This window comes from Phytophthora cinnamomi (assembly GCF_018691715.1).
Source record: "Phytophthora cinnamomi strain GKB4 chromosome Unknown Contig60, whole genome shotgun sequence".
Classification (NCBI taxonomy): domain Eukaryota; phylum Oomycota; class Peronosporomycetes; order Peronosporales; family Peronosporaceae; genus Phytophthora; species Phytophthora cinnamomi.
The window spans coordinates 859363-997292 of NW_027150993.1; the positions used below are offsets into that span (position 1 = coordinate 859363).

A 137930-nucleotide genomic window follows, 5' to 3' on the forward strand; every position below is an offset into this window, starting at 1 on the left:
AGGCGTGTCAACTCCGGGAGTTGACGCTGCAAACAATACGGACGGTTGCAAACGTACCGCACTGACGCAATTTGCATGCTGTCGTGCAGCCGGGCTGCACGACGAAGCGCCATGCGATCAAGCCGGGCTTGATACCGCGCGCCCGCGGACAGGGTCCGCCGGCGAACAACTGTCCACGGCCGGGCCTGGACCAGAAGAACAACTGTGCGGAGCCGGGCTCCGCACAACAAGAAGACGGCGCAAGCGGAAAACGCTGCGCAAGTCTCGGTCCGGGACCGAGACGCAACAAGAGCAGTCTGCTGGGCAGACTGCGGAGGTGACGCCGAATGTCAAGACGCTAAGCGTCTTGACGCGCACCGATACTGGATTCCAGTATCGCGAGATGGAACTCGCTAATCCTCCGACGACGGCGTCGGAGTTGACTTCGCTTCCAGCCATGAGCTGGAAGCGCTTCACGCGACTTGCACGATGGACGCATCGAGCAGAGTCTGCGTTCTTCGGACAGCGAAAGAACGGAGAGCGAGAGCGAAGAGCTGAGGCAGCTCTTCATGGAAGTACCACTGAGAGTGAAGACACTCTCAGTGCGAAGGCGAAGCGAGAGCGCTTCGAGGAATAAGGTTGGGACTCGCTGAAGTCGAGTCCCTATTACGAGTATTGTTGAGGGAGTACGAAGACGTACTCCCGGAAGACATTTCTGCGGAGCTTCCGCAGGATAAGGGCATTCAGCACGAGATTGATCTCGTGCCGGGCACGAAGTACTGTGTCACGCGGCAGTGGCCACTGCCGCGAGAGCAAGTGAAAGCGATCGACGACTTCTTTGAAAGTCGTCGTAAAGCAGGACAAGTGCGGGAATCAAAGTCCCCGCACAGCGCTCCGACGTTCTGTGTCAAAAAGCCACAGGGCGGGTGGCGCATCGTTCATGCCTACAACAAGCTGAACGATGCGACGGTACCGGCGCAGACGCCGATACCGCGAAAAGATGTTATCATCGATTCGATGGCCGGGAGCACCGTTTACAGTGCTCTCGACTTGCGAGATGGATTTTATCAAATCCTAATGCGTGAGAGCGATATCCCTCTCACGGCAGTGAGCACGCCAAGCGGCATGCTCTGGGAATGGCTAGTAATGCCACAGAGGCTTAAGAACGCCCCTGCGACTTTCAACAGGTGCGTAACGCACTTGTTGCGCTCGGTGCGCGACTTCGCGCCGAGCTATTTCGATGATGTATTCATCCACAGCCGGGCTGTGGACGAGAAGACCGACGTAGAGATGCACAGGGTGCATCTCCGGAAGCTACTCGAGCTTATGCGAAAGCATAAGCTCTACGCAAACCTGAAGAAGTGTATCTTCGGGGCGAGCGAGATACCCGTCCTCGGGTGTCTCGTAGGGAAGAATGGTGTTCGCCCTGACCCAGAAAAGGTCAGAGTGGTTAGCGAATGGCCAACGCCTTCAAGTGTCAAGGAACTGAGGCAGTTCCTTGGCTTGGCAACGTACTTGTGCAAGTACGTGGAGGATTATGCGGGCAAGATCCGCCCGCTATCACAGCTTCTTAAGAAAGAAGCTGTGTGGAATTGGACACCCGATTGCCAAAAGGCATTCGATGCAGTCAAGCGGGGCTTGACTGAGGCGCCGATCTTGGCAGTGGCTGACCAAGATCGTCCATTCCACGTCGTATGTGACGCATCCGATTTCGCGATCGGATGCGCGTTGATGCAGCACGATCACGAGGGCCGTGATCGTGTCGTCTACTACCAATCGCGTCAGCTGAAGCCAGCTGAACGCAACTATCCGGTGCATGACAAGGAATTCCTTGCCATGAAGTATGCACTCGCAAAGTTCCGAGTGTATTTGCTTGGAAGTAGACCATTTGTGGTCTACACCGACCACGCTTCACTGCGCATCGCAGTGAAGTCGCCACACATATAACAAAGAATGGCGAGATGGCTCTCATTCTTTGCGGAGTATAACTTCCGGGTCGAATACAAACCCGGAAGATTGAACGTGGTGGCCGACGCGTTATCACGTCGGCCGGACTATGCAGAAGCTGTTGACGTTAATGCTATTGACGCCATGCGATCGAGCAAACCCACGTCATCTCTGTTGGATGATGTGAAGGCCGCGTACGCGCACGACGCGGACGCGAAACTCTTGCTGGCCTATGGCACAGCGCCTTCTGACAAGTCCCGTCAGAAGCTGCCCAAGCACCTTCGAGCGCGTGCATACCGCTTTCGTGTGCACGACGGACTACTGCTTTACAATGCAGTCGACGACAACACGGATCGCGTTGTCGTGCCAAATGACCATGGCCTGCGCCTCAGGATCATGTACGAATATCACGATGCCCCGACTGCGGGACATCTCGGAGTGAGAAGACATACGTCCTTCTCACGCGTGACTTCTACTGGCACCACCAGTATAAGTGGGTGCGCAAGTACATCCGTGATTGCGAGGTATGCCAACGCGTGAAGCCTGCGCCATTCGCGCAGGCTCCATTACGATCACTACCGACTCCGTCGGAGTGCTGGAAGTCCATGTCTTTGGACTTCATCGTTGGTCTTCCCGCGGACAGCGGAGGGAACACCGGTGTTGTGGTCTTCGTCGACCGCTTCAGCAAGATGGTACATCTTGCTGTGGTGCCGGCAGAGGTGACCACGAAACAGACGGCCCGTCTGTTCGTCGACATGGTGTTCAAACACCATGGCATGCCGTCCGACATTGTGTCGGACCGAGACCCACGCTTCACAGCGAACCTGTGGCAAGAAGTGTTTACACTTCTTGGGAGCCAGCTTTCAATGTCAACTGCGGACCATCCGCAGACGGACGGCCAAACCGAGCGCGTGAACCGCGTGCTCGTCGACATTCTGAAGAGCTACGCTCACTCGTTCCAATACTGGAGCGAGTGTTTGTCGATGGCGGAATTCGCCATCAACAACTCGGTGCATGCCTCGACCGGGCATACACCGTTTTATGTGAATGCCATGCGGCATCCCCGTCTGCCGAGTTTACTCGGAGTGGTGGCTCCCACTTTAAGTGGGGGAGGATCTACGACTGCAACAAAGCAGTCGCAAAAAGCCGCTGACACTTGCACAGTGTCAGCCGCGACAACAAGGACCAAGACAACCAGGTCTGCGCGGGGCGCAGACCTTGCCAGGAAGAACCAACGGACAGCGCAGTGCGCTGACCCCCAGAACAAGGAAAACGAGTCTGTGCAGAGCACAGACTCCACAAGGAACAAGGACCACGGGTCTGCGCAGGGCGCAGACACCGCGAAGAACCACGCAGAGGCCGGGCCTCTTGCGGAGAGCGAGCTGAACGAGTTCAGCTCGGATGCGATTGACTTCATCAATAAAAGACAAGTCGTAATTCGGTTTGCCCAGGACACGATTGCAGCTTCTGTGGATAAACAGAAGCTGAACACCGATAATATTGACAGGGGCAACACAAATGAAGTCAACGTGAATTCATTGGTTTTGTTATCTACTCAAAACCTGCCCAAACATGCAGTTTCGGATTTCGGAGCAAGCTTGCTTGCTCCGCGCTTCATCGGGCCATTCACGGTGATGACACGCCACGGTAACGCATACACGCTAGACATACCGTCTAGCATGCGCCTCCACCCGACATTTTATGTCGGGCGGTTAAAGCCATACCTCCAGCACGAGCCAAGTGGCTCGTCTGACCCGAAGACACAGACTCGACAGGGGAAACCCTCCTCTCCAGCGCGTAGTCGCACTGGAGCAGTTAATACAGTCGGGCCTACAGCCCGACCGGCACGTTCAAGGCGGTCTGGGAGACCGCCAGAGCCGGGACACGAAGGATCAGAGCGGCAACCGCCGCGCTCTGAAAGTACTCCACGACCGTCACTTGGTCGTGGAGCAACACGAGATGAAGGTCAACACGGCGTTGACCATCGGGGCGTGTTTCCACCACCTCCGCCACCGCTGCGAGACGCACGCGGAGAAATTCGCTGGATCGTCCAGCGAATTGTTGATCATAGGAAAACAATCCGAGGTCCGGATTGTTTTCGCATTCGCTGGAGAGGTTGCCCTCCCCAACACGACACGTGGGAACCACGGAACGTCCTGATGGAAGACGTTTCGGACATGGTGAAGGAGTACGAAACCCAACACGCACTACCAGCAAGAAGGTAGTGCGAGCGCTGTAGTAATCTACAACGCCTGACGACTCGCGTGCTAGATAATTAGCACGGAGATCATTGAAGCTTTCAGGTATACATATAGTATACCTGTTGTGGTCGCGGTTGCTAATATGCACCGCCACCTGGACGGACAGTGCGCACGGCGCACGGACACCAGCCTCCACCGCAACAGCGTGGAGTTGTTAATACTTGCCTCACTTCGAGAAGGACTCGAAGTGTTTTGGCGCTTGCTTACCCGATCACGGTAAGCAACAGAAATTCGCTTAGAGATGTCGACGCATAGACGCGGTCGACATCGAAGAATCGTACACAGACACTGTGTTGTCTGTCCCCGTGGTAGCGGCGCACCTCGCGCTACCGCGCATTGTACACAGCAACAGAGAGTTTACACTCTGTTGCAATGGTGGTCTTCAGCTTGATCGTGCTCATTGCGGATGAGCACGGAAACCCCCAGCACAAACAATTGACAAGCAGTCAATATTAATTGACGTGTCGAGACCGACACGTCTAAGATTAACGGGGGGATGGTGTAACGGTTACACACACAAGTGACAACAGTCACTTGTGCACGATAGTCACAAGTGACAACTGTCACTTGTGCATGACATTGTCACTTATGGTTTAACAGATAAATATCTGTTAAAGGCTTTAGATACTTCCTCACATTGGTGTAAGACACACCAATGGATACATTGAAGTGGGCCACCACAATTAGTGGTCCACACATACCCAAAGATCCTATTGGTAGAAAGCAGCATCTTTCTACCAATCAGAGACATGCATATTAGCGGGGCTCTGACAGCCAGCCGCTGCCAACCCTTTCATAGATGATAAACAGTTTTTAGCAGATTTTAGAGGAAGATCAATTTACAAACAATACAGTTCTCATTTTACCTTAAACTAGCTACTTGGTGTTTTATTTGATTTATATTATACTTGTGGACTCAAGTATAATTAATTCAAATTATTAATAAACTCCTACGCTTCCTCATACACGTTGCGCAACGTGTAAGCTAAAGTAGTGAGCCAAAGTAGGCCCACTACATCAGGTGCCACGGAGAGAGCAGTACCACGAATTGTACAGCTCTCCCAAAGAGCGACTTCGACTTGGTGATCCATTCCATATGGAGAAGCGAGTGTAGACTCGTATTGTCCGTCCCGCCAACTGGGTGTAGCAAGTCTACAGTTGTAGCAACAGCGCTAGCACCTCTTTTTCCACCGCATGATAGTTCATCTCCGCATCCTTCAATACACGCCCGCAGAAGCGAACTGGGTGCAACTTGTCATCACGCAACTGTAGCAGCGTGGAGCTCAAGGCCCACTCATTTGCGAACAGCATGACGAGCACTTCCTTGGTGTGGTCGAAGTGACGGAGTATCGGCGCTGCCGCAACCTTGTCTTGGAGAGCTTGGAAACTCCGGTGGACAACAGTGAGGTCACCCCCAGGTGCGAAATCGTCTTCTTTCAGCTGGTACAGCGCCGCACCGTAGACAGCGAAATCTTGGATGAAGAGGCTGTAATAATTCAGCGCACCTAGGAAAAACTGCATTCCCTTCTTCGTTCGTGGGAAAGCCAGCTTAGTGGTCGCGTCCAGCTTCTTCGGGTCGAGCCGAATGCCGTCTTTTGACACTTCGTGGGACAGGAAGTCTACGCGTCCTTGCACGAAAGTACTCTTAGTAAAGTTGACGCTGATCCGGCACTCTTCAAAACGGCTGAGGAGTCGATCCAGCGTCGCCAAACAACTGTCGAAGTCTTCGCCACTGAAACAGATATCGTACACGAAAGATCGCCGGTCGAACACAGGCACCAGCGACGACTCGTCGGCTTCGTTGGTCGTAAACATATCACCCTCTGGGTTGTCAACGAGCCAAGTAATGGGTTCAGTCGTCTCCGAGTCATCGCGGGCGTGGTTTGAGTCGTCGCTGTAGTGCCTGGTAGACGAGGTGACGACTCGAGTCGTCGGTAGTGCTCTGCCGAGTCTTTGGCGGCCTTCATCTTTGCTGCAAAGGCGTTCCAGCCGCCCTTCGGTTGCACAAATCCCATAGCGCGTTGTCTATCATCCGTTGGTAGATCATCGGTGCATTCTTGAGGCCGAAAGGCATTCGTAGGCACTCGAAGTGCCCCAGAGGACACACAAATACCGAAATCTTGCGCGCACGTAGAGTCATCAGGATGGCCCAGAATCCGCTGGCCGCGTCGAGCGAGCAGAACCAAAGGTAAGTCTCCAGGTCCGTGAGCGGGTCGTCGACGAGCGGCATGGCGTACTCCAGGATTGCCGTTACCGCGTTGACCATCTTGTAGTCGATGCAGAGGCGGATGTCTTTGCCATTCTTCTTGAGGACAATGACGATTGGCGAGGCCCACGGGCTGTCCGAGAACGCGATGAGCCCCGCCTTGAGCAGTCCCTTGAGTAGTTCGTACAATTTCTTGAGATGCTTGAATGGGATCCGTCGGGCCCGTTGTTTGATTGACGCGTGCCCCTGCACATCTATGTCGCAGACCACGCCATATGCCGGCGGAGGGAGTGCATTCCCGCTTGCAATCATGATACTTTCATGGTGTCGGAGTACCTCGATCAGGCTCCTTTGTTGGTCTGCCGACAACTCGGGATTCTTGACGTTCACCGCCGAGTAGTCGAGTGTCGTCGTCGCCGGTTCCGATAAATTGGGGAGGAATGATAATTCATGCGCGTAGTCCTCCAGTTCGATGTCCGCCGCCGGGTGCTCAGTCGTCTCGTCGTCTCTGTCGACGGTACCTTCCGTGGCCAGTACGCGCATTATTGCTATGAACGTCTGGTCGAGAGTCGTTGAAATGGCTGCGGCTTCTCGGCTGGATGCAATCTGAGCCATCGGTGGATGCCCCTGCGGATTATACTCCAGTCCTTGGCCTTCGTCGCGGCGTACCGTCGACTCAGCGGTCTCCAGTCCTGGTCCGGCTGCCTCTGGAGTCATGGCGTCATCGTCAGTCGTCGTCACCCCCGTCGAGTCGCCGGCAGTAGCGTCGAGTCGTCGGTGATGTTCTTTCGTTATCCATTCTGAGTTATCCGTCACCGACGAGTCGTCGACACTGTCACGTTCACTGTTGACGAGTGGTTTCTCGCCCGAATCTTCGTCAGGTCGCTGCAGGATACCTTTAGGCGTCGGGTAACTCGGTCGTTCCACCGCTGGCGGCCGCTTGGCCAACCATTGTTGGTAGAGTTCAGCCTCCCAGTTGAGTAGTGCTTTGTCCCGTGCGGCAGCGTATGCGAGCACCTGCCACTCCTTGTACTTTGCGGAATCCAGCCGCACGTAGCATTCAGTCTTCGGTAGCGACCCCATCGAAACCCAGACTATCACCGGGAAGTGCGCAGGGCAGCTCGCCAGCCGATCCGTGGCGTTGGTCAGTCGAATCCCGACCGGACTTCCACTGTAGAACTTGGTGACAGCCGGGATAAACGTCTCCGTTCGGCGAATCCACGGCACGTGAGTCGTCGGCTCGGGTTGTCGCCGCTGTAGCTTGAACTCGTCCCATTCTTGGCCTGGTATTGGCATTGGTTCTGTCGGACCGTACGCGACGTGGCTTCCTTCGGCCTCGTCCATCATGTTTTGAGTCTTGATCAGCGGGATCATTACCTCGTCGGGGAGTTTGGCCGTCGCGTTAATGAGGTCCAGTCGGATACCGGCCGGGATCATAAAGTCGGTGCCAAGCACCACCTCTACCCCGGCGCAGTGGTCCATAATCCAGACCTCGAAAACATAAACGCGCTCCCATCCAAGGGTGACTTTCACCTTCGCCCGGCGAGTCGTCATCATCTTGCCCTTGGTGATCCCTTGTACATCCATGCAACGTCCATGCCCCACAACTTCGCGGGGACTCAGTCGCCTGGCAAGTTTCTCCAAGATGACACTGACGTTTGCCCGTGTCCAGCAATATCCTCGTGCGCGAGTCGTCCACGGCTCCATTCACCAGTGTTCGCATCCATAGGCACCTGTCAAATTTCTGCGCCGACCACCATCCCATCCGTTCTCCGGCTAAGAGTCATACTTCCGGAGCGAGTAGTCCGCGCGAGTCTTCTTGCACTGTGCTTGTCAGCTAGTCTTCGGCAGTATCCCCAATCACTTCCTTGTCGTCTTTTTCACACAACACACCTCTACCGAGGCGGTCGCCTCTCTCCTTTTCCAGTTCCGTCGTTTTCATGTCGTTATCTTGCTCAGTCTTCGTTCATTCGCACTCGACCACGAATGCAAAGATGCATTCTGCTTCAATTGCGGGCTTGGCTAACTGTGGCAGCCCGATTGGGACCAACCCAGTCGTAGTTGGCGGGCTGCCTAGTTTAAATTGTCCGAAAACAGTGGTTCTTGGAGCTCTGGTGTGTGGTCTTTCTTGTCCACCTTGGACTTGACGATCTTGGTGATTTCTTGGAATACTTCACATTTTCCGGCGTCGTGCACTTGTTCGCACAGCTTGCACCGGCGCCGGCAGTAGTGCGCCGAGCGGTAGAGGCCCCCGCAGGCTGCGCACGGCCCATACTGGCGAGGTTTCTCGTCGCGGTAGCCGCGGTTCTGGAATCGATTTTCCCGGCCTTGGCTGCGGCTCGCTGAGTTACCCATGGGTTGTCGGTTGTCAGACCGGGCGTACGTGCCTTCAGCGGCGACTCGGTGTTCGTTGTCGTTGGCCGCTGCAAGGTAGTGGTCGCTTCCATCTGATGAATAGCTATTACCCGAGTCTTCGCCGTAACGCTGTGAGTCGTCGCTGCCGTGTTCACCTCCATCTTCGCTGTTGGTGTCGCCATTATATCTGTGGCGTTGTTGCTGCAGCCCGCTCTGAGTGTCCCGTGTGTCCTGTCCATGAAGTTCGGTGACGATGTCGGCGACAGATGCTTCGGCTAGGCTCACGCGAGGCATGTTGCGTGAGTCTTCGTGACGACGCTCATAATCTCGTTCGAGTCGGTCGCGGCGGTTGTAAGCATCTCGCGAGTCATCGGGACGCCTGTCTTCACGTCGTCGGGAGTCATCCTGAGCTCGAGAGTGAGGCAGAGACGTCTCGCGGGACGAATTGCGCTCGTCAATCTTCAATATCTCTTGGATCATCTCTTCCAACTCATGTATATCTGAGATGCGCAGGTGGCGCAGGCGCCGTTCGAGTCCTCGGTCATCGCAAGTCTCGAGGAGCCGCTTGACGTGGTCGCGTGCTTTGCGGCCGTTGCTCTCAAACCGAATTCCGGTGTTCCTGGCATATCCATTGAGCCGGTTTAGGTAGTCGCAATCATGTTCCTTGTCTTCGCGCTTGGCTGAGTAGTAACGAGTAGACAAATGCGCGAACCCATTGCATCGAGTTCTCGCTCTTGTTCCTGGTGCCCGAGAACGCTTTGATCTGCCCCAGTGGGCGATGAGTTACCACCTCGATCCTCGGAGTCGCGTTAAGCAGCTCGGACTCGGTCACCTCACGGATTTGACGCAGGTATCCGCCCATCTGCGCCTCTCCATCACCGGTAAAGTGCGCTTCTCCGTCCGACGAGTCGTCGGTGGGCTGGTAGCGGCGGCTACTGCTCCGTCCTGAGCTGCTTTTCGTGCTCCTGGCCGATTTTGAGTCATCGGTGGTGCGTCCAGCGCGGTCTGAGTTGCCCTTAGGTGGTGGGGTCACCATGTGGGAGTCTTGAAAGTACGGGGATCGCTCCCCTGACGCGCTAAACACCCCTCCGGTGGGTTTTCGGCTGGGGTTTCGCGGATTGCCCTCTTCGGAGTCGTCGGCAGCGGTACGCTAGCCGGGTCGACCACTTCGCGAGCCGCACGAGTCTTCCGCGAGTCGTCCAGAGTGAACGAGTTCACACCAAAGGCTGTGCGGAGTCGTTTCATCCTGTTCCAGAGCTCCGCGCCCGCTTCGGCCGGCACTCAGCATTCCAGAGTCGACGGCGAAGGGTGCTCCAGAGGCCGAAGCCCCAATGCTTTCAGAAATCGCTCGGTTTCCCTCACCACTTGTTCGATTGTCACGGAACTCACTGGGCGAGCCAACTCGTGACACAAATCTACCCAAACCGCTTGGCGAGTCATCGTTGGCTCGAATAGCTCACCCCAGTCGCTCTTCTTCATCCCTTCGTAGAGGCAACCGAGAACCTTGTTGGCCGCTGCCGGAGGTTTGCTCGGTCACTTGAGTCGTCAGGACCGGTGACCTTGAGTCGTCGGCACCGTTCTCAAAGTCTTCGAAGTCGTCATACGCTGGCCCTACGCCATCCACATCATCCAGTTCGTCCGCGAGGCTGCGCGTCACGGAGCGCGCGTCATCATCAAGCTCTACCGCGAGGTTTCGCGACAATGAACGCGTGCCCGCGCTGCGTCCCGCAGACAGCACTGCATCTTCCGGAGTCTTGGGTGTCTCCGCCGCTGGCGCAGGCGCCTTCACCTCCAGGTAATCGTCGTAGTCTTCATCCATTTCTTCGTCCTTGGCGTCGGATCCAGTCATCGAGTCGTCGAAGCTGACGGTCCGCTCAGCAATCGGGTCGAGGTGCGGCGTGATCAGAGCCGCAGTCGAGTCGTCGCCACGCGTTCCGCCAGTCTTCATTGGAGTTGCTGGTACCGCCGAACGTGATCCTTTCGCCATTTTCTCCTTCCTTCGTCTTTTTCATCTTTTTCTTGTTCTTCTTCTTCTTCTTCTCTTGGTTGTTGCTCGTAAAGTCGATCGACCTGCAGTAGCACGAAACACAGAAGGTCACACCAATCCGGGTCGCGGCACCAGTTGTCGTGTAGGAACACGCGCTAATTTATGTAAGGTACACTTTCCCCACCAACAACACCCACCAAGTCACCGAAGACTCAATGGGCTTGTTAGGGTTAGAATTTGAAGGACCAGGAACTTTCCCTTGCACCGGGTTGATGTTTCCCCTATGTACCGAGCTTCCGCTAGTCGACCGACGGAAGACTCAGCGTCACTAGCCACGAGCAAAGGCTGCACGCTCTCACACACAAAATATACCTCGCAGTCCTTCAGAAGGAAGGGTCCCGGTCTGTTGCAGCGTGATACGAGGGTACCGGAGCTATGCTCCGGTGGGAAGAAATAAATGGAGTGCGCTCTCGCTCCTCCAGTTCCTTGCGACGGCCCATCGCTACCAATACACCGGCCACTAACTCTCTTGGCTCTGCCCGGGATGAACACACGCTACACTAGTAGATGTGCCCACTGACAGTCATAATCCTACCTACCAGGTTTACCTTGAGCTGCAGGTCGTTCACTGCACGCACCGGTGTCGCCCTTGCGTGGTTGGGGGTAAAAGCTGTTATTGTTGCCCGAAGACTTATCTTGTCTTCTCTTAAGTTTCCCATCGATCAATACAAATATCAAGTATAAACGCGTCCGTTTTGGACCGCCAGTTGTAACTCACGACTCTTCGACACCTTCTCTGCGACGTGGCGGCGTTACCGACGACTCAAACGGCCGCTGAAACGCCACCGACGACTGGGGACAGGCGCCGATGACTCATAAATTCGGATCTTGCCAGTAGGTTCGCACCGTACTTAGCGAGCTGCAACCGCCCACGCTTGACTTGAGACCGTCGACGAGTCATCGTCACCGACCCAGTCAGGCCAATCCGCGACCGGGGCGTTTGGTCCAATGACTGGCGATGGGTTGTGACTTGCCAGTTGGCACCGGCGCCTCGAGACTTCTTCGCCCCTAGTCTCGGCTTTGGGTTTAGGCTTCGGCTTCATTTCCCGATACCACACACCCGACCGGAGCAGACTACACCCGATCGGAACGCACAATTGGACGCAAAGCGAAGATTCCCGTGCTGCTCGCACCAATTTCCCCGCGCCACGCCAAGACACTGGTTTTTCAGCAAGTGCTGCATCTCCAGATTCCCGAGAGAGAGCTGATCCAGCCCGCCAACAGGTACACAAGGTGAGACCAAGTTCAGCCGATCACGGGTCGTTGGGGGACTCCTTCCGCTAGTTGGTGTATGGGTACTGGTGGAAAGCTCGACCTATGCTCAACCAGATTTTGACTGGTCCCGCTACAACGCATGTCCGTGACCGTAGTATTTGCGTAGGACACGCATGCCTTGTTGTCAATTTCTCGGCTTGCGGGCATGTAGAGCATTTTGTTTGAAATTGTGACTGCTGGTGATGGGCTTCAATCTTGCTAGTAGCAACTGCCGGAGCTAGCTGGCGACAATCTTCTTCGCAATAGCGAGGGGAGGAATTTCTAAACCTCGTAGTAACACTTTCCCTTGTACTTCCTACTAAGGAATACAATCGGCAACAACAACTTACCAAAGTTCCAGCTTCCCCAACACGTTTTCGTCACGTGGACGTACTACACAGATAGGACGAAATAGTACATGTTCAATCAGCTAGATCAGGGTCAACCACCTTTTCAAAGAGCTCATTGAATACCTAAATGACAACGAGGACTCTGTTCGCTTCAAGCTTCGGCAAGATGGGAGCCATATGGGCTTGAGTCAAAATATTCATTTCGTGAGTTGTGGTAACTCTACCCTACTCGATGACCTGACAATAGAAGCTCACAGAAGAAAAGCTGGTAACGTACTAAATCATTTTATATAATAATATGAATTCATATTATTACAATTATAATATTAATGTATATTATATACTCGAGAACGTAAAGCGCTATTTATTTTAAATTGCTTACAAGTTGAAAAAAGCTTAAAAAAAGCACAAAAACAAGCTTTGGTAAATCTTTGCTAACCAAAAGTGCTACCGGATTATCGCTTCTTGTCGCTTGGGCGACAGTCACATTGATACCTACGGCTACTAACCTGTGTTGTCTGTAGCGCCTCGCTCGATTATAGATAATCTTGGTGACTCGCCCGCATTGCGGAATGTAATTTACTACAAAGAGTTGCTTTCGGGTGCTCTCTAACGTTACTCGTACGGAGTGTGCACTCGACTCGTGAAGCGTTGTGTTTTCAGTCGTCCATTCATAATTGAGTTTGAGCCAGGGATCAATACATGTACGCACTGCTGATATCCGGACGATGGTGTGCACAACAAGCTTGTAGACGCTTCTGTTGGAACTCCATACAGTAATAATCAGATTGATGCTTCGACTTCATCTGATATGGTGCTGGGCAGGTCTCGTGTAGGTGCGTCTCTAGTTTACACCCCCCCCCCTTCCCATCGGTCCGAGGTTCGGAGTATTTGGCACCGATACCTGCTCAACCAGACGAACTACCGCACAGAGACTGTGTTAAAAGAGGAGCCCACCATCGATTGTATTGACTCACCAGCTTCCGCGATTAGATTTGTGGCCCCCAGCGATCGGAATGGCACGATACAGTCTTGACGAGTGGAACGTGGCTACCTTCCAGTGGAAGTTCCATCTTCACATCCGTTTCGACAATCTTGCACGGAGACATGCCTCCTCACTGCAACCGCGCTGGAGAGTAGTTTGTCATTTGTGAACTTTCCCGCTCTTCACCAGCGACCAGGATGGCCCGCGTCTTCGCCACAGCAGCGCTGTCGACAGCTCTCCTGGCTTCCAGTGTCAATGCCAACACCTCTAACTACTTTGTGACGGCGGAAGCTCCGGACTACAACAACGAGGCGGTCGCTAACTTGCTGGCGAACGTGAATTCAGTGCGCAAGCCCGGCGAAGCTTACGCTGTCTTCGATTGGGACAACACATGCATGTTCGGAGACGTGTCGGCTACGTCGATGTTCTACCAGGTTGACAACCTCAACTTTCGCTTCTCCCCAGAAGAGTTCGAGTCGACCTTCGCTCTGGGTTACAACTCCAGTAGCAGCGACACGTGCTTCCCCAACGGAACCCACTCGGTCATCGGCCAGGACGTCAACGGCACCGACGTGACATTCACCGCTGCTCTCGCCGACACTGCGAAGGACTACAAGGTGTTATACGACGCCTACATCGCACCCACCTACAACCTTACCAACAGCTCTACCACCAGCTCGTCGCTCAGTGACATCAAGAAGACCACCGAGTTCCTCAACTTCCGCGCCAAGCTCGGTTTTCTGCTCCACAGCCTAGAGATCATGGACGGCGGCAACGAGTACTCCCAGTGTTCTTTGACGAATGCCATGATCGTGTACCCGCGTCTACTTGTGGGTATGACGGAAGACGAGATCAAGACCTTCATCCGTGCCAGCATCCGATGGAACTCGGCTGAATCACTAGAGTCGTTCACCTACACGTCGTCGGGAGACCTAGTTGTCGCCGGTTCGTACTCCAAGGGACTACGTGTCTTCAGCGGCCAAGAGGCAACCATGCGTGCTCTACGTGCAGCTGGCATTGCAGTGTACATCATCAGTGCGTCGCCCGAACTCTTCGCAGCTGAAGCCGCCGATCTCCTCGGACTGGGCTACCTGGTGGCGCGCGACAACGTCTACGGCGGTCGGTTCACGTTGGATGCCGCTGGTCGGTTCACGGGGGAGCTCCTGGACAACTACCCGATCACGTGGGGTCCAGGCAAGGCCACCGTTGTCACGAGTATCCTGATGCAGATCCACAAGGGCGCGGCTCCGATCTATTCGTCCGGCGACTCGGACGGAGACTGCGAGATGCTCAGCACCGTGCGAGACGGCGTCGTCGACACCAACAACCGCCTCATGGACAACTCGACGTGCATCTACAGCTTCTACGAGAAGGCCTGCCAGTACTTCGGCACGACGGAGCCCATCACGAACAATGTTTACCTGCTGCAGGGCCAGGACAAGTCCATTGGCACGTGGATTACTTCGGGCTTCACCACCACGGACGGCGTCACCTACACGTCGGGTGTCCCCACCAACGACGGATGCGCCGCCTACAAGTTCCTGTAGACCAAAAAAAATCTGTTCACTTCAACTTTAAACTTGAAGAGCAACTTATTCATGTTAAGAGGTAATGTATCCACTGTAGCAGGTAAAGTACGTACATCACACCAAAGGAAACCCGCGCCAAAAAGCTTCACAACGCGAAAGGCAATACCAGACGCAAGTGACCATCACTCTGCGTTTCCGCCGCCGCGAGTGCGCAATGGCCTCACGCAGGACGCGCTCCGTCACTGCGGCCCAGCGCCAGGCCGCCAGCTCCCAGCGGCGCCGCGCCGCAGCTGCCGAGGAGTTCAAGGCGGAAGACCCGGACTCGGACCACGTCGCGGAGCAGCAGAGCCGGAATCAGACGCCTCAGAGGCGCGCGAGGGCCGCGCCTGGCCTCCATCCAGAGTCAGACGATGTCCTGTCCGGCAGCTATCTATCCCGTGCGGGCCGCAACGTCTCGACGCTGGCCAAGCGCCTCAAGCAGACGTGGGAGACGCTGCAGCGCGCGCCCAGCAGGCAACAACAACGCGAGGACGGCGTGCTCGACGCCGGTGCGGCCCAGAAGCTGCAGCTCGTGGCTGCTGAGCTGCTGCAGACGAAGCTGCTCGCGCATCAGGACAGGAGCGTGCGGGCGCTCGTGGCCTGCTGCCTCGTGGAGATGATGCGCGTGGCGGCGCCCGACTCGCCCTTCGGCTCCAGCGAGGAGCTGTACCGCGCGTTCAAGCTGCTGTGCGAGCAGCTGAGGGCGCTTTCCTCGACGCAGACGACCACGTCCAGCGGCCTGCACTGCTTCCACGTGCTGGAGAGCCTCGCGACGGTCAAGTCGTGCCTGCTGGTGGTGGGGCTGGACGTCACTGCTGAAGAGCAGGAGGAGACGATGATGGTGCAACTGTTCCAGGCACTGTTTGATACGATCGGAGAGGACCATTCGGCCAAGATGGAGAAATTGATGCTGAGCATCATGGTGGCGTGCATTGAAGAGAGTGACGGGGTGGAGCAGCCGTTGTTGGATGTGATTTTGAGACCGCTGCTGGATGCAGCAGTGGAGGTGAGCGAGGAGGACGGAGAAGATGGAGCTGAGGTGAAGAGAACGCCGTGCCACATGGCTCGGGAGTTGATTAGACGCACCAGTGAACTCCTGCAGAATCCGCTGTCGAACTTCTTCAACAGCATTCTGATCGACGCGCAGGGCAGGTTGGGCTCGCAGAAGTCCTCGGAGCTTAAGGAGCATGTGTACAATCTGATCTACGAGGTGCACAAGATTAACCCGTCGCTGCTGCTGTATGTACTCCCTAATGTGTGTCTGCAGCTTCAAGTGGACGAGGTCGCTACTAGGTCGGAGGCTATTGCATTGATGGGGGAGTTGTTCGCGTCCTCACACGCGGACTATGGTCACCAGTATATGAAGAACTTCCGTGATTTCTTGGGGCGCTTCCGTGATGCAAGCAAGGAAATTCGTTTGCAGATGATTAAAGTCAGTGTGCCTATCTGGGAGCAGAAAGGTGACTTGGCTGGTCTTTTAGAGAAGGAGTTAATTCTGCGATTAAGTGATCCGGAGTGGGAAGTGCGGCAGTGTGTGGTCCACGAGTTGTGCGACCTCGCGGCGAACCACTTGGATCTGATAAGTGAGGAGAGCCTGCGTGCTGTGGGAGAGCGTATGAAAGATAAAAAGGTGATACTGAGAAAGGAAACAATGACGGGTCTCAGCCAGGTATTTAGCACCCATATTTCCTTGTTTTGGGAGGAAGAAGAGGACGTCGACAGACCGTTGTCTCTCAACAACCGCAATATCCCCGCTTCTCATATTAAGAAGTTGGGCTGGATCCCCGATTATGTTCTAAAGTGCTACGCATATCCTCAACAAGAACTCAAGCTCCGGGTGGTTCAACTTCTGGATGATTTTCTTTTGCCCAAGAATCTGTCCGAGCGAACTCGCGCGAATGGGTTGCTATTTATTTTCTACTATTTGGATATTACGTCTAGGGAAGCTTTGCGGCGAATTTTCAGCGAGCGGAATAAGTGCCAGGAAGTTTGCCGGACATTTGTATCATTCAAGGTACAGCATCGTCGCAAGGGACGTGCCGCTGAGGCTGATGATGTCACGCTGGAGAAAGCGAAGCAAGGTCTATACAACGGACTATCCCCTTTGTTCTCGGATGTCAGCGGGTTGAATAAGTTGCTGGAAAGGCTATCTAAATGGAAGGACCACAGCGTCTTCAAGCACATGGGTGAGCTGTGCGATTTCTCGAAGAGTCAGAGTGACATCCGACACGCACGGGACCAGTTGGTGCGGAGCGTTGGATCTAAATCGCCGTTGGGCGAATTCCTCAAGAAGTTATGCCGGAAGCTCTCGTTGTTGACAATGAACCAGGTATCTGTCTCGGTTTTCTTAGACTTTTTGATTTCGAAAGAAGGGCGGCCGTCAAGGGAAAATCGTAGCCTGGTGGACCTGCTGGTGATGGCCTCGGGCGAACTACCTGAGCTGTTTGCTCCCTTTGTTCGCGAGAAAATCGCGTCGTTTCTGGTTGAACGCGAGAGCGCTCGTGCTAACCTTTCTGGTACTAGCGACGAAGAAGAGGAGGAGGAACCTGTGCTGAAAGACCCGAGAGTGACTATCGGAGGCTTACACATTCTCGCAAATTATTCACAGCATTGGTTGTCGTCTATCAGTTGTGAGGAAGACGCATCAGTCGAAGAGGAGGATAGTTGTACACCGTCTACTGATTTACGGGAGCAGCTCCACAATTTCTGCCTTGGAGACACCGACGTTGAGGCCCAAAACTTTAATTCTGCTAAGGAGAGTCGGGCTGCTGAATTGGCGGCGTTTACTCTCGCGCATTTCTTCGGACGAGCGGATGAAACGTCTCGATTGATCGGTAAACTGTGTTCAAAAGAAAAGCTTGGGTCACCTAAATCGTCTGGAGTGATGCCTGCATTGCAGAGCTTAGAGGTTTTCACAAAGCGAAGCAGCCATGTATTCTCTACTGACAGTTCCACGCTCTCACGACTTTGGACACACCTACTGAACGACATAATCGGTGACGGTGAACAAACTCCTACACCGGGCACACCATGCTCAAAAGAACGCACTCAGAAGGGTAGTAAATCAGCTGCGTCGAAAGTAGCGGAGGCTCGCTGTTTGGCCATAAAAGTCGCAGTGAATTTGCTAGTGTATTGCCAATCCGTTAGAAGCCCCTCAGATTCTCAGGTGGATGGCACGAATCTTGTCAAGTTGCTATTGGCGATTTTGCGGTCGGATGGAAAAACGTATGGCCCAACACCAACTCTCACCGCAATGTTCAGAGCTACTGCGTCGTGCGGTCTCATTAAAATTATGCGCAACCGTCATTTAGAGGCTTCGATGACGGTCGCAGAGTGGCATTTACTCGGGTTCACCATGCAAGACGCGAGTGAAGATGTCCGGCGCAAGTTTTTGAAGAAGCTGACATCGCACTTGATGAAGCAACCCATTCAGCATCCGCACAAGTACCTCAGTTACTTGGCGTTAGCTGCAACGGATTCAAGCGTCAGTGTAAAGAAAACGGCACGGAATCTGCTCAAGATTGCGGTTGAACGAATGCGGCGTATGTTCGACGCTGCGTCGTCGCGCGAAGCAGAGGTGGCCAGCAGTCCTGGGCCAAGGAATGGGACACTTAGTATGAGTGCGCTCATGGTTCCAGAGTACGCGTTGCCATATGTAGTTCATTTGCTGGCGCATCACCCAGAGTTTCCAGTCAAGTTGGTGGAAAGGACTCCGAACGTGATGGTTTTACAAAGCGCGCTATGGACTGACCAATTGGGATATTTAAGCTTCTTTCTTGACGGGTTGGTGTCTACCAACGCAGCAGCAGCAGATAACATTGCCTTTCTGCTTCAGATGCTGACGAAACTCTCCCAATGTCACGACGTGACATCTCCCGATGACATTAACATTTACCCATTGATTGAAAGCGCTGTGGTTCTGCTCAAGAAAAAGATCAAGAATCAATCAAATCTGAAGCCGTTTCCAGGTAAAATTTTCCTTCCGAAGCATTTATATAGCCCCGGTAGACCAAGCACACTTGCGACACCCGGCGGAAGGAAGGAACCCGAGGGTCCCGAAACGCTGGGGCAAGCCACTCGTGGTCCAAGACTCAGTGTAAGTGCCTCGGTCTTTGCAGTTGATTTTTATTATGTTGGTGCTCACCTGAATGCTGCTGTATTGTCCGCAGACATCGTTGTCTCCAATCAAACCAATGGATTTCGCTGCGCATTTTATGAAGCTAAACTCTCCTCCTGGAAGCTCCTTGAAAAGCTCTTTGAAAAAGCGCAAGCGATCATTACTCAAAGCTGACGGGCAGTACTCAGATACCGAAGAGAAGCGTGAAGGCAACGACGACGATGAAAGCGAAGTGCTGGTAACTTCGCCTCGGCGACAATCGCTGCTCGGAAAGGCTCGACCGCAGCAGCGTACATATGCGGACGACTCAAGTGACAGTGGAGCCGAATCGGACGCTCTCTTGCCTCGTTCCTCAAACCTAGCATCTGCGTACAAAACTCAGCTAAATGAACCAGCTTATGCAGCATCGCCAGTGCACATGGCTGGAATGAATCAAACGATCGAAGAAGAGAAGGAAGAAGAGGAGCAGAGCGAAGAACCACCTAAAAAGCGAGTTGCAAGCGAGGGCCTCGCACGCTGAGGACGCACTGGCCTACGAAAAGGTCAGACGGCATTAGCAATTTTTCCCAATTGGGCTTGCCTGGGAAACTCACGCAATATGTATGGCTGCATCAGCCAAGATTGCGGTCGCCTCGACGACACCAACACGCGCAGGTGATCTTTCTTCCAACGTGATCCGGAATCAAATTATTTTATGATGCATCTCTCTTTATCACGTCATTTTTTAATGCTTTTCTATTTGCAACAAATCTGAATGATTTCTTGTGGTGTGCATGTTTGCGGTGGAGCCGCCCATCTTGACTAGCTAGCGCTCGGGGGACGCTAACGTGACGCAGGAGCACCTACACGACTGAACAACCCCACAAGAAGAGACGGAGTGCAAGTCGGAATGGGAATGAAGAAAGAAGGTAAGATGGGAATGTAAATTCGATGGATTGGATAAATACAGAGCGGCCTCTTTTACGAAAGCAGGAAGTCGACGGAGTGGCGTGGATCTACTGCTTGCTGTACGGGAGAACTGACAGCGTCGTCTTGAACAGTGCAGGTCTGGTGAATGTCCTCAATCCTGCTCCGGATCTGGCCGGTTTTGGAGATATTAGCGTCAGCGAGGACGCATGCTGCGTCGACGAGTGAGACGATGGCGCTGAGCGCCTTGACGAGGTCCCAGTCGGCGCTGAACCACGTGACAATACCGTTGGCGTCGAACTCGAAGCGGTACTGGACCGGGACGACGAGCATGGAGTTGATGACCTTCTGCAGCAGCTCCATGTTGTAGTGAAGCCCCGGGTACAACGTCAGCACGCCGTCTCGGCGACAGCGGATGTGGAAGTTGGTCTCCATGACGACGACGGTAGAGTCGGCCAGGGCTGACACATTCATGGAGAGGAGCTCGTATCTACTGTACACGTAGAAGTCGCTGAAGCGTTTCCAGAGCGTGATGACCGTCTCGACACCGGCGTAGTCTGGGCCTGAAGTCTGCGCGGTCATGATGGAGCGAAGGAAGTGCTCCTGCTGCTGGACCAAATTGGGCGAGATGCCGAACTCGAACAGGCGGAAGTACTCGATGGTCAAGCGTGCGGGAACCCCGGCATCCGTGGCTCTCGAGCTGAAGCAGTTGCGTTCGACGAGCAGATGTTGGCGCTTGTTGTTGAGCTGCTCGATTTCGGCGAGTAGGGTCTGCACGTCGTGGGTGAGCGTGAGCATCTTCTCTTTCTGCTTGGCTCGGTGGCGGCGTTGGTGGAACTTGTACTGCTGGCGGCGGCGGAGCACCTTCTCGTCGACTCCATCGTCCGGCTTGGCGCGCTTGGGGAACATAGGGGGTTTGCCAGCGGCGGCGACGGACACTATACTTGCGACTGCTGCCATTGTAGCCGAGATGAGATGTGGTGACTCGCTTGTGTTGACCGAGTGGCAGTGTGGAGTCTCCTTCGAAGACGGTGAGAGACAGAATGAACGACCGTGTTCGTCTCGCGTCGACGCGAATGGCACCGTGGTGTGAGCTGGTGCTGCTGCTGTTGTCGGTTGTTTAGTGTCCTGCAGACTGCTGTTACGGCGGGGATTTTTGACTGAGCGAGATTGGATAGCCCCACGCTGGGCAGGGCTTGAAGCATAATGAAAACAAGACGATGTATGCGATACGAATCGTAAAGGCTCAATGCTGTGATAGCCGTTACACCAAAGTTACTACGTATTGGACTACGAAACGTACTGTACAGAGCGCCTCGAAAGCGATTACACTTGCGGTTTGAATGCTAGAAATCTCCCTATTCTCAAAACAAAAACGTTGTCGACAGTTTTCGTGAAACTTCCTGCAAAGCGAGCACGGATACCAATGTACGCGGCGCTCTTGCTCGGCTGGATGAAAACCTTTTGGGCGAGCGTTTGAGTGTCTGGGCACGGCTTTGGATGGGGTTTCGAGCAACGTGCGCGGCACCATCGCACGAGTCTGGTCGCAGCCAGCTGCCAAAACCGCCCACACTGGAAGAATTCGGTTGTGTCCAGCAGACCTTCCCCATTTGGAGCCGTACGGCAACTCCTGAGTCAATGCCAGTTGCGGCACCTGCCCGTCCAGCTCTACATGTACTGTTTGAGTCAGGCGCGCATGAGTAAACCGAAAGGAAGCTGCAACCTCGGCAGGCTGGACGCGCGCGAGAAGGCTGTTTTCAGTTTCTGTGTCATGGTGGATCGAGTGCGTGCGTGAGCATGAGCGCTCTCGCAGGAAACCACTGCGCCTGCAAATTTGACGATAGGGGCTCCATCCAAGCAATTCTCGCGAAAATCACCTGCCGCCTGCCTCGGGCGTGATAGTGACGCACTTTCCAAGTCGCCGTCATCTGCAAAGACACGCGAGAATCTCACGCTGCAGCGGATGGTTGAGTGCTCGAGATGATTGGCGATGGTGGGGCTACATTCGTGGAGGGCTCGGCGAAGTCTGCGAGCTTCTGTTGCTACTGTATCCAGCGGTGGGTGCGGCAGGCCATGCGGCTAAGCGGGCGTCTCACCCCCAAAACACCGTCGTGACTACGCGAGGGTGAGCCGCATATGAGGCCACGATCGCTCCAAAACGTTGCTTTGAAGTTGGACGCGAGGAGCTAGCTCCTTTGACGTAGAGGACGATTTCGGTGCGGTCTCGGCTCGCTTTTGCGCACCGAAAGTCCCTCGTGGTGTGCGTTCGTCATTGACATTTGGCCCTTTTATCGAAGGGGAAGGCATGCACTCCGGTTAGGGAAACATCCAGCTCGGCAAAGCGCTTGCAAAATTTAACACGGCTCACGCCGTCGGAGAGCTCCAAAGCACTTAGTTCCTTGGTGGCAGACCACACCGTCGAAGGTGGTGGTGGTGGTCATTCACCCCTTCACGGTCATCTGAGAGCACTGACCAGGCTGACTCAACAAGAAGCGGAGTCTAAAAGCGTGTCATAGTGGCCGAGCTATGTGCTTGCCGCTTGACTCATTCGCTACAGGAAGGCAACATTTGCCAACATTTTCAAAGGCGAAGAGCACGCTTTTGAGCACCCAAGGCACGCACGCACTCACTCACACCGCGGATCCTCGCGGATATGCACGCGCTTGACTCAGCTGCTGCAATGCTTCGGGCGAACGCTTCTTCTGCGCGACCTGCTTCCGCGCTGCCCAGCCTGCTCGCTTGCGCATTTGTAACACCCACTGCAACGTGGTCAACTTCGGCTTGGTGTGCGCTTCCGAGCTGCCTCCCAGCGTCGCGATGAGTCAGTCGGTCCCTGCACAGCAACACCGCGCCACTGGAAGGGAGCTCGAATCTAGCGCCTTGCGCCAGACGAGAGAGCCGTTGGGCTGCAGCGAGCGCTCGATGTGCAGCAAAATTTTGGCGGAGACCGTCGATCGTCCAGCGGGCTCGCGGATACGTAGCGCTTGGCTGTTTACGAGAGAACCGGGCTTCTCCACCGAGATTGCGGGTCTCGTTGACGACGAAGCGGGCATCTGCTAGGCTGGGAAGCAGATGCCAGCCTGGGATCACCGACCACCAGCATCTGCTGGTTGCTACGCGCCAGCAGCGTACATGTCCACCGTAGCAGCCTGGTCGACTAACTTCCTCCCGGAAGAACACGTCCAAGTTCAATGCGCCCTCTGCTACGATAGCACGACGCCTTCAACGACGTGCGCTTGGCGCGGGGTCCGGGTAGAGCAGCGAAACCGAAGGGATCTACGGCGCAGGGCCATCCATCGCGGCTATCAAAACCGCTGTCGTTGTGGTGAACTTCACCATGTTGCTCATGCATACATCCACTCCGCGCTTTGGCCGCCATAGTCGACAATGCCGTCGAAACACGTCTGACTCATGTGATGCTGCACTTGCAGCGGCGCTGGACTCGGATCGAAGATGGGCTTCGCCAGCGCTCTGACTCACGCAAAACGTCCACCCCCGCGTCAAAGCTGGGCTGGCTCCCGCTCGGCCTCTGCGCATCGCCATTCTCGATCGCGAAGCCAGCCAGCCAAGCCCGAAAGCCCCAATAGCTCTGCTCCCTCGGCTTGGTCTCCGCTGCTGCTCTGCACGCCGCTTGTCGTGTCGTGCCGCTGCTATCAGCCTCCAGCCAAAGCCAGCCGGCAGCGCCAGCCTCCCCGAAATCTCCACATCGCATTCGCGCTCTCAGAAGGAGACGACTCTCAACGAGAACACGCTCTTCCCTCAGCCTCTCAGCCCCTCAAACTCTCCTCTGTCTCTCTGCGCAACGCTGCACTCGTCACGTCATTCGTTGACACGCTTGCATTCCTCAAGCAGATAACGGAGACCGCTCCGAACAAGTCGTCCGACATGAGTCAGAACACCTCGTCCGCTGCCAATCATGCCGCCACAGGCAACGGCAAGGGTAAAGCTCGAGCAGGAGCTAACAAGGACGGCCAGGAAGTGGACGAGAAAGTGCTCCGGCGCCGGCTCCAGTACAAGATGCACCAGCGGCGCCACCGCGCCAAGCAGAAACAGAAGGCCGCGTCGCTCGAGCTAGAGGTGCAGAGCTTGTCGGCCGAGGTCGACGCGCTCGCGCGCAAGCGCCACAAATTGCTAGTCGACAACAATTTTTTCGCGTCGCGCGGCACGGCTAACGGCGTCCCCGCGCGCGTGGCCATGGAGTACTTCCGGCTGTTCCAGTTCGGTACATCTCCGCAGCATATCGACCAGCAGGAGCAGTTCCTGCGCGCGGTCATGACAGCTGAGACCGAGGGCCCGGACTACGTGGGTGTGGACACCGTCGTCACGCAGTGGCGCCGCTACTGCAGCTTCTTCGCCTACACGCGCTACGAGCCGCTGGCCATCAACGTCACGACCGTCGGCGAGCTCACGGTGGTTGAGGTCGACTCCATCTTCAGCATCCGTGCGCGGCGCAACGGCGTCGTGACGCTCTACCCGGCGCTCAACGGCGACCTCGAGCTCACGCAGAAGCTGTCGGGCAGCGTCATCAACATCCACGGCAAGTACCGCTTCACGTTCGACGCGAGCGGGGTGATCACGTGGTTCAGCGCCGAATGGGACCTCGTGGACGCGCTGCAGCGCGCGCTCGGGAACTTGGTCGACGTCTCGACGGTGCTCTCGCACGCCAACATCTCGGCGTCCACGGGCCAGATCATGGTCGAGGAGGCGCCACCCCAGCAGATCAAACCGCGCGTCGACCCGCGCCACAACGTGGAGTTCCTGCTCTCGTAGAGCAGAGCAGCGTCTGTATTTATGCCGGCCCAGTCGTGAACGTAAAGACCGCTACGGTCTCTAATATCAAGTCGAGCATTCTCCCCTCCGCCGCGTGCTGTCATGACTTCACACGTGTATTGCGTCTGCGCCATTCGTGCCACCCGACCGAAGTCGATGGACATCCGGGCCATTAGCGTCGGGACCCTCGCCCGACCGAAGTCGATGGACATCGTCGTCGTCCTAGACCTCTTCGACGTGTCGGTTAGCTGCGACTCGGCGGGCGAACCATCGAGCCGGTGAATCAACCCGCCGTGGTTTCGGACGACCGACCAGGACGACGGACAGACAGCCTTGAATTTGCGGGCGTGCCAGCAGGACGGACGCGACTCACCTTGAAGCTGCGAGCGCTCTCTGGTGAGTCTCCGGCTTCTTGTCACCGTTTTACATGCGCTTGGGGTGGCTGCCACAACTTTGCGAGGCGTGCGCTTGCTACGAGTGTGCCAATGCGGCTACGATGTCAACTTGTGGGAAGCACCACCGCTGCTTGGGTGCGCATGCATTTTGCCACAACGACGGAGTTATCCGGACGCACGGGCGACCATTTCATCGACTGCACCCACTTTTTGCTGGCAAGCTACAGGCTTCGGTTTTGACTATCCTTACGTTCGTTTGCGGTCGCGCCTAAGCTGCTCAAGCAGCCACAGCTTCAGCTTGGGTGCGAATGGAACACTAAGCTCGAGGAGCGGTTATGGCGACGCAACAGCACGAAAAACTCATTCGTGTTGGGACGACATGTACATGTAAGACTATACTGGCTGTCTACGCGATCGTGATGGTGCCGCTGCCGAGCGCGATCCGACTTCCGTCCGTGAGCCGCACGACGTCCTCGAGCGAGCCGAGGACTCGCCGCAGCGTCTCCAGCAGCTGCAGACTGACCAGCAGACTGCTCACGTAGCCCGAGCGCTCCACCACGAAGGTGTAGGTGGCCGCGACGGCCGTGGTGCCCGTCACGAGCGGCAGCACGAGCTCCGGATCCACGTGGCCGGTCTTGAGGTTCGGGAACAGCATGCCGATGGTCTGGCGGTGGAAGCGCAGGTAGAGCATGACCTCGACCTCCACCATGACGGAGTGGCCGACCTCCTGCGCCTTCCAGACCTGCGGCTCCAAAATGTAGAGCGCGAAGTGCTGGTCGCACAGGCGCCACTGCTGCACGAAGGCGTCGGCCCCGCGCACATCCACGCCCTCGACGTCCGTGGCCAGCACGGAGCGCAGGAAGCGCTCCTGCAGCGCCGCCAGCGACAGCGAGTAGCCGTTCTGGTACACGTGGAAGAACTGCATGACGACGCGCTTGGCGTGGTCCTGCAGCGACCCGTCCGGGAACTGCTGCGCCTGTTGCCGGCGCCTCGCCTCGGCGTTGGCCGCCGCGACCTTGCGGCGGTGCAGGTCGATGTAAAGCCGCGCGATCTTGCTCTGCAGCGCCTGCACCTCGTGTCCGAGCGAGTGCAGCTTCTGCTCGCGCTTGGCGCGGTGCACGCGCTGGTACAGTCGGTCCTGCAGACGCTTCTTCATGGCGCGGATAGCGCGCTTCTCGGCCACGTTGGAGGTGGCCAACACCTGGGCGTTGGCCCTCGCCAGCGCGAATTGCAGCTCCTGGAAGCAGTCGGCGGGTGCCACGAGAGCCATGATTGATTCTTGACTAGCGTTGCGTTAGCGACCGAGGGGTTTCGAGAATGAGGAGAGCTCGCGCCGTTGAGCGGTGGCTGGGAAGGGGTCAAGCCGAACGCAGAGTGCCGAGAGTTCTTCTGGCTTTTCGGATACCGTAGGGGGAATGACGAATGCAGCGGCGTCTTTGCGGACGCGACGCCTTGGGCGACCGGTGGCCGGTGGCTCGGACCACTCGCTCTCTCGAGTGAGGTCTCAGGCGTTGAGCGCGTTCGATAGTCCAGCGTCTCGTGTTTCTGGGGGCGCTGGGCGCTTTGGTCGAACCTCGCGGCCTCGGACGCTGGCCGAGCTTGGTTGCAAACAAGCCAGGTACACGTCGCAGCGGCCGAGGTCAAGCGGGTGAACTGCAGAAGCACCCGCGACTTGCGGTGCTGACCACTCCGACGTTGAAGCGCCGAGCTTATGCGTAACGTACCTACCATTCGCGTACCTACAATTCGTGACGACCGGGACGAGAAGATGCCAAACGCCTGTCGGCGTTACGTGGCGTGGTCGGATTCCCCCTCCGCCATCCGGGACATGGCCATCCGCGAGGCAGGACAGGGTGGGGCAGCCAGCAAGTCCAACATACAGGTCTCCTCGACAGTCAGTCAGCGTTCGTGGTCCGCGGCCGGAGACCAAATCGCGGCCCAACACGGCCGAGTGTGTGCAGTGGGGGGTAACCGTCGACTCCAGCTCCATCCTGCCTGCTTCTCGCCGTCGATAACTCATCCGCTGACCACGGTGGCTCACATCTTTGCTTCGCGGGTTTGCAGAGGTCGATGGTCGGGCGAGCGCTGAACTGGTTCATCGCCGCTGGATGCAGTGCGGACGGGTGTCCGACTGCATTCACTTGCTATTGGGACGGGGTCCCGCGTGCTCCACCATAGTGGCAGAAAAGAAATCTTTTCCCTGTATGCTAAACCTCATCTGCTCGATTGGCCACGCTCAGCGAAATGGCACTTCAACGTGGATTTGCCAGAAGTTGAAGTTTCCCGACTGCTGAAGCAGCGGCTGTAGTGCGTTATGATGGTGATTGCCTGGCGCGAAGGCGTGGGCTGCCTGCAAAGCACCCACGAGGACAAAGTGGCGGGTGGCGATCTGTTCGGGGGCCAAGTCCTGACGTGTGCTACCAGACTGGGCGCAGCCCCTCGTTGACAAGGGCACGTACTTGGCCGAACTTGAACGCCCGCGCGGGCCAATTTTCTTTCGTCGCTGGCTACGATTGCTACGCTGTAGAAGCTACCCCGAACGAACCCTCTGGGGCGCGGTAAATCCTCACACATGAGTCAGCGTTGGTACCTCTTCTGGCGACCTGACAAAGCCAAGCGCAGATAAGAGCCGATCCAATTGATGATTTTTGCGCTGAACGTGATGCGAGCGAGACCCCGATACGCGCATCGAGCTCATTTGCGACCAGTTCTGTCGGGTTTTCGGGAAGCACTCACGCCGTGTGCTTCGCGGCACCACAGGAACTCCATGTGCGACTGACGACGCTTATCAAAGTCCCACACTGCAACAAATATCTGCTCGACTGGGGTGGTGACAACCGCTTGCTCACTGCCAATCCGTAGTCACGCGGGTAGACCGTTTGACAACTTCACGCTCGGACAACATCACGCGCCGCTCCACAATGGATGGCTCTCCAGCCGCGACTTAGCTCTCGGTATTTTGTCATCGCTGCAAGGGTCAAGCACATTCATCAGGCAAGATATGTCGGGTTTGCTAGCTCGGCACTCGAGGATTGGCTGGTCAAGTTGAAGTTGTCCGTTACTTGGTGCGCTGCAACGACCCGCTCGCTCTCTAAGTATATCGTCTCGCCTCGCGTGCTCTACGTGCTTCGAGCCATCGAGACGGTGATCAAGACGCCCGATAAACGCCGCCATGCCTCGCAGGAAAAGCCTCCGCAACAATCCTCGGTCTTTGGGGCATGGTCTCCCTGCCATTTTCCACCTGAGTCTCAAGCTGCGTGGTGGTGCGCAGCTTGGCAAGGCCGTCAAGGGCCGAAGCAAAGATGGCAAAGGCAAGAAAGATGGCGCAGGTCGCGAGACGTCCGAGGAGGAACGGAGACTGCAGGAGTCCATCCGCCGCATGGAGATGAATGACTACATGAAGCGTCTCACGGTGTCCAAGAAGGCGCTGCTGCAAGAGTTCATGGCCAAGGAGGAGCGCATCTCGCGCATGAACAAGCTCAAGATCCAGAACCATTGGCGCAAGATCATGAGGCTCGTGAAGGTCGAGGCGCTGCGCAAAGAGGTCGAGGTGCGGTCTCAGAACCACGAGCGCGACGTCGACCGCAAGGACGCGCTCATCCAGATGCTTGACCGCGACCTGGAAGAGGCCGAGGAGCAGTTCCAAATGGCACTCCGCGCTCACCTCCTGAACGTGGACGAGCTTATTGATCTGCAGGACGAGCGTCTGCTGGGTCTCGAGAAGGAGTTCGAGGCGGATCTGCGCGAGCTGGAGCAGGAGTTCCAGACGGAGAAGAATAAGCTGATCACGCAGCACACGATGGAACGCAGCGAGTTGCAACGCATCATGCAAGCTGTGGACCAGCAGGAGAAGGAGCGCGAGGCCGACGCCAAGCAGGAGCACGAACAACTGCGCGAGGAGATCCGCAACAAGAACCTGGAGGACATCAACGTGCTGCGAATTACACTTGACAGTAGCATCGAGGAGCTGGAGCAGCACTTCGAGACCGCTCACTTGAACTACCTGCAGAACACGGACCAGCGCACGCAGGACTTCAAGTACTTAACTGCGAAAGACCAAGACCTGTCGCGCGATATCGAGCTGAAGATCCGCAAGATCGAGCGTCTGCAGCAGAGTCTAGCGTTGTGGCGAACCAAGATCGCGCAGAATGTGCGCGAGTGCTCGGAGCGCAATAAGGCTCTCGAGGAGGAAAAGGCTGCCATCTCGCACCACTTCCAGACGCTCAAAGCCAAGATGAACCGCATGCGTGAAGACCAGCGCCGTCGCCTCGCTGATCTCTCGCAAGGAGCCCGTGAGGCTACGAAGAAGCTCGATGCGCATTTGCAGTTGAGTGAGCGGATCCTGCAGCTTGGTGAGCTGGTCCGCAAGCTTGAGACTGAACGCGAGCGTGTTCTACCTTTCTATCACTCCACGCTGGCCGACGAGCGTGAAGCTAACGAGCTCACTGAAACCGTGCGACTCGCCATGCGCACTGAACAAGGCCGCGAAGAGGAGGAGGCGCTGCAAATGCTCGACTTCCAGCCTCAAGGTTTGCACAACGGCGTCCCCGTAAGCGAGTGGGAGTACTTGGACCTCTTCTGGAAGCGACACAACAAGGTGCTGCTCGATGAACTAGCTCTACGTCGCGAGAAAGAGCGCGTTGCGAACGAGAACCGAGAACTGCAAACCATTTTGCAGCAGTACCTCGCCGGTATCTCCGTGAGCCCCACTGTACTGGATGGTGCCAACCCGCTTTTGGTAGTCAATGGCCGTCTGAGACTCCACCAACCTACACTTGGTGAGGACGGCAAGCCTAAGCGTAAACCTGTCATCGACGCCAATCACATGGTGGAGACAAATCGTGTATCCAGGTGAAAGAACTGCGAGAATTAACGAAGTAGCTATGGTACCAACTACTAGTTCATCTTTACAACAGCTTCACTCTTTTATTGGCAATGTAGATCATACCTCTCCTTACGATTTTGTTCGTTGCGTAAGTAGCGCGCTTGATTGACATACGGTTGGAATGAAGCAAAGGAAGTCGACACCAGCTCTTACGTGGTGAGCAAGGTGATGCAAATTGGGCAGCTTCGATTCCTTCAAACACACGTTGTACCAGAACCTCGAGAATTGGACCCATATAAGTGTTGTTTGCACACGTGTTTGCCCGTTTGCCCACATCATAGCCTCTAAAACAGCTACAAATTCGTTGCAGGTCACTATTTCGTCAATCGAAACCCGTGTTCATAAAATCATTGCAAAACGCAGCAGAATTGATGTACAAACATGAGTTCGCAGAATGCCAGTTAAACATAAATTTGTCTAACCCCACCAACATCTTCATATCCTTCGCTTTAGGTTTAATGATAGTATTTTTACTATACACTAACAACAGTTCGCAAACGCTAGCGTTTGCTATACAGCTGGTGGATGTGCGAACACTATAATATTTCACTACGGAATAAAAGTTCTAAAACCAAAGCTCGGTATTTTGGTTGATGCGGCCAAGAACGTACTGCGTATGCGTTACTGATTATGAAGTTCCTAGTTGACGCGCCAAGGAGTTAGGACCACCCCATTCTTGGTCCTACCCTTTTGCTGATTATGAAGTACTTTGGTTGACGGCGTCATTGTTACATATCCCGTTGGCAGTGGATTGCAGGCCATTGTTTTTCCTGGTCATATCTATCCATTCTCTGTACTTACTACCGTGTTCAGAACGAATCTCAGTTATTCGTAGTCTAACGCAGGTCCTCACAGGTCTTGATCTTATCTTCACGTTAGGTTGTGGATACAACACGCAGGGTTTCAGTACTTAGTACTTCTTTTTGTAGCCTTTTAGAGTTCTTGACATTAGTTAGTACCAGTAGCTTTTTAGAGTTCTTCACGGTTCTGCTCAAGAAGCTCATGAGCATTGCGTAGGAGCTTTTTTGCGTGTGGCACCCGTTTGCGGATAATTCCATGGCCATCTACAAACGTCGCACCGTTCGCCGTACGTGACGAAGCCTCGGAGACCAGAGCACTCAGTCCGAAATAAAGCACCTCCATCTCTCCAGGCCCCTCGCAAATGAGCATCAATTCACGCACGACCCCACCCTCACGATACGTAGCAACCACTACGTGGGACGTGTCTGCAGGTACCTCTCGCTGAGCTGCTCCGTCTTCTGAACCAACTGTCACGCTCAAACGTCGGATGAAACTTGGCTTCTTCGCCAGAGGTGCCTCTGTCGTGAGCTTCTCCACATCAGCAAATGGCATCGCGTTGGCTTTAGTGGTTGTCGACGAGCTCCAACGCAATTCCGACGCGATTGGGTCCAGACGAAAGAGTCGCCACGCGGGTGTCTTGTTCCTGGAGCGCAGCTTCCTCAGCGGCACACCAGCTAGCATCGTCGCTAGGAAATGTGCCAGTCGCAGCGCAGGGTCTTCCACTAAAGCTAATTCTTCAAGTGCCAGTCGGTCGTCACAAATCTGTTGCAATCCTTGAGTGGTGGCACTGTCGGGCACAGCCGACTCAGCTAACAACAACGCGTGCTCAGACCGCAGCAAGAACACGCGGAAGGATCGCTGTATCTTCAAAGCAGCAATGTGACGTGTTTGAAACTCGCGTACCTCCACATACTGACGCACGATATCGAGTCGGTCCTCCAGCGTTCGATGCTTGGCCTTAATAGATGCGTTGTGGCACGCCTCTGGGTCCTCGAGCTTCTGCTGAATACGTGCTCGCCGCATTGCTCTCCTAGCCAGGAACCCGCGCACAAGACGCTGGACCAGAACTGCTAGTGTGGTGAGATCACAGGCAGGGTGACCGTAGATGGACGGTGTTTGGCGTCGAATTGGTGGCCCGCCGCCGTAAATGGTGCGCCAAAACCTCCACGTGCTTCCATTCACGCAGCGATAATGCTGGGCGGCTACCAACCCTTCCTTGGGACGACGAGAGTTCGATTCAGGTGTTGGCTTTTCAAGCAAGTTTTGGTTCGAGATTGGTCCTGGCGGGAGCATGTGCGTCGTGGCAAAGCGCTTCCAGGTGAAGATCCAGTTGGAATCAACGATGAAGAAGATGTTGTCGCCTCCGCTTCTGCTTGATCGAGACAGGATGTCCACCGCTAGTGTTTCTTCTTCGGCTCGAACGCGAGCCATGTCGATCTCGAGAAACGCCATGACTTCCAAGGAGAACACTCCACGCGTAGCTAGCAGCGTCGTTATGCGCTGCAAGTAGCTTGCCAGTCTTTGAGCGCGCTCCGCCGGCGGCATCTTCAATGCGTAGACCCAGTTCCGTTCGGGTAGCTGAGGTAGAACTGGGAGTTTGGTCTCGAGTAAAGAGTGCAACGCTAGGAATTCGCTGTACCTGCGACGCACTACGTGGCGGCGGAGACAGTAGTGCACTCTCAGCACAAAGTTTGTGTACGGGAGGCGGCCTGCTTGCTGCGCTCGTTCCATGGACGCAATGCTCACGTCCAGCATAGCACTAGCTCGCTCGTTCGTTTCATTGCTGTGTCCTTGGGGGTCCAGAGGACGTAAAGTCGGCAGCAAGTGCTCTGCTCGGTATTCAACGCCTGGAAGCAGTGGCAGTGAACACAAGAACCGGTACGCCACTGCTTGGCGCTGAAAGCGCTCGTCTCCGTCGTCAGCGGCGGCATTGGCCTTGGGGTTCGCTGGGTCGACGATAACCGTTAAATCGCTGGTCTCCGCTGGAGGACCCAGCACTCGACTCAGGCAGATACTTCTGAAGCGCGAGACGACCTGATCCTCCGACGCCCCCACTGGGAGCTGCAGCTCGTCGAACGCGCGCGCCGTCGCCTCCTTCACCTTCGCCACCGATAAAACCACCATGAACGCTGGAAGTTCGCAACTGAGACTTACCCAAAGATCTGCGACGATTCGAGTGAGGACTTTGGCCACGCGCGACTAGACATAACGGCTGCGTTTGCTTCAACACGTACACACAGCTCCTTGTCTTGACATTGGCAGATCTAACGTTCATCATGTTCCACTTCAGTTGCAGGCACCACACGCAGCGGCAAAGTCCTACTTCGTCACTCTCGTCGGTTCTACTTGTTCTCACCGTCGAGTTCGAGCACGGTGCGAATCTCCTCGGGCGTGTGCTGCAGCACAACACGGCGGCCCCGCTCGGCCGACGACCAGGACGACGACGACGACGACATCGGCTCGCTGCCTGGGATGTATGCGTTCCTCGCGTCGAACACGAACTCGTAGATGAACGCGTAGGTGCCGGCCAGCGTAGCCGACGTGAGCGCGCGGGCCTTGTCAGCCAGCGCAGGCTGTGCGAGGTTATCGAGCTGAGGGAACATGAGCGTCATCAGCGCCGCGCAGAAGTCGCCCATGACCCGTGTGATCGTCTCTCCGTCGAGGCCTGGCGTGTCGACGGGCGAACTACCCGGCTCCATTGCCACAGCCGCATGACTCTGCTGAAACTGTTGGATGTTCTGCAGCAAGGTAGACACACGGCATCGATCCAGCACACGCCCCGCCTGCAGCTCGCTTAGGTCGCGCAGCCAGCGGTCCAAATCGCGGCCCATTTCCGCGTACCACTTGGTCACCTCAGGGAATCGAGCAAGCGGAGTCTGCAGACAGCTGAAGTTGTTGATGCGAAACACCAACGCGTCCACGGGGTCCAGGCCATTGACACTGCGCTGGCACATGAGCTCAACAGCGGGCAGAACTCCGTCGAACAGAGGCGCCAGATCAGCCTCTTTTTCATGCTCGGGCAGCAACGAGGTTTGGAACACTTCGAGCAGTGCCACGAGACGGTGGGAAACATCGAGCGTGATGTGCGTGGCGGCGAGGCTGGCAGCGTAGTCCTGGGCTGAAGCTGCAACGGCGTCCACGAGCTGCTGGAACTGGCGGCGGAATGCTTCATTTGCAGCTTCGCGGCAGTGGCGAAGAGCACGCGCAACGTCGGCGTGGGCTACAAGCTGGTCGAACTTGTGGTGATAGAAGGCGAGCAGGTGCACCAGCTTGTAGGCGATGACGATACCGTGCGGAGAACTGAGTGTCTGCTCGACACGAACTTGCAGCGGCCTCGAGACGCCGTCGAATGCCCTCCCGACCATGGAAGTGCACACCTCCCCGACAGCACTATCAGGTCCGCCCTGCAAATTCATAGCAGAAAGTGAAGTTTCTACTGATGCTGTGGCGTCGGTCGGCATCTCACTCATAGAAGGCTCCGTCACAGCTGAAGGGCTGAACTCGACGTCGCCATCGAAAAGCACGCGGAAGAACTCGCTCTCCGTGGCAATAGCTTGGTGGACCCACGCCAACATGTCACCGCAGTAGCGCACGGGGTCGTGCGCGTGCATCTCAATAGGTCGAGGGATGCCGTTCGGCCCTCCCACCGTCAATGCCATGATGAAGCAGCGAACAATCAGCGACCGCCGCGACGCCGTCAAGCACTCCTTGCAGTAGCTGCACGAAAACAACCAATGGATATTAGCGTTCCACTCCACCACAGCTTCATCTCACAGCACCGCCCTTACTTGTAAAACTCGGCTCGATCGCTGAGCAGTGCGATCGCGCGATGCAACATGTTGCTGGGCTCGCCGTCCACCTCGGCGCACTTCCTCGCCGTCCACTGGTACAGCCTCTCGAAGCCCGCCTCCTGGTACTTGCCCACGGCATCCAGCAGCTCCAATCTAGAACAAGAAGCACGCCCAGAGCCACATCAGACCCTCTTCCCTCGTCCAAACAGCAGCCTTCGCGGCTCACCCGCAGTTGACCTCGCCGGTGGCCACGAGCTCCTTGCAGTCCGCTTTGACCTGCTGGACCCTCTCCAGCGTGCTGAAGAACGCGTCCATGTCCTCGTCCGCGAGGTTCTCCGCGTACAGCGCGCGCACCTCGTCCTCGGAGAGCTGGTAGCGGTCCAGGAAGGCCTTGGCCTGCTTCCAGTCGCTCTGCACCTTGTCCCTGCCAACATGTTGTACGGTCCAACACGACCGTCCACTTCAACGTCAACTGCGTTCTAAATTTTGAACCGCACTAAAAATAGTCCCAGCCGACCTCTTGGCCGCCAGCGCCGCCGCCTCCGTCTGCACCTGTTGCGTCTCAGTTTTGGTCGAGTCCAGAAATTTGAGCACTTGGTCACATTTGGTGTCCAGCGCGTCCACCTGCCCCGCCAGGCTCGAGACCTGCTCCAGCGTGCGCCCCAGCCCGTCCAGCGCCCGCTGCGCCAGCGCCAGCTGCTGCTGCTCCAGGCTCGAGCGCAGGTTGCGCCGCAGCGCGGCCAGAGTGGGCGCGCCGGAGCCCGCGGACGCCTCCAGCTGCACGAGCGGCGCGCCCGAGGCCGCCCCGTCCGCCACCAGCGTGCGCAGCAGCGCCTTGGTGGCCTCCAGCTCGGCGCGGGAGCCCAGCAGCTTGTGCACGCGCGCCTGCAGCGCCTGCGCCTGCGGGGCCGACGTCGCCATCGTGGTCGGATTCAATACTGTCGGGTGGGATATGCAGGATGGTAGTGCAGATAATTTTTCGAGACTGGATATCCCGTCGAAACGAATCGTACACCCGGAATCCTGGAGAAACTTTTATCCCAAGAACTTATACCTACTCTTCCAAACAGGCGTACACTACTCACAAGAAGGCAACCTAGATTCTTCCGGGATCCTGATGATACTGGTTTTCATATTTCCGCCGATATACAAGTTTGCGCGTAGTGAGAAAGTTTCTGGGTACCTACACGGAAGGATTGGGCTTCAACTTGACCAGCCAATCAGAGGGCTTGACTGCAAGCACAACACGTAGTAGTGTCGATGGAACACCGCAAATGCACCACGCTCGTGTCAGCATTGCCAGCTGTGATCAAGGCGTTTGCTACAGGGCCAGGTTGGGGCGGGTGCCGCATGACAAGACAGAACATACCCTCGTGGGTGGCAGTGCTCACGCACGGAACGCTCACTGGGACACAGTAGACCAATCGCTACATGCCTGGAGTGTCAAAACGGACGCGACGAAAGCAGTTCTAGAAGCCATGGAGCTACAGCAACAAGCAATGTTTCCGTAGCAACAAGCGCTTTCCTGCCTGCGATCCACAGATCAAGCTACCCGTAGCAGCAAAGCGCCTTCTCCGTAGCAACAGATTCCTTTCTTACTACGATCCCTGCGAGTAGTGACGCAGCTTCTCTCTCCTTCACCTCCGCGCCATTCAACCGCGCCAAGCAAGCACACAAGCGTAGTAAGATAGCTGCTGAGAAGCATGGCGCCGCTTCCCACTATTTTCTTTGTCAGCATGCCACGAACGCGCCCCCTCCAATCAGGGTCGCTCGTTGGATGCAGTGGGCAGAGCGTAGTAAGATGCTTCAGAAGGCGATTCGAAAGCTGCCAGCGTAGTAACACACTGTCCAGCCCGCGGGTCGAGCTCTCGATCTTACTACGCGCGGTCGCCCGGTCCCAGTCCAGAAAACGCTACGACACCACGGCGAGTTGCTGTCCCGTTCGCTCCCGCCTTCTTATCCGTCGTTTTGCCGCAGAAGTTGAGTCATCCGTGCTCAGATAGAGCTGGAGCCGCGGTGGCTAGCTCTGCATAGCCGGCTCGAGACTTGCCCCTCGAATGAAGTGATCCCTTCGAAGATGGATCACTTTATGCTCACGACGCAGGGCCTAACAGCGCCTGCCTCACGAGCGCCGAGTCGCGCTAGGCTGTCCACTGACACATTTTCCTCCGTCGCTAACGTTCGTCTCCTTCTCGTCCCGTTCGTCATGGAAGTAGGTACTGGCACCAACTTCAAGGCCGTGGTCCGGACTCCGGAGGTCGGGCGGAACGAGGCTCGCGGCCAAAACCTGCTGTGCTGGCCGTAAGCATGCGCTTCATCTGCTCCTGCTGCTGTGGGACCAGCTTCGAGCGCACCGGCTCGAGGCGCGATCTGCTAGTCTCGGCAAGTCTTCGGGTCTTGGAGGCTTGGGGGCTCGCTTTGTCGAACTGGCCCGGCGCCGCAGAGACACGAGACGCTCGACCATCCGCGGCGACACCGAATTGGCAGTCTGCCGCCTCCGCGACGAGGTGCATGTGCGAGCGGGGAAGCACAGTAGCAGCTTGACGAGAGTCGGTCGCGCGCGAGCTAACGCCGAGCTGCGTCCGCCGCCCCGTTTTTCGTTTTACAGTATTCCGACCACCGCATAGGCACTCGACTCGCTCCGCTCGCTCGAAAGCTTCTCATTCTCGAAAACGCCGCAACGCGCCACTTCCCAGCCAAGCTCAAAACATGGCTCTCGTGGCACCCGCCGACTGCTGCATCCAGGAGCTGCAGTTCGCGCTGGCGAGGGCCAACGCCCAGGTGTTGGCCACCTCCAACGTGGCCGAGAAGCGCGCTATCCGCGCCATGAAGAAGCGTCTGCAGGACCGACTGTACCAGCGCGTGCACCGCGCCAAGCGCGAGCAGAAGCTGCACTCGCTCGAGCACGAGGTGCAGGCACTGCAGAGTAAGATCGCGCGGCTTTACATCGACCTGCACCGCCGCAAGGTCGCGACGGCCAACGCCGAGGCGAGGCGCCGGCAACAAGCGCAGCAGTTCCCGGACGGGTCGCTGCAGGACCACGCCAAGCGCGTCGTCATGCAGTTCTTCCACGTGTACCAGAACGGCTACTCGCTGTCGCTGGCGGCGCTACAGGAGCGCTTCCTGCGCTCCGTGCTGGCCACGGACGTCGAGGGCGTGGATGTGCGCGGGGCCGACGCCTTCGTGCAGCAGTGGCGCCTGTGCGACCAGCACTTCGCGCTCTACATTTTGGAGCCGCAGGTCTGGAAGGCGCAGGAGGTCGGCCACTCCGTCATGGTGGAGGTCGAGGTCATGCTCTACCTGCGCTTCCACCGCCAGACCATCGGCATGCTGTTCCCGAACCTCAAGACCGGCCACGTGGATCCGGAGCTCGTGCTGCCGCTCGTGACGGGCACCACGGCCGTCGCGGCCACCTACACCTTCGTGGTGGAGCGCTCGGGCTACGTGAGCAGTCTGCTGGTCAGTCTGCAGCTGCTGGAGACGCTGCGGCGAGTCCTCGGCTCGCTCGAGGACGTCGTGCGGCTCACGGACGGAAGTCGGATCGCGCTCGGCAGCGGCACCATCACGATCGCGTAGCCAGCCACCATAGTCCTACATGTACATGTCGACCCAACACGAATGAGTTTTATCGTTCCTTCTGTCGTTGCTCACATGGATAGAGCGCTGTGCCTGCAACAAAGTGGCACCGCATCGACTGCATTATGACTTAGGCGCGGCCGGACGCAATTTCCAGGCCTCGGCGCCTGACTCCGAGTTTGTCTTACGCCGCTGGCACAAAGCTGCCCGATGGATGGCTGCCGTCCAGAGAGCTCAACTCTACGGGTTCCGCTCGAGTGGCTGGCAGCGACCACGCGTTGAATGCCCGGAAGGAGCCGGCCGGGCGCTGCGCAGCTACCGAGGTCAAGTGGGGGCAATTCTATGACGGACCGGCCCCGTTTGACCGACCAACGGGCTTCGCTCTCGCCTGTCCTGGCAAACAATGCGCGCGAAAGACAGCGCCGCCAACAGCTGTCGCCGCCACCCAGGAGAAGGCCGCGCAGCGTGACGCCCGACAGTTCTTACCCGCGGCGGCCTGACCTAGCGAGGAATCACGCTGCACTCCACACACCCGGAGGAGGAGTCCTTGCTGCAGAAAGGGTACATGTAGCCATCCCGCGCACTTCAACTTGACCAGAAAATAGTCCGGACTAAAAAGAAGGTACCCATAATAATAGTATCTTTTCCAAGATGGCGGACGTCGTCGAGGCCGGAGCGGACGGCGCCTTCGACGCCTCTTCTTCCTCCTGCTCCTCCTCGTCCCCCTCCGCCCGGGCCGAGGCTCTGCGCCAGCAGGGCAACGCCGCGTTCAAGCTGCGCCAGTTCCGCGAGGCCGAGGCGCTGTACTCGCAGGCGCTGGCCCTGCAGCCGGCCGCGCACGTGCTCTACGGCAACCGCTCGGCCGCCTTCCACCAGCTCGGGGACTTCCGCGCGGCGCTGCAGGACGCGGACCGCGCCGTCCAATTGGCCCCCGACTGGGCCAAGGCGCATCTGCGCCGGGCCGCGGCCTGCGAGTCGCTGCAGCGCTGGGCCGAGGCCGCCGCCGCCTACGAGCAGGTGCTGCGGCTGGCCGACGCGTCCCCCGAGGCCAGGAAGGCGGTCGCCAGGCTGCGCGTAATTAGGGGCAAGAACGCAGTTAAAAAGGGGTTCTTGTCGAGTGAAAACGCAGCCAAAACGGCCTCCATTTACCGGGAGAAGGAGGATCTGGACGACTCCAGACGCTCCTGGAAGCTCATGCTCAAGAAGCTGCTGGACGGCTGCAATAGACGCGGAGTTAACAGCCACGGGCAGAGCGTCGTGCTGGACGACGGGGTTTTCGCCAAGCTGCTGAGCGAGGACGAGTTCCAGAGACTCATTTACCCAGGTATCCCCAAGGAGCAGCTGGCCCACGCGCCCAGGAACCTGCAGACGCTGCTGGAGGACCCCTGGTACGAGCAGGAGCTGCTGGCCGTCATGCCCAAGGTGCAGGCCAAGGCAGCCAGCGTGCTGAGGAACGTCAAGAAGAGGGGCGCCGAGCAGGGAGACGTCATGGACCCGGCCACGGAACGCATGCTCATGCCGCAGGTGCTGCAGGAGGCCTTTGGCCGCGAGGTGTTGGCCATGGTGCATCGCGTCAACTTCCAGAAACACGTCAAGCTGGCCAACGACGCGAAGCTGCTGGCCGACCCGAACTCGGACTTCGCCACGTGGGACCAGCTGGACGACGAGTTCCTGGACGAGTTGCTGGTGGAGAAGAGCGACGTGCAAGGTGCCGCGGTCTTGGACGAGTTCATGGGTGACGAGTGGACCCAGTTGCTCCTCAACGACGTGTTCCGGATGGCCAAGAATGGGCTGTTGATGACTACAGCATCGAATGTCGACGCCAAGCACGTGCTGAGCCGCAGAAGCGCAGGGAACCAGACAGAGACCTTGCCAGGTGCAAAACTCCGCTTCGTCGAGCATAAGGACTGCACGGCGGAGTATCCGGCGCTGGCCGAGTTGATCGAAAAGCTGCACGCACTACCCTATGAGATTAACAAGAAGCGGCCGGATAAGGCCAGGCTGTGCGCGCAATTCGTGCACTGTACTGCAGTGCAGCAGCTTCCAGGTGCGCATCATCAGCCCCTGCGGTTGGATTGTGGATCGGGCGACAAGGACAACGGGTTCAAGTTGACGTGCGTCTACTTTTTCAACGCGATTGGCTCACAGGATGTGGAGCGGGAGCAAACGACGTTAAACCTGCGAACAAGCCTAGCTGAGACCGCTCCCGTGCGGCAGATCGCTCCGAAACCTGACCGCCTGGTTGTCTTCAAAAGTCAAACTGTCCTGAACGAGATCACGGCAGTTCCTGAAGGCCAAGACCTGTTTTACATCACGTTCTGGATCCATGGTCAGGGTCTGCAATAGAGCATCGAGCCGAAGGTAATATACATGTGTTCTATTAGCCTCGGTTCACTGTTTATCGCCTTCGATCAGGTCCACTCGAGAGAAGTAAATCCGCATCAAAGGAAACCGGAGCTAGGTGGAGTTTCGGGCGGGTTGGAGCGTGGTTCTTGTGCATTCGCATTGCCGACTCCGTTGACATGTGAGATGCGGTCGAATGGCTTCCTGTCGTCGATGTAGACGGTGACACTCGAAGCATGAGCGATTTCACCAAGTCGGCGGTTGAATCTGTCGTCGGAGTTGCGCTTTCCACCTGAGGACGCTCCTGGTGCCGCAATAGCTTGTTGTCTGGCCGACTGTTGTGCAATGACGGCAAAATTGTGCTGGCGACGACCACCGGCATCTCGTCCTTCACCGCATTCGAAGACGATACTTGGTTTGAGCTCTTCCGCGGACCATTACTATGCCGAACGATTGGGTTTCCCTTTGCAAGTGTCCCTGGTACCATCGCCCTCGTGGGTAGATAGATCATCGCCACCGGAGGTCTCAACGTAGCACTACCACAGCGTTTCTTCTTCAACGCGAGCGCTGTGGGCCCAAGCAGCAGCTTCTTAGTTGACGTTGGCTCTGACGATACCATTGACATGTCGACTGTGCACGAGTGAGTTTCTTGCCAACATTTCTGGCAGTTGACGGTGAAGCATGACGAGCACCAAAGCACCGCGCCTCGAATGGAACAGGAGCAACAAACGAGAACCTCGTCATTCTCCTCAGCTGCATTTTTCTCGGGTGCTGTATCATTCCCATCGGTAGTCGAATGTTTTTCCACATGAACCTCAGGCTGATCACCTACTTCTCCGATGGGGACTTCATCAAATCCAGTTCCTGCGCTTGTGGGGAGAGCCGAGTGAGACCGCTCTAGCATTTCGGCGAGATCAGCGAATTTATTCCATTCGTCTTGACTGGAGGAAGCGCTGCCACGAGACACCTGGGCGTTCGGGGTGGAGACCCTATCGACCATCTTGCCTTCACTGATGAATTTCCAGGACTTGTGCAGCTGAATTTTGCGGCGAATATTTTCAACGTGCGTGACACGAGCCTCTTCCAAGGGAAGTTGATGCGCGAGCATGTGTTGACTCGCTGAAGCTTCCAAAGCTTTTCGTACTCGCTCGGCTGTAACCAGAGCTCTAGTTGGCGGTGGATCGGGGTCCTCTGACGGCTGTATCAGTCGAGGAGTGATCCCCGCTTTCCACCCCATGAAGACGGGCTGAATTTCGTTGAGCTCTTTCAATCGCCGAGGACATTCTGGTGGTACTGGTGTATCTTTACGCCATCGACGGGGTACCGTTGTCACGAGACTTTGGACAACGGTGTCGAGCGCTGCCACGTATTCATCAACCGAATTGTCTAGATTGAAGTGGTGGAGAGCAGGCTGGATTGCGCCTTGAATCACGACGTCGCAGAATGACTCGAACTCTACCCCTTCATCATTTGTATACCAGAACGACAGGTGCGTGGCTGCTGACGGTGTCAACGATATTCCGACCGTCTTGCACAGCTTCACCATTGTCATGCTGCACTCAAATGGAGACCTGGTCTGGGAAGCAGATGTGCTTGCTGCAGTGTCGGGAGAGGTGTCTGGTGATTGTTGTTCACTGGGGGAGCTAGTCGAACGATGCGAAATGAGAGACCAGAGCGCAGCAAACCGCCCAAAGATGGTAGCTCGGTTCTTCGGCGAGTCCGGGATCTCGGTACCAAATAGCGGCGTGGGTGTCGCCGGTCGTGAGGCATAACTCGTTGTCGGCCGCGACCGAGTTGACTTTAATCGTTCCAGCGATACCCGTCCTAGCAATGGCTTTGGTGTCGTGCTTGTCCTAGCGGTTGGATGGTTCACTTGCGCCACGAGATCAAGATTTAGTATCTCGATTGGCTTCTGCCGCAGCACTTGCATGAGCGGTTTCGAAGAATCCTTGTTCGTGCTCTCGTTGTTGACATAGAGATAGTCATCCCACGGGTTCGGTCGAGGAGATGCCATCGCAGGAGTTGATCGTCGACTTTTTCTAGACTTGGACCGTTGTTCATCCAGAGGATCCAAAGAGTTTTGGTTCGACTGTGGAATAGCCGATTCGTCTCGCAGTAGTCGATCAGTGTCAAAGTCTCCCCACTCATTTACATCGGCTGAGCGCGGTCGGTCTTCAGGGGGTACACCGGTATTCCGCGCAGTCTTCTTTTGCAACGCTAAGAGCTTCTTTTTGCGTTGTCGCGTCACAAAACTGCTGCCTGGCGGAGGAGAATCAGCACCGGCAGACGTATACGGTCGTGGGAGATCTTCATAGATACTATCACCCTCAAATCCGCTCAAACTTGCGGCTGCCGAGTGCACTTTGCGCGCAGGAATTCCCGTCAGAGTGACGGTACTAGAAACAGAAGCTGGCGTGTCGTCTTCATGGCTAGCTCGCTCAGCACCCCTCTCCGTAAATTTTAGGGCTTCAAAGTTGAATTCGCCACTGCTCAGGGCTTGATTGTCGTCATCGGATTCAAGAAGATCATCATGGAGCAGCGACTCCATCGCTTACGAGTCGACTTGACAAAATGCTGAGCTGAAGCAAGAATGGAGTTGTCGAACAAACCTAAAAACACCACATTCGCCTCATCAACTCGCTAAGTTTAGGGGGACACAAGAGTTCCTTGTCCCTCGTCGTCGCAGCACACCTCACAGTCTGACGAGTGTCTTTCTCGTGATCACGCGAGGTAGCAAAGGACATGAGCTCGGACGCATTATCACCGCGACATCGAGAAAGCCCATTGACCCGCAGAAGTCGAGATATCACGCCACCGACCAACAACTGTCTGGAAGTTCAATGGCGGTTCCTCAAGCACAAGAACCCCAAGCCACCGCAATTCAGGTCGGCTCAACGAAAGACACTGCTTGTCGATCCAATAAGTCCACAAGGGCACAATGCCAACTCTTCCCACACGCCCAGGGCGCACCTCGATGCAGCACCAACACACGGTTCTCCTTCCCGATTGATTCACATGTTTGAAGCCCAAGACGTTGAAAGAGAGGACCCAAACAGCGCGAGTGTGGCGCAGTCTTCAGCGCAACAGAGTCACCTCCCCGGGAGTCCGTGCGCAAGTCGCACGTTAAATGACCTCATGGGCGAAACGCAGCGACAAGCGATGCTGGATCGAATTCTGGCCGACATGGAGTACTTGGCAGTGGAGCCGACGTATTCACGGCTCGGACAGCCTGACAGCGAGAGGAACTCGAAGGTCAACTCCCCACGAAACCCGCAACGCATCAAAGGACACAAGCCTTCCATTCTCGAGACTGCTCTGAAGAACGAGCCCAACTCGCCATACAACCGCCTCCAGTCGAAGCAGCGCAAGTTCAGTGCACTGTGGTCGCTTGCCAGTCAAGACGGGTATTCCGATGATGTGGACGACGATGACGACGACGATGATGAAGATGAAGATGAAAGCTTGATCAGCGATGGAGCTCTTCATGATGCGGAAAAAGCTCACGACAGGAAGCGGCGGCAGCGCCGCAAAGTGCAGCAGTTTAACCAGGAGGACGAGGACCCGCGCATCTTCTGGCAGCAGACAACCGGCGCAAGGTCCGCCGCGGACGTACCGGAGCGTCTGCTATCAATGTCTCCCTCCCCTCCTCGACGTATGAGGTCCGCTCACATCGTACTCGGTCGACGGTCGCACACGCCGCACCAACTCCTCGCTTCGTCAAGTGGCAACGACGACCGCCAACGCAGCCGCAACAACCTCGCCCCCACCTCCACCACGAACGATCCACCACCTCCCAACACCAAGTTGTCACCAAGACGGCGACGACGCCACCACTTGCGCATTCCCGCCGCTGCGCCTTCACCTGGAGGATGCAGCAGCAACGCAGCACAAGTCTCGCCCTCAAAAACTCACTACGGAGCTTGGTACGTCCCGCAGTCGCAGTGGTGGAATATGCACCAAATGGAGCAGCAGAACATGTCGGACAAACTGCCGCCGTCTACCACCGACGCACACGACGAACCGCATTGCCACGGCGCGGGCACGTCGCCAACGCAGCGTCAGCACAAACCGGCGCTGCCCCCCGCAGCATTGTCACCTCGCACCGTCGAGAGCACCTCGTTGTCTGCTGCCAAGCCCACGCTCCAGGCGCTGCGAGGGTCGCACCACACACCCAGCAGCAGGATTCCGTCCGCCAGCTCGCGCAGCAGCGCCGCACCGACCTCGGCGCCCGGGCCGCTTGAGCTCCAAGTGGCGGGCATTCCGCAGTCCTACATCGGCCGCGAGTACCGGGCGTACATCCTCAGCACCGGCACAACCGTGCCGCAGTATCTGCAGTAGCAGGTACATGTACTGTTGACGTTGAAGTGCATGGATGATTGGCATCCGCCTAGTAGCATGTAGTACATGCACAGGAAATGCGAGCTCCATGTCCTTGTGTCGAAAGCCCCGCGGTCTGCAGACTGCAGACCATTGACGGCTCGCAACGGCCCAAGATATTGCAGCGCCATGGAGCAGACGCCGGATACAAGTACCGAGCGCCATGAGGCGGAGGCGCGCATGCTCAACCTGCGCTTCTGCATCGCGTACTGGGAGCTGGCGCTGTTGCTCCCCGCAGTCGACGGCGAGGACGACCCGGGCTGGAGGCGGCGCGTGTTCCGCGAGGAGCTGTTGGGCTTCCACCAGCTCGTCGTCAACGGCGTCACGCACGGCGACGTCATGACCCACGCGCGCGAAAGCCTCCGCCTGGCGTGGCAGGACTGCAGCCACGACGAGGAAGACGCCGTCGCCGACGAGAACTGGGCGCGCGTTGCGCCGGAGGACGCGCGCGTCGGCCTCGTGAACGACCTGCAGCTCGTGGCGCCTGGCGTCTGGATCGGGTCTGCAGACACGCTGGCGTTCGTGGAGCTGCTGGCCGAGCGGGACATCCAGCACCGCGTGTACTGCACCACGACGCAGCAGGAGACGCGGCTCACCTCCAGTGAAGACGGCGGCGTCGTGGAGCTCTTCGACCTCCCGCGGCAGCAGTTCGAGGACGTCATGGCCTGCGCCGACGGCGTCGAGCAGCTCTCGACGTTGTCGTCCTCCTCCTGCAAGGCGATCACGCGCATCGCGTCCTCGCTCAGCGCCCTCATCGGCACCAACTCGAAGGCCGAAGCCCCGCGCAGACCGGGCCACGGCGGCGTCTTGCTGTACTGCGACAGCGGCATCTCCACGTCCATCGCCATGTGCGCCGCGCTGCTCATGACTCGGTACGAGCTGCCGCTGGCGCTCGCCATGGAGCTGCTCCGCGCCGCGCGCCGCGACATCTCGCCGTCCAGGCACCTGCGCCTGCAGCTCGAGCTCTCGGGCGTGTCATGAATAAATTATGGTATGATATTCGCAACAGGCTGGCCAGCTACTAGCTACTAGAGCCCCCGTTTAACTACATCCACGCCGCTTCATCATCTCTCGTGAGTCCTGTACATGCTGTTCTGTTGATACTCCGGCCCTGGAATCCGTCGGGCGGGTGGGTGTCGAGAGGAGGCGAGAGGCAGCGCACTGCTTGGCCTCTCGGGTTCCCTCCCCTCTCTGTCTCTGTCTGTGTGTGTGTCGTCCCCGCAGCTTTCCGTCGACCCTGCGGGGGAAAGTCGCTCGCTTCTCTGATCCCTATCGCCTATTGTCTACTTGTGCTCGCGATGGCACTCCATGCAGAGGAAGAGCGAGTCCGACTTCTTGCCGAACTCGCACGGGAAGCTGATGCGGCCGCTCTGCAGCCAGCGCTTGGTCAGGAAGGCCTTGAACTGGCCCAGCGCCTCGCGGAAGAACTCGAACAGGTTGGCGCAAATGTTGCCGCCCGGCCACGCGCGCCACGACTGCAGGAAGGCGGCCAGCTCCCCCACGGACGCGTCGCGGATGTCCTCGTCGCCGATGAAGGCGCTGACGTTCTGCGCCACGGCGGCGGCCAGCGGCCAGGACAGCGCGAGCCGCGCCTTGGCCACGCTCTGCATCTGGCCCACGGCGAAGGGCAGCGACGCCAGCGTCTGCCGCAGCTGCGCGAAGCTCAGCAGCGCCGCGCGGTTGCAGTAGTGCGCCACGTCGCGCAGGTAGTCCAGCAGCACGGCCACGAGCCGCGCGGCCGAGATCTCGTCCGTGGCGTTCGCGCCGTCCTGCGGCGGCTCGGCGGGCGCCACGGCCGCGAAGCTGGCGCGCGCCTTGGGCGGCTGCGCGTCGCCCCACAGCAGCGCGGCGGGCGACAGCTCCAGCTCCGGCTCTAGGTCGAAGTCGGCCTCGTCCAGCGGCGGGAAGCTCTGCGCGCGGTGCTCGCGGCGCGGCAGCAGCACCGGCTCGCTGTCCAGCCCCGCCGAGAGCTTCTTGCAGGCCAGCGCGTCCTCGCCCGCGTCCATGGAGCACTTGGAGATGGTGCGCTTGAGCGTGTGCGGCTGCATGGCTCCTCTATCAGTCGCTGCGGCTGTGGAGCGAGTGGGTGCGCAGACGTCTTACGTCTGACCGCTACACGGCACGTTGGCAAGTGAGGGCAGCGTTTCTCTCCTGTTGAAAGATTTGCGCCGGTGTGCGCCACACCAGGCATGCGTCATCGCGGCCAAAGAGAGGCGAGTTACCGCCGGCAGCTGGCCCAGCCTGCTCCCGTTTCCGTTTTCTGGGCGGCCGTGACTCCTGCCGCCGCTTCTCTCCGCATGCTGACGGCGCCGAAAGCGGGCGGGCCCTTTAAAATCCACGGCAGCAGCGGCAGCGGAGACCGAAAGGAGACCGGAAGACGGCCTCGCCAATGCGTTGGCGCGAGCCAGCGCGGGATCTTCAGCCGCGCCCCTTCCCAGAAAGCGAGCCTGTCTCCTTTGTCGAGACGGAACCTACGGTACGCCGAACGCTCATGTTCGAAAAAAGCTGGCGGCCGCGCTGGCCCACAAGCGCGCTTGGTGCTGCGGGGGGCTGGACCGCGCGTGTATTGTGGGCGGGGCTAGGCGCCTGCTGGGGCTCTGCCATCGCAAAAACGAAGCGCTGCTTTGACGCCTTCCGCGGACTTCCCATTTGCCTACGGGGAAAACATGGGTTGCTGTCAGCGAGGGGGTCATCAAAAAAAAGAATCGACTGCTGCGACCGACTGGCAATTGCTGCGATAATACACACACAGTCGGTCGCGATAGCGTAAGACGCGCTTCAAACAGTGCAGGTTGAAGTTGGTCCCAAGTTCAAGCACAGAGACGCGGCGACCCCGATACTAAGACCAGGTCCCCCGATAGTATGACCCGGCGCGGCGGCGGCACGCCAGTCGTTGCGAGCGTCTAGCGCCGTGTGCCTCGCCGCGGTGGCCGCACGTCTCGCCGCAGTCCTCGACGCCGCGAGCGAAGCTGGTCGGCGCTTTGCCCGTTAACAGCGCTCGCGGCCGAGTGAAGTCAACGCCGGCCGTGTCAAGTGCGTGATTGGGGTTTCCAGTGAATGTTTTTCGTTTCGAAGCAGCCGCCGCGCGTCTGTGTAAACCGCATGCTGCTTGGTGCCGGCGCGATCGATGCCGGCCATGCCATGGCCGCTTGAAGGCCGACTTTACTTGACCTCGCTGCGTGCACTCGGTTGCTTTCCGCGGGGCGCGAGGCACTTCGCCGACCTGTTGGCGCAAATCTTGTTGCCTTTTCCATTATGTCGGTCGGCGCCGAGTTAACGCTGCCTTGAAGGACGGCGGTGGCGCCGCATCGGACTTGAGTCTATCCCGAGTCTACGCCGCCTTCGGCTGGCCATCGTAATCGGCCCGGCCGTAGCCGCTATTCAACGCTGCAGGCCGCACGGTCTCCGCAATGCGGGCTCCCCATTGCGCTCTCCCCGTGGGCGCGCGGAACCCTCTTCCATTTACCGCTGCTGCAGAGGCCCCGCTCGCTGGCCACCAATCCAGCGGGTCTCGACAATGGCGTTCCATCGCCCTCGGCGAGCTCTCGGACAACGCATTCACCACTGGATTTGAGCCCGCGACACGCTGATCTGCCGCGCGTGCCCTGCGCTGGCCTGTTAAACGCCGCGGCTCGAATCGGGCGGATTGGACGGCGCGCTGCCTCCTCTGCACGTCGCGCCCTGCATCCGCCAGATGTAGAGAGGGAGCCCTTGCCAAGGAAGTCAAGGCCCCTTGGCCGGCCAGGCCCTGAGTCAAGGCCTTGACGAACACTCGTTCATCCAAGCAGAAACTTCTCACCGAAGCCGGCCACTAACGCCGTCGCTCGATCGCGCGCAGCCTTTTGGCGGTGTACACGGTGGACCGCCACGCGGGTGCGGGCTCTACCGGTGAAGGCCAGGACGCGCTTGAAGTTGACTTTCGGTGGGGTCCCCCACGTTCGACGCCCAGGATGGTATTCACCGCGAGCGCAAAATGCGTCGCCCGGCCCCCAGGTTGAAGCTTCCTCGCATCGTTCAAGGAGGTGGCGCCTGCAGATTCCTCCCTGCTCAGTCGCCACGGAGCTCTCTGTAGACCTGAAGGTGCAGATTTCGGTGGAGGGGCGCGCCTTCGCCGTTGCGTTTCCAGCGGCGCTCGACCGAGCAGCAAAGTCATCGCCGCGGACGCAAGCGCGCCCCGAGTTCCTGCAGCTTCGAGGTGACCATGATGAGCTAAGGGTGTTTTGCATTCGTTGAGGCGGCAGCTTGCTGGGCAAGAGCTGGCCGAGATGGGGCTGGACCGACACTTGCTGCCGATAATGGCGACGACAGGGCGTGACCTTCATTGCGGCATGGCTGGAATCGATGCACGAGTGTAGGTGGAGAGCAGACACCTACGTACTTACGCTCGGGTGAACTCGACCAGACCTCGACCCAGGTGGGCGACGTTTGCCCAAGCAGAAGCTGTGGTGCTGGCCTCCCTCTCTCCTTGCCTTGCCCCCAACGGGTGGTGTACACAGCGGACCGCTGCGTTCCCCGTCAATATTTCGGGATGCGTGATCGAGGGAGCCAAACAGCGCGTCACGCATCAAGAACCCGCATTCACTGTAGCGTTCTCGTGGTTGGTGAAGGTGCTTGCAGCATTTGGTACCTGTGAAGAAGTGGAGCCTTTGGTATTGATGTGGAACCAGTGCTCTCAATTGATCGTAATTACTCGTTTGACAAATGTGCCAACGCGCACAATTACTGCTGGCATGAGCAGCAGAGTCGTGGGCGTATTGAAGCAGCTGACTTTGCAGGGTTGCCGAACCATCAAGTTGTTTGATGCCGAGTCTTTCCCGTTGGAAGATTTTGATTCACTCGTTGTCTACGAGTCGTAGATGAAGGCTGGACCACCGGAATTGCGGAGCTGGACGTGGGCGATTCACTTGATAACGCCCTCTGTGTAGTGAAAGAGGGAGACGGCGATATTCAAGTTGTGGCCTTTGCGCCAAGCGTGTACCATTTCAGGTGTTGTCATTGATGGCAGAACATTCGCAGTTCGCATCCATGAGGACGCGCTGGTCAGTGATATAAGAAAAACCACGGGAACACCGATAATTTTGAGTTGGCTTTACGAGATGACGGCGATGAGCTGGAGGAGGAGTTGACTTCATTCCTGCACAGCCATTTTACCAGCTCCAAACGACTAGCTTGAGGCGCCAGTTCCATTGAACAGGGTAAGCAAAACCCGTCTCCACGCTACCGATTGGAATGGAGACTTGGAGTTCCTTCCACGGGCAGGGATTGAGATGTGTCATGATTAAACTTCTGGATCAGACTTGTATGTCTGAAAGTGAGCTGACTTTTACGTTGGCTCAAACCAGCAGACTAATGAAGGCAGTATAATTCGAGCAGCTTGACGGGACAAAGCTGCTAACATGTGGATTTTTAACTTTTGGCGTTGTCGTGTGGCCAAGGCGCCGCGATTTACTTGTTCTTAAACGATCTCTTGTACGAAATCGATGCGGTGATTCTGAAGCTGCTGCGGAGATGATCTATTGCAAACAGTAGGCAGCGATGCAGAGCTGAATTGCTACAGCTATTCTGACCGTGTGCGGCAGGTGTAGTGGCGGCAGGCCAACATGATACAGCGAAATACTACTGCTATGATAGCGTTATGATCGACCGCTCTCTGCAAGTTGGTGATTGTGCTGTGATCGATTTCTTGAGCACCGAAGCCGCGTTTAGTCCGGGCGAAGTCCCGCAGAGCAGCAGAAAACGCGGATGTCGCCGAAATCGATGTGGTTAAGACCACCATTAACAACTCATGCCGTGGCAATTCCGGCTGTCAGGAACCTGAGCCCGAGCCGTGCAATTGTTGAGCAATGAACTAGGTGTCTACAACTACATAGCTGTAGGTTAAATCAGTAATGATATGTCCTTTGTTGGTCCTGCTATTTGAAACAACACAACTGTGTACTCAGCAGACATGTTTGTAAATTTCACCACACACTGCAAGTGCTGTTTGCATAATATCCAAACATGAGTTCGCGTAAAACCGTCTATCCTGACCCATATCGTCTGGCTTTAGGATATTTTGCCTAGCCCCACCAACATGTTAGTAGTTTTTGCTATACACTAACAAACAGTTTTCGAACGCTTGCGTTTCCTACTGCACTTGAGTATCCCTCGGCTGTATAAAATAACGGAAAAAACGTGACTGATTGTTGGGCTGATCGCGATTGCTCCTGGGCCTCGATGAACTCGGTGTATACGAACCAGCCTACCACTTGTTGTATCACGGACTATCCGAAATGTGGTGGACCCACGATACCAAATAAAATTCGAAATGAACCATTTTCAATCCCTTTCGCTGGACGTACAGTTTGTGTGATTTGGATTGGATCCTGGAATCAAATCGTCTTTGAGCGACAGATTCTCGTAGGTGAGCTATCCGCGGAACACAAGCAACGTGCGAAGGAAAGATGCACTTAGTAAGCCTCCTTGGAAAGTAAAAAAAGTCCTAACGTTACAGCGTTCATAAGAGTGCATTATTATACTTGCACGCATCAACCTTTTGGCAGGTTATGTGTTGAGGAAAGTTTGTGATGTTGGTGGCAAATGCCGAAGTGAGTTGAATAAAGTTACCAAATCTGGCCTACTTGTCCTTCTCAACTCTACTCCCCTCTTGTCCTTCGTGTTGTCCTTTTGCGTGGGCTTGTGCAAACACCGCCTCCTGCTCCCTCGAACCAACCAAGCCGACCATCCATGATCGGCCAATAGGAAGCGTTCTAGGGCGGTTCAGGGTGAATCGTTTTACACAGTCCGAACCGTGCTAGCGGTGCACTTCAAAACTCCCACTCACCACTACTGCACGGTGACCTTCGCCTTGATCCCGCTGGCGTCCCGCAAGTACTTGAGCATCTTCGTTCCAAGCGCCTTCTTCAACATGTCGGCCAGCTGGTGCCTCGTGTCGATGTAGTCCACCTTGACCGTTCCGCCTTCTACGTTCTCGCGGATAAAGTGGTGTCGAATATCCACATGCTTCGTTCTAGTATGATACCCCCCAATGCAATCGCTTCTTGATTGTCTTCCCACATTTGCGTCGCATCCACTTGCCCCTTGCCCATGTCCTTCAGCATCGCACGTGTCGTGTAGGAACACGCGCTAATTTATATATGGCACACTTTCCCCACCAACAACACCCACCAAGTCACCGAAGACTCAATGGGCTTGTTAGGGTTAGAACCTGAAGGCCCAGGAACTTTCCCTTGCACCGGGTTGGTGTTTCCTCTGTGCACCGAGCTTCCGCTAGTCGACCGACGGAAGACTCAGCGTCACTAGTCACGAGCAAAGGCTAGCACGCTCTCACACACAAAATATACCTCGCAGGCCCTCAGAAGGAAGGGTTCCGGCCTGTTACGGCGTGATACGAGGGTGCCGGAGCTATACTCCGGCGGGAAGAAATAAATGGAGTGCGATCTCGCTCCTCCAGTTCCTGGCGACGACTCGTCGCTACCAATACACCTGCCACTAACTCTTGGCCCTGCCAGGGATGAACACACGCTACACCAGTAGATGTGCCCACCGACAGTCATAATCCTACCTACCAGGTTTACCTTGAGCTGCAGGTCGTTCACTGCAGGCACCGGTGTCGCCCTTGCGTGGTTGGGAGGAAAAGCTGTTCTGTTATTGTTGCCCGAAGGCTTATCTTGTCTTCTCTTAAGTTTCCTATCGCTCAATACAAATATCAAGTATAAACGCGTCCGTTTTTGGACCGCCAGTTGTAACTCACGACTCTTCGGCGCTTTCTCTGCGACGTGGCGGCGTTACCGACGACTCAAACGGCCGCTGAAACGCCACCGACGACTGGGGACAGGCGCCGATGACTCATAAGTTCGGATCTTGCCAGTAGGTTCGCTCCGCACTTAACGAGCTGCAACCACCCACGCTTGACTTGGGACCGTTGACGAGTCATCGCCATCGGCCTATTTAGGCCAATCAGCGATCGGGGAGTTTGGTCCAATGACTGGCGATGGGTTGTGACTTGCCAGTTGGCGCCGGTGCTTCGAGTCTTCTTCGCCCCTCGTCTCGCCTTTGGGTTTTGGCTTCGGCTTCATTTCCCGATACCACAACTGCCCCCACCGCGACTCGAGCCGCGTGCTGGTGAGCGTCGGGGTGCTTCTGGTCCATGGTCGGTTCTTCGCGCGCTGCTCAATCCGCCGTGAACTCGGCGCTCAGGGCTCTCGGTGTGTCTCGGTCTTCGCTCCAGGTAAGCCGCCTTCTCTTGTTCGTTCGCCGTCTTTACTGCTAACCAGGATCTTGGTATCTTTGGTAGTCTTCGCCTGTTGAGGAAGCGCGTTTAGTGCTGGCAATCCGCCTGCTGCTTCTGCTACCTCACAGTCGGCGGTGTCCGAGGATGAGAGCGTTGCTGAGTCGACGGCCAGTTCGGCCACGGTGAGTTTCCTGTCGTCTTCTTGCCTTTTGTCAGCTTCACGCGAGGTGCTGATGCTTGGTGGCTTCGCGCATCTGCCCCCCAGGTCGTCCTGTCATCTCCGGGTTTGAGTTCACTCGCTGGCGGCGATACGCCGAGCCAAGCTTCGCTGGAAGCTCCCGCTGAGTCGTCCGCGTCACTGGTCACCTCTCCTGCTTCTCCTTCGGTACGTCTCGTTGACTTGCACCTTGGTCTTGAGCTGCTCTCGCTTACCTTCGAGGTTATTATTTTCGTCTCTTGTCTTGCAGGACACTTCTCTGGTTGATGTGCCCGTTGGTAATGCTGCCGGCGACTCGGTTGCGATCCAGCCGTCGCAGCTAGTTGCTCGGCCTTCTACTCCGAGCGCTGAAGCTGGCCGTTCCACCACCGACGACTCGCTGATCGCGGTGTCGCGTGAAACTCTCGAACAAATTGTCATGGACGCCAGTGCTGAGGCGTCAGAGCGCGTGATCGCGGTGTTGGATCCTCGGCTGGATCTCATCGGCCGTCTTAATGTCACCCTGCACCAAGGTCCCAACATTCGTGGGGATCGCCACGTGGGTTCTCGCTTGGCTGCTGCTTGCTCGCTGGAAGACGTGGTGGCGACGGCTCAGCCCAACATGGGGGTCCACGATGACATCAACTTGGACTTGGCTGTGATGCGGGGCCAGTTGCACTCCGCTGAAGCTGCGCGTGCTGCCGCCGAAAACTCGTCGATGAAGGAATCGTTCAAGCACGAGAATACCATGGTGTTCCTTAAGCAAGTGCGCGCAGATCTCGAGCACTCCATGAAGGAGGTCAAGCGTTTGCGGGTCTTGGAGGCTCACTACCTCCAGGAGATGGAGGGTCTCCGTGGAGCCGTGAATGCGCACACCGAGACGGCCGCTCGCTTGGAGAACCGCGTTAGAACCGCTGACGACGAGTGCAAGCGTCTGGCTCTCCAGCTTACTCGCGATCAGATGGCGTTCAAGGCTGCCGTGGCGTCGTCGACTGCACAAAGCAAGCGTCTTCATGATCTTCTGGCTCGTTTGGATGCCGGCGATGACTCGTCGTCGACTCGCCTCCAGAGCCGAAATGAAGACCTTCAAGAGCAGGTGAAGCGACTAACGCGTGCCAACCGGACTCTTCGGGCGCACGTCAAATTTAAGACATGGACCCAGACGTCCTTGTGCTGATCTCTGAAGGTTCGAATTGGTCGTTGAGTTGCTGCATGTGCTGGCTTGTGTTCTGACTCTGGGCGATGACTCATGTCTTACAGGTTTGTCGACTGGCGAAATGAACGGGAACCTGCTGAAAATTAGCCACGAGACTCGGCGGGTCCTCAAGGACATGCTGGCTAATGCGGATACGTCTCGCACCGAGGATGCCATTGCCGTTGACTTGGCCCACGCTGCCTTCCTGGAATCGGATTCTCACGTTGAGTTGTCGTCGGAGGAGCGGTTGGCTGAGGCGAATAAGACAACGCCTGGAACTCGTGCTGCCGATGTCGAAGCGGACCGGGCTTTACGCGCCGCGCAGGTTGGTTGCTCACGCAAGCGCTCCTCGCAAGGGGAGGCCGGTTCCCGTCATGTGCGTGGTCGGTCAAGCTCTGTTTCTCGTTCGGTGTCGCAAAAACGTGTTCGTTCTTCGCCACTCCGTCGCAGCCCGTCCACCAGTCGTCCGGTCAAGAGACCTCGCCACCCTGCCGAAGACTCAACCACTACTGCTCGTGCATCTCGTTCATCTTCCTCAGGTCGAGGTGGTAGCCGTGAGTCTGCGGTGACAGCTCCTGGTGATTCTCGGTTTTCGGCTCAAGATGGTGAGCATTTGGAAGCGGAGGTGGATATCGTCACGTCTTCCGTAAGTGCTCCTGCGGCTGCAGGACCACCTCCCAAGTCGACGGCGCAAGCTTCAAGCACTTCTGGAAATTCATCGTCCAAGGGCAAGTCGAAGCGGAAACCCAAGGGGCGATGGGCCCGTTCCCAGCCCGCTGCCGGTCCGCCAGCTCGCGCCATTTTCTCAGGAAGCGCTGCCAAGTCTTTGTCGGACAGTTCACCTGACGTTCCTTTGCGCAAGTCTTCTCGTGTGGTGGAGTCGTCGGATGAAGATGCTGACTCGTTAAGCGTCCGTTCTCGCCCTTTCGAGCAGGCTCACGTCGACTCTGGTGTCTCTCTCGATTGGTTTCCAGATATTGGCTCGGATGAAGAGAACTTGGTTGTTGGATCTGTCATTGAGTTGTCGGAGGTCGTTCCCGATTCTTCTTCTCTATCGGGGCGTCCGGGTCTGAGCCGTCGGGAGCCGTCCAGGGTGTTGATGCGGAGTCTGAGGAGGCATCTCCCACTCTACCGAAGACTCAAACGAGTCACCGTCTTCAGCGTCGTCGCCCTCCGGTTCCGCGTCAGCCTGGATCTTCTGGACACGCTCAAGTCGTTTCCACTCTGTCAAATACCCCTGTGTCGGACCCGAGCTCCCTGCGTTCGCTTACGGTGCCCCGCGGGTGCGCGGTCAGCAGCCCCTCGTCCGGTTTTCCAAGCAAGAGGCCAAGTGGACTTTGCCGTACATCGAACCGCCTTTTACGCTTCCTGGGGCTCTCAAGTGCTGGACCCAGATGCCGAACGCTCGGTTGACTGCATCGCTGCCTCGGGATCTCCGGATTCTTTCCAGTCCTGAAGGCATCGCGGCGTTCGGGGATTACAAGAACCCCGATCATCCATGGCAGAAGCTGCGCCGACGACTCCCTCCTCGAGCGTGCCTTTTTGAAACGTCTGAGTTTGATCCCGACTCCAATGTGTCCCAGCGAGCGTCACCGATGACTCGGGTGATGGGATATTGGAGCAATTTCCGTGGGAATGGCGACCCGGACAACGCCGACCTCGGCTTCTCGCTTTGGGAGCGTGATCAATGGAACCTCCCGAAGGCTGTGGAGACTACGTTCGCCGCCGTTGCCGCTGACTTGGAAAGGATGGACTGGACTCCTGCGAGGAAGACTCGGACGAGGAAGGACTTGGACACTTTGAAGGCTGCCTGGGCGAAGTATGTGGTCGAGCGCAACAAGCGCAGCGACCGTCTCCGCGCCAAGGTAGTCCCGTACATCTGGAAGTGGGGCAGCAGCAAGGATCCTGACTTTTCGGAAGTGAATCCCGAGTTCATGTTCGAGCCGACCATGCCCGGGTATTCTCTGGAATACCTACCTTGGGAGCCCAAGACCGTCGAGTGGTTAAACGAGATCGCGGCTCTGGATGCTGTGGAGCCTTGGCGAAACAGGTGGGTTGATGTGCCGGAGCAGCACCCTTACAACACCACGTTCGTCCCGTGCAACCCGTTGGATCCGCTCTTTGTCCCGGTTGGTTCTTCACGTGTCGACGTTGGCCGTCGAGTCATTCTAAGTTCATCGCTGTAGCCCGGTGAATTGAGCCCAAAATGGGTGACCGAGTTTGGTGATGCTCGCGTTCCTGCTGCGTCCGAGACTTCGCTGGATGCTGCATCTGCTCCGGGAGAACAAGCTGTGGATGCTGTTGGTGGTCCCGAAGACTCGGGACTGTTTGGTGTCTTGGCCCAGGCAGCTGTTGCCTCCGATCCTGAGTGAGTCGAAGTTGACTTCAAGCGAGTCGTAGGCAGCGTCTTCTATCAAGTTGGCTTTCATTTCCAGTCTCGCTTCTGAGCGTTGTAGTTGATTCGCTGCCCGTCTTTGGTAGCTTTTAATTTTCAAATGCAAAAGATAATGCCGCAGTAGCTGTTTGTGTGTGTGGTCTTGGGCTGCGTTGCCCCGACTACAGGTCATCGCGGTGACTCATAGCCACCTAATCTTCGTCAGCGACTTGAACCATCTGCAAGCGCTGCTCACTGCTTTTGCGCCGCAGGTAATCGTAGAGGAGCCCGCCGCAGGAAAGGTTGGCGGCTGGTTCCCACGTTGGTTCATCGTAGCCGACCCATTTGACTTTGAATTCGCGCACTGCCCTCTCGGTCCTGATTGCTTCGCGTGCCATGTCGGAGCGAGGATGACATGGCTTTCAGCGTTGACTGGGCATCCCATCCGTGCACCAAGTAAATGGCGTTTCCTTCCGAGTCGTGTCATGTGAATTGTTGATGGCGAAGACTAAGCGCTCCACGATCTCGTCCCAGTCTTGTTGGAGCGGGTCTTCGGCGTATACCTTGACGGATTGCATTACGGTTTTGACTGGCCGTTCTTGCTGTCCGTTGGCTGCCAGCCGGTAACTCAGCGTTACTCGGGACCTTGCCTGCATCATTTCTGCGAACGCTTGGAACACTTCGCTAATGAATCGTAGGTCGCGGTCATGGCGGATGAGTGATGGCGCACCGAATCGTCGGTATATGCATTCCTCGAATGCTTGTGCCACCGTGAGTGCGCCCGTATCCGCCATGGTTTTCGCAATGCTAAAACACGTAAAGGAACATTGGAAGAGCAGCAGGGCTGTGTTACCTCTCCGAGCCTTCGATAGTGGTATCACGAAGTCCATAGACACCATCCGGAAAGGCCGTTCCGCCAGCTCGTTGCCAGGAGAGTATCCTTTCAGTTGGGGCGGGTTTTGCTGGTGCTGCAGTCGGGGCACGCCTTCCCGTGCTTCTCCACGTCAGTGTAAAGACCCAGCCAGTAGTAATCTCGCCTGACTCGCTGGTAGGTTCTTACCACACCCTGATGGCCACCTTCCAGCGAGTCATGACAGTTCTGGAGTACTTCTTGAATCATCGTGGTGGGTACCACCAGACGTAACGAGATCTCCTCTTGCGACTCAGCGTCACGCCGACGACTTGTTCCCATGTAGTGTAGCAAATTGGCCTCCGACAACACGAACTTATCTGCGATTTTCCATGCATCTCTGGCGGCTCGGTATCCCAGTTTTTCGACATCTCCACGTTACAAGGTCTTCAGGTTAGCCCATCGTAATTCTTCGTCTTGTGCAGCAGCTATGCGCCGCCGTCTCTCTTCTTGGACTTCCACAGGATCAATGTCTTGTGCGTTAGGAGCTGCTGGTGGAGCTTGAGTTGGTTCTGGAGGTCGAATCTCGGGAGGTTTCCGGTTAGGGTGAGTCTTCGGCGGTGGCTTCGGCTTGTCGTGTGTGAATCGGACATGTTTTTTCTTGCTCTTGGTCTGCGCCCGAGTCATCGCCAGTAGCACGTCAGGCTCTGGACGCACGAAATCAGCAAATGCTTGCGTTTCACGGTTGAGACGCCGTTCAGAATTTGAATAGAGCCTCCTGGAACCAGGTTTTGTGCTTCTGATCCTTGCGGCGGCGACTCGTAGATCACTTCTTGTATCCGATTAAGTCCAGCCAACTCTGCTTTCCAGTTTTCACTCAGAATGAACTTGGAAACCTTTCACACCAAAGCTTCTGTTGCCAACGAGTCCGCGGCAGCATTGTATTCGCGTACCACGTGCACGTATTTGACTGACCGCAATCGTGCCGTGATCTCCTTGTGATGATTCAGCTGTGCCATCAGTGATTCCTTTCGACAAGCTATCACCCCTAGGGATTGCTGGATCGCGAGTCTCGAGTCTCTCACGACCACTAAGTCTTCGGCGCCGTGTTCGATCGCGGCGAGAACGCCGTTGTTCATGCCGGTGTACTCGGCGATGTTGATCGTGGTTTTCTCGAGGTAAGCGCTCGCTGCAATAACTATTTTCCACTCCGGAAGGCTCCACACGATCCATGAACAACTGCCGTAACCACCGTACTTCTCAGTCTTCGCTGACCCATCGAAAGAGACCACGAAGCCTGTATGAGTCGTCGGTAGGCGTGCATAAAGCAAGTTTGGGTTCATGCGAGGCGTCGGTGAGCCTTTAGTCGGCGGGGCAACCAGTTCCAGTGAGTCATCGAGATCCACGAAGTTGGTCACCGTCGACTGGAGCGACTGGGTGAAGGCACAGTCCTTCTCCTTGACTCGTTGGACGATCAGGTACCACGGGGAGAGCAATACCACGAATTGTACAGCTCTCCCAAAAGAGTGACTTCGACTTGGTAATCCACACCAATGTGGAGAAGCGAGTGTAGACTCGTATTGTCCGTCCCGCCAACTGGGTGTTGCAAGTCTTCAGTAGTAGCAACAGTGCTAGCACCTCTTTCTCCGCCGCATGATAGTTCATCTCTGCGTCCTTCAAAACACGTCCGCAGAAGCGAACAGGGTGCAACTTGTCATCATGCAGCTGTAGCAGCGTGGAGCTCAGTGCCCACTCATTTGCGAACAGCATGACGAGCACTTCCTTGGTGCGGACGAAGTGGCGGAGTATCGGCGCTGCCGCAACCTTGTCTTGGAGAGCTTGGAAACTCCGGCGGGCAACTGTGAGGTCACCCTCCGGTGCGAAATCGTCTTCCTTCAGCTGGTGCAGCGCCGCACCGTAGCCAGCGAAGTCTTGGATGAAGAGGCTGTAATAATTCAGCGCACCTAGGAAAAACTGCATTCCCTTCTTCGTTCGTGAGAAAGCCAGCTTAGTGATCGCGTCCAGCTTCTTCGGGTCGGGCCGAATGCCGTCTTTTGACACTTCGTGGGACAGGAAGTCTACGCGTCCTTGCACGAAAATACTCTTGGTAAAGTTGACGCTGATCCGGCACTCTTCAAAACGACTGAGGAGTCGATCCAGCGTCGCCAAACAACTGTCGAAGTCTTCGCCACCGAAACAGATATCGTACACGAAAGATCGCCGGTCGAACACAGGCACCAGCGACGACTCGTCGGCTTCATTGGTCGTAAACATATCACCCTCTGGGTTGTCAACGAGCCAAGTAATGGGTTCAGTCGTCTCCGAGTCATCGCGGGCGTGGTTCGAGTCGTCGCTGTAGTGCCTGGTAGACGAGGTGACGACTCGAGTCGTCGGCAGTGCTCTGCCGAGTCTTCGGCGGCCTTCATCTTTGCTGCAAAGGCGTTCCAGCCGCCCTTCGGTTGCACAAATCCCCACAACGCGTTGTCTATCATCCGTTGGTAGATCATCGGCGCATTTTTGAGGCCGAAAGGCATTCGTAGGCACTCGAAGTGCCCCAGAGGACACACAAATACCGAAATCTTGCGCGCACGTAGAGTCATCAGGATGGCCCAGAATCCGCTGCCCGCGTCGAGCGAGCAGAACCAAAGGTATGTCTCCAGGTCCGTGAGCGGGTCGTCGACGAGCGGCATGGCGTACTCCAGGATTGCCGTTACCGCGTTGACCATCTTGTAGTCGATGCAGAGGCGGATGTCTTTGCCATTCTTCTTGAAGCCAATGACGATTGGCGAGGCCCACGGGCTGTCCGAGAACGCGATGAGCCCCGCCTTGAGCAGTCCCTTGAGTAGTTCGTACAATTTCTTGAGATGCTTGAATGGGATCCGTCGGGCCCGTTGTTTGATCGACGCGTGCCCCTGCACATCTATGTCGCAGACAACGCCATATGCTGGCGGTGGGAGTGCATTCCCGCTTGCAATCATGATACTTTCGTGGCGTCGGAATACCTTGATTATACTCCCTTGCTGGTCTACCGACAACTCGGGATTCTTGACGTTCACCGCCGAGTAGTCGAGTGTTGTTGGCACTGTTTCCGATAAATTGGGGAGGAATGATGATTCATGCGCGTAGTCCTCCAGTTCGATGTCCGCCGCCGGGTGCCCAGTCGTCTCATCGTCTCTGTCGACGGTACCTTCCGTGGCCAGTACGCGCATTATTGCTATGAACGTCTGGTCGAGAGTCGTTGAAATGGCTCCGGCTTCTCGGCTGGATGCAATCTGAGCCATCAGTGGATGCCCTGCGGATTATACTCCAGTCCTTGGCCTTCGTCGCGGCGTACCGTCGACTCAGCGGTCTCCAGTCGTGGTCCGGCTGCCTCTGGAGTCATGGCTTCATCGTCAGTCGTCGTCACCCCCGTCGAGTCGCCGGCAGTAGCGTCGAGTCGTCGGTGATGTTCTTTCGTTATCCATTCTGAGCCATCCGTCACCGACGAGTCGTCTACACTGTCACGTTCACTGTTGACGAGTGGTTTCTCGCCCGAATCTTCGTCAGGTCGCTGCAGGATACCTTTAGGCGTCGGGTAACTCGGTCGTTCCACCGCTGGCGGCCGCTTGGCCAACCAGTGTTGGTAGAGTTCAGCCTCCCAGTTGAGTAGTGCTTTGTCCCGTGCGGCAGCGTATGCGAGCACCTGCCACTCCTTGTACTTTGCGGAATCCAGCCGCACGTAGCCTTCAGTCTTCGGTAGCGGCCCCATCGAAACCCAGACTATCACCGGGAAGTGCGCACAGCAGCTCGCCAGCCGATCCGTGGCGTTGGTCAGTCGAATCCTAACCGGACGTCCCCTGTAGACCTTGGTGACAGTCGGGATAAACGTCTCCGTTCGGCGAATCCACGGCACGTGAGTCGTCGGCTCGGGTTGTCGCCGCTGTAGCTTGAACTCGTCCCATTCGTGGCCCGGTATTTGCATTGGTTCCGTCGGACCGTACGTGACGTGGCTTCCTTCGGCCTCGTCCATCATGTTTTGAGTCTTGATCAGCGGGATCATTACTTCGTCGGGAAGCTTGGCCGTCGCGTTTAGGAGGTCCAGTCGGATACCGGCCGGGATCATAAAGTCGGTACCAAGCACCACTTCTACCCCAGCGCAGTGATCAATTATCCAGACTTCAAAACCATAAACGCGCTCCCATCCAAGGGTGACTTTCACCTTCGCTCGGCGAGTCGTCATCATCTTGCCCTTGGTGATCCCTTGTACATCCATGCAACGTCCATGCCCCACTACTTCGCGGAGTTTCAGTCGCTTGGCAAGTTTCTCCGAGATGACACTGACGTTTGCCCCAGTGTCCAGCAATATCCTCGTGCGCGAGTCGTCCACGGATCCGTTCACCAGTGTCCGCATCCTTACGCGCTTGTCAAATTTCTGCACCGACCACCATCCCATCCGTTCTCCGGCTAAGAGTCGTACTTCCGGGGCGAGTCGTCGGCGTGAGTGTTTCTGCACTGCACCTGTCAGCCAGTCTTCGGCAGTATCTCCAATCTCTTCCTTGTCGTCTTCTTCACATAATACACCTCCACCGAGGCAGTCGCCTCTCTCCTTTTCCAGTGCCGTCGTTTTCATGTCGTTATCTTGTTCAGTCTTCGTCCATTCGCACCCGCCCACGAATGCAAAAATGCATTCTGCTTCAATTGCGGGCTCGGCTAAATGTGGCAGCCCGATTGGGACCAACCCAGTCGTAGTTGGCGGGCTGCCTAGTTTCAATGGTCCGAAAACAGTAGTTCTTGGAGCTCGGGTGTGAGGTCTTTCTTGTCCACCTTGTCCACCTTGGACTTGACGGTCTTGGTGATTTCTTGGAATACTTCACATTTTCCGGCGTCGTGCACTTGTTTGCACAGCTTGCACCGACGTCGGCAGTAGTGCGCCGAGTGATAGAGGCCTCCGCAGGATGCGCACGGCTCATACTGGCGAGGTTTCTCGTCGCGGTAACCGCGGTTCTGGAACCGATTGTCCCGGCCTTGGCTGCGGCCTGCTGTGTCACCTCAGGGTTGTCAGTTGGCGGACCGGGCGTACGTGCCTTCAGCGGCAACTCGGCGATCGTTGTCATTGGCTACCGCAAGGTAGTTGTCGCTTCCATCTGACGAATAGCTATCACCCCAGTCTTCGCCGCAACGCTGTGAGTCGTCGCTGTCGTGTTCACTTCCATCTTCGCTGTTGCTGTCGCCATTATATCTATGGCGTTGTTGCTGCAGCTCGCTCCAAGTGTCCCGCGTGTCCCGTCCATGAAGTTCGGCGACGATGTCGGCGACAGATGCTTCAGCTAGGCTCACGTGAGGCATGTTGCGCGATTCATCGCGACGACGCTCATAATCTCGTTCGCGTCGGTCACGGCGGTTGTAAGCATCTCGCGAGTCATCGCGACGGCGGTCATCACGTCGGCGGGTGTCTTCCGAGCGCTCGTGGCGGTGCGAGTCATCGAGACACCTGTCATTACGTCGTCGGGAGGCATCCCGAGCTCGAGAGTGATGCAGCGGTGACTCGCGGGACGAATTGCGCTCGTCAATCTTCAATATCTCTTGGATCATCTCTTCCAACTCATGTATATCTGATATGCGCAGGTGGCACAGGCGCCGTTCGAGTCCTCGGTCACCGCAAGTCGCGAGGAACCGCTTGGCGTGGTCGCGTGCTTTGCGGCCGTTGCTCTCAAACCGAATTCCGGCGTTCCTGGCATAGCCATTGAGCCGGTTTAGGTAGTCGCAAACTTGTTCCTTGTCTTCGCACTTGGCTGAGTAGTAGCGAGTCTCCGCTGACTGGCTGAACTGGGAGCAATAGTATTTGATGATGGCCTCACTTAGGAGGCTCCACGTTCGCTTGGTCTTCTTGGGCAGTTGTCGGTACCAATGTAGACCGCCGTCCCGAAGACTCAGCTCGAAAGGTATGCGCCATTCGTTGGGCGATGCTCGCGTTCCTTTCATCTCGTAGACAAAGGCGCGAAGCCATTGCATCGAGTTCTCGCTCTTGTTCCTGGTGCCCGAGAACGCCTTGATCTGCCCGAGTGGGCGATGCGTTGCCACCTCGATCCTCGGAGTCGCGTTAAGCAACTCGGATTCGGTCACCTCACGGATTTGGCGCAGGTATTCGCCCATCTGCGCTCCTCCATCACCGGTAAAATCCGCTTCTTCGTCCGACGAGTCGTCAGTGGGCTCGTAGCGGCGGATACGGCTCCGTCCTGAACTGCTTTTCGTGCTCCTGGCCGATTTTGAGTCATCGGTGGTGCGTCCGGCGCGGTCTGAGTAGCCCGTAGTTGGTGGAGTCTCCACGTGGGAGTCTTGAAAGTACGGGGATCGCTCCCCTGACGCGCTGAACACCCCTCCGGTGGGTTTTCGGCTGGGGTTTTCGCGGATTGCCCTCTTCGGAGTCGTCAGCAGCGGTACGCTAGCCGGGTCGACCACTTCGCGAGCCGCACGAGTCTTCCGCGAGTCGTCCAGTGTAGTGGGTCTAACTTGACTCACTACTTTAGCTTACACGTTGCGCAACGTGTATGAGGAAGCGTAAGTACTTAGTAATTACTTAGGTTAATTATATTTGAATACACAAATATAAGTTAAGTAAGAAAGGATTCCAAGTGACTTTGATTAGGTAAAATGAGAACTGTATTGTTTGTAAATTGATCTTCCTCTAAAAGCTGCTAAAACTGTTTATCATCTATGAAAGGGTTGGCAGCGGCTGGCTGTCAGAGCCCCGCTAATATGCATGTCTCTGATTGGTAGAAAGATGCTGCTTTCTACCAATAGGATCTTTTGGGTATGTGTGGACCACTCACTGTGGTGGTCCACTTCAATGTATCCATCGGTGTGTCTTACACCAATGTGAGGAAGTATCCAAAACGTTTAACAGATAACCTATCTGTTAAATTCACAAGTGGCTTGCAGCCACTTGTACGTGTAACCCGTTACACCATCCCCCCTATAAGGTTAGACGCGCGGGGTCCCCGCACGTCAATCTTTGGAATTGACCATTCGTCAATTCTCCGCGTTTGGAGAAGAAATCCGCGCTCATTCAACGATGAGCGCGCCTCAGAAGAAGTCCGCAAAGTCGATGGGGAGTCATCTCTCCATCGACGACTACTTCGAACGCCAGAAGGCAAAGTACGGTGTCGTCGTCGAAGTCGACGACGACGATGAAGACATGGAGGGCGAGGAGGACTCGCCCTCAAAGCGTAAAGACTCAGTGTCGAGCGAATCGCTCGACCCTCACGCCAAGAACGTTCGCCCGCGTGAAGGGGACGAATCGGACGCTTCGAGTTCGAAGCGTTCGCGTACTGAGAGTGATACCCCACTCGCTTCAGCTGGGGCTCTCAGTACTCCGCGCGCTGCTGCTGCAGCGCGTGATGTTAAAGCTCAAGGCTCTCCGCGCGCTGCGCCTGCAGCGCGCGATCCATGGATGCCGTCCGCGTCCGAGATCGCGGACCGGTTTGGGAACTCGGTACCTCCGAATGAGGTGCCGCTGTACGTATGCAGCGCCATCAAAGATGACGCTGTGGCTGCCGAGCTGCACTTTGATGCGGAAACGCATCAAAGGCGCGATACTACATCGGACTCTTTCATGAGCTCCGATGGTTTCAAAGCAAGAAGACCTCTTCTCGCAGCAAAGTGCCCGAATGGCAGGCACTTTGTCAAAGCTGGAACGCCTTTGTTGAGAACTTCAACAAGAGGCCGAGTGCTTACCGTGATCGGATTAAGCAAGCGCGTGATCGCTTCGAGACGTACTCGAAGCGTGGAAAGCTGGAGCAACTTCATGTTGCTGCTGAGGAGGCAAATGTGCCGTGCGCTGTGCCCGAGGGCTTTCAGTGCACGAAGTGCTTTCAGGCGCGGTCCGCTTGAGCGACCGCGACCTGAACGGGTACACGTCGTTCCGTGTGCCCGAGAGTCTCAAGAGCTCCGTGCTAAGTTCTTAGCACGTGAGGGTTCGGGCGCTAGCGATGATCGCAGCGCTCGTGTTACTCCCGCTGCGCCAGCGCGTACTGCTCTTCGTACGCCCTCACCATTTCCGGAACGTCCTCCAGCAAGACGTTCCGCGGCTCCCATGTATCTCGATGGGGAGGAAATCCTCTCCAACGAATACGAAAACGAGCCCCTTGAGGGTTCGTTTTCGGGATACTATGGTCAACAATCCGCTCAACAATCCAGCGGGTTGAGCCGCGGGCGTCACGGATCGGCGGTGGCGGGGGTGGGAACACGCCCCGGGTATGATCAGCCCCGGGCTGATCAGTATGCGCCTCTCCACGACCGGGTGACCGTCGGGGAGCGTCTGTAGAGCGCTGAGTTCGCCGCCCTGAAACAGGAGCTGGCGAACCGGAAGGCCCAAGTCGCGGCGGTCTCGCAGACCGCCTCGAATATCCAGGTCGAGCTGGGGACCCAGATGAAGGGGTTGCTCCAGCGCGTCCGCGCGCTGGAGGAGAGGTTGCTCGTCGCCGAGGCCAAGTCCTCCGCTTCTGCCTCGGCTCCTGCCGAGGCTTCGGGTCAGCCGAGCTAGATGGCTCATGCTGCAGGTATGGCTTCAGCCGTCCGACGTAAAAGGTCGGATGGAGGCGCATGCTAGACGGTATGTCTAGCGTGTATGCGTTGCCGTGCCGTGCTAACACAGTGAACGGCCCGATGAAGAGCGGAGCAAGCTTGCTTGCTCCGAAATCCGAAACTGCATGTCTAGGCAGGTTTTGAGTTGCTAACAAAACTAATGAACCAACTTTAAATTCATTTGTGTTGCCTCTGCCCGCATTGTCTGCGTTCAGCTTCTGTTGATCAACAGAAGCTGCTATTGTGTCTTGGACAAACCGAATCACGGCTTGTCTTTTGGTGATGAAACTGATTGCATCCGAGCTGAAGTCATTCAGCTCGCTCTCCGCTAGAGGCCCGGCCTCTGCGTGGTTCTTTGCGGTGTCTGCACCCTGCGCAGACCCGTGGTCGTTGGCCATGTTGTTGGGGGGAGTCTGCGCCCTGCGCAGACTCATGTGGTTTGTCCATTGTTGCAGCTGACACTGTGCAAGTGTCAGCGGTTTTCTGCGGCTGCTGTATTGCAGTCGTAGATCCTCCCCCACTTAAAGTGGGAGCCATCACTCCGAGTAAACTCGGTAGACGTGGATGCCGCATGGCATTCACGTAGAACGGTGTATGCCCTGTCGAGGCATGCACTGAGTTATTGATGGCAAACTCTGCCATCGGTAAGCACTCGCTCCAGTAGTGGAACGAGTGAGCGTAGCTCTTCAACATATCGACGAGCACGCGATTCACGCGCTCGGTTTGGCCGTCCGTCTGCGGATGATCCGCAGTCGACATGGAAAGCTGGCTCCCAAGAAGTGTAAACACTTCTTGCCACAGGTGCGCTGTGAAGCGCGGGTCTCTGTCCGACACGATGTCGGACGGCATGCCATGGTGTTTGAACACCATGTCGACGAGCAGACGGGCCGTCTGCTTCGCGGTCACCTCTGCTGGCACCGCAGCAAGATGTACCATCTTGCTGAAACGGTCTACAAAGACCACAACACCGGTATTCCCTCCGCTGTCCGGGGAAGACCAAAGATGAAGTCCAAAGACATGGACTTCCAACACTCCAACGGAGTCGGTAGTGGTTGTAAAGGAGCCTGCGCGAATGGCGCAGGCTTTACGCGTTGGCATACCTCGCAAGCACGGATGTACTTGCGCACCCACTTATACTGGTGGTGCCAGTAGAAGTCGCGCGTGAGAAGGACGTATGTCTTCTCACGTCCGAGATGTCCCGCAGTCGGGGCATCGTGATACTCGTACATGATCCTGAGTCGCAGGTCATGGTCATTTGGCACGACAACGCGATCCGCGTTGTCGTCGACTGCATTGTAAAGCAGTAGTCCGTCGTGCACACGAAAGCGGTGTGCACGCGCACGAAGGTGTTTGGGCAACTTCTGACGAGCCTTGTCAGAAGGTGTTGTGCCATAGGCCAACAAGAACTTCGCGTCCGCGTCGTGCGCGTACGCGGCCTTCACATCATCCAACAGAGATGATGTGGGTTTGCTCGATCGTATGGCGTCAATGGCATTGACGTCAACAGCTTCTGCATAGTCCGGCCGACGTGATAACGCGTCGGCCACCACGTTCAATCTTCCGGGTTTGTATTCGACCCGGAAGTTATACTCCGCAAAGAATGAGAGCCATCTCGCCATTCTTTGTGAAATGTGTGGCGACTTCACTGCGGTGCGCAGTGAAGCATGGTCGGTGTAGACCACAAATGGTCTACTCCCAAGCAAGTACACTCGGAACTTTGCGAGTGCATACTTCATGGCAAGGAGTTCCTTGTCATGCACCGGATAGTTGCGCTCAGCTGGCTTCAGCTGACGCGATTGGTAGACGACACGATCACGGCCCTCGTGATCGTGCTGCATCAACGCGCATCCGATCGCGAAATCGGATGCGTCACACACTACGTGAAATGGGCGATCTTGGTCAGCCACTGCCAAGATCGGCGCCTCAGTCAAGCCCCGCTTGACTGTATCGAATGCCTTTTGGCAATCGGGTGTCCAATTCCACACAGCTTCTTTCTTAAGAAGCTGTGACAGCGGGCGGATCTTGCCCGCATAGTCCTCCACGTACTTGCACAAGTACGTGGCCAAGCCAAGGAACTGCCTCAGTTCCTTGACACTTGAAGGCGTTGGCCATTCGTTAATCACTCTGACCTTTTCTGGGTCAGGGCGGACACCATTCTTCCCTACGAGACACCCGAGGACGGGTATCTCGCTCGCCCCGAAGATACACTTCTTCAGGTTCGCGTAGAGCTTATGCTTTCGCATAAGCTCAAGTAGCTTCCGGAGATGCACCCTGTGCATCTCTACGTCGGTCTTCCGTCCACAGCCCGGCTGTGGATGAATACATCATCGAAGTAGCTCGGTGCGAAGTCGCGCACCGAGCGCAACAAGTGCGTCACGCACCTGTTGAAAGTCGCAGGGGCATTCTTAAGCCCCTGTGGCATTACTAGCCATTCCCAGAGCATGCCGCTTGGCGTGCTCACTGCCGTGAGAGGGATATCGCTCTCACGCATTAGGATTTGATAAAATCCATCTCGCAAGTCGAGAGCACTGTAAACGGTGCTCCCGGCCATCGAATCGATGATAACATCTTTTCGTGGTATCGGCGTCTGCGCCGGTACCGTCGCATCGTTCAGCTTGTTGTAGGCATGAACGATGCGCCATCCGCCCTGTGGCTTCTTGACACAGAACGTCGGAGCACTGTGCGGGGACTTTGATTCCCGCACTTGTCCTGCTTTACGACGACTTTCAAAGAAGTCGTCGATCGCTTTCACTTGCTCTCGCGGCAGTGGCCACTGCCGCGTGACACAGTACTTCGTGCCCGGCACGAGATCAATCTCGTGCTGAATGCCCTTATCCTGCGGAAGCTCCGCAGGAATCTCTTCCGGGAGTACGTCTTTGTACTCCCTCAACAATTCGTAATAGGGACTCGACTTCAGCGAGTCCCAACCTTATTCCTCGAAGCGCTCTCGCTTTGTCTTCGCACTGAGAGTGTCTTCACTCTCAGTGGTACTTCCCATGAAGAGCTGCCTCAGCTCTTCGCTCTCGCTCGCCGTTCTTTTGCTGTCCGAAAGAACGCAAACTTGTTCGATGCGTCCATCGTGCAAGTCGCGCGTGAAGCGCTTCCAGCTCATGGCTGGAAGCGAAGTCAACTCCGACGCCGTCGTCGGAGGACTAGCGAGTTCCATGTCACGATACTGGAATCCAGTATCGGTGCGCGTCAAGACGCTTAGCGTCTTGACATTCGGCGTCACCGCCGCAGTCTGCCCAGCAGACTGCTCTTGTTGCGTCTCGGTCCCGGACCGAGACTTGCGCAGCGTTTTCCGCTTGCGCCGTCTTCTTGTTGTGCTGAGCCCGGCTCCGCACAGTTGTTCTTCTTGTCCAGGCCCGGCCGTGGACAGTCGTTCGCCGGCGGACCCTGTCCGCGGGCGCGCGGTATCAAGCCCGGCTTGACCGCATTTTCCTTCGTGCAGCCCGGCTGCACGGTAATGTGTCCCTTCGTCGGCAGACCCTGTCTGCGGGCGCGCGATATCAAGCCCGGCTTGATCGCATGGCGCTTCGTCGTGCAGCCCGGCTGCACGACAGCATACAAATTGCGTCAGTGCGGTACGTTTGCAACCGTCCGCACTGTTTGCAGCGTCAACTCCCGGAGTTGACACGCCTTCGACACCTCGACGCCATTCATTGGCGGAGCCCCTCATGACTGAGGGTGCGTCGGCTCCCGGAGCCGACGCGTCGTTGTCGACCTGACCGCTTCGGGTCAGGGACTGCGCTTGAACGTGGGTGTTGGTTCCCGGAACCAACATATCTTTTTCTTCTGACGTCGGCAGCATTGCCGACGTGGGTCTCACTTGTGCGCGCCCTCGCGCACTTCTTGGGCACTCCGGGACAGCAGCATAAAGCGCTGTCTCGACTGGTGAGCCGCGCGCACCTGCTGGTGCGCGCGCTGCGGTAACAGGGCCATCGCTCTCTGTTCCGCTGTCGCGTCCGAAGCGCACGAGCGTGCGCTTCTTCCAGTCTATCACCGGATCATGCCGTGCAAGCCACGGCATGCCCATTACCACGTCGAACTTATCGTCCAGGTCCAGGACGATAAAGTGTTCGACAAACACTCGTTGTTTGTACGAGAAGCGCACGTTCACGACGCGCTTCTCGGTCTTCACGATGGCACCTGTTGCCAGTCGTACCTCCAGAAGACTTCGAGGTGTATCTACCTCCTCGAAGTCAAGACTCGGCAGGCTTCGTAGTCGAACAAAGTTGTTCGACGCGCCTGAATCTATCAATGCTCGAAGAGAGTCACTCGCTCTCTTCGAGTAAACCTCAAGATGACTAGGTTTGGCCGGTCATCTTGTTTCTTGCAGTGAGCTGGTCTCACTGGGGCTGCAGTCCTCAGTGTCGCGTGTCCGATGTCGGCACGCGCGACTGCATTACCAGTAGGGCGCCCCGCGCCTACTGGATGTTCGCGTTTTTTGTTGGTCCGCGGCGATGCCTAGCATCGCCACGACGGCCACCTTCAGGGGGCATGGGAGCTGTACACTCCCGTGCAAAGTGACCGATCCTTCCGCAGCGGAAGCATCGCACGTTACCTCCCTGCTGCTGGTAACCAGCAGTTGTTGCGCTCGAGAGGTCCATTGGCTCCGGACCTCCCGTCCTCGCTACCGGGCGCGGTTGCGGCCTCGGTACGTTTACATGGAGTTTAGCCTGCCGCAGGCTAAACTCTTCTTGCATGGCAAGAGTGATTGCAGCTTCGAGAGTACTCGGGTACTCTCGGAAGAGATAGGTCTTCACAGGCCCATCTCTCAGTCCCTTCATGAACGTGACGACTTTAGTCGCCTCGTCTATCGGGTTAGTCACGATATTTGATACCAAATATCGTGCGCGCTGCGCGTAAGCATGGACGTCATGCTTACCCTGCTGAAGGTCGAGGAACTCCGCCCTCGACCGGAACTCGTTTGCGGGGCTCAAACGCTTGTTTGAGCTCCTCTTTAACACTTCGTACGTGCTGAAGCACGTAGGATCAGAGAGTCGGCGTCCATACGCCCAACTCCTTGCGCGTCCGCCAAGGCAGGACATGGCGAACGCGACCTTCGACAGCGGGTCGACGATGCGTCGAGCCGCTATGGCTGTGTCGAGTTCGACAAGCCATCGGAGGAGAGGCTCGCCCTCTCTTCCCACGTAATTGCTTACGCTCAACTTTAATGGTTGAGCACGCGGTGTCGTCCCTGACGACGCCGTCACTGAGAAGCAGCGTCACGCTGCTCCTTCATGATGAATCCCAGAGCAACACCATGTTGCTCCGTCGGCGATAGCGTACGCAGCATTGTAGCTATCGCCGCTTCTCCAATGACTGTTGACAGTCGTTGGAGGGCCTCCCACTCTGGGTCAGACAGGTGGGGGCAGTCAGCGCGTGCAACATGCGTTGCAGGCGTGTTGGAGCTCTCCATGGGCACCTCCGTGCTCATGTGGTTCTCGGCTCCGCGTTCGTACACCGCGTACGAACGTCAAGCAGTCGGTCGTTGGACGGACTACAAAGTGCTACCAGGTGTAGTGGGTCTAACTTGACTCACTACTTTAGCTTACACGTTGCGCAACGTGTATGAGGAAGCGTAAGTACTTAGTAATTACTTAGGTTAATTATATTTGAATACACAAATATAAGTTAAGTAAGAAAGGATTCCAAGTGACTTTGATTAGGTAAAATGAGAACTGTATTGTTTGTAAATTGATCTTCCTCTAAAAGCTGCTAAAACTGTTTATCATCTATGAAAGGGTTGGCAGCGGCTGGCTGTCAGAGCCCCGCTAATATGCATGTCTCTGATTGGTAGAAAGATGCTGCTTTCTACCAATAGGATCTTTTGGGTATGTGTGGACCACTCACTGTGGTGGTCCACTTCAATGTATCCATCGGTGTGCCTTACACCAATGTGAGGAAGTATCCAAAACGTTTAACAGATAACCTATCTGTTAAATTCACAAGTGGCTTGCAGCCACTTGTACGTGTAACCCCGTTACATCCAGAGTGAACGAGTTCACACCAAGGCTGTGCGGAGTCGCTTCTTCCATTTCTAGAGAAACCGCGCCTGCTTCGGCCGGCACCCAGCATTCCAGAGTCGACGGCGAAGGGGTCTCCAGAGGCCGAAGCCCCAACGCTTTCAGAAATTGCTCGGTTTCCTTCACCACTTGTTCGATTGTTACGGAACTCACTGGGCGAGCCAACTCGTGACACAAATCGGCCCAAACCACTTGGCGAGTCATCGTTGGCTCGAATAGCTCACCCCAGTCGCTCTTCTTCATCTCTTCGTAGAGTCGACCGAGAACCTTGTTGGCCGCCGGCATGTCACCGTTGAGTGGCGGTCGGTTGCCGGAGGTTTGATTGGTCACTTGAGTCGTCGGGACCGGTGACCCTGAGTCGTCGGCACCGTTCTCAAAGTCTTCGAAGTCGTCATACGCTGGCCCTACGCCATCCACATCATCCAGTTCGTCCGCGAGGTTGCGCGTCACGGAGCGCGCGTCATCGTCAAGCTCAACCGCGAGGTTTCGCGACAACGAACGCGTGCCCGCGCTGTGTCCCGCAGACAGCACTGCATCTTCCGGAGTCTCGGGTGTCACCACCACTGGCGCAGGCGCCTTCTCCACCAGGTAATCGTCGTAGTCTTCATCCATTTCTTCGTCCTTCGCGTCGGATCCAGTCATCGAGTAGTCGAAGCTGACGGTCCGCTCAGCAATCGGGTCGAGGTGCGGCGTGACCAGGGCCGCAGTCAAGTCGTCGCCACGCGTTCCGCCAGTCTTCATTGGAGTTGCTGGTACCGCTGAACGTGATCCTTTCGCCATTGTCTTCTTTCCTCGTCTTTTTTCTTCTTCTTCTTCTTGTTCTTGTTCTTCTTCTTCTTGGTTGCTCGTAAAGTCGATCGACCTGCAGTAGCACGAAACACAGAAGGTCACACCAATCCCGGGTCGCGGCACCAGTTGTCGCGTAGGAACACGCGTTAAATTATATATGGCACACTTTCCCCACCAACAACACCCACCGAGTCACCGAAGACTCAATGGGGTTGTTAGGGTTAGAACCTGAAGGCCCAGGAACTTTCCCTTGCACCGGGTTGATGTTTTCTCTGTGTACCGAACTTCCGCTAGTCGACCGACGGAAGACTCAGCGTCACTAGCCACGAGCAAATGCTAGCACTCTCTCACACACAAAATATACCTCGCAGGCCCTCAGAAGGAAGGGTCCCGGCCTGTTACGGCGTGATACGAGGGTGCCGGAGCTATACTCCGGCGGGAAGAAATAAATGGAGTGCGATCTCGCTCCTCCAGTTCCTGGCGACGACTCGTCGCTACCAATACACCTGCCACTAACTCTTGGCCCTGCCAGGGATGAACACACGCTACACCAGTAGATGTGCCCACCGACAGTCATAATCCTACCTACCAGGTTTACCTTGAGCTGCAGGTCGTTCACTGCAGGCACCGGTGTCGCCCTTGCGTGGTTGGGAGGAAAAGCTGTTCTGTTATTGTTGCCCGAAGGCTTATCTTGTCTTCTCTTAAGTTTCCTATCGCTCCATACAAATATCAAGTATAAACGCGTCCGTTTTTGGACCGCCAGTTGTAACTCACGACTCTTCGGCGCTTTCTCTGCGACGTGGCGGCGTTACCGACGACTCAAACGGCCGCTGAAACGCCACCGACGACTGGGGACAGGCGCCGATGACTCATAAGTTCGGATCTTGCCAGTAGGTTCGCTCCGCACTTAACGAGCTGCAACCACCCACGCTTGACTTGGGACCGTTGACGAGTCATCGCCATCGGCCTATTTAGGCCAATCAGCGATCGAGGAGTTTGGTCCAATGACTGGCGATGGGTTGTGACTTGCCAGTTGGCGCCGGTGCTTCGAGTCTTCTTCGCCCCTCGTCTCGCCTTTGGGTTTTGGCTTCAGCTTCATTTCCCGATACTACACACGCGTCTAGAGCACCTCTTGAACGCACAGGCTCCGGATCATGTACTCAGCTCCCCAGAGCTGAGCGCAACCGTATGCTGGAACTTGGACTTGAACAATATCGGACCATTCCCGATCCTCACCATGACGCCCGACACCGAACGCCTGTCATCAATGTTGCTTCCCCAATCGGCGTCCGTGAACGCTTCAACTGTGACGCTGCCATCGCCGCGTTGGTACAAAATACGTGCCCCCGCGTTGTCTTCAAGTAGCGTAGCACCCGAATAGCAGCTCTCCAATGCTGCCGACCGGGGTTCTCCAGGAACCGTGACAGCTGCATCACCACATAAGCGATGTCCGGTCTGGTGCATGTCATGACGTACAGTAGACACCCGATGAGGGAACGGTACGGTCGCGACCGCATTTCAGCTCGCTCCTTGACCGTTTCAGGGGACTGTGTCTTCGTCAACGTTCCTGACACGCACGGGTTGTCCGGAGGCTTATCGTTCTGCTGACCGAAGCGTTCCACAACGTCGTCAATGTACCTTGTTTGCCTGGTCATGGGCGTTCCAGCAGTCTTGTCGTGATCAATTTCCATACCCAAGATGAACTTCGCCGTACCCAGCTCCTTCATCTTAAATGCGTTCTTCAGCGCATCCTTCACTTCACGTGTCTCATTGCTCGTCTTCGCAGCGATTATCATGTCGTCAACGTACAAACACACGTAGACGTGACCGTACTTGGAACGCTTGACGTAGACACACTGATCCGCTCCACAGCTCTTGAAACCGTTCTTCAAGAACGCATGATGCATGGTCTTATTACACGCGCTTGGCGCTTGCTTCAAACCGTAGATGACTTTGTTCAGCACGCATACGTTGTTAATCACCGTTGTCAATTCCAAGTGGTACTTCCATGTACACACGGTCCGTCAGGTCACTGTTCAGGAACGCTGTATCCGCGTCCAACTGTTCCATCACGTAGACATCTGCCTCCCATACAGCCAAAACGACTCTAATCGAGTTAATATTCGCGACCGGGGAGTACGTCTCGAAGAAGTCAACTCCGTACTTCCGCTTGAACCCCCTCGTGACCAACCGTGCCGTGTAACGAATCACGCGACCGTTCTCGTCACGCTTCTTTGAGAATACCCATCGACTCCCGATGGTACGCTTATCCGTTCCACGTGCCACGTTCCGTTCCGTTTATGAGAGAGCGACTCAGCGTCCATTGCATACCTCCATGCAGCAGCTTCAACACTAGCAATTGCCTGTGCGTACGTTTCTGGAAGATCCGTTGCTACCGTAATCCTTGCCGCGAACGCCATGACTGCTTCCGCGATGAAACCGTCCTCATCGATCCTCGGACGCTTCGGACATGGCGGTCCATCGCTATCTTCCGACTTCCGCTCCTCGTCATCTTCATCATCGTTCCCCAAGAGAAACACCGGTTCCTGCGATCTCCTCGACCGTACCGGCTCGGGGTGAAATACCAAGCGGTCGTCCTGGAACGCTTGCAGTGGAGGACAGTACGCAGCCAACTCCAAACCTGTAGCCGAGCGTTCTGTGTTGGTGGAACAGATAATCAGGTGCACCGTCGTGCTCACAGCTTCTGCCCACCATTCTGTCGACACGCCCTTGTAGTGCAGCATGCTGCGTGCCTTTTCAATGATCGTCTGGTTCATGCGATCCGCAACACCGTTCTGCTACGGGCTGTAGGGCACAGTTCGCTGGTGCATGATACCGTTCCGACGACACAGCTCCGTGACCGTCTTGTTTACGAACTCCGTTCCATTGTCCGAGAGCAGGCACTTCAAGCGTTCTCCCCACTGGTTTTCGTAGAACGCCTTGAACTCAATCAGCATTCTGGCCACCCCGCTCTTCTTCTTCATGAAGTACGCTACGGCATACCTCGAGTAGTCGTCCACGAACGTGAACACGTACTCCGCACCTTCCTTGGAGACCGTTCTCATCGGCCCCATGACATCCGTGTGGACTAGCTCCAACACACGCGATGTCTTCGTCTTCGACCGTGACGGGAACGGTTTCATAATCTGCTTCCCCTTCATGCATCCACCGAAAAAAGTCTTGACACTACGCCCCACGGTTGGCAAACCTTCGTAGCACGCTGAGTCTCAGCCATAGCGTTCTCACCGGGGTGTCCCATGTGAGCGTGCCAAAGCTCCCACTGACTGTCAGCTCCGGCGTACTCCACGAACCGTGCCGATTCTTGCTCGCAGTCAAGCACGTACGTCTTGCCCACCTTGTTGCCCAACGCGACTGCGCTGGTCTTCCCCCAGATAACACACGAGGAACGCTGAAATTCCACGCTTAGACCACGTTCCGCAAGCTTTCCCACCGACAGCAACGTCTGTCGAGTCGAACAGGTCTTCACGGTGCGGAGTCACGTGCGATGACGCCCCGCTATCGATCAACCATCCGATGAAGCGTTCTTCACCCACGGCGAACACTTCGTCGTTTGCAGCTCCGCCGTTCTTGCGGTGAGCGTCCTTGCGGCGGTTAACCTATTGAGGAAAGCTTGTGATGTGGCGGCAAATGCCGAAGTGAGTTGATTGAAGGTACCAAAGCTGGCCTACTTGTCCTTCTCAACTCTACTCCCCTCTTGTCCTTCTTATGGTCCTTTCGCGTGGGCTTGTGCAAACACCGCTTCCTGCTCCCTCGAACCAACCAAGCCGACCATTCCATGATCGGCCAATAGGAAGCGTTCTAGGGCGGTTCAGGGTGAACCGTTTTACACGGTCCGATCCATGGTAGCGGCGCACTTAAACATTATGGCAGCAGAGCCTGGAAGCACACGCGAGACTAGGCTGGGTACATTCCCACCAATATGCATTTATCCACATGCCTAGTGATTTGCATCATTGTTGTCGGCTGATGCATTCATTAACGATCCAACCAAAAAGTGGTCTCACCAAACAATTTTCCGTGATTAAACGTTAATGCGCCACCTTTCGTCATTTTTTCCACCGGCTTTTAATAAGTATAGGGTCTGTAAGCTGTTCGGTCATACCCCTTGGCCCAAAATGGCGCATGTGTTTTGTCTTGACAATGTGACAAGATGACATGCCTTCTCTGCTTAACACTGCCCGAGAGGCCTTGGAACGCACGTGTCTCGGCAGTGGCACTTTTTCGATAAGCTAGAAGAACGGACGAGCCGACTCGAGATTTGGTTTGAAGGCTTTTTCGATGAAGGGGGGTGCGAAGTCTGCATTGCTTAGGCCGCTTCGCGCCTCCTCCGTCAACTGGTCCCACATAATGAGATCTTGGAATTCGCCTTGACCCCTCTCTGTAGTCAAGGCTATCCCGGTAGCCTCAGGCCCACGCACGTATGCAAGCATGGGACTCGTCTCGTTGATGTACTCACCAAACGGTGGGTCACACCACCGACGGCCGCATTTTGGCGTACCATTCTTCGTAATCTCATACACTCCGCTATCGCCAATGGTCGACACGGCGAGAATCTTCGGCTTCTCGAAAGCAGGGTTGTCGAGCCACACTACTGCGGCAGACCACTTGTGGCGGAAACCCTTGGAAGCCTCGTAGCCTATCTCCTTGGGGAAATACCACGCATACATGATGGCCCACATATCCTTGTGCCAACCCGATCGGCCATACACTTGCGAGCCCAGAGGTGACCCAGTGCACTCTCCGTTGGCTTTCCCTGTTCCTTTCAGCCCTCCACTCGTATCACCGGCAGCATTGACAGCAGGGTACGGGTGGCACCCCTCAACAGTTTGAAGACTCGGCTTGTACTTGATGGCCACCTTCTCGGACAAGGTGACGGGGTCCGGCTGTGCAAACGGCTGCACCTTGTCGTGGTCGATAACGATAGCCTCCACCAAGCTGAACACTGCAGCAACGGCAGCAGCGCTGAAAAGCAAGGGACGCAGATTCATGGTCTGTTCTGTTGGCGACGAAATTGAAAGTGAGATGAGAGATGCGGTCGTTCACTGCAGCACTGCTGGCACCGCAGACGCAGGAGAGTAGGTACAACCCATTGCTCGCTGGATTTGCGCTTTGGGAAACGCTATGCCAACTGGTTTGCCGCAAATCGGGCCAGGTTCGATGGTTGTGGAGTAGTAAGTACTGTGTTATTATTGTATTCTTGTATTATACATTGTAGATCAATACAGTACGGCAGCCTAGCTTGCTTTTATTCAATAGCGTCTTGCACGTTTTCTACGGTATGAATTAGGAGATCTCTGTGCGGTAGGAGATCTCTGTGCGGTAGGAGATCTCTGTGCGGTAGGAGATCTCTGTGCGGTAGGAGATCTCTGTGCGGTAGGAGATCTCTGTGCGGTAGGAGATCTCTGTGCGGTAGGAGATCTCTGTGAGGTAGGAGATCTCAAATACGGTACGAAGTGCCCGTAGGGATGCAGGGATGCAAGGTGCAGACGTTACTTAATATATTTGATCAAGCATATGCATTGTAGCTTGAACAGTTTCCCAACGTGCATGGTAGTGTATAGCAACTCAATCAGATGAATTCGGAACTCAGTGTACTGAGTGTTTGCCGTCCTGCAGCGTTGGCTAGCAAATCATGCTGGTCCGTCGTGTGACAAACCTTTGATGGTGTTGCAACAACTTGTTGCTAACAACAAGTTGTTGGCGCCTTGTGCTAGGGCGTGCCTTGGTGCTGGGAGGAAGCTACAGGTTACGGAGGGCTTCGTCTTTTGGCTTGCTGAATGGAGATTCTTCGCGACGCAGGCGGATGCGTTGTTTGGCACGCACAAGCGAAATGTCGTCCGAGGAGACACTGGAGTCCAGCGGACTCCTTCTTAAAGAATAGGCGCTTCCACTCTTCGCGTAATTGACCATCGAGGTTTCCTTTCGTGCGCTGGACTCGGAGCCATGGTGGTGGTGGTGATGATGATGATGATGTACGTGTTCGTGAAACCGATGCTCCACCTAGACTCTGTATACTGTACCGGTAGCTAAGTAGCACTGTGCATGCACACTGGCGTTATAACGCATTGCGTTATATATATTCGTTACTTGTATCTAACTCTGACAAACACTAATATTACATGTACTGGTTTCTCAATGTATTTCGAAGCACGTAATTATAAGTTTACGATACGTATTACGGGACGACTTACGGAACGTCTTTAGGAACATCTTACGGGACGTCTTACGGGACGCTACAAGATAAGGTTTACGGGGCGGCCCGTCAACTAACAATTCCATTCAAGAAGGAGTGGTTAGGAAGTGAGTAACGGACAACGCCAAATAGGTACCCCACCGAATTGGGTGTCGTACTGGCCAAAAACGCTTGTGCCGGGATTCGTGTAGCCACTGTTACCCACAAAATGACCCCTCGATTCTTGTCGTTGTAGAGTACCGCATCGCCCCTGTCCTAAGCGAACTGCAATGTATGCAGTTTACGGTACATCTGTTGCCAAGTCTCAGAATTAAATGATAAAAAGTAAAAGTTATAATAATTCTTGGTATTTTGGACCAATCAAAACGTATGGACGCGGCGGGAATTGTAACCAAGCGAGCTTGGACGCGGTGCTCTTTCCCAATTGAGCTACGTGTCCAAGCTCGCTTGGTTACCTTCGCAATTAAGTCTCATCAAAGTAATGTGTTGTATTGTGCATCTAGAAAAACTCATCGATGGAGCTGCTGGAATAATCATCATATCTACAAACCTGTTTTCCTGCTGCAATTTGGGTAGAAGAGTGCAATAGCTTCGTTTACAGAATAGCCAGCAGCCAAGAATTCGAGAAGGCGGCGCTTGTGCGTATAGTCTACTGCAATGCGGGTGTAGCGCTTTGGTTTTTTGCCGGTTCCTGTGTTGGGTGGTCTACCCATAGCACTTTGAACACTGAGACCGAATGGCTGGTGGCAGCCTATAATTAGCTGGTCAACATGGAATTTTAACTACAGACATCCGGTGTCAATACATTGTTTTCATTGGCTAAAATAAAAATTCGCGTAGGACAAAACTTCGCTTAGGACAGGGGCGATGCGGTACTACATTTCACGTCAAACAAGCTTGTTTTGCGATGTATGAGTCTCAGTCAATATTGCCACCAAATCCACCCTTCACTGCACACCAGCAAAATGATATCATAATTGACGCGTGGAGAGAGTAAAGATTTCCTGAGGAGTGATGACTGCATGATCTTAAATGCATCTCTCCGTAATCAAAAGCAAAATCGAGGTTGAGTGTTTAAGACTATGTTCAGGCTACAATTTGCCTTGGACTTCCAGTATGAATGCCATAGCTGCTGCTAATGACTACTACTGGTGTACATGTATTGTGGTTTGCAGATATTTTGTCGCTCGGATTTAGGGCTTAGATCGATCTCTGAGATAAAATAATTCGAAGACATAAAAATGCGAGACGGTAGTAAATCGACGTCCAGGCGTAGGTAAGTCGCACCACCTCTTCCTACTTAACATAACGGGCGCATCGTTGGTTCTCAGGACACCGAGGTAACGTCGCCGACCACTGCTACTCCGGTACGGCTCTGTTGGACGTGTTTAACGGCTCGTTAGCTTTGTCTGTGAGTGCACGTGCGGCTCCTGCAACACTAGGCTTTCCGCTTCTCTGTGGCGCGAGCAGCTCCCCGCCATGTAAGACCACATGTTGATACTACGCTACCATTTTACTTTAGGAAAAGCCATTCGTATGAACTGCTGTAGCTCCTCTAAATAAAATGTAGGGTGGGCTTTCACGTCTTTCGAACACGGGTAACCACGACACTCGGCCAACGCGACGAGCGGTTAGTTCGATCTCCTTCATCAACCACACCATCGGTCAAAAACAACTTGTACCAACGTTGCAGTGTTCGCACGTTAGGCCAAAATATATCGCTAACATACTGCATACAGATTCCATATACATGCATAAGAAAAACAGTCCGTCAACGGTAGTCGAGAGAGTGCATGCTGCACTTGTGCACGATTAAGGTTTTCGGAAACTGCGGTGCTTCGACAGATCGGCAGCGCGATCTGCCGACCACTCGTCAAGTGTCCAGATGTAAGTGTACAATTGCATATGTTATATACATAAAGCGCGGCATTATAATCCGTCACAGCCATCGCGATTTAAAATAAATCGGCCCGAATTGCGTTTTTGGATCGGCAATTCGGCCACAGATAGCGTAAATTGAGATCGATATCGAGGCTGGTGAAAATACATGTAACTTGGTCGAGTTAGTGGCCATATGTTTTTATATCGGGCGCCAGATATTATAACTCGGGCAAAACACAAGGTGAAAACGACAAACGCATTGCAAAGCATAATATAATACATTGGATATATAACAATATATGCAAAGCATAATATAATACATTGGATATATAACGTGTTCATACTGTTTGTTAGTGCATAATAAAACCTGTACCCCCTTTTTCTGTATCCTACAAAATAAGATATATGACAGGACTGATGGTTTGTTGCTTGTTGATTGGAAGTGGTCGGTTTCCTGATGGTTACCAGAAGGAAGGCTGTTTTCCGGGATCAGGAAGCATGTCCGAGCGGAAGAGATGAGCGTCGTATGTTCCCGAGACCTCTACCACGAGAGGTGCTGGAATTTGGTGCAGAGCAGTCAGTTTAGAATTTCCTCGGCAGCTAACATCTTAAGTCTTTTCCAACGGAGCAGTCTACCGCACCATGTCTGCTCCAACGCTACCTCGCAGCACTTTTATTTTGCTCTTTCCCGAAGACGTCAACGGCATCATCAAGTTCCCGGCATACGCCAAGATTAAAAGCTCAAGAGGAATTTCGGCAACAGCGATCATGGAGGTTGACGATGATGAAATCGACAAGACTGTCAAACGTCCGAGAGTTATCACGTTATCACGAAAGGACTACAACTGTGACGCTGAAGGCCTCCGGCTGGGCGTGTGGTTCAGACAAGCAGTTTGCGCGAAGTGCAATGGATTCGTCCATTACGGAGAAGTGAGCTGCTATTCTGACACCTCACCTTGGTGTAAGACACACCAATGGATACATTGAAGTGGACCACCACAATGGGTGGTCCACACATACCCAAGGATCCTATTGGTAGAAAGGATCATCTTTCTACCAATCAGAGACATGCATATTAGCGGGGCTCTGACAGCCAGCCGCTGCCAACCCCTTTCATAGATGATAAACAGTTTTTAGCAGATTTTAGAGGAAGATCAATTTACAAACAATACAGTTCTCATTTTACCTAATCGAAGTCACTTGGAATCCTATCTTACTTAACTTATATTTGTGTATTCAAATATAATTAACCTAAGTAATTACTAAGTACTTACGATTCCTCATACACGTTGCACAACGTGTAAGCTAAAGTAGTGAGTCAAGTTAGACCCACTACACCAGCTGCCCACCGACTTCGTCCTGAAACTCGAGTCACGCCTGCCTTTGGTCGTCCATCCTGGTGCAAGTATGTAGGTATTCTCTCACCTCCATATCCTCCGCCCCATCAACGCCTGGATCACGATCATCATCTTACAAACCATCTCGTTTGCATCCACCCGACAGCCTCGGAACGAAACCATCGCGTACGCGTTGTCCCCCATGCCAGTCGTCGTCTCCGTTCCACTCGTCCTTGCATGTGCTACTCCCCATCCATAACGGCTCCTGACGGCCGCAGAACCGCTTGCTTTCCCCTCGACCTCTCTGTCCTTCTCTCTCTTCTCCTGCTTCTCAGCACCGAACATAGTAGACCCTGCATCACCAAACAAAGCCGACTTCTTTTCACCAATCATCCCACGCTCCTTCACAGTCATTCTGACACCGTTGGTCATCTTGACCCCCCCCCCCCCCCCCCCCCCCCCCCCCCCCCCCGTGTCAGCGCCATCTTTCTCCGTGGTGATCTCCGTCACTGGTTGACCAACCGCAGGCTGCGCTCATCGCGGTCTATATCGGTCTTCTTATGCCGCCGAACGCCTCCCCATGCGTGGCATTCATGTGCTGTTGCTACTTGCTCTGGATGTACTCGTCGCACACGCACGTCCAGCGCAGCTTCTGGAGACCATTTGCTTGCGCACGTAGAAAGGTGAAATATGGGATGATGTATGGGAAGCATTGGTAGTAATATCGATTTCACCCCTTAAGTAATATTAAAATTCGGGAGCCGATTTTGATTTCTAACAAACAAAATTAAAATTACTAATTGGGCGAGTGGAAAATGTAATCTTAATAATAGTATTTACTAATAATAAACCAAACTACTAAAACGGCCTTACCACAGATTCCACTCGCATTTCCTCATCCGCTCAATCTCTTCGTCGTTGCGATGAAGAATTAGTTGGCGCTGGGCTCGCTCATTGTTCGTACGTATGCGGAGATGGCTCATTACAAACGAATCTGTCGAAAAGACTCTCCCTTCAAAAGCTGTTGAGGAGTAACGGGCGTCTCGAGCTCGGGGGGGGGGGGGGGGGGTTAATCCGGAATCCCAATACCAGATTTACGACTTGCTGTTGCTCGAGTAAGGTTGTCACATTTCGCGAGAGTGGTTTCATTCGCCTCCGTAGCCTGACTCTACATATATACCCCTTGACTGCTAGCTGGGGAGGGCTCACCGTCATGTTGGTTGTTATTCCTAAAGGTTAGAACGCACCCTGGACTACAACATCTACGCATAGAGGTGACCGCGTTAGATGCTAGCAAACCATGGACCCTAGTAGTAGTGCTAGCTATACCGTTTGGAAAGATCAGCCTCACCCCAGAGTGTATTGCTGCAAACATGATGAACAGGATGACCACAGATACAACACGGCGTCGTTTCCGTCACATCAGACAGACAGCAATCGGCCTTGGAGAACCTCGTTGGACCCGGTTGCGATCGTCAGCACGAAAAATGAAAAATTAGCTGGAGAATACGACAGAGCAGCTCGGCAACCACCCGTTTGCCAACCATTGTGCGCGTCCTTTGAAGATATTGACCTTGAACTTCATCCTGGAATTTAGTAGTAGTTTTAGTAGTCTTAGTACTAATATCGTGATTTTTCCTTCTAAGTTTATGCTAGTACTATAGTAACGACTATACTTTGAATTTGTACTATTATTATCCATATTAGTATTATACTTCTAGTACTGTGTAGTACTATTCGTGTTTTTACTACCAGTCCCTGATGCGAAGGCGAGTCCCAAAACTTCGATACCGGTTACCGATTTCAGTTTTCCGGCTTCAGTTTTACTGGAGCCAGTTACTGGCGACGCCTAATTGAGCTGGTCACCGCTATCCCAGTAAAAGGTGTACTTAGTAGTAAAAGGCGTGTTCGTGTACTTTGCTGATATGTGTACGTACGCACACGCGTCTTATTTGGATGAGCACGTCTAGCCTTGGCAAGTTGTGAGAGTACATGTAGTGCTGATGCACCTCCCTCATCGACAACAATCTAGCGGTCAGAAACGTCGCGGAAATTAAAAGTTGTAGCGAGTTCGGACGTGGTCGAGCACGCGACGCAGCATCCAACCGTCGCTCGGCGTGATCGTTGTCGAGCTGTACGCCATCATGATGGCGTTCGGGAAGTCCTGGGCGGGTTTGTCCTCCGGTCTGTATCTGGCAGACCGAAGCCGTGGCCGATTTCGTGGCCGACGAACATGATGTTCCTGTCGTATAGGTGTTCCAGCGTGTTCTCGAGACTCACCTCTTGACCCCAATCGAAGCCGAAGCCGTACGGGATGTCGTCCTTGAGCCAGAAGGAGATGTCGTAGGGTTCATCATTGCACGCGCTTGTGTCCGACCACACGCCCTGGGCGTTGGAGTAGAAGCGATAGCACTCGTCGGGACACTGTGGCCCATTATCGGACGGGTCAATATTCCCCTCGTAGATTTTGCCGAGCGATTCGTCGGACCACTCGAACTGGGACGCCTGCCTGGCAGCCCACCCGACTATGTTGACCTTGAGCTCCTTGAACGGCCAGCAGTTGTAGCCGTCCAACCAGGCGTTCCACGCGTTGAAGTGGCGCTCCAGGATGGCTTGGAATTTGGACGCGGAGTTCTTGTCCAGATTGGTCTTGGCGTCCCAGCGCACGCAGTAGTTGATAGAGCCTTTGTTGTGCACCAATTTGTCCATCAGGAAGTTTTTGTTCCAGTTGCCTTTCCTGGACGCGTCTGCGTTGGGTCCGATGCGGTTGTCCCAGACCCAGTTCAAATACTTTTCGCTGATGTACTCGATCGGACTGGCGACGACGCATTCGCCGGGCTTGGAGGTTATTTTACCAAAAGTGGGCTTGGCGCTGGTGTAGTTGGTGCCAGTCTCCGTGACGACGGGTGAGCCTCCCCATACTGACGCACCTTCATAGACATCGGTCGTAGTTGACGACGGGAACAAGGCGTCGTCTTGCCTCAATTGCCTAGCCCCACGGAGAACCTGTTGCAACGTGGCAACTTCGGTTTTCTTCGAGTTAACAGCGGACGGCGGGGCAGCTAGGAGGGCAGCGAGGAAGACGAGCGGGGCTGGACTCGACTTCATTGTGGAGAAATCGGAAATGCGTTTCCAGACTAGTAGACGACACGGCAAAGCGAAAGGAAAAAAAAAAAAACGTGTGCACGTAGACGTAGACGAGTCTATTGTCCATGTAAAAACCTCATGCTTACCATCCGATATTCAGGAAGTTACAACACAGTTAAATTGTACATATTGTATGGATCTCGTTGAACAATATGGAAAGCTCGAACAGCAGAAAAACAATTTCGGGATGGGAACTGTCCGGAGCAACGATAACCTTCGGATGAGTCAACAGCGCGTTGCTACTATTAATATAGTGAAGTATAATACATACTAACGTTAATACGCCTCCAGCCGTTCTCCCCCTGTACGATACTACTCCGTCTCAAAATTGATGTTCCAAACCGTGAGAACGCGCCGCGTCGTATTTGCCAAACCGCGCTGCAAAAGACGAAATATTGACAAAACACGCATGTGTTCTACAACAATGGGACATCGATTTTGAGACGGAGTGGTAGTTTGTATCCAATTCTGCATTTCGAGAAGTCTAGATAACCAATAACACAGCTAATCAAGTATCGCACGAGCTGAGCAGGAGCACTGCATTGTGACTGTCCGAATGCAAACAGGCTCACAAAAATAGCGGCAATTTTCTCGAGTTTGGAACAGGTCCGACTGATCAACTCCTTACATGTGTCAGTTTCGTCTCTCGGTCATATTCATTGTTGGGACACTAAGCACTGCTGATATGCCACATTTCATTCCCAAGCGACAAGACAGTTTTTCGCTGTTTGTTGATGACCAGGAGCACAATACTTCCAATTCACATTCGAAATTAGCTGTACCCGGCTGTATTGGCTTGGTCCTTCGTCGATAATGTCACATTTACCATGATTCTTTGTATTCGTGATCGCGTACGAGCGTCGTGTGCTATCACAAATACGTGCAATCAACTTCACAAAATCGATGGAGCACAGTGAGCCAAAGCGCCAGTTGATAGAACCAAAAGTTCTCACGCAGCACCAGCTTCATTTTCTCCACGACTTCCCGTGTGATTGAATGGTCTTTAAATCCGCCATCATGGACGCTCGGTCTTCACGTTCTGGGATGACCTTCACTCAGCGGAAAAATGATTTTCCCCTTCACCTTCGCCTCCTCGGAAAATCCCCAATTCGCTTTGACTGCTGCCGGCACGAGGGGAATTCCAGCTCCATATCTAGCCTTAATGTCTCCAAGTTCTGGAAATCCAAAGTCTACATAGTTGCTGAGGTGCACAACAAGATCCAGGCATTTGATTTAATTTTTCGAGAAGGGGGGGGATAACAGCATAATATCATAGAGAAAACAAATTTCAACCAAATCGTGCACGGTGCGTTCAGTAAGAGTAAGTTTTGTGCTCTGGGATACTTCAAGGCATTTACCGTACCGTTTTACGGTAGGGAGAGCAGGAAATCTTAGCCCCAGTTACTTTGCATGCGGACGATACCCAGCCGTCTAGATCCGCAAATGAAAGTGTTCTTCTTCCCAATCATCAGTGCGAGGTTCGCAAAATACATTTCCCGGTTAATCGGGGCAGCAACGTATGTGAAAAAGTTGGCCACCACGGCCACTTGCAGATCGCTTTTGCGGAGGAATTCTCTTCCTCTTCTTGTCCGCATCCAGTGGCGTTCGACGGGCATTAACCACACTAAGGAATGCCATCTTGGTCTCCGGAACGAGTTTGGTCGCGATGTGCTATGGGGCTTGTTGAATTCATCGACAAGAGTAGACATGTCAACAAAGGGCACAATGACGTTAAAATACTCTAAGCTCCGAATTACATCAACAATCCGGAGAAGTGCTTTCGCATGCGTGCCGAAGCTCTAACAATTGTAGCTGTCGGAGTGGCTTCCCCCGCCAAGTTGCCAATTCAGCAGGCGCACTCGAAGCCGTCGCACACATTTGGTCACAGTACTGGTGCCGTCTGCAAGAGCAGCGATATCCTCCCACTCGCAAGTGAACGAAGGAAGCGGAGTATTTTTGCTATTCGCTCAAATCGAGTCTCGCATCTAGTACCCCCAAAGTGATATGTCTCCAACTGAGGACAACTTTTGAGGATCGCATCAGCGCACCAGTCGAGTATCCTCGAAGTTTAGCCGGCGTCGGCAGCCAACCGCTCGATGCCACGCCGCGGTTGTAGCGTAGAGGAAAAGGTTCGCCCTGTAAACTTTACCTGGAAGCCGGCCCGTAACCGGCCATAGCTTCCCCGTTGCTACACTCGGTATCTCCACGAGGCTCGGCAGACTTTATCGTAAGACCTTAACTAATGTGGAACCACATGGAGTCTGCTCGTTGGTGTACTGGATGAGATCAGCTTTCGGTGTTTTAGGGTAAAAATCTGCTCTCGTTTTGCTCCAGTATCCTATGGATATATATGGTCAGCACAAATCTAGCAGGGATGTCCTACTGAAGCTCAAAATCTACGCCACAACAATTATTAAGCAAATATTTCAACCAAATCGGTCCACGTGAGCCGCCAACAACAACAACGTTAGCGTCTCTGAGTTGCTGTATATGGGTCTGGAATCCGTCATCATCGCAGTAGACAAACTTTCGTCTCCACTTGTCAGAAGCACGGAATTGGGGCAAAAGTAGACGTTCTCGACTATTGAAGGCCCGAGGCTCACGAATGTGAGCCAGCCCCCATTCGCGCCTTCTCGGTGTACATGAAAGTTTGAGGCTGGATCTGCATCCAAAACCACCCGGAGCTGCCCCACTATGAAGCTGACAATATAGTTTTGGCCCTACGGTGTGTTGGGAGCTCATAGGTTCCAAGTTTACCTCATGGGGTCCAAGTTTACCTCATGGGGTCCAAGTTTATACGTCGTGGTCCACGGGGACGCTGCTGGACAGCTTGACTGGAAGGCTCGGGAGTGGGCCAGATTTGCAGCGGTGCGTTTCATCCTGTGCGTCGCGGTCACGGATCTATTAGGGAGTGCCAAGTACAAACTGTACACGGTGAAGCGGGACGCACTCGGTACCCGTGGTTGGACCTCACACGGTGGTGACATCCGACCGCGCAAGCTGTTGGGCCTGCCGTCAGAGACCAACATCCTCCGATCGCACACCAGCAATTTCCGGATCCGACGTTCGACGTTGATCTCTTGACGTCCTTGAGCGTGGCCTAGCAGGCTATCGCTAAATATCTGTGCGTCACTGCACCGTCAAGAAAGAAATAACGGCAACCATGAGCTGGGCGCCTACAACTAGGTAGTGGTTAAACCAACAAAACACATAAGAAGGATCCGTTCTTTAGTTGCCAGCCATGCCTGATACACTGGTTGCCCTATTTTACTTCCTAGTGCAACAGACAACCATAAAGACCGACTCACCTCACTTACAACCACCTCTTGTAATACTTGAAATACGCGATCGTGGCAAGCGCGATGAAGAGAACGACGCCCCACCAGATGTAGTACCCGTTGTGGTACTCGAGTTCCGGCATATTGGTGAAATTCATGCCGTAGAGGCCAGTCAAAAATTGGGCTGGCAGGAAAATGGCCGCCACCAACGCGAGGATGTAGCTCACGTCGTTCTGCTGCGCGGCTCGAGCGTTGTGGAAGTCATCAATTAGACTGCGGCAGCGATCCAAGTGTCGCTCGCAATCTTCCTCGACGGTAGTGATATGATCCAGCACGTCGCGGAAGTATCGTAGCGTTTCACCCTCAAACTCCTCGGATTCCGAGAGCTGTATGACTACCTCGCTCATGGGTTTGCAGAGAACCTGGAGCCCCTTGATCTGGTTGGAGCAGCTCGCGAGGCGGCCCACGTCAAAGTAACGCGGGTCGAGGCTCAGCAACCGCTCCAGCATGATCAATTTTGAGCCGAACGTGTGCGTGATGGGCGTCAACTCGTCCACACACACGTCTACGATCGTGTAGACCAGAAACGCCGTACTGTGCTGGCGCACCTTGGAGTACGACGTATCCAGTCGCTGCTTCAGCATCGGCCAGAGGGTGGTTGAATTTTCCTGGACACTGATCAGCACGTCGTCCATGATATACATGCTAAGTTGTTGTGGTGCAGTCATTACGCAGCCGATTTTGAGCTGGTCCAAACGTTCCTCCAGCTCCTTCTTCCCCATACTCTCAAAGGGCGATACGTCGTCGTCCTGCACGTAGAGCGAAGCGCGATACATGTTCTGGTATTTCTTCACCATGACCAAATCCCGAGCGTGAACAGTCTGCAGAATGAGCGAAGAGTGCTCGTCGTATTCCTCATACTTCGGCCGTTCCACGTCTGCATCCAACGTGTCCTCGACAGCCAGCGGATGCAGCCGATATCGCACCGACAAACGTCGAATGAGCAAAGGATCAATCGCTTCGACGTTAATCCACCGCACGGACGCCCATCCTGGTTTAGTCGAGTAGATGAATTTCTGCACTTGGTCGATCGGATACACGCTACGAATGCGGTCAGGTGAGTACTCAATCGATCCCAATAATGCGCGACCTGCCTTCCCACGCTTCACATGGGTATACTCTGGCGGCATGTTGCGCAGGAAATCCTTGTTGAAAAGCTGCGCCAGCTTGATCTCCTGGATAGCGAACAGAAACTCCTCGTAGGTGATACCTCCACTCTTGTCGTCGTCTACCTTATCGATGAAAGTTCGGAACTGCTCGTCGTCGTCACACGCAATCCCCATCGCCTCCAGGCCACAACGAAAGCCTTCGTACGACACCATTCCATTGTCTAACAAAACATCAAATAAGACCCAACATATCAATACGAGCCACCTTCCACCTCAATAGAATAATAAGCAACAAAGCCAACCTCCCGGGTTAAACAGCGAGAACAACTTGGTCATCTTGGCCGTCGTGAGGTCATAGTGCGGGTCCATGAACGACATGTCCTCGGGCTCGTCCACCACACCGAGGCTGTCGGACCAGTCCACGGAGTTCGAGTCCCTGGCAATAGTCTCGATGGACCCAATCGCCATCAGCTGCAAGATATTCTTCCCGTGCAGCAGCGTCGGCATAGGCGTCGTCACTTTGGCGTTCTTACGGGTCGAAATTGTTTCGGCCGTCGAGAAGGACCCTTCTCGAGGAGCAAAAGGACCACTCGCCGCCGACGGTTTCACTCCGCCGAAATCACCAGTCGCGGAACTGGCTACACTGTCGCTCACAGTGCGACGCAGCCGCAGGCCGTCGAAGCGCACGCCGTCGTCCGACGCCCAGTCCACGGGCTGGTAGCTGGTCGACATCTCGGACGGAGATCGACGCCACGAGCGACGAGCGCGGCCGTTGACTGGGGGTCGCGAGTTGGGCGCACGCGAGGTCGGTGTGGACGAACTGCCGTCCACCGCGACAATGGAAACGTGGTCAGGGTCGTCCATGAGCCGGAAGGATGCGGAGGCCGAGTCGGTCATTCGACTGCTGAAGTCGCCGAATGCAGATATGATGGGAACTACCTCAAACCCGTCAAAACGAATATTGATTTGCAGCGAAATATTTGATTAGCGAAATTGTGTTACTTCAGATTATGTAAGTTGAAATTTGCCTAAGCTACCGTCCAGCACTTACCACGGGCTTCAAGACCCAAGCATGAGTCCAACACAACGCAATCTTATGTATTTTACGACAAAAGTTACAGCAACCCTACGCAGAGCTACATCGCAAAGATAGCCGGAAGGCTTCAGAGCGGCAAAACTAGCAAAACAACCCGACATTGGTTGCTCGTCTTACTGCATACCAGGCTTCTATAGTTAAAAAATAACCCCCAAATAGAAGGCCTTTCACCATCATTATCACTTACTTTATTAGGCGGGCACGGCACGCTTAACTTCAGGAGTTGGCGGGGAAGATAGAGGAGGGAAGTTCCGTCGGGCCCGCTCGAGCACTTGGAAGAGGTTGACGCCGATGGACGGATCCGGCAGTTGCTCACCTACAGTGATTGAAGGAATATTGGCCGCTCGCAGTAGTCCCAACAGTTCGCGTGAATCCATCGTCACCACCGTCCGAGGAGCAGCCACACGCACACGGACAATTGACACGCTCGATTCGGGTCGTCCCGCTCCACCGTTTACAGTTTGTACTCGGCGCTGGCCAAACGATCTGCGACCGCCACGCACAAGATGAATCGCACTCTGGAGATCTGGACCACTCATGAGCCTTCCCGTCCAGCATCCCTGCATTATTCCTCCAGCCTCGCGTTTCCCCAACCTCGACCACGAGTGTGTACCAAGACTGAAAATCGTGGACCCCACGGGGCAAAAGTCCGTAGCTGTTGTCAGGTTGGTAGTCGGGCATGTAAGGCTTGACACGTAGAAGGCCGCGAGTGAAGATGTACCGCGATGTGGAAACGTGTAGGTAGTTGGACGTAAATTGCAAAGTGATATTAGTTGGTTAAGGCCTTGTGGCCGGCCGTCTGGGCCAGTGCCCAAGGCGGTGCTAAAATGAATGAATCTGATTGGTCAATCCACTTCAAGTTGAAGTGGGTTGACGTGCGCTATACAAGAGTAAATGTACACGACAGAGATCATGCACCCTAGTGCATGTTACTTACTTACCCACTTGTCTTTGCGTAGTGGATGTTGTAGTTTAGATGTGCGGGCCTTGACGTGCTCGTCACGTCTCGGTCCTTACATCCTCCCGGGTTTGACTTCACGTTGACGGCGCTTGAAGTCGTCGACGAGAACTTTCCAGTGAGAGACGTGCTTGATGTCTTTCTCGAGTTCCCACGAAGATTCGTGATCTGGGAGACCATGCCACTTGACAAGCCACTCAATCTTGCGATTGAACTGACGCTTGCGTAGAAGTTTCTCGACAATGTGGAGGTCTTCTCCAGTGTCTTCATTCGTGATGATGCGAGATGCTTTCGGAAGAACACGAGTCTCAAACTTGTCCGGGTTGGAGACGTAATGGCTGAGAACGTCTACGTTGAAAGTAGGGTTCAGTGACTTCATACTGCGTGGCAAAATCAGACGAGCAGCGTTGTCGTTGATCATGCGCTTGATAACGAACGGACCAACTTTACGAGCGGCTAACTTTGCACGTTTGACGTCAATGTCTTTCGCAGCATGCTTGAGTGGAATACGGCGTGTATCCAGCATAACCAAATCTCCTTCCTTGAATTACACATTGCTACGGTGTTGATCATAGTACTTCTTTTGCGATGCTTGAGCCTTGAGTAAGTGCTCCTTGGCTTTGCCAATAATCTTGTCACGTTCGTCCTTGAAGCGATTTGCATACTCAGACAGTCCTTGTTGTACTTGAACTGTGGTAGACAGCGTAGGAAAAGTTCCGAAGGGATTGCGTTCCTGACGCCCTGTGTCTACTTCAAATGGCGAAAGTCCTGTAGAGGCACTGACTAGCGTGGCATGAGCATACTCAATCGTTCCCAACTTGGCAGCCCAGTCATCACCATGATACGAGACCATGCAACGAAGTGCGTCTTCTAGTACCAGGTTTTGACGTTCGGTTTGGCCGTCAGCTTGAGCGCGATATGACGTTGTCATATTCAATTGTACACCCATGACCTGCGCGAGTGATTTCCAAAAACGCGATGTGAATTTGGGATCACGATCACTGATGATCACTGCAGGCACTCCATGATGCCGAACGACATTGTCGAAGAAATAATGAGCGATTTCTTCGGCATCATCAGTAGTGTGAACGGGACAGTAGATCGGACGCTTGGACAACTTGTCCACGACGGTCATGATAGCATCATAGCCATCTGATTCTGGCAATCCAGTAACGAAATCCATGGAGACGACTTCCCAACATTCCTTTGGAATCGGAATTGGAATCAACTTGCCATTCTTCTTGGCATTGCTGTGCTTCCAACGTGTGCATGTTTCACAACTTTGCACGTAATCAGAAACGTCTTCATGAAGCGACGCCCAGTAGTACCATTGCTTGATACGGAGGTACGTACGACGAATTCCTGGGTGCGCGGCAATACTGGAATCATGAAATTGCTCAATAATCTTCGTTCTTAGACGATTGCGCTGCGATCTCGGGACACAAAGTTTCATCATTTTGGACTCCTTATCGTCCGTGAATTGCACATAAAGCAATTGATCCTTGAGTACGTATGGATCATGCGGAGTACGATACTTGTCACGAAATCCAGGATCAGTGCGGTAGGCTTTGATGAACTCTTCTTTGAGATTCGAAGTCCATCCTAGCGAACTTGCGTGTTGCATTTGCACGACCGATGTGGCAATCTCTGCATCTTGAACAGGAGTGTAGAGGTGACCATCGGAAAGATCATGTAAGGCGATGTGACCAGCAGGAACATCCGTCATCTCCTCCCCGAAAATTCAACAGGCGAGAGAGCTGCAGATATCATGGTCGTATTCACCTTCTGGGAGTCCCCATCATGTTGCTGTGCACGGTAGCGTGATCCAAAACTGTCACACTGCGGTGTACACGTATGAAAGCTGATTGTATTGATAGCGGGACGCGCAACACTCTGTGAGGCTGGAACAGTCGCAATTTGACTATCTGGAGTCGATAGCGAAGCATTGACTGTGCGTAGATCGCTAATTACGCGAAAACTCGATGTCGGTTTATCACTTTCAGACTCACAATGCTGAAAACTGATTGAGCAGACAATCGGCGGATCCAATTGTGGTGATATCAACGCATTCGGAGTTGAATCCATCGGAGGACGGGACAGTGCATCAGCTACGACATTCATTGATCCTTTCAGGTGATGCAGGGTGAAGTCGAACTGAGCAAAGAAGGTCAAGAAGCGTGCAAGCTTCGAGGAAACCTTCGGGTGGTGTAACAACCACTGACATGCACTGTTGTCCGTGTAGATGTCGAAATGACGACCATAGAGGTAATGACGCCATTTTTCCAGCGACAGCTTAATTGCATAGAGTTCCTTCTCATGGGTAGGCCAATTTTGTTCATGCACACCCAACTTCTTGGAGAGGAAAGCTAACGGATGATCATGTCCGTTGTGCTTTTGCGAAAGTACTCCACCAACACAATATCCTGAAGCATCGGTTGTCACGATGAACGGAAGAGAGAAATCCGGTAAAGTCAGGACTGGGGCGGATTGCAATGCTGATTTCAGCTTGCTGAAGGCGATATCATGCTCTTCATTCCAATTCCAAGTATGGTCCTTCTTGACTAGAGGTCCAAACGGTAAGGCGATTGTCGCGTAGTTGTAAATGAAGCGACGGTAGTAGCCTGCGAGACCCAAAAAGCTTTGCAATTGCTTTTGGTTCATTGGAATTGGCCAATTGGCGATCACTTCAGTTTTCTTGGAATCCACCGCAATGCCTTGACTTGACACGGTGTGACCCAGAAACTGAACTTGATTCTGCCCAAAATGACATTTCGAACGATGACAGTACAGCTTCTCTCTGCGTAACACTTCGAAGAGCGTGCGGAGATGCTGCAGATGCTCCTTCATGTTCTTGGAAAATACACAAATGTCATCCAGATACACCACGATAAACGGATATTTGCCTAGTAGGACACGCATAAGACGTGACCAGACACCTGGCATTCCAGCAAGACCCATTGGCGCAACACACCATTGGTAGGTCTCAGAATGAGTGCGGAACGCTGTGTACTGACGACTTTTCAAGGCAACCCTCATCTGATGGTAACCTTGTGCGAGATCCAAGACTGAGAAGATGATACATCCATACATCTTGTCAAATGTTTCGTCAATTCTCGGGAGTGGAATTCTGGCGATGATCGTTTGCGAGTTGAGCCAACGATAATCAATCACCCAACGAATCGGTAACGTGGCGTTTCCCGACCGTAACCACTCAGCTCGAGAAAGTTGTTTCCCTGATTTCGGGTCTTTCTTCGGGATACCAAAGATGTTGGAGACCCAAGGCGAATCGGATAGTTCGATCCAACCTTTCTTCAACTTTTCTTCGACAAACAGATCAAGGGCATCTTGTTCTGTCTTCGAGAGCCGAAAAGGTGCGCGTGTGCTTGGCATAGCATCTGACTTCATGTCGAGCTCGAATTCCACGCGTCGATGAGGAGGTAACCCATCGGGTAAAACGTCTGGAAACACGTCAGCAAACTCATCAAGGAGAGGCACAATTTCTTGTGGTTCTTCCGTGACGGGTTGAGCTGGAGTAACTTTGACGCGGTAAATCTCATCATAGTCATGGTGCTTGGCTTTAGCTTTGAACTCAGCACCAGATACTTCTACCTTGCGCAACACTGGTTTCATTCCTTGCGGTTTGAACTGCAGGTGATGAGTACGCCAATCAATAATTGGTTGGTACTTGGTAAACCAAGGTTTTCCGAGAATGACATCGTGTTCAGGGCTCATAGACCATTCCAGGACCTCTAAGTCTCTGAATCGATAGCCATCCATCTCAATAGTGACCTTGCCCTTGTGAACGGCACGTTTCTTCGTTGTGCTTCCGTCAAACAAGGTGACTTGAGAGATCATCGTGTCAGGAATAGTATCCACCAATCCAGGACGAATGACATTGCATGTGGCTCCCGTGTCTAGCATAATGGTGACACGTTTGCCTTCACACAGACCTGGCTTCCGAATCAACTCCTTCGGAGCTGGTAGTGACTGGATGGTAGCAGCGTTGAGATCATTTATCTCAACAACTTCAACAGACTCTGGCTTTTCTGCTGCCAAAGTGTGAACAGCGAACTGACCACGCTTAGTGTCAGACTGATAGCTGTTATTCGTTCCGTGCTTCTGTCGATTTTGAAGCTTGAAGCACTGTTCAATCGTGTGACCAGGCTTCTTACAATACCGACACTTCTTTGAGTTGCCACTGTTACGGTTGTTGTTCTGAACAGGGCGACGATAATTGTCACGGCGTGGGTTATGCACATGACCAGTGTCGATTTCCATAGGCTCAGGTTCATTCTCAGTAGGACGCTGTGGAGCCGTGTTGGAACGAGCGAATGACGTGGAGTTGGAACGGCCAAAAGATCTTGGAGGTGTCCAACGACTCTTCTGAAACGGACCAGCACGAAAGTGCGATCTGTCATACTCGAGTGCAACTGAGAGAGCCTCAGATACCGTCGTGCAACGACGATACTGAACTTCTTCTTTCGTGGGACTAACAAGACCTCGAATGAAGTACGTGATCTTGTCAAGCTCACTCATGTCCTTGACTTGCATGATAGCAACGCGGAACAGAGAGATGTAGTCCTCCAAGCTAGAACAACGTTTTTGCTTGAGACTGTACAATCGATCTCGAAGGCGCTCCTGAAGATCCGGAGGAACGAATTCCTTCGTGAGCTTCTGGATCAAATCTTGGACATCACTGACGGAATCCCTGCAAAGCATGTACCATGCAGCAGCATTTCCTCTGAAATTGGCAGTCATCATGGCAATGATGCGCTTACTCTGATTCTCATCTTGCCAATCAATGTTCTTCGCCTCAAAGTAATGAATAACTTGGTCGAAGTACAATTCAACTGAGTCACCCATGTTTCCATAGAAGCGAGGTAGGCTTATACCTTCAACTTTGACCTCTTTGCGTTGCGAAGTCAAAACGTCGATTAGTGCTTGTTGTTTCTGCACCATTTCGACCACAGACTGTGTCAGACGGTCAGCAGACCATCCACCAGGATTTAACGAAGTCATGATAGTGTAACTTGAGCTAAAAGCTGATTAAAGTTACGCTACGAATGTACAGCTGCTAGCTACTAGAACTAGAGCTACAACGACACTGTCAACAGCTACTCGAAACGGGCGCGCTTGATGCTGATAACGCGATCAACGAAAGCACGAACTTCGGTGTCGATGCGGTTGGCACAGGTGTTCAAGATGTCGACGGTTTCGAAGAGAAACAGTCCAAACCCAGGCTCGATAACACGGTCGAGGTGAGTTTCGAAAAACGGAAAGAAAACTTCACGGAGATGCTCCGTCAAGCAAGTAACTTCGTACTGCAAATGGGTAGCAGCACGAACTGTGAAAGCGCGTTGAACGGCTTGTTCAATGGTGAGAATGCGACGATTTTGCTGATCTTCGTCCCACTCACGAGCAGTACGCTTAGGCATATACTGGAAAAATACCCGAAGCTTACGCCAAAGCTTACCCGAAAATTACGCGAAAATTCAGGAAACGACTGAAAATTACGCGGATTCTCAAATTCGGAATTATACGGATGCTGGGGTTTAGGTAACTACTGATTGGCTGAGCCAAAGTGCAATTACACTAAAACAATGCGAAAAAAGTTTAAAACAACACTTAAACAACGCTATTTAGCGCTAATTCAAGCGTTGGCGCTTTGCCTTGTAATTGGATTTCTTCTGATCGAAACCCTGAACAAGTAGCTCTTCCTGTTGAGCCTCTTCAAGTGCTCTTTTACGCGAGCTCTCCTTAAGTTCACGGTCGAATACAGTAGTGAGTGTGTTATGAATACGCACTACTTGTAAACTTAGGATACGGCAAGCTTCTCGATAAAGTATACGCTCGGACTTAGAGTGAAAACTCTCCTCCTGGTCCTGTAAGTGCTGAGTTAAGCTTGCAAGGCGATTAACTGAGTTTAATCCCTTAATACGAAGTCGATCTACTGCTTGTAGATTAGGATCTGGGTTTGAGTTGAGGTTTTTACTTTTTTGGTTTTTCACCTTGGTCATACAAGGCCAAAGGTTTCCGCAATATACTAGGCTTACGTGCGGGAAGGTGACTAGTGAAGCGAAAAGCGTTAAACTAGTACAAATCCTTCGGATAACTAACCGTTAGCAATAAGCGTGAGGCTAGTTAGCGTAATCGATTAGCGAAAAGCGTTAATGTCGATTATGCAAGACTTTACGGCTAGCGAAAAGCGTTAATGCCGCTAAGTCAGGGAACACGTAGAGTAGCAGTAAGTGCGAAAGCAGTAACCCTAACCCGGATACTGTAGCAGTAGTCAGCCGAAGTAGCGAGTCGAGTCGGTCGATTGAAGATCTTCTGACCACTTGCCCGGCGAAAATGACCGTAAGTGCTACCAGATGTAAGGCTTGACACGTAGAAGGCCGCGAGTGAAGATGTACCACGATGTGGAAACGTGTAGGTAGTTGGACGTAAATTGCAAAGTGATATTAGTTGGTTAAGGCCTTGTGGCCGGCCGTCTGGGCCAGTGCCCAAGGCGGTGCTAAAATGAATGAATCTGATTGGTCAATCCACTTCAAGTTGAAGTGGGTTGACGTGCGCTATACAAGAGTAAATGTACACGACAGAGATCATGCACCCTAGTGCATGTTCCTTACTTACCCACTTGTCTTTGCGTAGTGGATGTTGTAGTTTAGATGTGCGGGCCTTGACGTGCTCGTCACGTCTCGGTCCTTACAGGGCAGCTCGGGGTGGTTTGCGAGGTCCGATGAACCATAGTACTGCATGCACCACACGAAGCCGGGCTGTCTCGTCAAACTGACCTAGAGCTGACGAGTGAAGCACTACTCGGTATCTCCACGATGTAGATCGTGCCTCCGATCCACTCACAACATGTCGAGCTGAGCACTTGGTCTTCGCTTTCGAGATACACTTTCCACTCGTCCTTTGTTGTCTTGCAGACGGGAATGACAGGCTCACGGTCCAGATCGATCGCGGCGAGCTCGCGGTTGATGCGGGCAACATCTATGCTACTGCGTCGGTGTTCATCTGGGCAGTGTTGGTTGGAGCTGCGCTAGTGCTGGCCCACGAATAAATAAATGAACAGCAAATTCTACACCACACGTTAACGTTGCTGACCTATTGCCGGGCAGTTTAGAAAGAATTAGACTTGGGACGAGGGCTCAGTATCATTTAGCTGCAACAAGGTTAGAATGCCGAGAGTTTCGTTTGCTTTAGTCGGCACCGCTGGTATAAGTTTGGTTGGTGTCGACGCGCCACCCGCGGCGTCCATGGGAGAAGTATCGGAACTTCTGAAGGCTGCAAGCCCGCTTGAATTTCGAGATATACAGGCTTCAAGGATCCGAATATTCAAGACTGGTTCACGCGGCAAGTACGTCTCAAGTACGTCTTTTGAGCTCGGTCTGCTACCAGTATTCATAGAAGCTGGGGAACATAAATGAGCAAGTGACATTTTGTCGGACTGGGAAGAGCGGCATCCAGATGGAAATGTAGGGAACGCGCTCCAACCCGTTATTGGAACTGGAGGAGACCAAGCCAGCGTTGTCCAAGTCGTGGCGTTGATTCCGGTCCGGAAAGTAACTTGCGCATTTTGGCACACCGTATTTCGGATCGGTATCAACGAGAGCGCAACTGTCACCGAGCTCAAAGACGAAATTTGCAATCAAATGCCTGGAATGTTCAAGCTTGTCAAGGCCAAGACGCGAAATTTAAGTTTGACGCGTGGTGACGTTAGGGGGCGGCACAGTCCGCAGATTACCAAGCTTCTTCGCGTCCTCGCTGCAAGTGACGAGGTAGACACGTCGTGCACCGTCCGGGCAGTGTTTGGAGATGCAGCCGGCCGAGAGAGTATCGATCTACTCGTCGTTCCGTACGAAATCTCCATTGAATCCATTAATTTGTCTACGGCGGGAGTGGCACAAGTCAGTAAAGGTATATGCGCGCACATTTGGTGGCAAAGTAGCGACTATGGCTTGATAATTTCCACGTGGTGATTATTGTAGCGAGAAAATAAACGATGCCTGGTGGGCATTGCGAGGTTGTCTAAGTTTTGGATGTGATTCTTTTACAAATACGAGCGGATCCTAGTGTTGTTTATGGTCTTGGCTGTCAAAGTACGACATGCATAGTGTAATTGTCCCTTCACTTCCTGAAACCAAGGCAGCGTGGAGTGTACGCATTGCTTCGACCGCCATGATCACTTTTTAATGTTTTTCGACACACACGCGAGGCCTAGTTTGGCAATTGACTGCTACCCATCCTCTAAGAACTTGACGTTCCACTCTCCCGTAGCTACGTGGCGAAGAATGACCAACTGTGGATTGGCTCCAGAGCGCACCTCCGTGTGAGGGCAAGGCTTCGTGTGCATCGACAATTCAGACAGCACGACACCAAACGAGCTTTCTCATCGTAAGGGATTACGACCATTACTTCAGGGGTCATCCACAGTGAAGTACCCACGTCCGCTGTCATCGGCCCGGCAATTCGCTCTCTAGACACACCGAAGTCGGTCAACTTCGCGCCCATTGCTTGGTTGAGCAGGATATTCTTCGACTTGAGGCCTCGATGGATGACAGGAACGTCGCGAGAGTGCAAGTACACGAGAGTGCGGGCCGCATGAAAGGCATTTTTGGTTTTAAGTTCCTTGAGGTCAAGTCAAGCAGGGGTCAAGATTCTTGACTCAAGGCCCGGTCCTGTGGCGTGAGGCGGTGAAACAGAAGCGCTGATGCTCATTTTCGTGGTGCAGACAACAACCATGGAATCAGCCAAATGCCCTCAGCCAGTCAGCTCGCATGCATTCTTACATTCGTTGGGTACTCGATGTCGTCCCTCTCGCATAGTAGCGAATCGCTAAAAGATGATGCCGTGTAGTTGAACCCTTTGTTTACTTGACTCTTACTGCCATATTTTTCTTTACGAAATGGATCCCGCATGTTGTGTTGATCCCACAACGAACAGAACGGGTGCCGGCCATCTACTGTAGAAAGGTTCTCCATTGGTTCTCCATTTTATCTTCAATTGGGCTTCAGATACTCTCACTGTTGAAATTAAGGCTTTATCCGGGTTCTACAATCTGATGAGTGTCTGGAGAACGCAAGTCTTCTAGCTCCGGGTCACATGCGCGAAGATTCGAGGTTGTTATAGAAGCGTAGCGATGTTTTTAGTGAAATTGCTTAATATACTAACGAAGGCGTAGCATAAATGCTATTGCCACCATGAGGATGATCTTGAGCAATGCAATTAAAAATACGGGAACGTAGCAGAAAGCACAAAATATGGGGGTTAACAATCTGCAGCGCTGAGCGTAGCGCTGGGCCCAGCCAGCTAACATCTATAAAAAAAGATCCGCGAGCGGTTTGCAGCCGAAGCGCAGTATTATAGTGCATAGAGCTGTAATCGATGTGAATACGCGTGAAAATCGCGTTTCATTACTTAGTATAACTGTAGTGTCCTGTAGACTTGTGTTCCAGGTGCACCTTGCTCTTGACCTCAACCTTCCGTCTTGACAAGTCGTGCGCGAAAGTAGCTTGACGTTGCTCGCAGTAGGTTGAACACGAATCCGCACATGTACAGGAACGCAGCCAATACGCCAACTACTGATTCTTCTTCGTTTGGAGCGAACGTGACGGCGACTTGGTAGGCGATAGCCAGCCCAACGTTGAGCCCAGCCCAGCCTAACACCAGTCCAGCAAGCTTCCTGACGTTCTCTGCTTCCTCGCTTGTTCAGTCCCCGCCCGACATAACAAGAGAGAATCAACAGATACACACAAGCACATACCCTTAGATGTCTCACCATCGAGCAGCAAAACGTTGCTATATCCTGTGGCTCTGCATGCAATCCGTCTGACGTCCAAGCGATACAGCAGTACAGTTGAGAGCTTCCTACCTTCCGTCGACGGATCCAGTGCGGTCAGGGCTGTTCTTTCGTCTGGAACAGCCACTTTCAACACCAGGTTAGTTCGATCCAGGTTCTCTACAAAAGTGGAGCGCGTCATACCTTGAGCAGCTGGGACGTTCGGAAGCGCTGTTGGTCCAGCGTCTGCCAACTCAGCACCTAGGCACACATGTCAGCAACATCACTTCCGGGTGGTGCAGAAAGCTTAAGGCAGAAGAATTTTACCTCCGGGGCGTTCTGGGAGCTGCACGATGACGTGCGCGTCGCCTCTTCCGACAGTGCACAGCGTTGGGAAGGCGAACTGATCGTCTCCCACGAGGTCGTACCAATTCATCACAGTGCCGCGAATTAGCAGGTCCTGCGCTTGCTGTTCGTAGTCGTCGCTTGTCATGTTTTGTAAGGCTTGACACGTAGAAGGCCGCGAGTGAAGATGTACCGCGATGTGGAAACGTGTAGGTAGTTGGACGTAAATTGCAAAGTGATATTAGTTGGTTAAGGCCTTGTGGCCGGCCGTCTGGGCCAGTGCCCAAGGCGGTGCTAAAATGAATGAATCTGATTGGTCAATCCACTTCAAGTTGAAGTGGGTTGACGTGCGCTATACAAGAGTAAATGTACACGACAGAGATCATGCACCCTAGTGCATGTTCCTTACTTACCCACTTGTCTTTGCGTAGTGGATGTTGTAGTTTAGATGTGCGGGCCTTGACGTGCTCGTCACGTCTCGGTCCTTACATCCTCCCGGGTTTGACTTCACGTTGACGGCGCTTGAAGTCGTCGACGAGAACTTTCCAGTGAGAGACGTGCTTGATGTCTTTCTCGAGTTCCCACGAAGATTCGTGATCTGGGAGACCATGCCACTTGACAAGCCACTCAATCTTGCGATTGAACTGACGCTTGCGTAGAAGTTTCTCGACAATGTGGAGGTCTTCTCCAGTGTCTTCATTCGTGATGATGCGAGATGCTTTCGGAAGAACACGAGTCTCAAACTTGTCCGGGTTGGAGACGTAATGGCTGAGAACGTCTACGTTGAAAGTAGGGTTCAGTGACTTCATACTGCGTGGCAAAATCAGACGAGCAGCGTTGTCGTTGATCATGCGCTTGATAACGAACGGACCAACTTTACGAGCGGCTAACTTTGCACGTTTGACGTCAATGTCTTTCGCAGCATGCTTGAGTGGAATACGGCGTGTATCCAGCATAACCAAATCTCCTTCCTTGAATTGCACATTGCTACGGTGTTGATCGTAGTACTTCTTTTGCGATGCTTGAGCCTTGAGTAAGTGCTCCTTGGCTTTGCCAATAATCTTGTCACGTTCGTCCTTGAAGCGATTTGCATACTCAGACAGTCCTTGTTGTACTTGAACTGTGGTAGACAGCGTAGGAAAAGTTCCGAAGGGATTGCGTTCCTGACGCCCTGTGTCTACTTCAAATGGCGAAAGTCCTGTAGAGGCACTGACTAGCGTGGCATGAGCATACTCAATCGTTCCCAACTTGGCAGCCCAGTCATCACCATGATACGAGACCATGCAACGAAGTGCGTCTTCTAGTACCAGGTTTTGACGTTCGGTTTGGCCGTCAGCTTGAGCGCGATATGACGTTGTCATATTCAATTGTACACCCATGACCTGCGCGAGTGATTTCCAAAAACGCGATGTGAATTTGGGATCACGATCACTGATGATCACTGCAGGCACTCCATGATGCCGAACGACATTGTCGAAGAAATAATGAGCGATTTCTTCGGCATCATCAGTAGTGTGAACGGGACAGTAGATCGGACGCTTGGACAACTTGTCCACGACGGTCATGATAGCATCATAGCCATCTGATTCTGGCAATCCAGTAACGAAATCCATGGAGACGACTTCCCAACATTCCTTTGGAATCGGAATTGGAATCAACTTGCCATTCTTCTTGGCATTGCTGTGCTTCCAACGTGTGCATGTTTCACAACTTTGCACGTAATCAGAAACGTCTTCATGAAGCGACGCCCAGTAGTACCATTGCTTGATACGGAGGTACGTACGACGAATTCCTGGGTGCGCGGCAATACTGGAATCATGAAATTGCTCAATAATCTTCGTTCTTAGACGATTGCGCTGCGATCTCGGGACACAAAGTTTCATCATTTTGGACTCCTTATCGTCCGTGAATTGCACATAAAGCAATTGATCCTTGAGTACGTATGGATCATGCGGAGTACGATACTTGTCACGAAATCCAGGATCAGTGCGGTAGGCTTTGATGAACTCTTCTTTGAGATTCGAAGTCCATCCTAGCGAACTTGCGTGTTGCATTTGCACGACCGATGTGGCAATCTCTGCATCTTGAACAGGAGTGTAGAGGTGACCATCGGAAAGATCATGTAAGGCGATGTGACCAGCAGGAACATCCGTCATCTCCTCCCCGAAAATTCAACAGGCGAGAGAGCTGCAGATATCATGGTCGTATTCACCTTCTGGGAGTCCCCATCATGTTGCTGTGCACGGTAGCGTGATCCAAAACTGTCACACTGCGGTGTACACGTATGAAAGCTGATTGTATTGATAGCGGGACGCGCAACACTCTGTGAGGCTGGAACAGTCGCAATTTGACTATCTGGAGTCGATAGCGAAGCATTGACTGTGCGTAGATCGCTAATTACGCGAAAACTCGATGTCGGTTTATCACTTTCAGACTCACAATGCTGAAAACTGATTGAGCAGACAATCGGCGGATCCAATTGTGGTGATATCAACGCATTCGGAGTTGAATCCATCGGAGGACGGGACAGTGCATCAGCTACGACATTCATTGATCCTTTCAGGTGATGCAGGGTGAAGTCGAACTGAGCAAAGAAGGTCAAGAAGCGTGCAAGCTTCGAGGAAACCTTCGGGTGGTGTAACAACCACTGACATGCACTGTTGTCCGTGTAGATGTCGAAATGACGACCATAGAGGTAATGACGCCATTTTTCCAGCGACAGCTTAATTGCATAGAGTTCCTTCTCATGGGTAGGCCAATTTTGTTCATGCACACCCAACTTCTTGGAGAGGAAAGCTAACGGATGATCATGTCCGTTGTGCTTTTGCGAAAGTACTCCACCAACACAATATCCTGAAGCATCGGTTGTCACGATGAACGGAAGAGAGAAATCCGGTAAAGTCAGGACTGGGGCGGATTGCAATGCTGATTTCAGCTTGCTGAAGGCGATATCATGCTCTTCATTCCAATTCCAAGTATGGTCCTTCTTGACTAGAGGTCCAAACGGTAAGGCGATTGTCGCGTAGTTGTAAATGAAGCGACGGTAGTAGCCTGCGAGACCCAAAAAGCTTTGCAATTGCTTTTGGTTCATTGGAATTGGCCAATTGGCGATCACTTCAGTTTTCTTGGAATCCACCGCAATGCCTTGACTTGACACGGTGTGACCCAGAAACTGAACTTGATTCTGCCCAAAATGACATTTCGAACGATGACAGTACAGCTTCTCTCTGCGTAACACTTCGAAGAGCGTGCGGAGATGCTGCAGATGCTCCTTCATGTTCTTGGAAAATACACAAATGTCATCCAGATACACCACGATAAACGGATATTTGCCTAGTAGGACACGCATAAGACGTGACCAGACACCTGGCATTCCAGCAAGACCCATTGGCGCAACACACCATTGGTAGGTCTCAGAATGAGTGCGGAACGCTGTGTACTGACGACTTTTCAAGGCAACCCTCATCTGATGGTAACCTTGTGCGAGATCCAAGACTGAGAAGATGATACATCCATACATCTTGTCAAATGTTTCGTCAATTCTCGGGAGTGGAATTCTGGCGATGATCGTTTGCGAGTTGAGCCAACGATAATCAATCACCCAACGAATCGGTAACGTGGCGTTTCCCGACCGTAACCACTCAGCTCGAGAAAGTTGTTTCCCTGATTTCGGGTCTTTCTTCGGGATACCAAAGATGTTGGAGACCCAAGGCGAATCGGATAGTTCGATCCAACCTTTCTTCAACTTTTCTTCGACAAACAGATCAAGGGCATCTTGTTCTGTCTTCGAGAGCCGAAAAGGTGCGCGTGTGCTTGGCATAGCATCTGACTTCATGTCGAGCTCGAATTCCACGCGTCGATGAGGAGGTAACCCATCGGGTAAAACGTCTGGAAACACGTCAGCAAACTCATCAAGGAGAGGCACAATTTCTTGTGGTTCTTCCGTGACGGGTTGAGCTGGAGTAACTTTGACGCGGTAAATCTCATCATAGTCATGGTGCTTGGCTTTAGCTTTGAACTCAGCACCAGATACTTCTACCTTGCGCAACACTGGTTTCATTCCTTGCGGTTTGAACTGCAGGTGATGAGTACGCCAATCAATAATTGGTTGGTACTTGGTAAACCAAGGTTTTCCGAGAATGACATCGTGTTCAGGGCTCATAGACCATTCCAGGACCTCTAAGTCTCTGAATCGATAGCCATCCATCTCAATAGTGACCTTGCCCTTGTGAACGGCACGTTTCTTCGTTGTGCTTCCGTCAAACAAGGTGACTTGAGAGATCATCGTGTCAGGAATAGTATCCACCAATCCAGGACGAATGACATTGCATGTGGCTCCCGTGTCTAGCATAATGGTGACACGTTTGCCTTCACACAGACCTGGCTTCCGAATCAACTCCTTCGGAGCTGGTAGTGACTGGATGGTAGCAGCGTTGAGATCATTTATCTCAACAACTTCAACAGACTCTGGCTTTTCTGCTGCCAAAGTGTGAACAGCGAACTGACCACGCTTAGTGTCAGACTGATAGCTGTTATTCGTTCCGTGCTTCTGTCGATTTTGAAGCTTGAAGCACTGTTCAATCGTGTGACCAGGCTTCTTACAATACCGACACTTCTTTGAGTTGCCACTGTTACGGTTGTTGTTCTGAACAGGGCGACGATAATTGTCACGGCGTGGGTTATGCACATGACCAGTGTCGATTTCCATAGGCTCAGGTTCATTCTCAGCAGGACGCTGTGGAGCCGTGTTGGAACGAGCGAATGACGTGGAGTTGGAACGGCCAAAAGATCTTGGAGGTGTCCAACGACTCTTCTGAAACGGACCAGCACGAAAGTGCGATCTGTCATACTCGAGTGCAACTGAGAGAGCCTCAGATACCGTCGTGCAACGACGATACTGAACTTCTTCTTTCGTGGGACTAACAAGACCTCGAATGAAGTACGTGATCTTGTCAAGCTCACTCATGTCCTTGACTTGCATGATAGCAACGCGGAACCGAGAGATGTAGTCCTCCAAGCTAGAACAACGTTTTTGCTTGAGACTGTACAATCGATCTCGAAGGCGCTCCTGAAGATCCGGAGGAACGAATTCCTTCGTGAGCTTCTGGATCAAATCTTGGACATCACTGACGGAATCCCTGCAAAGCATGTACCATGCAGCAGCATTTCCTCTGAAATTGGCAGTCATCATGGCAATGATGCGCTTACTCTGATTCTCATCTTGCCAATCAATGTTCTTCGCCTCAAAGTAATGAATAACTTGGTCGAAGTACAATTCAACTGAGTCACCCATGTTTCCATAGAAGCGAGGTAGGCTTATACCTTCAACTTTGACCTCTTTGCGTTGCGAAGTCAAAACGTCGATTAGTGCTTGTTGTTTCTGCACCATTTCGACCACAGACTGTGTCAGACGGTCAGCAGACCATCCACCAGGATTTAACGAAGTCATGATAGTGTAACTTGAGCTAAAAGCTGATTAAAGTTACGCTACGAATGTACAGCTGCTAGCTACTAGAACTAGAGCTACAACGACACTGTCAACAGCTACTCGAAACGGGCGCGCTTGATGCTGATAACGCGATCAACGAAAGCACGAACTTCGGTGTCGATGCGGTTGGCACAGGTGTTCAAGATGTCGACGGTTTCGAAGAGAAACAGTCCAAACCCAGGCTCGATAACACGGTCGAGGTGAGTTTCGAAAAACGGAAAGAAAACTTCACGGAGATGCTCCGTCAAGCAAGTAACTTCGTACTGCAAATGGGTAGCAGCACGAACTATGAAAGCGCGTTGAACGGCTTGTTCAATGGTGAGAATGCGACGATTTTGCTGATCTTCGTCCCACTCACGAGCAGTACGCTTAGGCATATACTGGAAAAATACCCGAAGCTTACGCCAAAGCTTACCCGAAAATTACGCGAAAATTCAGGAAACGACTGAAAATTACGCGGATTCTCAAATTCGGAATTATACGGATGCTGGGGTTTAGGTAACTACTGATTGGCTGAGCCAAAGTGCAATTACACTAAAACAATGCGAAAAAAGTTTAAAAAAACACTTAAACAACGCTATTTAGCGCTAATTCAAGCGTTGGCGCTTTGCCTTGTAATTGGATTTCTTCTGATCGAAACCCTGAACAAGTAGCTCTTCCTGTTGAGCCTCTTCAAGTGCTCTTTTACGCGAGCTCTCCTTAAGTTCACGGTCGAATACAGTAGTGAGTGTGTTATGAATACGCACTACTTGTAAACTTAGGATACGGCAAGCTTCTCGATAAAGTATACGCTCGGACTTAGAGTGAAAACTCTCCTCCTGGTCCTGTAAGTGCTGAGTTAAGCTTGCAAGGCGATTAACTGAGTTTAATCCCTTAATACGAAGTCGATCTACTGCTTGTAGATTAGGAACTGGGTTTGAGTTGAGGTTTTTACTTTTTTGGTTTTTCACCTTGGTCATACAAGGCCAAAGGTTTCCGCAATATACTAGGCTTACGTGCGGGAAGGTGACTAGTGAAGCGAAAAGCGTTAAACTAGTACAAATCCTTCGGATAACTAACCGTTAGCAATAAGCGTGAGGCTAGTTAGCGTAATCGATTAGCGAAAAGCGTTAATGTCGATTATGCAAGACTTTACGGCTAGCGAAAAGCGTTAATGCCGCTAAGTCAGGGAACACGTAGAGTAGCAGTAAGTGCGAAAGCAGTAACCCTAACCCGGATACTGTAGCAGTAGTCAGCCGAAGTAGCGAGTCGAGTCGGTCGATTGAAGATCTTCTGACCACTTGCCCGGCGAAAATGACCGTAAGTGCTACCAGATGTAAGGCTTGACACGTAGAAGGCCGCGAGTGAAGATGTACCGCGATGTGGAAACGTGTAGGTAGTTGGACGTAAATTGCAAAGTGATATTAGTTGGTTAAGGCCTTGTGGCCGGCCGTCTGGGCCAGTGCCCAAGGCGGTGCTAAAATGAATGAATCTGATTGGTCAATCCACTTCAAGTTGAAGTGGGTTGACGTGCGCTATACAAGAGTAAATGTACACGACAGAGATCATGCACCCTAGTGCATGTTCCTTACTTACCCACTTGTCTTTGCGTAGTGGATGTTGTAGTTTAGATGTGCGGGCCTTGACGTGCTCGTCACGTCTCGGTCCTTACATGTTTAGGAACCTGCCGTCTACTCTCCGAGCTAAGCGCAGCGTGAGGAGATCGGCTGCTACGTCGAGCTTGGCCTCATTGATGATGCAGCGTTTCAAGTGGGCGACGGACAGTGTGTCCTTTATGTCAAAGACGACCACGGACCATCCTCCAGTCTGCAGTGGATGGTCTTCTTCGCCATGGCTTCTGCAGGTGGCGGGAAATTGCGGAATGAGAGCTCTGCGAGTTTGAGAGTTCAGAGTGATTGCCACTTCAACTTTCAAACCAAGGTGGTATATATCCTCAAAACACGGTGAATCACTGTCGCTGGTGGTGGTGCTCGCGCTCGAGCCTCTTTGAGGTCGTGGGGGTCAGCTCCAGCTAACTGTCCTACATTGTGATCGTATTCAAGCTAGCGCATAGTGGTCGCTAACGCGTGTTGTCGTTGTCCAGAGCCCCCCCCCCCATGACGAGACGGCCTTCGTCCTGGTGGTTTTGCCCGCTGTTTCAGGCTGCTCCTGGGAGGTCGTGCTCATTTGCTTGCGCTCTACACAAGATTAATAAAGTCCAAGCCTGTTGAGTGGTGATTCGCCAGATATTTGTCCATGAGTCCTCGCAGGTCGCCACCATCCATGAGCTCCATGATGGAGCAAAAGACTTTGCTCGAGTTCGACACAACTCCAATGTTGTTGGGGTGGCTAATTGATGAAGGTAACTTAACCTCCTTCACGAATGCACTCGAATTGTTCATTATCTTCACTGCTACGGGTTTGCCGTCGTAAGCTCCATTGTACACTGCACGAAATCCCACCACTAATAGATTTGAGAGCAGTCATCTTCTAACAAGGTAGCTGGAAGGTTGTGGTGACTTCATCTCCGGAGCACAATTCGGCGAAAACGTTTTGCGACACCAGCGATCTCTTCGGCCCGTGAATAATGTCGATCGATGCCTTTGTAGCTGGATTAACACGGGAAAGCAGACTGATACTCTTAACTCTGCTTCGTTGGCTGGCTAGGATGATCGGTGGTCTAATTCGTCCAGAGTCTCCCTTGATTCACTACGGCCGGATCCTCGCAAAATTTAGTTTTAGCATGAACGGAATGGCAAGCCGAGGACTTGCTTGATACTTGTCAAGATAGTCCAGAACTCCATTTACTGTTGTTTTAAAATGGCTGCGTACGATGGTACCATAATCGCATTGAATTTTACTTTCAATACTCTGTAGTTGACGATGAAGCTCACGGATATTAGCGACGCCTTCTTTTGCAAAGTTGGTGTGAGCCATCTCATCTTCCATAGTCTCACACCTCGATAGTGTCCGAGATCTTGAAGTTTCATGGCCAGTGGGACGATGGTGTGTATGCTTCTTCGGTCGGGGGGGGGGGGGGGGGGGAATTGATGAATGGCGTGAGTGAAGTGCTTGCGTTCGACTCAACCTAAAGAGCTACGAGGGGCGCAACGCAGGCGTAGTTTGCGTTCCTCAAAATAGCTGCACATGTTGAATTCAGGTTGATATGCATCGTACTAGGGATCCCGATTCGCATGATCGCAAACTGTCGTGCTTATGAGCGTTTTCCCACCCTGGTGTAGGATGGTTGGGTGGGCTGGAGGACCCAAGTGCCGAAAATGCCCCATAGTGTAATGAGGGGTGTCGGAACCCGGTCCCGAAATGGGTCGGATAGCCTCAGGCATCCACACCAGAGCAAGCATCAAGCCTGGTGTGTGGGTTCCGGTGGCATAAATCTCTTATGAGCGCTTTCCTCACTAACAATCGGGAAAAATGCACAGGACATTTATCGGGAGCGTGTTGATTTCAGATGGAAAGCGCGCTGTGCTTCTTGCGAGATCTCTATAATTTCCTGACTCCTACGACGAAGATCAGTAGCATCATTGTCAAATGTACATCTGCGAAATGAAACGCAGTAGTTCCATCATCTTACCCGTATGTCAGTAAAATCCGCCCCCTGCACTATCATCTTCAGGCAGCAGCATCGCAAACATACTGCCAGCATACACTGCGTTGCGCGGGAGGAGTAAGACGTGTCCTTCACCGATAATCAATGATTCACAAGGGTACGTATCCAGTAGAAATTGTACGATATCGCATCGACCATGCGAAACTGATTTTTGCCATCGCTTTTAATAACTTACTATGACGATGCATTTCCTTTGTTTTGTAGGCAGGGGAGCGATCACGTGGCCGCCAGGCGACGGCACCGACAGCCGAAGGTACTGATCGACTTGACGGGGTGAAAGAGCGGCAATGTCGGGACCAAGGAGAGTGGTAGATCTCCGGGATGGTGGCGGCAGCGAGCCAGCAGGCTCGTGACACAGGCCATGGGCGGGATCTTGAAGGGCTGCACAGCTTCAAGGTGCTAGACGACGGCAGCGATGGCGACCGAAGGCGGGGTGACATGGAGAGGAGTGACGCCGTGGAGTATGCGGAAGGGCAAGGCGACAGCGTGGGGTGGAGTGTGCGACTGAGGAGCTCCGAGAAAGGTGAGGAGCAGCAGAGGGAGCGGATCGGATAGGAAGGGCCCTCTCGTAGGGTAGTGTAAGCGACTGGGTGGGCTTCGTAGGCGAGGGCAACGAGCGTGCGGCGAGGCCGCTCGACCCTCAGTTGCAATTGTTCCCGGTTGGAGAGCAGTAAGACTAATACAGAGGAGAGTGGTGCCGAACGTTGGTATAAGTAAAGACTCAGGTAAGACGGAGGGCAGGACGACCAGTGCAGTTAAGAGGGCGAAAGACAGTAGGGTGGTGGGGACCGTGAAGAAAGACCGCGGGGGCTGCGGCGGGAGTGCGACAACCTGCCTTGGCCGTGAGGGCGTCGGAGTTCACCCGTGCGCACTCGGACTCGAGCTCCGGAGCCCGCAACAGTAGTTAGAGGAATACGGGCTACCTGCGGGACACAGCCCACCGGCCTTTCCCGGGGCGTGAGCCGCCGATAATGTGTCCTCCCCGTCGTCCCTATCTGAAGGACGGCTGGTCCGACGGCCAGTAGCTGTCTGGTTAGTGTTGCGTGACTGCCTCGCACATGGATCTCCCTCATTGCGTCTACCAGGCTGTTTAGGCGGACGCACTACTCTATCCCCGGCCGCTCCGACCAGCCGACGTGCAATGGGATTGCCATGGGGGTTGGCACCGGCTACATGGTGGTCATACAGGGGCCTTCTGGACAGGGCCAGAGGGATGTGGTTACTGCGGGCTTGGCGTCATGGGGAAACCCCGCTGCGGAACACGAACAGGAAATTGCGAAAGAGGACTAATGGGTTTGGTTGTGTATTGGATGTTGTTAATGAAAGCTAAGGACATGACAACGGCACGTAACGATCGTGCGGAGCGTCGCAGGAACGGGCGGTTGCGGCGACAGAAGCTGCAAAGCGGCAGATGGCTTCAGTGACTCTGGAAACGGACGACGGCGGCGTGGTGACGCTGGACGCGGCAGAGATCCACCAAACCACGGGGAACACGCCAATGAACACGGGCTATGCTGGCTCGAATGCCGGTGCAGGAGGCGGCGACCAGGTGGCGAGTGGCGGTGACCAAAGCGAAGGAAGGAGCTGTCGTGCGGGCAGCGGCGGCGACAGCCAGCGCGGAGACGGACCCGATGCGACCCATGGCAGCGACCCCACGGGGACGAGTGCTGGGTGGAGCGCCGACTCGACTGGATCTGGGGTTGGTGCTGGAACGGGACTGGGATCGGAACTGCAGGGACCGGAACTGGAACGGGCGCGGGTGGTGCTGGAAACGCTGGATCAGGACGAGCACCGGTAACGATTGGGCCTGGCGGGGACCGGGGCTGGACGGTACGCCTCAGCAGCCGATCGTGGTGCGCGAGAAGGCGAAGTCGCTCAAGTTGACCAAGTTCAAGGGCTTGGACGACGCGATGCCCGTGACAATGTGGCTGAAGCCCGTGCGCGCGGAGGTGAGACGGCAGGCGGTGACCATTGGCGTAGTCTGGCAGGACAAGCAGCTGTATCACGAGGTGGCTGCACATCTCGACGGCGAAGCCCAACGATGGATCGCTACCGTCATGGAGACGGTACCGGAGAACGAGGAGAGCATCAGCACGCTCGCAAACATGCTCCGTGCAATGTACATGACACAGCGCACGAGCCCGGAGGTGGTAGACCTCCTCAACGCGCGACGTCAGATGCGAGGCGAGACGCTGGTGGAGTATGCGCAGGCCTTGCGATAGCTGAGCGGGGCGATGTCGGCGAGGACTGTCTAGTCAATGCCTTCCTCAAGGGCATGAGCAGCACTGAGGGTGAGACGCACGTGAGGGGCCACAGACCTCAGTCGCTAGACGAAGCAGTGAACCTGGCCGTACCGCATGTCGGCGAGTACGGCGAGGGGTATGGAGTGGGACTGGAGACAGCGATGTCGCGCTGGGACGAGCGCGAGGCCGCAAACGGGCGCGGGCCCTTGGCAGCGTCGGCGGCAGCGCAGGATCAAGAGCAGTATGGTCTGGCAGGGAGCTTTGACAATGTGATATCGGGGTACGGGCCCATGTGGGGTTCCGGGCCAGCCAAACAACCTCGGTACGATACCGAAGGTAGGCTGGTATTGGCCGGGAAAGCCAGTTCGCAGGAATGATGGAAGGCGATTCCGCCTGGATATCAACTGGTACCTACTGGTGCACAAGGGGGAACGTCTAGCGGTTCATAATTTCAAACAGCCAACACTGGTTCTCACGATCAGCATGACAGGAGGGGGAAGCGTCAAACGGGTGGCGACCAGAACGTGAAACGGCCGGCTAAGGCGCTGAAGGTCGAAGCGAGGCCACGCGGCAGCAACGGGAGCCACGGCACGTCCCGCGCTCGCCACGCGTGAGGACCGGCTCCGGAACCATGACCGCTACCTCGAGTGGCAGCAGAGACAACAGCAACCACGACGGGCAGCCGTGCCGCGGACCGGCACGGAGTGCTTTTACTGTGGGCAACCCGGGCACTTCGCCCGCGACTGTGAGTTGAAGCGAGCAGACTTGGAGTCGGTGAACGCCACGGCAGGGTCAGCTTCGCGGGAAGACAACGGCAACGGCTCGGGAAACGTCCCGCGAGCGTAAGGTCCCCGGTCTTATTGCTCGCGAGGCCTAGACCGGGTAAGACGGCGACTTTGGCGGCTGGCGGTACACGAGGGGAGCCGCGGAACGAGTACGGCTGCCAAACGCGAAGAAAGGGACAAGAAAGCGGAAGCGGCGTAGCGGGTGTTGCTCCCAGGCGTGTGGAGTGCGGACCAGCTGAAGGCGGGTTGCGTGGCGCACGCGCTCGCGCGGCAACGGACGGGGTGGCAACTGGGGATGGCGTGGTGCAAGCGACAATGCTCCACGACGACGCGAGAATGCCAGGGACGCCAGCGAGAGAAGTCGCGGCGACGGAGGCAAAGCCGGCAGCCGGCATCTGCTCGTCGATAGAAGGACAGGCCGCGGACGTGGGGGGCGCCAGAGTGCCAAGAGGCGAAGACGGTGTGCAGCGACAGGAGCTCAGTGTCGCGGTGAACGACCGCGGCGGCGTCGAGGAACAGGTGGGCATGGGGCCGAGCGGCATCGGCCAGCGCGGGGTGGTCGATGTGCGCGACGTACTAGAGGCGCCCGGCTTCGAGAGATGCGGAATCGCGGACAAGGCAGACCTGGACGTAAGTGTATCGGCGCAGTCGACGGTGGTGCGAGCGGCGTATAGATGCAGCACAGCGAGCCAGGATTGGCGGCGTGCGGGAGCACGGACTGGGGATGGCGGCGGAGCTACACCACAGACACTCCAGATGGCGTTGGGCGCGGAAATGATTGCGCATGACGTTATGAAGGAGAAGATGCTGATGGCCAAGGCCCAGGCAAAAGTGGATGAATCGGCGGCCTCGTCGGTGGAGGCGCAGCGGCTCCGCAAGCGACGGAAGCGTCTCGAGCACTCGAAGGCACGAAGGGCTAGGGGCAAGGAACGGCATGCCTCGACTGTTTCCAGTTCGAGCAAGGCAGAAGCCACGACGGAGTCGGTGCGGGGTCCGCCGCAGGGTGCGCCCGCGACGACGCTGGACGATGAAGCAGCCACGAGGCTGCAGTGATCAAGATCGAGGAGGCGTTTTGAGAAGCGGGCACACAAGGCGCGAGCGAAGGAGAGGCGAGAACTGCGCGCGCCACTGGCGAAGATGGCGCAACACGAGCCGGCGTACTTTGCCTTTGCGGAGGTGAACCCGTCGCAGCAGTCGGCCACGCCGGTGATCCTGACCCGCGACGAAGCTGAGGCACGGGGATTCACTCCATCGAGTGCGAGGCACGTGCAGCGAGCACGAGTACGACAAGTGCGGCCATCTCGGGCCTATGAGTAATGAAGCGGTAGTGCGTACGCGCACCCGCGAGTGGAGCTGACTACGGACGGCCAGCGGCCAGTGAGGGTCGGCAAGCTGAGGGCAGTGCACGCTCCGGTGGTTGACTCCTTGCCGACGGCCAAGGTGGTGATCAAGGGCGAGCGGAAGGCTATCAAGCTCGACACTGGGGCGCAGTTCAGTGTCGCCGGCGAGGAGTGGACGGCGTACGGTGAGAAGCAACGCACGCTACTGCCGGTGGACTATGTAGAGGGTTTCACGGGCGCTGGCTCGCGTGTACTGGGGGTCTGACGATTCAAGTTTCGTACCCAGTACGAACAGTCGATGGTGGTGGATGCTCTGATCGTCGAGGACGCAACGACGGCGTTCCTGTTGGGCGAGAATTGGATGCTCAAGTAGGGGGTAAAGATCGATTTCGTCTCGCAAGAGATGAAGTGGTATGAAGCGGACAACAAGAAGGTGGTGCCGTTCGAGTGCACGGCGACGGAGACGAAGAACGAGAGTCAGCAAGGGTGCGGCTGGTGCTGAAGACCAAGGTGCGGACGAGAACCTGTCACAACGTGAAGCTAGCAGTGGCAGCGCCCGATGGAACGGTGGGTTCGTTCACCCCGGACCAGCGCGTAGAGCCACACCTGTTGTTAGCGCCGACATTGACGGCAGTCCACGACGGCAAGGTCACGATCCCGGTGTTGAACCTGGAGGGAAGGACTAGCAAGCTGCCTTCATGCGAGGCCCTAGGATCCTGGGCGCCGACCAACGAAGAAGTGACGGTCATCGCGATGCAGGGGGGGGGGGACCACGACCAGGTCCGTCAATGGGTAGAGGGCTTGCGCACGAGCACGGAACCGCTCTTGAACGAGGAGGACTTGCACTTTGGCGACATGAACGGGACAGACTGTAACAGGGTTACACACACAAGTGACAACAGTCACTTGTGCATGACAACGTTCACAAGTGACAACAGTCACATATGGTTTAACAGATAAATATCTGTTAAAGGGTTTAGATACGTCCTCACATTGGTGTAAAACACACCAATGGATACATTGAAGTGGTCCACCACAATGAGTGGTTTACATATATCCAAAGATCCTATTGGTAGAAAGGATCATCTTTCTACCAATTAGAGACGTGCACATTGGCGGGGCTCTGACAGCCAGCCGCTGGCAACCCCTTTCATAGATTATAAACAGTTTTAGCATATTTGGGAGGAAGATCAATTTACAAACAATACAGTTCTCATTTTACCTTAAACGAGCTACTTGGTGTTTTATTTGATTTGTATTATTCTTGTGGACTCAAGTATAATTAATTCAAATTATTATTAATAAACTCCTACGCTTCCTCATACAAGTTGCGCAACGTGTAAGCTAAAGTAGTGAGCCAAAGTAGGCCCACTACACCGGGTAGCACTTTGTAGTCCGTCCAACGACCGACTGCTTGACGTTCGTACGAGGTGTACGAACGCGGAGCCGAGAACCCCATGAGCACGGAGGTGCCCATGGAGAGATCCAATACGCCTGCAACGCATGTTGCACGCGCGGACTGCCCCCACCTGTCTGACCCAGAGTGGGAAGCCCTCCGACGACTGTCAACAGTCATTGGAGAAGCGGCGATAGCTACGATGCTGCGTACGCTATCGCCGACGGAGCAACATGGTGTTGCTCTGGGGTTCATCATGAAGGAGCAGCGTGATGCTGCTTCCTCAGTGACGGCGTCGTCAGGGACGACACCGCGTGCTCAATCATTAAAATTGAGCGTGAGCAATTACGTGGGAAGAGAGGGCGAGCCTCTCCTCCGATGGCTTGTCGAGCTCGACACAGCCATAGCGGCTCGACGCATCGTCGACCCGCTGTCAAAGGTTGCGTTCGCCATGTCATGTCTTGGCGAACGAGCGAGGAGTTGGGCGTATGGACGCCGACTCTCAGATCCTATGTGCTGTAGCACGTACGAGATATTCAAAGAGGAGCTCAGATAAGCGTTTGAGCCCCCGCAAAATGAGTTCCGGTCGAGGGCGGAATTCCTCGACCTGCAGCAGGGTAAGCATGACGTCCATGCTTACGCGCAGCGCGCACGATACTTGGTCTCAAATATCGTGACTAATCCAATTGACGAGGCGACTAAGGTCGTCACGTTCATGAAGGGACTTAGAGATGGACCCGTGAAGACCTATCTCTTCCGAGAGTACCCGAGTACTCTCGAAGCTGCGATTACTCTCGCAATGCAAGAAGAGTTTAGCCTGCGGCAGGCTAAACTATATGCAAATGTACCGAGGCCGCGACCGCGCTCGGTAGCGAGGACGGGAGGTCCAGAACCAATGGACCTCTCGAACGCAACAACTGCTGGTTACCAGCAGCAGGGAGGCAACGTGCGATGCTTCCGTTGCGGAAGGATCGGTCACTTTGCACGGGAGTGCACAGCTCCCATGCCCCCCTGGAGGTGGCCGTCGTGGCGATGCTAGGCATCGCCGCGGACCAACAAAAAACGCGAACATCCAGTAGGCGCGGGGCGCCCTACTGGTAATGCAGTCACGCGTGCCGACATCGGGCACGCGACACTGAGGACTGCAGCCCCCAGTGAGACTAGCTCTCGCTGCAAGAAACAAGATGCCAGACCGAACCTAGTCATCTTGAAGGTTTACTCGAAGAGAGCGAGTGACTCTCTTCGAGCTTTGGTAGATTCGGGCGCGTCGAACAACTTTGTTCGACTGCGGAGTTTACCGAGTCTTGACTTCGAGGAGGTAAATGTACCTCGAAGTCTTCTGGAAGTGCGACTGGCAACAGGTGCCATCGTGAAGTCTGAGAAGCGCGTCGTGAACGTGCGCTTCTCGTACAAACAACGAGTGTTTGTCGAACACTTTATCGTCCTGGACTTGGACGATAACTTCGACGTTGTTATGGGCATGCCGTGGCTTGCACGGCATGATCCGGTAATTGACTGGAAGACGCGCACGCTCGTGCGCTTCGGTCTCGACTGCGGGACAGAGAGCGATGGCCCTGTTACCGCAGCGCACGCACCATCAGGTGCGCGCGGAACACCAGTCGAGACAGCGCTTAATGCTGCTGTCCCGGAGGGCCCAAGACGTGCGCGAGGATGCGCACAAGTGGATCCACGTCGGCGGTGCTGCCGACGTCGGAAGATGAGGATGTGTCGGTTCCGGGAACCAACACCCACGTTCAAGTGTGTAAGGGACAGTCACTGACCCGAAGAGGTCAGGTCGACGCACCCTCGGTGATGAGGGGCTCCGCAAATGGATGGCGTCGAGGTGACGAAGGCGTGTCAACTCCGGGAGTTGACGCTGCAAACAGTGCGGACGTCGCGACGCTAAGCGTCTTGACGCGCACCGATACTGGATTCCAGTATCGCGAGATGGAACTCGCTAATCCTCCGACGAGGGCGTCGGAGTTGACTTCGCTTCCAGCCATGAGCTGGAAGCGCTTCACGCGCGACTTGCACGATGGACGCATCGAGCAAGTCTGCGTTCTTTCGGCCAGCGAAAGAACGAAGAGCGAGAGCAAAGAGCTGAGGCAGCTCTTCATGGGAGGTACCACTGAGAGTGAAGACACTCTCAGTGCGAAGACAAAGCGAGAGCGCTTCGAGGAACAAGGCTGGGACTCGCTGAAGTCGAGTCCCTATTACGAATCGTTGAGGGAGTACAAGGACGTACTCCCGGAAGAGATTCCTGCGGAGCTTCCGCAGGATAAGGGCATTCAGCACGAGATTGATCTCGTGCCGGGCACGAAGTACTGTGTCACGCGGCAGTGGCCACTGCCGCGAGAGCAAGTAAAAGCGATCGACGACTTCTTTGAAAGTCGTCGTAAAGCAGGACAAGTGCGGGAATCAAAGTCCCCGCACAGTGCTCCGACGTTCTGTGTCAAGAAGCCACAGGGCGGATGGCGCATCGTTCATGCCTACAACAAGCTGAACGATGCGACGGTACCGGCGCAGACGCCGATACCGCGAAAAGATGTTAGCATCGATTCGATGGCAGGGAGCACCGTTTACAGTGCTCTCGACTTGCGAGACGGATTCGATCAGATCCTAATGCGTGAGAGCGACATCCCTCACACGGCCGTGAGCATGCCACTTGGCGTGCTCTGGGAGTGGCTAGTAATGCCGCAGGGGCTTAAGAACGCCCCTGCGACCTTCAACAGGTGCGTGACGCACTTGTTGCGCTCGGTGCTCGACTTCACACCGAGCTACTTCGATGATGTGTTCATCCACAGCCGGGCTGTGGACGGGAAGACCGACATTGAGATGCACCGGGTGCATCTCCGGAATTTACTTGAACTTATGCGAAAGCATAAGCTCTACGCGAACCTGAAGAAGTGTATATTCGGGGCGAGCGAGATACCCGTTCTCGGGTGTCTCGTAGGGAAAAATGGTGTTCGCCCTGACCCGGAAAAGGTCAGAGTGATTAATGAATGGCCAACGCCTTCAAGTGTCAAGGAACTGAGGCAGTTCCTTGGCTTGGCCACGTACTTGTGCAAGTACGTGGAGGATTACGCGGGCAAGATCCGCCCGCTGTCACAACTTCTTAAGAAAGAAGCTGGGTGGAATTGGACAGCCGATTGCCAAAAGGCATTCGATGCAGCCAAGCGGGGCTTGACTGTGGCACCGATCTTGGCAGTGGCTGACCAAGATCGCCCATTTCACGTAGTGTGTGACGCATCCGATTTCGCGATCGGATGCGCGTTAATGCAGCACGATCACGAGGGCCGTGATCGTGTCGTCTACTACCAATCGCGTCAGCTAAAGCCAGCTGAGTGCAACTATCCAGTACATGACAACGAACTCCTTGCCATGAAATATGCCCTCGCAAAGTTCCGAGTGTATTTGCTTGGAAGTAGACCATTCGTGGTCTACACCGACCATGCATCACTGCGCACTGCAGTGAAGTCACCACACATTTCACAAAGAATGGCGAGATGGCTCTCATTCTTTGCGGAGTACAACTTCCGGGTCGAATACAAACCCGGAAGATTGAATGTGGTGGCCGACGCGTTATCACGTCGGCCGGATTATGCAGAAGCTGCTGACGTCAATGCCATTGACGCCATGCGATCGAGCAAACCCACATCATCTCTGTTGGATGATGTGAAGGCCGCGTACGCGCACGACGCGGACGCGAAACTCTTGCTGGCCTATAGCACAGCGCCTTCTGACAAGTCCCGTCAGAAGCTGCCCAAGCACCTTCGAGCGCGTGCACATCGCTTTCGAGTGCACGAAGGACTGCTTCTTTATAATGCAGTCGACGACAACGCGGTCCGCGTTGTCGTGCCAAATGACCATGACCTGCGACTCAGGATCATGTACGAGTATCACGATGCCCCGTCTGCGGGACATCTCGGACGTGAGAAGACATACGTCCTTCTCACGCGTGACTTCTACTGGCACCACCAGTATAAGTGGGTGCGCAAGTACATCCGTGCTTGCGAGGTATGCCAACGCGTAAAGCCTGCGCCATTCGCGCAGGCTCCACTGCAATCACTACCGACTCCGTCGGAGTGTTGGAAGTCCATGTCTTTGGACTTCATCTTTGGTCTTCCCCCGGATAGCGGAGGGAATACCGGTGTTGTGGTCTTTGTAGACCGCTTCAGCAAGATGTGCCATCTTGCTGCGGTGCCGGCAGAAGTGACTGCAAAGCAGACGGCCCGTCTGTTCGTTGACATGGTGTTCAAACACCATGGCATGCCGACCGACATTGTGTCGGACAGAGACCTGCGCTTCACAGCGCACCTGTGGCAAGAAGTGTTTACACTTCTTGGGAGCTAGCTTTCAATGTCGACGGCGGACCATCCGCAGACGGACGGCCAAACCGAGCGCGTGAACAGCGTGCTCGTCGACATTCTGAAGAGCTACGCTCACTCGTTCCAATACTGGAGCGAGTGTTTGTCGATGACGGAATTCGCCATCAACAACTCGGTGCATGCCTCGACCGGGCATACACCGTTTTATGTGAATGTCATGCGGCATCCACGCCTACCGAGTTTACTCGGAGTGATGGCTCCCACTTTAAGCGGGGGAGGATCTACGACTGCAACACAGCAGCCGCAGAAAACCGCTGACACCTGCACAGTGTCAGCCGCGACAACAAGGAACAAGACAACCAGGTCTGCGCGGGGCGCTGACTTTAGCAGGAAGAACCAAGGGTCAGCGCAGGGCGCCGACCCCCAGAACAAGGAGAACGAGTCTGTGCAGAGCACAGACTCCACAAGGAACAAGGACCACGGGTCTGCGCAGGGCGCAGACACCGCGAAGAACCACGCAGGGGCCGGGCCTCTTGCGGAGAGCGAGATGAACGAGTTCAGCTCGGATGCGATTGACTTCATCAATAAAAGACAAGCCGTAATTCGGTTTGTCCAGGACACGATTGCAGCTTCTGTGGATAGACAGAAGCTGAACGCCGATAATATTGAGAGGGGCAACACAAGTGAATTCAAAGTGGATTCATTGGTTTTGTTATATACTCAAAATCTGCCTAAACATGCAGTTTCGGATTTCGGCGCAAGTAAGCTTGCTCCGCGCTTCATCGGGCCATTCACGGTGATGGTACGCCACGGTAACGCATACACGTTAGACATACCGTCTAGCATGCGGCTCCACCCGACATTCTATGTTGGGCGGTTAAAGTCATACCTTCAGCACGACGTCTGACCCGAAGAGAAAGACTTGGCGGGGGAAACTCTTCACCCCGCGTGGTCGCGCTGGAGCAGTTAATACAGTCGAGCCTACAGCCCGACCGACACGTTCAAGGCCGTCTGGGAGACCGCCACAGTCGGGACACGATGGTACAGAGCGGCAACCTCCGCGCTCTGAAGTACTCCACGACCGTCACCTGGTCGTGGAGCGACACGAGCTGAAGGTCAACATGGCGTTGACCATCGGGGCGTGTTTCCACCACCTCCGCCACCGCTGCGAGACGCACGCGGAGAAATTCGCTGGATCGTCCAGCGAATTGTTGATCATAGGAAAACAATCCGAGGTACGGATTGTTTTCGCATTCGCTGGAGAGATTTCCCTCCCCCACACGACACATGGGGACCGCGGAACGTCCTGATGGAAGACGTTCCGGACATTGTGAAGGAATACGAGCCCAACACGCACTACCAGCAAGAAGGTAGTGCGAGCGCTGTAGTAATCTACGACGCCCGAAGGCTCGTGTGCTAGATAATTAGCACGGAGATCATTGAAGCTTTCAGGTATACATATAGTATACCTGTCGTGGTCGCGATTGCTAATACTCACCGCTATATACGAATAGTGCCCACGGCGCACGGACACCAGCCTCAACCGCAACAGCGTGGAGCTGCTAATACTTGCCTCGCTTCGAGAAGGACTCGAAGTGCTTTGGATCTTGCTTACCCGATCACGGTAAGCAACAGAAATTCGCTTAGAGATGTCGACGCACAGACGCGGTCGACATCGAAGAATCGTACACAGACACTGTGTTGTCTGTTCCCGTGGTAGCGGCGCACCTTGCCCTGCCGCGCATGGTACTCAGCAACAGAGAGCTTACCCTCTGTTGCAATGGCAGTCTTCAGCTTGGTCGTGCTCATTGCGGATGAGCACGGAAACCCCCAGCACAAACAATTGACAAGCAGTCGATATTAATTGACGTGTTGAGACCGACACGTCTAAGCTTAACGGGGGGGGGGGATGGTGTAACGGGGTTACACACACAAGTGACAACTGTCACTTGTGCATGACAACGGTCACAAGTGACAACAGTCACTTATGGTTTAACAGATAAATATCTGTTAAAGGGTTTAGATACGTCCTCACATTGGTGTAAGGCACACCAATGGATACATTGAAGTGGTCCACCACAATGAGTGGTTTACATATATTCAAAGATCCTATTGGTAGAAAGGATCACCTTTCTACCAATTAGAGACGTGCACATTGGCGGGGCTCTGACAGCCAGCCGCTGGCAACCCCTTTCATAGATTATAAACAGTTTTAGCATATTTGGGAGGAAGATCAATTTACAAACAATACAGTTCTCATTTTACCTTAAACGAGCTACTTGGTGTTTTATTTGATTTGTATTATTCTTGTGGACTCAAGTATAATTAATTCAAATTATTAATAAACTCCTACGCTTCCTCATACAAGTTGCGCAACGTGTAAGCTAAAGTAGTGAGCCAAAGTAGGCCCACTACACGGTGCCAACCCCCACGGCAATCCCGTTGCACGTCGGCTGGTCGGAGTGGCCGGGGAGATAGAGTAGTGCGTCCGCCTAAACAGCCTGGTAGACGCAATGAGGGAGATCCATGTGCGAGGCAGTCACGCAACACTAACCAGACAGCTACTGGCCGTCGGACCAGCCGTCCTTCAGATAGGGACGACGGGGAGGACACATTATCGGCGACCCACGCCCCGGGAAAGGCCGGTGGGCTGTGTCCCGCAGGTAGCCCGTATTCCTCTAACTACTGTTGCGGGCTCCGGAGCTCGAGTCCGAGTGCGCGCGGGTGAACTCCGACGCCCTCACGGCCAAGGCAGGTTGTCGCACTCCCGCCGCAGCCCCCGCGGTCTTTCTTCACGGTCCCCACCACCCTACTGTCTTTCGCCCTCTTAACTGCACTGGTCGTCCTGCCCTCCGTCTTACCTGAGTCTTTACTTATACCAACGTTCGGCACCACTCTCCTCTGTATTAGTCTTACTGCTCTCCAACCGGGAACAATTGCAACTGAGGGTCGAGCGGCCTCGCCGCACGCTCGTTGCCCTCGCCTACGAAGCCCACCCAGTCGCTTACACTACCCTACGAGAGGGCCCTTCCTATCCGATCCGCTCCCTCTGCTGCTCCTCACCTTTCTCGGAGCTCCTCAGTCGCACACTCCACCCCACGCTGTCGCCTTGCCCTTCCGCATACTCCACGGCGTCACTCCTCGCCATGTCACCCCGCCTTCGGTCGCCATCGCTGCCGTCGTCTAGCACCTTGAAGCTGTGCAGCCCTTCAAGATCCCGCCCATGGCCTGTGTCACGAGCCTGCTGGCTCGCTGCCGCCACCATCCCGGAGATCTGCCACTCTCCTTGGTCCCGACTTTGCCGCTCTTTCACCCCGTCAAGTCGATCAGTACCTTCGGCTGTCGGTGCCGTCGCCTGGCGGCCACGTGATCGCTCCCCTGCCTACACGCCATCCCCAGCCTCAAGATCGTCCTCGATCTTTCCGGCGTCGTCCAACGCTTCGAACTCCTCGTGGGTGAGCCACTTTCGGCCCATTGGTCCCCCATGCCGTGTACTGTACTCGACTTCATGTTCAATGACGTAACGCCCGGCGCGGTTACGCACTCGTCGTCGCGCCCGTTCCACGATGAAACCTGCCGTTTGCACTTGCAGCTGTTCCGGCAATGACACCGGCCGACGCGGTTGCCCTCGCCCTCATAACATGCCGACGCGTGCTCCATCTCCACCTTCTCGATCTAATCCGTCACGCTGAGAGCCCTCTTCTCCTTGCCGGGCTCTGTTCCCAACTGGTACGGGGGTACCGTCCCCTGCACCTCCGCGTCCACTGGCTTCGCTGCCACGTTCGGCACCCTCACCACCGTGTATCCCACGAGCAGCGTCTGCACCAGCCGTCTGCGCATCTGTGGCTGCCTGCTGGTTACGCAGATCTTGGCGCCGAGCTGTCCGCTCTCCTCGCGCCGCGTTTTCGGCTTGGCACCGCTGTTTCTTGTGCTGGGCCACCTCGCTTGCACCATCATCCGCCTTCGCCTGTCGCTTCCGCTGCTGGTTTGTCACTGGCATCGGGGCTGCTCGACATCTCGCCCACCGCACCGGCTATCTACAGCTGCCATAGTGCCCTCGGCTGCTATTCTCGGCATCATTCCTGCTGAACCGCCATCACTGGGGACTTCCTGTCCTGAGCCAGCGGCTTCTGACCGTTTCGCCGCCATTACACCACCGACTGCGGCGTACAGATGAACGTCGCCGTCTTGTACGTTGCGATCTCCGACCGGCAGCTCCTCATTGGCCTGCCCCACTATCGAGTTCTCGGTCCCGGCGTTGTCGTCACTGTGCTCTTCGGCACCCGCTTCCTCCGCCAGTTCTGCAATGATCCGGTCTGCCACATCACCCAGCGAGTTGCTTGGGCACTTGCTCGACACTAAAAAGCTGCAGTGCACCACGAGGTGCTCGTCGTTGTCGTCTCGGAGGACCACGAAATTGTCGAAGCCCGCATCCCGAATGATCTTTGCTGGGCCCACCCACTGTTGAGCCAGCTTTGTGATGCCCTTACCCTTGGGCGGTTTGAACACCCACACCGAGTCCCCATCCTGGAAGGTCGTGCTTCGTCGCACGCGCCTGTTGTAGTAGCGCTCGCGCCGGAGCTGGTCCTTCGTCAACGCTGCCCTCGCAATCGCTGTCGCCCTTGCCATGTTATTGACCAATGCGCGGTGATAGCCCACGAACGCGCCGATCTGCGTGACTCCACTCGCCCTTAGCATCTCATTTGGAGCTCGCAACCTTCGCCCCATCATGTGTTCGTTTGGGCTGAAGCCCGTACCGCCGTGCCTCGCGCCATTGCACGCATACGCCGCGCACGACAACCATCGATCCCAGTCGTCCTGGGCGGCTGCTACGTAGATCGCTACAATATCTTTCCACGAGCGGTGGAACCGCTCCACCAGATTAATAACGCTGGCCTGTACGGGACCGGCGTGATCTGCTTCGCCTGCAGCACGTCGACCAGCGCGTCGATCACCTTGCCGTTCAGCTCCGGCGCGCCGTCCATCGTGATCTCGCGCATGGGTCCGTACACAAAGACTAGCTTCTCCGCAATAAACTTCGCGACGTCCGTCGCCGTGCGGTTCGCGACAGCCACCACTACCGCGTAGCGCGTAGCATAGTCCACCGCGGCCACCACTTAACGGTTCCCATCGGCAATCAAGGGTAGAGGACCTGCCACGTCCAATGCCCATCTGTCGCCTGCACTTCCGATTCCTTGGCTCCTCAGCGGAGGGATGATTTCCCTCGCCTTCGCCTTTCGCAAGCCACAGTCTCTGCACGCCTGTACCCAGCGCCTGACTTGCGCCCGCATATCGGGCCACCAGTAACTCACGGACAACCTCGCATACGTCTGTGGCGTACGCAGGTGGCACGCAAACACTGAATCGTGCCCCTCCCGCAATGCCTTCGCCCACAGTGTCGTCGGCAGCACTACTCGCAGCCCACCGTCGCTCTCCCGGATGTACACGATACCGTGCACGACCACGACGTCGCGATCACCGCACTCGCCCTTGCTGCGCAGCTTCTTGACCGCCCGGTCCTTCGCCTGTCCAGCCCTGATCTCGCGGTCCGTCAGCTGGCCTTCCCCTCCGACCACTCGTTCATCTCGCTGGTTCGCACCATCACTCGCCCGCTGGCCTGCTCCCGTGACAGCACCCACTGGTGCCCTCGATAGGGCGTCGGCGACAACGTTACTGGCGCCTGGTCGATAGATGACCTCGAAGTCGTATTCTTGCAGCTGTAGTGCCCAGCGGTGAAGCCGTCCTGGTGAATCCTTGGACGTCATCAGCCACTTCAGCGCTGACCAAGCCGAATATCCGCCCATACAAGTAGGGCCTGAATAGTTTTACCGCCCAAATCACCGCCGCGCACTCGAGGTCAGTGATGCTGTACCTCGCCACCACTTCAGAGTTGATTTTAGCCGCGTAAGCAATTAGCTGCTCACCGCGCCCCTGGTCTTGCACGAGTGTGGCCCCGAGGCCGACCTTCGATGCGTCCGTCACTAACCTCAACGGACGTGAGAAATCTGGATACGCTAACAGCGGTCTTTCCGTAAGCGCTGCCTTCAGGTCCTCGAACACCGCCTGCTGCGGCTCCGCCCACCGCCACACTACTCCTTTCCGCAGCAACTTCGTCATGGGCGATGCCCTGCTCGCTAACTCAGGCACAAACCTCCGGTAGTATCCGGCCATATGCACGAAGCGCTTGATCTCCTTGGTGTTGGTCGGCACCGGAAAGTCCACCACGCTCTGCACCAGGCTAAGCATCGGCCGCACACCGTCCCTGTCCAACTCGTCCCCCAGGTACTTTAGCCGTTCCGCCGCGAACGTGCACTTGCTCGCTTTAAGGGACAGCCCCGCCTTGGCCAACCGCTCGAGCACTGCCGCTAGCTCGACCACGTGGCGAGCTACTCCGCCCCTTGAAAAGACAATCACGTCGTCGAGGTAGACAAGGCAACTCCTCCTGGTCTATCCTCGCAACACCGCATTCATCATCCGTTGAAAGGTCCCCGGTGCATTTGCCAGTCCAAATGGCATCCACCCGAACCGGAATAGCCCCTTGCATGTCACAAAGCCCGTTTTGTCGCGGTCCCGCCTCGCTACAGGCACTGGCCAGTACCGGGCATGGAGGTCCAGGCTGGTGAAACGCTGAGCTCCATCCAGCTTGTCCAGTGTGTCATCGATTCGGGGTAACTGGTACACGTCCTTTGCAGTGACAGCATTGAGCTGTCGATAGTCGATACAGAAACGCACCGTGCCATCCTTCTTCCTAACCAGAACGACGGGGAAGCCCCACACCCCGTTGCTCACCTCAATTACGTCATCCTGCAGCATTGCGTCCACCTCCTCGTCGATGATTCGCTGCTCGTCATGCGCGTGCCGCCGCGGCCTCACCTTGATTAGCGCTGCTGTGCCCGTATGAATTTCGTGCTCGACGCCGAGTGTCGTCACGGGTGGGCACCCTTGCTTCAAGTAATGCCGGGTAGTTCCTTAACAGTGTCAGCAGGAGCTCATTGTCTGTGTAGTGGGCCTACTTTGTCTCACTACTTTAGCTTACACGTCGCGCTACGTGTATGAGGAAGCGTAGGAGTTTATTAATAATTTGAATTAATTATACTTGAGTCCACAAGTATAATACAAATCAAATAAAACACCAAGTAGCTCGTTTAAGGTAAAATGAGAACTGTATTGTTTGTAAATTGATCTTCCTCCCAAATATGCTAAAACTGTTTATAATCTATGAAAGGGGTTGACAGCGGCTGGCTGTCAGAGCCCCGCCAATGTGCACGTCTCTAATTGGTAGAAAGATGATCCTTTCTACCAATAGGATCTTTGGATATATGTAAACCACTCATTGTGGTGGACCACTTCAATGTATCCATTGGTGTGCCTTACACCAATGTGAGGACGTATCTAAACCCTTTAACAGATATTTATCTGTTAAACCACAAGTGACAGATGTCACTTGTGACCGTTGTCATGCACAAGTGACTGTTGTCACTTGTGTGTGTAACCCCGTTACATCATCCCCCCCCGTTAAGCTTAGACGTGTCGGTCTCGACACGCCAATTAATATCGACTGCTTGTCAATTGTTTGTGCTGGGGGTTTCCGTGCTCATCCGCAATGAGCACGACCAAGCTGAAGACTGCCATTGCAACAGAGGGTAAGCTCTCTGTTGCTGAGTACCATGCGCGGCAGGGCAAGGTGCGCCGCTACCACGGGAACAGACAACACAGTGTCTGTGTACGATTCTTCGATGTCGACCGCGTCTGTGCGTCGACATCTCTAAGCGAATTTCTGTTGCTTACCGTGATCGGGTAAGCAAGATCCAAAGCACTTCGAGTCCTTCTCGAAGCGAGGCAAGTATTAGCAACTCCACGCTGTTGCGGTGGAGGCAGGTGTCCGTGCGCCGTGGGCACTGTCCGTCCAGGTGGCGGTGCGTGTTAGCAACCGCGACCTCAACAGGTATGCTATATGTATACCTGAAAGCTTCAGTGATCCCCGTGCTAATTATCTAGCACGCGAGCCATCGGGCGTTGTAGATTACTACAGCGCTCGCACTACCTTCTTGCTAGTAGTGCGTGTTGGGCTTCGTATTCCTTCACCATGTCCTGAACGTCTTCCAGGACGTTCCATGGTTCCCATGTGTCGTGGTGGGGAGGGAAACCTCTCCAGCGAATGCAAAAACAATCCGGACCTCGGATTGTTTTCTTATGATCAACAATTCGCTGGACGATCCAGCGAATTTCTCCGCGTGCGTCTCGCAGTGGTGGTGGAGGTGGTGGAAACACGCCCCGATGGTCAACGCCATGTTGACCTTCAGCTCGTGTCGCTCCACGACCAGGTGACGGTCGTGGAGTACTTCAGAGCGCGGAGGTTGCCGCTCTGTACCATCGTGTCCCGACTGTGGCGGTCTCCCAGACGGCCTTGAACGTGTCGGTCGGGCTGTAGGCTCGACTGTATTAACTGCTCCAGCGCGACCACGCGGGGTGAAGAGTTTCCCCCGCCAAGTCTTTCTCTTCGGGTCAGACGTCGTGCTGAAGGTATGACTTTAACCGCCCAACATAGAATGTCGGGTGGAGCCGCATGCTAGACGGTATGTCTAACGTGTATGCGTTACCGTGGCGTACCATCACCGTGAATGGCCCGATGAAGCGCGGAGCAAGCTTACTTGCGCCGAAATCCGAAACTGCATGTTTAGGCAGATTTTGAGTATATAACAAAACCAATGAATCCACTTTGAATTCACTTGTGTTGCCCCTCTCAATATTATCGGCGTTCAGCTTCTGTCTATCCACAGAAGCTGCAATCGTGTCCTGGACAAAACCGAATTACGGCTTGTCTTTTATTGATGAAGTCAATCGCATCCGAGCTGAACTCGTTCATCTCGCTCTCCGCAAGAGGCCCGGCCCCTGCGTGGTTCTTCGCGGTGTCTGCGCCCTGCGCAGACCCGTGGTCCTTGTTCCTTGTGGAGTCTGTGCTCTGCACAGACTCGTTCTCCTTGTTCTGGGGGTCGGCGCCCTGCGCTGACCCTTGGTTCTTCCTGCTAAAGTCAGCGCCCCGCGCAGACCTGGTTGTCTTGTTCCTTGTTGTCGCGGCTGACACTGTGCAGGTGTCAGCGGTTTTCTGCGGCTGCTGTGTTGCAGTCGTAGATCCTCCCCCGCTTAAAGTGGGAGCCATCACTCCGAGTAAACTCGGTAGGCGTGGATGCCGCATGGCATTCACATAAAACGGTGTATGCCCGGTCGAGGCATGCACCGAGTTGTTGATGGCGAATTCCGCCATCGACAAACACTCGCTCCAGTATTGGAACGAGTGAGCGTAGCTCTTCAGAATGTCGACGAGCACGCTGTTCACGCGCTCGGTTTGACCGTCCGTCTGCGGATGATCCGCAGTCGACATGGAAAGCTAGCTCCCAAGAAGTGTAAACACTTCTTGCCACAGGTGCGCTGTGAAGCGCGGGTCTCTGTCCGACACGATGTCGGACGGCATGCCATGGTGTTTGAACACCATGTCGACGAGCAGACGGGCCGTCTGCTTTGCAGTCACTTCTGCCGGCACCGCAGCAAGATGGCACATCTTGCTGAAGCGGTCTACAAAGACCACAACACCGGTGTTCCCTCCGCTATCCGGGGGAAGACCAAAGATGAAGTCCAAAGACATGGACTTCCAACACTCCGACGGAGTCGGTAGTGATTGCAGTGGAGCCTGCGCGAATGGCGCAGGCTTTACGCGTTGGCATACCTCGCAAGCACGGATGTACTTGCGCACCCACTTATACTGGTGGTGCCAGTAGAAGTCACGCGTGAGAAGGACGTATGTCTTCTCACGTCCGAGATGTCCCGCAGACGGGGCATCGTGATACTCGTACATGATCCTGAGTCGCAGGTCATGGTCATTTGGCACGACAACGCGGACCGCGTTGTCGTCGACTGCATTATAAAGAAGCAGTCCTTCGTGCACTCGAAAGCGATGTGCACGCGCTCGAAGGTGCTTGGGCAGCTTCTGACGGGACTTGTCAGAAGGCGCTGTGCTATAGGCCAGCAAGAGCTTCGCGTCCGCGTCGTGCGCGTACGCGGCCTTCACATCATCCAACAGAGATGATGTGGGTTTGCTCGATCGCATGGCGTCAATGGCATTGACGTCAACAGCTTCTGCATAGTCCGGCCGACGTGATAACGCGTCGGCCACTACATTCAATCTTCCGGGTTTGTATTCGACCCGGAAGTTATACTCCGCAAAAAATGAGAGCCATCTCGCCATTCTTTGTGATATGTGTGGCGACTTCACTGCGGTGCGCAGTGATGCATGGTCGGTGTAGACCACGAATGGTCTACTTCCAAGCAAATACACTCGGAACTTTGCGAGGGCATATTTCATGGCAAGGAGTTCGTTGTCATGTACTGGATAGTTGCACTCAGCTGGCTTCAGCTGACGCGATTGGTAGTAGACGACACGATCACGGCCCTCGTGATCGTGCTGCATCAACGCGCATCCGATCGCGAAGTCGGATGCGTCACATACGACGTGGGATGGATGATCTTGGTCAGCCACTGCCAAGATCGGTGCCTCAGTCAAGCCCCGCTTGACTGCATCGAATGCCTTTTGGCAATCGGCTGTCCAATTCCACACGGCTTCTTTCTTAAGAAGTTGTGACAGCGGGCAGATCTTGCCCGCGTAATCCTCCACGTACTTGCACAAGTACGTGGCCAAGCCAAGGAACTGCCTCAGTTCCTTGACACTTGAAGGCGTTGGCCATTCATTAATCACTCTGACCTTTTCCGGGTCAGGGCGAACACCATTTTTCCCTACGAGACACCCGAGAACGGGTATCTCGCTCGCCCCGAATATACACTTCTTCAGGTTCGCGTAGAGCTTATGCTTTCGCATAAGTTCAAGTAAATTCCGGAGATGCACCCGGTGCATCTCAATATCGGTCTTCCCGTCCACAGCCCGGCTGTGGATGAACACATCATCGAAGTAGCTCGGTGTGAAGTCGAGCACCGAGCGCAACAAGTGCGTCACGCACCTGTTGAAGGTCGCAGGGGCGTTCTTAAGCCCCTGCGGCATTACTAGCCACTCCCAGAGCATGCCACTTGGCGTGCTCACGGCCGTGTGAGGGATGTCGCTCTCACGCATTAGGATCTGATCGAATCCGTCTCGCAAGTCGAGAGCACTGTAAACGGTGCTCCCTGCCATCGAATCGATGCTAACATCTTTTCGCGGTATCGGCGTCTGCGCCGGTACCGTCGCATCGTTCAGCTTGTTGTAGGCATGAACGATGCGCCATCCGCCCTGTGGCTTTTTGACACAGAACGTCGGAGCACTGTGCGGGGACTTTGATTCCCGCACTTGTCCTGCTTTGCGACGACTTTCAAAGAAGTCGTCGATCGCCTTCACTTGCTCTCGCGGCAGTGGCCACTGCCGCTTGACACAGTACTTCGTGCCCGGCACGAGATCAATCTCGTGCTGAATGCCCTTATCCTGCGGAAGCTCCGCAGGAATCTCTTCCGGGAGTACGTCCTTGTACTCCCTCAACGATTCGTAATAGGGACTCGACTTCAGCGAGTCCCAATTTTGTTCCTCGAAGCGCTCTCGCTTTGTCTTCGCACTGAGAGTGTCTTCACTCTCAGTGGTACCTCCCATGAAGAGCTGCCTCAGCTCTTCGCTCTCGCTCTTCGTTCTTTCGCTGGCCGAAAGAACGCAGACTTGCTCGATGCGTCCACCGTGCAAGTCGCGCGTGAAGCGCTTCCAGCTCATGGCTGGAAGCGAAGTCAACTCCGACGCCCTCGTCGGAGGATTAGCGAGTTCCATCTCGCGATACTGGAATCCAGTATCGGTGCAAGACGTCAGCGTCTCGACGCCCGGCGACGTTCTTGTAGCGTCTCGATCCCGGAACGAGGCTTGCGCAGCGTTCTTCGCATGCGCCGTGTTGTGCAGGCCCGGTCATGGTCGGTTTTCCGCCGGCGGACCCTGTCTGATCACCCGGCTTTCGTCGTGCACCTGACAGCATGCAAATTGCGTCAGTGCGGTACGTTTGCAACCGTCCGTACTGTTTGCAGCGTCAACTCCCGAGTTGACACGCCTCGACGCCATTCATTGGCGGAGCCCCTCATGACCGAGGGTGCGTCGGCTCCCGGAGCCGACGCGTCGTTGTCGACCTGACCTCTTCGGGTCAGGGACTGTCCCTTACACGCTTGAACGTGGGTATTGGTTCCCGGAACCAGTACATCTTTTTCTTCTGACGTCGGCAGCATTGCCGACGTTGGTCTCACTTGTGCGCGCCCTCGCGCACTTCCTGGGCACTACGGGACAGCAGCATTAAGCGCTGTCCCGACTGGTAAGCCGCGCGCACCTGCTGGTGCGTGCGCTACGGTAATAGGGCCATCGCTCTCTGTTCCGCTGTCGCGACCGAAGCGCACGAGCGTGCGCTTCTTCCAGTCAATTACCGGATCATGCCGTGCAAGCCACGGCATGCCCATAACAACGTCGAAGTTATCGTCCAAGTCCAGGACGATAAAGTGTTCGACAAACACTCGTTGTTTGTACGAGAAGCGCATGTTCACGACGCGCTTCTCAGACTTCACGATGGCACCTGTTGCCAGTCGCACTTCCAGAAGACTTCGAGGTACATTTACCTCCTCGAAGTCAAGACTCGGTAAACTCCGCAGTCGAACAAAGTTGTTCGACGCGCCCGAATCTACCAAAGCTCGAAGAGAGTCACTCGCTCTCTTCGAGTAAACCTTCAAGATGACTAGGTTCGGTCTGGCATCTTGTTTCTTGCAGCGAGAGCTAGTCTCACTGGGGGCTGCAGTCCTCAGTGTCGCGTGCCCGATGTCGGCACGCGTGACTGCATTACCAGTAGGGCGCCCCGCGCCTACTGGATGTTCGCGTTTTTTGTTGGTCCGCGGCGATGCCTAGCATCGCCACGACGGCCACCTCCAGGGGGCATGGGAGCTGTGCACTCCCGTGCAAAGTGGCCGATCCTTCCGCAACGGAAGCATCGCACGTTGCCTCCCTGCTGCTGGTAACCAGCAGTTGTTGCGTTCGAGAGGTCCATTGGTTCTGGACCTCCCGTCCTCGCTACCGAGCGCGGTCGCGGCCTCGGTACATTTGCATATAGTTTAGCCTGCCGCAGGCTAAACTCTTCTTGCATTGCGAGAGTAATCGCAGCTTCGAGAGTACTCGGGTACTCTCGGAAGAGATAGGTCTTCACGGGTCCATCTCTAAGTCCCTTCATGAACGTGACGACCTTAGTCGCCTCGTCAATTGGATTAGTCACGATATTTGAGACCAAGTATCGTGCGCGCTGCGCGTAAGCATGGACGTCATGCTTACCCTGCTGAAGGTCGAGGAACTCCGCCCTCGACCGGAACTCGTTTTGCGGGGGCTCAAACGCTTGTTTGAGCTCCTCTTTGAACACTTCGTACGTGCTGAAGCACATAGGATCGGAGAGTCGGCGTCCATACGCCCAACTCCTTGCGCGTCCGCCAAGGCAGGACATGGCGAACGCGACCTTCGACAGCGGGTCGACGATGCGTCGAGCCGCTATGGCTGTGTCGAGCTCGACAAGCCATCGGAGGAGAGGCTCGCCCTCTCTTCCCAGGTAATTGCTTACGCTCAATTTTAATGGTTGAGCACGCGGTGTCGTCCCTGACGACGCTGTCACTAAGGAAGCAGCATCACGCTGCTCCTTCATGATGAACCCCAGAGCAACACCATGTTGCTCCGTCGGCGATAGCGTACGCAGCATCGTAGCTATCGCCGCTTCTCCAATGACTGTTGACAGTCGTCGGAGGGCTTCCCACTCTGGGTCAGACAGGTGGGGGCAGTCCGCGCGTGCAACATGCGTTGCAGGCGTATTGGATCTCTCCATGGGCACCTCCGTGCTCATGGGGTTCTCGGCTCCGCGTTCGTACACCTCGTACGAACGTCAAGCAGTCGGTCGTTGGACGGACTACAAAGTGCTACCCGGTGTAGTGGGCCTACTTTGGCTCACTACTTTAGCTTACACGTTGCGCAACTTGTATGAGGAAGCGTAGGAGTTTATTAATAATTTGAATTAATTATACTTGAGTCCACAAGAATAATACAAATCAAATAAAACACCAAGTAGCTCGTTTAAGGTAAAATGAGAACTGTATTGTTTGTAAATTGATCTTCCTCCCAAATATGCTAAAACTGTTTATAATCTATGAAAGGGGTTGCCAGCGGCTGGCTGTCAGAGCCCCGCCAATGTGCACGTCTCTAATTGGTAGAAAGTTGATCCTTTCTACCAATAGGATCTTTGAATATATGTAAACCACTCATTGTGGTGGACCACTTCAATGTATCCATTGGTGTGCCTTACACCAATGTGAGGACGTATCTAAACCCTTTAACAGATATTTATCTGTTAAACCATAAGTGACTGTTGTCACTTGTGACCGTTGTCATGCACAAGTGACAGTTGTCACTTGTGACCGTTGTCATGCACAAGTAACTGTTGTCACTTGTGTGTAACCCCGTTACACACCGGCTACAGTTTCGACAATGCGTGTCAGCTTCAGATGGTATGTAGGTTGTTGAACAAAGTTCACGACGACAAGACTGTAATTTACTGATGATGAAAGAATATATCGCACTGTGACTGGAGTGCATCGTCAGCGGAGAGAGGGAGGAATTAGCCCTCGTCGGTGTTGATTTCATCTACATGTAGATTCCCGGTTTTTAAGCAAACTGGGTTTTGGACAGCTTCGTGCGATAACGACAGAAACCAGCTTGACTTGCTGGAGTAGCACAAGCTCATGCGGATCATTCGCATATAGTAGATTTTCTTTCTCCAATCGACATATTAGTCGACGAAAGGAATTGCATCTGCGTGGTGGTATCCAAGGTGCGTAAGACCGTTGTTGAGGAAACTATGTTGCCCTTGGCTTATTGAAAATCCTGACACTCATGCGAAAAGCCGAAGCGAATCTGCGGACTTTTGTTTTCAGTTCAGCTCGCTTGTAAGTCTAGATTCGGAAGTGTTGGCTTATTATCGGTCTCAGTGCACACGTCTGATGACACCAGTTACTTATATATACTACCATCGCCCGTGATTCAGTTTTAGATATCTCGCCTCTGCCGACATGGAGATGCGATCAGTTTATTTTACGCAGCGCTGGTGCAGTTTCGAGTGACAATTCAAGTGTTTACCTGGTAAGACGTGCGATACACTCTACATTATGCTTGCATATTTTCTTACTTCAATTGTAGCTTTTCCTGCGAGGAGAGGAGTTGCTGCATTCGTTCTATCGTTGAACAGTGCGCCGAATCCACTCTAAAGCGCCATCGCATATTGCCTCGCCTTTGGTATGAGCGGCCGTTCTTGCAAGAATTTCAATTTGAGTGTTTTCTCGTCTCCATTAAAAATAGTGAACCACTATGCAGCGCAGTCATTGTTTCACACGATTTGCAAGGGTATTCCAGTTTTCTGATGATGTTGGAACGATTGCGAACTACCTTTTAGATAACTCACGTTACAGCTTTGATGAGCTTAAGCTGCTCGTGCAAAATGCAATCACCGAAGAACAACTACAGCTGCTTTGGGAGTACGTCATTTTGCGCCGTTTTGCTTGTACATGCACAAATTCACTCTTGGGCGAACTAGATTTATGCAGCAACACCATGGGCTTAATTAACAATGCAGTCCACCAGTCATGAAAACCTCTTTTTTTTATTCATTGAAATGATAAATCCTGTATTTGCCAATTATTTGCTGCCTCTGTTTAACCTCAGTAGTACTACTAGGTATTGTGCGGATTCCACAGCAATCGTACAACTGCAAATCAACACTACGTAGTCTCGATGTGCATGTACTTCGTAAGCAGGATGATGTCTATTGTGGCCTTCACTGGTGACTACAGCGAAAATCGTCGCACTTTAGCAAGTTCCGTAGACAATACTGCGGATTGTCTTGACCATGACGTCACCCCACGCCATTATGCCAGTGGAGAGCTCTTGCAGCGCGTCATCCGGGACTGGGAACTGAGGTCGGTGAATTCGCAAGAATGCCGAGCCTCTCATTGTCACTACAAGCTCGTCTTCACAGCCGCTACATTTCGTCGATGGTTTTCTTCTCGCACTAAAGACGACAGTTTCTGAAATATCTTTACGGACACGCTTGGCTGGGTTGTACGGATAGAGTTTGTCTTCATCAACAGAATCGATCGCCACGATCCCATACTTCTCCTCCAGATCCATCTTTTGGAAAAGCAGCGAACTTGTTTCCATGGTGATACCATTTCGAACACTCGACAACACTCGTGCATTGTACATGCTACCGTCAACAGAATCGTAGTCATCCCTGACCGTAATGTGGCCCAGCCGCTCGGTTATACTGATCTCCATATTTGTCAGATAATACACGGCTGCGTCGTACACTTGTTT

The 137930-nt window shown here is 54.5% G+C and overlaps 28 protein-coding genes across 28 annotated transcripts in view; 13 read left to right on the forward strand and 15 right to left on the reverse strand.

The window, feature by feature from the left end:
• Positions 1 to 13581: 13581 nt before the first annotated feature.
• On the forward strand, positions 13582 to 14931 carry IUM83_14107 (uncharacterized protein; the record flags this gene model as incomplete). Its single annotated transcript, XM_067938832.1, has 1 exon — positions 13582 to 14931. One exon carries the CDS (start codon positions 13582 to 13584, stop codon positions 14929 to 14931), a length of 1350 nt encoding a protein of 449 aa, XP_067787560.1.
• Positions 14932 to 15127: 196 nt separating this feature from the next.
• IUM83_14108 (Sister chromatid cohesion protein PDS5) lies at positions 15128 to 19170 on the forward strand (the record flags this gene model as incomplete). Its single annotated transcript, XM_067938833.1, has 4 exons — positions 15128 to 17518; positions 18788 to 18920; positions 18991 to 19048; positions 19122 to 19170. The coding sequence occupies 4 exons, from the start codon at positions 15128 to 15130 to the stop codon at positions 19168 to 19170; spliced, it is 2631 nt and encodes an 876-aa protein (XP_067787442.1).
• Positions 19171 to 20029: 859 nt separating this feature from the next.
• On the reverse strand, positions 20030 to 20884 carry IUM83_14109 (uncharacterized protein; the record flags this gene model as incomplete). The annotated part of the gene is made up of 1 exon (XM_067938834.1): positions 20030 to 20884. The coding sequence occupies one exon, from the start codon at positions 20882 to 20884 to the stop codon at positions 20030 to 20032; it is 855 nt and encodes a 284-aa protein (XP_067787475.1).
• A 2976-nt stretch (positions 20885 to 23860) lies between these two features.
• On the forward strand, positions 23861 to 24745 carry IUM83_14110 (uncharacterized protein; the record flags this gene model as incomplete). The annotated part of the gene is made up of 1 exon (XM_067938835.1): positions 23861 to 24745. The coding sequence occupies one exon, from the start codon at positions 23861 to 23863 to the stop codon at positions 24743 to 24745; it is 885 nt and encodes a 294-aa protein (XP_067787531.1).
• An 801-nt stretch (positions 24746 to 25546) lies between these two features.
• On the reverse strand, positions 25547 to 26410 carry IUM83_14111 (Mitochondrial import inner membrane translocase subunit Tim21; the record flags this gene model as incomplete). Its single annotated transcript, XM_067938836.1, has 1 exon — positions 25547 to 26410. One exon carries the CDS (start codon positions 26408 to 26410, stop codon positions 25547 to 25549), a length of 864 nt encoding a protein of 287 aa, XP_067787493.1.
• Positions 26411 to 28312: 1902 nt separating this feature from the next.
• IUM83_14112 (Coiled-coil domain-containing protein 65) lies at positions 28313 to 29995 on the forward strand (the record flags this gene model as incomplete). The annotated part of the gene is made up of 1 exon (XM_067938837.1): positions 28313 to 29995. One exon carries the CDS (start codon positions 28313 to 28315, stop codon positions 29993 to 29995), a length of 1683 nt encoding a protein of 560 aa, XP_067787464.1.
• A 999-nt stretch (positions 29996 to 30994) lies between these two features.
• Positions 30995 to 32950, reverse strand: IUM83_14113 (uncharacterized protein; the record flags this gene model as incomplete). The annotated part of the gene is made up of 1 exon (XM_067938838.1): positions 30995 to 32950. The coding sequence occupies one exon, from the start codon at positions 32948 to 32950 to the stop codon at positions 30995 to 30997; it is 1956 nt and encodes a 651-aa protein (XP_067787463.1).
• Positions 32951 to 33168: 218 nt separating this feature from the next.
• Positions 33169 to 35538, reverse strand: IUM83_14114 (putative conserved oligomeric Golgi complex subunit 6; the record flags this gene model as incomplete). Its single annotated transcript, XM_067938839.1, has 4 exons — positions 33169 to 34543; positions 34615 to 34770; positions 34844 to 35041; positions 35135 to 35538. The coding sequence occupies 4 exons, from the start codon at positions 35536 to 35538 to the stop codon at positions 33169 to 33171; spliced, it is 2133 nt and encodes a 710-aa protein (XP_067787487.1).
• A 1788-nt stretch (positions 35539 to 37326) lies between these two features.
• Positions 37327 to 38193, forward strand: IUM83_14115 (Mitochondrial import inner membrane translocase subunit Tim21; the record flags this gene model as incomplete). Its single annotated transcript, XM_067938840.1, has 1 exon — positions 37327 to 38193. One exon carries the CDS (start codon positions 37327 to 37329, stop codon positions 38191 to 38193), a length of 867 nt encoding a protein of 288 aa, XP_067787486.1.
• A 651-nt stretch (positions 38194 to 38844) lies between these two features.
• On the forward strand, positions 38845 to 40539 carry IUM83_14116 (alpha subunit; the record flags this gene model as incomplete). The annotated part of the gene is made up of 1 exon (XM_067938841.1): positions 38845 to 40539. One exon carries the CDS (start codon positions 38845 to 38847, stop codon positions 40537 to 40539), a length of 1695 nt encoding a protein of 564 aa, XP_067787489.1.
• A 3156-nt stretch (positions 40540 to 43695) lies between these two features.
• Positions 43696 to 44874, forward strand: IUM83_14117 (uncharacterized protein; the record flags this gene model as incomplete). The annotated part of the gene is made up of 1 exon (XM_067938842.1): positions 43696 to 44874. One exon carries the CDS (start codon positions 43696 to 43698, stop codon positions 44872 to 44874), a length of 1179 nt encoding a protein of 392 aa, XP_067787488.1.
• Positions 44875 to 45042: 168 nt separating this feature from the next.
• On the forward strand, positions 45043 to 45894 carry IUM83_14118 (dual specificity protein phosphatase 1-like; the record flags this gene model as incomplete). The annotated part of the gene is made up of 1 exon (XM_067938843.1): positions 45043 to 45894. One exon carries the CDS (start codon positions 45043 to 45045, stop codon positions 45892 to 45894), a length of 852 nt encoding a protein of 283 aa, XP_067787490.1.
• A 302-nt stretch (positions 45895 to 46196) lies between these two features.
• On the reverse strand, positions 46197 to 46961 carry IUM83_14119 (uncharacterized protein; the record flags this gene model as incomplete). Its single annotated transcript, XM_067938844.1, has 1 exon — positions 46197 to 46961. One exon carries the CDS (start codon positions 46959 to 46961, stop codon positions 46197 to 46199), a length of 765 nt encoding a protein of 254 aa, XP_067787465.1.
• A 6101-nt stretch (positions 46962 to 53062) lies between these two features.
• IUM83_14120 (uncharacterized protein) lies at positions 53063 to 54519 on the forward strand (the record flags this gene model as incomplete). Its single annotated transcript, XM_067938845.1, has 4 exons — positions 53063 to 53143; positions 53275 to 53328; positions 53412 to 53531; positions 53614 to 54519. The coding sequence occupies 4 exons, from the start codon at positions 53063 to 53065 to the stop codon at positions 54517 to 54519; spliced, it is 1161 nt and encodes a 386-aa protein (XP_067787558.1).
• A 1613-nt stretch (positions 54520 to 56132) lies between these two features.
• IUM83_14121 (Gag Polyprotein) lies at positions 56133 to 56723 on the forward strand (the record flags this gene model as incomplete). The annotated part of the gene is made up of 1 exon (XM_067938846.1): positions 56133 to 56723. One exon carries the CDS (start codon positions 56133 to 56135, stop codon positions 56721 to 56723), a length of 591 nt encoding a protein of 196 aa, XP_067787429.1.
• Positions 56724 to 58249: 1526 nt separating this feature from the next.
• IUM83_14122 (reverse transcriptase) lies at positions 58250 to 60970 on the reverse strand (the record flags this gene model as incomplete). The annotated part of the gene is made up of 3 exons (XM_067938847.1): positions 58250 to 58333; positions 59400 to 60043; positions 60133 to 60970. 3 exons carry the CDS (start codon positions 60968 to 60970, stop codon positions 58250 to 58252), a joined length of 1566 nt encoding a protein of 521 aa, XP_067787430.1.
• Positions 60971 to 61041: 71 nt separating this feature from the next.
• Positions 61042 to 62151, reverse strand: IUM83_14123 (uncharacterized protein; the record flags this gene model as incomplete). Its single annotated transcript, XM_067938848.1, has 1 exon — positions 61042 to 62151. The coding sequence occupies one exon, from the start codon at positions 62149 to 62151 to the stop codon at positions 61042 to 61044; it is 1110 nt and encodes a 369-aa protein (XP_067787431.1).
• A 15240-nt stretch (positions 62152 to 77391) lies between these two features.
• On the reverse strand, positions 77392 to 78150 carry IUM83_14124 (necrosis inducing-like protein NPP1 type; the record flags this gene model as incomplete). Its single annotated transcript, XM_067938849.1, has 1 exon — positions 77392 to 78150. One exon carries the CDS (start codon positions 78148 to 78150, stop codon positions 77392 to 77394), a length of 759 nt encoding a protein of 252 aa, XP_067787557.1.
• A 6565-nt stretch (positions 78151 to 84715) lies between these two features.
• IUM83_14125 (putative secreted RxLR effector protein) lies at positions 84716 to 85681 on the reverse strand (the record flags this gene model as incomplete). The annotated part of the gene is made up of 1 exon (XM_067938850.1): positions 84716 to 85681. The coding sequence occupies one exon, from the start codon at positions 85679 to 85681 to the stop codon at positions 84716 to 84718; it is 966 nt and encodes a 321-aa protein (XP_067787427.1).
• Positions 85682 to 89033: 3352 nt separating this feature from the next.
• Positions 89034 to 91064, reverse strand: IUM83_14126 (CorA Metal Ion transporter (MIT) Family; the record flags this gene model as incomplete). Its single annotated transcript, XM_067938851.1, has 2 exons — positions 89034 to 90388; positions 90470 to 91064. The coding sequence occupies 2 exons, from the start codon at positions 91062 to 91064 to the stop codon at positions 89034 to 89036; spliced, it is 1950 nt and encodes a 649-aa protein (XP_067787428.1).
• Positions 91065 to 96509: 5445 nt separating this feature from the next.
• IUM83_14127 (Retroelement pol Polyprotein) lies at positions 96510 to 97084 on the reverse strand (the record flags this gene model as incomplete). The annotated part of the gene is made up of 2 exons (XM_067938852.1): positions 96510 to 96514; positions 96616 to 97084. The coding sequence occupies 2 exons, from the start codon at positions 97082 to 97084 to the stop codon at positions 96510 to 96512; spliced, it is 474 nt and encodes a 157-aa protein (XP_067787533.1).
• A 9897-nt stretch (positions 97085 to 106981) lies between these two features.
• Positions 106982 to 107739, reverse strand: IUM83_14128 (Retroelement pol Polyprotein; the record flags this gene model as incomplete). The annotated part of the gene is made up of 2 exons (XM_067938853.1): positions 106982 to 106995; positions 107175 to 107739. 2 exons carry the CDS (start codon positions 107737 to 107739, stop codon positions 106982 to 106984), a joined length of 579 nt encoding a protein of 192 aa, XP_067787555.1.
• A 5117-nt stretch (positions 107740 to 112856) lies between these two features.
• On the forward strand, positions 112857 to 113667 carry IUM83_14129 (Retrovirus Polyprotein; the record flags this gene model as incomplete). Its single annotated transcript, XM_067938854.1, has 2 exons — positions 112857 to 113116; positions 113229 to 113667. The coding sequence occupies 2 exons, from the start codon at positions 112857 to 112859 to the stop codon at positions 113665 to 113667; spliced, it is 699 nt and encodes a 232-aa protein (XP_067787556.1).
• A 1121-nt stretch (positions 113668 to 114788) lies between these two features.
• On the forward strand, positions 114789 to 115526 carry IUM83_14130 (uncharacterized protein; the record flags this gene model as incomplete). Its single annotated transcript, XM_067938855.1, has 1 exon — positions 114789 to 115526. The coding sequence occupies one exon, from the start codon at positions 114789 to 114791 to the stop codon at positions 115524 to 115526; it is 738 nt and encodes a 245-aa protein (XP_067787484.1).
• An 84-nt stretch (positions 115527 to 115610) lies between these two features.
• Positions 115611 to 116078, forward strand: IUM83_14131 (RNA-dependent DNA polymerase; the record flags this gene model as incomplete). Its single annotated transcript, XM_067938856.1, has 2 exons — positions 115611 to 115754; positions 115845 to 116078. 2 exons carry the CDS (start codon positions 115611 to 115613, stop codon positions 116076 to 116078), a joined length of 378 nt encoding a protein of 125 aa, XP_067787483.1.
• A 9134-nt stretch (positions 116079 to 125212) lies between these two features.
• Positions 125213 to 126235, reverse strand: IUM83_14132 (RNA-dependent DNA polymerase; the record flags this gene model as incomplete). Its single annotated transcript, XM_067938857.1, has 2 exons — positions 125213 to 125468; positions 125568 to 126235. The coding sequence occupies 2 exons, from the start codon at positions 126233 to 126235 to the stop codon at positions 125213 to 125215; spliced, it is 924 nt and encodes a 307-aa protein (XP_067787482.1).
• Positions 126236 to 126378: 143 nt separating this feature from the next.
• Positions 126379 to 127885, reverse strand: IUM83_14133 (Gag-pol fusion protein; the record flags this gene model as incomplete). The annotated part of the gene is made up of 3 exons (XM_067938858.1): positions 126379 to 126653; positions 126879 to 127280; positions 127462 to 127885. The coding sequence occupies 3 exons, from the start codon at positions 127883 to 127885 to the stop codon at positions 126379 to 126381; spliced, it is 1101 nt and encodes a 366-aa protein (XP_067787481.1).
• A 9538-nt stretch (positions 127886 to 137423) lies between these two features.
• Positions 137424 to 137930, reverse strand: part of IUM83_14134 (uncharacterized protein) — a gene marked incomplete at both ends in the record, with an annotated part of 1193 nt that continues 686 nt past the window's right edge. Inside the window, one exon of the mRNA XM_067938859.1 lies at positions 137424 to 137930. This exon is cut by the window's right edge and continues 246 nt beyond it. Coding sequence (XP_067787480.1) covers positions 137424 to 137930 — 507 coding nt within the window.